Raw genomic sequence first — 122552 nt, forward strand, 5'->3', positions numbered from 1 at the left:
GTTTCTACGATTCACTGATAAATTGAGAAATAAACTTTCCATGTATACAATACTTTTGGAAATTTGTTCTTGTTCATCATAAAAAAATTGGTGAAACGTGATCACAAATCTTTGCAATCGGTGCTGTTCACCAATACTTCCATTGTGAAGACAGTGCCACTTTTAACCGTTAGGTCTCTGCAAAGCCATTTGCATGACCCATAGCAGAAATTTACAACTTGGGTTCACTGGCTTTCCACGCTGGCCACGTGGGACATTAAGGGGTGAGATTCTCCAGTCTCATCTGTGGCGAGCAAGAATGGAAAATATTGCGTTTCAGCCAAAGCGCCATTAAATTTCAGCAGCGCCGATAAATCCCAGCCATGAACGAGAATGGAAGATTTAGGCCAAAGCCATTGATTACTTCCTCTAGGTTACATTGTTCAATAAATCTATAACTTGGGATAAATACAAAGTGTAACAGCTTTGACAATGCAAGTGTGCAGTGTGTTCTGTCTAACCTAATAAATAAATTAATTTTAAAAAATCGCTTCACATGGAATTATGCAAACCAACAAGCTAAACATAGCTTGTTGAATAAGGATCAAGCTAGTTGTTATTTATAAGTAAATGATCCATGAAACGTTTTATGGTATTGCTCATACATCGACTAGTGTATTTCTTCACTTTGCTACATTAAGCAGCTAATGTTTAAAGTCTATTTATTAGTGTCACAAGCACTGCAATGAAGTTACTGTGAAAATGCCCTGGTCACCACACTCCGGCACGTGTTCGGGTACACTGAGGGAGAATTTAGCATAGCCAATACACCTCACCAGTTTGTCAGACTGTGGGAGGAAACTGGAGCACCTGGAGGAAGCCCACGCAGACACGGGGAGAACGTGCAGATTCCACACACAGTGACCCAAGCTGAGAATCGAACCCAGGTCCCCCTAGCGCTTTGAGGCAGCAGTGCTAACCACTGTGCCATCGTGCTTCATCTTCTATATAATTATTTCCCTCTTTCTCTCCACTTCTACTCATAGTTAGTTTACAAAATTTGCTCAACCGAGTAACTCTCACCAGAAGATTGTATTCTTTTGAATAGGATATCAGTACGTGCACCGCCATGGCTTTTTAAACCAATTACAAAATCTGAAACACTTGGCCGTACCAGCCAAGACAAGGTCTTACCGGTCAATGGGAGTTATGATGACTGGGATGGTAGATAGGCCAATAGCAGTCGTTGTCCACTTTCTCATGGGCAGAGGCCACCTGGTAGTTTTCCCCAGTAGCAACAGAGAAGCCGCACATAATCGATTGATAGTGAATCCTGGAATTATAACGGAGGCTAATGCCTGCCAGATGAAAGTATCCACCACCGCTACGCCCACAGTCATAGTTTTTCCAGCTTTGTCTCCATGAGCCTAAGAGTGGGGAATTAGGGAGGTGGGGTAGAGTGAGGATTATTAGGCATTTCAAGCACTTAAACTAAAACAAATTAAAAATCCTAAGTTGCATTCTTGGCAGTTTTGAAACATGGTGTAAAGACAGACTTACACTCGGAAACAAACATATCTCACTCAGACAAATGATTGGGATGACTGATTCATTCCCATGTCATTTGGTGCCCAGTAGAGGTTTATTGTTGATCAGCTTTACTGCTGGTGGATTTTACCATTACTTCCTCCTGCAGAGTTGGTACCTGCTTTTTACCTCCCTGCCTCTTTCCTTCTCGCACGTTGCCTCTCCTCTTGATAATGTCTGAAAGATGTGCTGGTTAGGTGCATTGGCCATGCTAAATTCTCCCTCAGTGTTACCCCAACAGGCACTGGACCGTGGTGACTAGGGGATTTTCACATTGCAGTGTTAATGTAAGCTCACTTGTGACACTAATAAACTAAATTAAATTGGCTCTGCTATCTCAGTGCCAATTTCCTTGCTATGAGGATGTTTGGACATCCTTTACCTGGGCCACTCAGTTTCTCTGTCTACGTCCTATGGTTTGATCTAGACCCAGATCTTAATCTTTCTCTGTAGAGTAGCACAGCTAATATAAGCAATCAGAGGAAGAGCTCTGTGACTCAATGTGGAACAAGTTTTAACTGCAGGTCAGCTTCTGGGCAGTTTAGATGTTAGAGAAAATGTGATGATACTTCTTCATACAGGGCAGCACGGTGGCACAGTAGTTAGTACTGTTGCCTCACAGCGCCGAGGACCCGGGTTCGATTTCCGGTTTGGGTGACTGTCTGTATGGAATCTGCACAATTTCCCAGTGTCTGCATGCGTTTCCTCCAGGTGGTCTGGTTTCCTCCCTCAGTCCAAAGACATGCAGTTTAGGTGGATTGGCCATGCTAAGTTGCCCCTTCGTGGCAGGGGGATTAGCAGGGTAAATGCATGGGATTATATGGATAGGGCCTGGGTAGGATTGTGGTCGGTGTAGACTGGATGGACTAGATGGCCTCCTTCTGCACTGTAGGATTCTATGATTTGACCCTGCCTGCTGGGAGTAGTATTGGAACTGCAAAGGTTCCAGCAACGGTGAAAATCTCTGACGGAAATATGAGACGAACTTTTGTGGGAAGGAAACTTTCACAGTAACCACCCCTATATGCTGCACATCTTTATACAAAAATTTATTCTGCAGTTTTGAGTATTTTCCCCACATACTATCAAAAGTTAAACGTTGCCTATTCTAGGGAAGTACATATGGAGGTATTTTCTACATGATAAATGTAGTTTGTTTCATAGCCAGTTATTATCCATAATTTATTTATATCACTCAGTCCATTATTACAAGTTTCTACCATGAACAAGCTTTATCAACAGGATCTTATCCGGGGTCTAGTAAATTTTAAAACAGCAGTTTTCTGTGTACACAAACCAAGTTTTGGCTGTTGGAAGTTACAAATAGAATCATCACTTCCACAAGCAGCAACCATGCCTGTGCTATGAAACTATTTCAAAATGTTTGTTAAATGAAAAATATTAACTTTTTTTTCAGAAAATACTCTGATCACGATCTCTGAAAATTCACGTATAGTGTCTCCATGGCCCTAAAATGAGAAAGCCAAAATAATCCTGGTCAAATTAAACAGAATGGAAGTGTTTTGGAGAGAGAAGAATTGGAAGGCATGGAAGTGGTGTGAGGACTAGTCCCACTACATTGAGGACTGAGTTGAGGAGGAACTTCTTCACAGAAAGGACTGTGAATTTGTGGAATTCCTTGCCCAGTCAAGTAGTTGAGGCTACCTCATTGAATATTTTTAAGGCAAAAATAGATAAATTTTTGAACAGTAAAGAAATTAAGAGAGTTATGGTGAGCAGGCGGGTAAGTGGAGCTGAGTCCACGAAAAGATCAGCCATGATCTTATTGAATGACGAAGCAGGCTCGAGGGGCCGGGTGGCCTATTCCTGCTCCTAGTTCTTATGTAAGGTCTTTCCCCGTTATTGATCCAGAACCGTGGAGACATATGCCCCGTTACAGAGAACTGCCACAGATGTGACAGGGTGAATGGGCTCCTTGTGGGCTCGAACTACTCTTTGGTTGTACGTGTCTCACCCTCTTCACCAGATGAAAGGTTAAGCTATTAGAACATCAGTGAAGGAGCAGATCACCGAGCAGGTGAAGGCAATTTCTTTTCTCAACTCTATAGCTTGTTGTGCTGAAGTGAATTTCTGACAAAGTATGCTTAATAAGTGGGATAAGACCATGAGATAATAAGATCATAAAAAATAGGAGTAGGCCATTTAGCCCTCAAGCTTGCTGCATTATTCCGTAGGATCATGGCTGATCAGACATTCCTCACATCCACTTTGCAGCCTTTTCCCTGTAACCCTTGATTCCCTTACTGATCAAAAATCTATCCATCTCAGTCTTACAATATACACAAGGACTCTGCCCCCACAGCTCAACCCTCAGAGAAGAAATTCCTCCTTATCTGAGTCTTAAATTGACACCCCTTTATTCTGAGACTATGCCCTCTGGTCCTAGGCTCTCCCATAAAGGGAAACATCCTCCCAGCATTTATCCTGTCAAACCCCTTAAGAATCCTATATATTTCAAGGAGATCACCTCTCATTCCTCTAAATTCCAATGAGTAGAGTCCCAATCCGTTTAACCTTAAGACAATCCCTCCACACCAGGGAACATACTCGTGAACCTTCTACGACCTGCTTCCAATGAAACAACATCTTTCTTTAAATAAGGGAAGTAAAACTGCTCACAACACACACAGATGTATTCTCTCCAGTACCTGGTACAGTCAGAGCAAGAGTTCCTTATTCTTATACTCCAATCCTTTTGAAATAAGGACCAAAATACCATTAGCCTTCCTGATTGCACTGTTAACACCATTGATGATCACGTAAATCCACAGAGTATGTGGAGTCTGCCCATTGAGATTGTGGTCGGTGCAGACTCGATGGGCCTCCTTCTGTACTGTAGGGATTCAATGACATCCCAGTGCAGAAATCCTGTGCAATAATGATATACCTGCTGTGTACTAGTTTTCTGTGTTTCATGCACAAATACCCCCAAATTCTTTTGTGTTACAGCTTTCTGCAGCTTTCCTCTATTTCAGTAATACTTTGTTCTCTCCCTTCCAATGTGAACAACTTCACTTTTGCCACATTATACTCCATTTGCCTACCTACTTAACCAATCAATAACTCTTTGTAAACTTGCCTCTCCACCTATTTTTGTGTCATCTGCAATTTCACTTCCTTCCTCCAAGTCACTAATATATGTTGTAATCAGTTGTGGTTCCAACACTGACCCCACTGGTTACAGGTCACAAACCAGAAAAAAACCCTTATCCCCACTCGTCATTTCCTGCCCATTAGCCAAATCTCTATCCACGCCAATATACTATCGCAACACCATGGGCCTTACCTTATGACTTAACCTTTTGTGAGGTACAATATGAACGCCTTCTGGAAATCCAAATACAACACATCTACTGGTTCTCCATTATCTATTTGTGTTGGCACTTCCTCGAAAAACTCTAATAAGTTGGTCAGACCTGGTTTGCCTTTCATGATGCCATGCTGACTCTGCTTGAATAGATTGTGATTTTCTAAATGTGCTGCTATTAGTTCCTTAATAATTGATTCCAACAATAGACGTTAGGCTAATCAGCCTATAGTTACCCACTTTTTGCCTCCCTCCCTTTTTGAATAGGGGTGTCACATTGATTGATGTGATGCGGTCGAAGGCAGGTCGCGCGTGTACACACACACACACACACACACACACACACACACACACACACACACACACACACACACACACACACACACACACCAAGCCTCACACTGCATTGCAATCTTGGGTATCTGAATAGTTTTCTAAGAGAAAATGCTCATGTACAGCCTAATTTAAAAGGTAACACTAGAAGATGTGTAACAAGCAGAGCAGAATTATTCAGTATGGTGAAAATTTGTACTTACAGCAGCTGCCTTCTTCCCTTTGTCGACTGCATCAGCTGTCACATATGCTGTTGATATCCCGTAAGTTGCCCAGACGAATCCCACAGGTATTAGTGCCCGGAATGCTTCGCCAACTTCATTAGCATATCCTTAATTCACCAAAAAGATCAAAAATCAGATTTGTATTGTCATAAAGAGCTCCGTGTCTTCAAAACCCCGCCCTCCCTGCTCTCATTTATGTTTAAACATCTTTAAAAAGGCCACCTTCTGCATAGCCTACAGTCTCCTGGGTCATTCATTCATAGATTCCCTAAGGAGGCCATTCGGCCCATTGAGTCTGCACTGACATCAATCCCACCCAGGCCCTATACCAATAACCCTACCTATTTACCCTGCTAATCCCCCCGACACTAAGGGGCAATTTAGCATGACAAATCCACCTGGGATTTTCCCAGTAACTTCACTGCAGTGTTAATGTAAGCCTACTTGTGAGACTAATAAATAAACTTTAATCTTTTGGACTGTGGGAGGAAACCGGAGCACCCAGAGGAAACCCACACAGACACAAGGAGAATGTGCTGACTCCACACAGGCAGTGACCCACGCCGAGAATCGAATCCAAGTCCCTGGTGCTGTGAGGCAGCAGTGCTAACCACTGGAATCAACTTGATACGTTCACTGTTACACAGTATTTCTGCACTCGGATTTCATAGAATCCCTACAGTATAGAAGGAGGCCATTCAAGCCATCAAATCTGCATCGACCACAATCCCATTGGGCAGGCCCCACTAACTCCTTGGATTTACACGATCATCAATGGTGATAATGGGCAAGTCATATTTAATGAATGCTATGGGTAGAATTCTTCTGAATTAGCAACTTCTACCAACATTGCAATGAAATGAGCTTCACTTCCCCCATTGGCAGTGGATGCTATGGGGAAAGAAAGCGCAAAGTGAGTCAAACTTCTTCAGCCTCTTTCGTATTGCAGAAAGCATTTCTAAAGCAAATATCAAAATCATAATATGCATTTTCTTTTCAGAGTTATAGAGTCATAGAGGTTTACAGCATGGAAACAGGCCCTTCAGCCCAACTTGTCCGTGCTGCCCCTTTTTCTTACCACTAAGCTAATCCCAATTACCTGCGTTTGGCCCATACCCCTCTATATCAATCTTATCCATGTAACTGTCTAAATGCTTTTTAAAAGACAAAATTGTATCTGCCTCTACTACTACCCCTGGCAGCTCATTCCAGACACTCACCACCCTGTGCGAAAAAAATTCCCCTCTGGACCCTTTTGTAGGATCATAGAGGTTTACAGCATGGAAACAGGCCCTTCAGCCCAAATTGTCCATGCCACCCAGTTTTTAACAATTAAGTTAGTCCCAGTTGCTCACATTTGGTCCGTATCCCCCTAAACCAATCTTACCCATGTAACTGTCTAAGTGTTTTTAAAAAACAAAATTGTACCCACCTCAACTACTACCTCTGGCAGCTTGTTCCAGACAATCACCACCCTCTGTGTGAAAAAAAATTGCCCCTCTGGACATTTTCGTATCTCTTCCGTCTCACTTTCAACATATGCAGTCTAGCTTTAGTCTCGCCTACCTTTCAGAAAAGATGTTGACTATCTAGCTGATCTGTGCCCCTCATTATTTTTACAGACCTCTATAAGATCACCCCTAAGCCTCCTATGCTCCAGAGAGAAAATGTCCCAGTCAATCCAGCCTCTCTTATAACTCAATCCATCAAGTCTCAGTAGCATCCTACTAAATCTTTTCTGCACTCTTTCTATAATAGTTAACAAGACTTATTACTTTTGTCGAGTTCTGCATCATGGGCAAACTTCAAAGTTGTACCGCCTATGCTCAAGTCATTTATGTATAACAAGGAAAGAAACAGTAGTCACAATCCTGACCACTGGGAGACCCCCACTGCATACTTTACTCCAGTCAGAAAGGCGTCAGTTTACCATCACTCTCAGCTTCCTATCCTTCAACCAATTAGGTTGTGCTGAACCCTCAAAGTGACAGAATAAATACTACTCATTGACAAGGAGGTTCATAGCTTCAACAATGCTGTCAAATTGTACAAATGTGTGCAATGTAGCCTCTCATTTGTTCAATAATGTGTATGATAGGGTATCCTTGAGCTGTTTTGAGTGTAGCTCCTTTTTATATTGTAGGATACGTCTTAAAAGCCAAAAATAGCAAAACAAAATGGATACAGCTAGTAAGTTCACTCTAAAAAATTGTGGTTTTTTTGAGTGAGCAATCCCTCCAAACCGCCAGGCATTTTTTTTTAAGCAGTGAGCAACCCCTCTGAACTGCCAGGCATTTCCCCATCAATTCATTCCACTCTGTGCTATACATAAAGAGCAAGCCTCAGTGTGTCCTACCATTTCCCAGATTATTTGACCAGTCAATACATACTATGCAAAGGTACAGCTGAGTCATAGGACCACATTATCAGCTTTATCATGCATTTTCCGTTGCTTAGCAGTAACAAAACACAGTCATAGAAAACACAATTTCTTTTTTAAACAGCTGACTTTAATATTAAACCTCAGCCACAGATAGCTTAGTTTTCTGATGGAAGAGAAACATCTCAAATCAGTAATGTTTTCAATATAAATAAAAAGCAAAATAGTATAGATACTGGAAATCTGAAATTAAAACAGAAAGTGCTCAAAATATTCAGCATCAGTAGAGAGAATGGATAGATTAATGTCCCCGGCATATAACCCTATATTAGAGTGAACTTACTAGCTGTATCCATTTTATTTGCTATTTTTGGCTTTTAAGACATGTCCTACAATATAAAAAGGAGTTACACCCAAAACAGCTCAAGGATACTCTATCATACACATTATTGAACACATGAGAGGCTACATTGCACACATTTGTTTGACAGCATTGTTGAAGCTACGAACCTCCTTGTCAATGAGTTGTATTTATTGTGTCACTTTGAGGGTTCAGCACGACATAATTGGTTGAAGGATAGGAAGCTGAGAGTGATGGTAAACTGACGCCTTTCTGACTGGAGTAAAGTATGCAGTGGGGGTCTCCCAGTGGTCAGGATTGTGACTACTGTTTCTTTTCTTGTTATACATAAATGACTTGAGCATAGGTGGTACAACTTTGAAGTTTGCCCATGATGCAGAACTCGACAAAAGTAATTAGCAAACAGGATAGTAGCACACTTCAGGAGGACTTGAGACAGACTGGTAAGAAATACAATTTCATAGAATCCTTACAGTACAGAAGGAGGCCATTCAGCCTATTGAGCCTGCACCAAGCTTGAGGCCTTATCCTGGTAACCCCAAGTATTTACCCTGCTAACCATCCTGATAACAAGGGGCAATTTAGCATGGCTAATCCACCTAACCTGTACATTTTTGGACTGTGGGAGCATCCAGAGGAAATCCATGCAGATGTGTGGAGAATGTGCAAACTCCACACAGACACTCACCTGAGGCTGGAATTGAGCCTGGGTCCCTGGTGCTGTGAGGTAGCAGTGCTAACCACTGTGCTACCCTGGATGTAATTAGGAAGAAATAACATGAAGAGGCAATATGATCTAAATTTTTTTTGGGGGGAGGGGTTGGTGGGGTCTTTGCAAAAGCCACAGGACCTGAGGGTGCATATTCACATGTCAATGAAGATGGCAGGGCAAGTTGATAAGGCAGTCAGGAAAGGTTATGCATTACTTGCCTTGGTAAAAAGAGGCTGTGAATACAAAACCAAGGAAACCTTTACTTATCTCTGATTAGGCTTCAGCTGGAGTATAATATACTATTCTGGACATCACACTTTAGAATGGATGCCCAAGCTCTGGAGAGGATACAGAGAAGGTTTATCAGGATGATACCAAGGATGAAGAATTTCAGTGAGAGGCTCAGTGGAGAGATTGGAGAATCGGGGATTGTTCTTAGAGCAAAGAAGTTAAGAGGAGGTGAGATATTCAAAGCTATGAGGGTTTTGACAGACCAGGTCAAGACAGACTGTTTTCCTCGGACGTGAATTGGTAACCAGATAGATTTAAAATAATTGGCATTAGAACTCAAAGGGAAATTAGGAAAAACCTCTTCACATAATGTTGTTAAGGTCTGGAATATAATACTTGAAATGGTGCTGGAATCAAAATCCACCAGAACTTGCAAAAAGTAATAGGCCTCATATTTGAGTTCTAATTTTCAGTGTTATGGGGCAAAGAATGGATTGTACCTCAAAAATTTGATCAACAGGTTAGCCTACATAGTAACAACAAGAGTGGTATTCGCCACTACTTTGAGTAATAGCCTTCACTACAAATAAACTAACTAATTTCACAAATACAACCAGCCATGTTGTTAATTCAGGTTTTCCTTTTGTTTTGTTTTACCACTATTGCACTTCTGCAGTTTGGTTCTACATATGCATTGGAATAAGTCTGGACATACGGTAATTTTTAAAGTTTTAACACAAGATTAAACACAAAACAACTTACACTTAGATAGCACCTTTATCATAATAAACATCCTGAGGGGGTTCTTTAGGGTCAAACCAAGTAAACAAACTCAAATTACAATCACAGGACCATTATACAACAAAGTATGACACCAAGCCACATGAGAAGTTTACTAAGTCCGTTGGCCAAAAGCTTGGTCAGAGAGGTAGGTTTTATGTTTTAAAAAAGGAAGCAGTAAGAAGTCTCGCAACACCAGCTTTTGGAGCACTGCTCCTTCATTAGGTGAGTCAAGGAGCAGTGCTCTAAAAGCTCGTGCTTCCAAATAAACCTGTTGGACTTTAATCTGGGGTTGAGAGACTTTTTACTGTGCTCACCCCAGTCCAACGCTGGCATCTCCACCTTAAAGAAAGAAAGTGAGGGTAGTGAGGGTAATCCAGAGCCCAACACAAACTGGAGGAACAGCACCTCATCTTCTGATTATACATTTCACAACCTTTTGGATTTAATGCAATTTCAGACCATGAACTCTTTCCTCCATCTTGACCCTCCTATCTTAATCCAATTTTTTCCCCCAACACTGCCCCTCCCCCATGGGGCTAGACTGTAACTTGTTCTACTTTCACTGAACACTGGCCTTATTCTGCTATTAATACATTCTGCTGATTTCCCTTAATGCCATGATCAGCACCTTTTTTTAGTCCTTTTTTTGTTCATGGGATGTGGGTGCCCCTCTGGGCTTTTAAGAGTCAACCATATTGCTATGGCTCTGGATTCCCATGTAGGCCAGAGCAGATTAGGATGACAGATTTCCTTCTAAGAACATTGGTGTTTAAAAAAAAAATCTGGTTCACTAATCAATAATGGTATCATGGTCACTATTAGACTTTTAATTCCAAACTTTTATTAAATCCAAATTTCACCATCTGCCATTCAAGGTTTTGAACCCTGCTCCCTATTACCTTGGGTCTCTGAATTACTAATCTAGTGACAATACCACCACGCTATTACCTTTCACTTAAAAGGGGAGGCAAAGCTGCCATAGTCCCATATGACCATAGGATGATCTCCCACCTCACGCAAGGGGTAAGGTTGAGAAGGCAGCTGGTATGAGAATTGAACACTCACATTGCTCTGCACCACTAACCAGCTGTCTAGCCAACTGAGCTAAGCCACCATTAACATTCCCTTTGTCTCATATCCATGACATCTTTGTCAGATCTTTTACAGATGCATCTGGTTATATCACAGCTTGGTGTGGCTCCTGCTCTGTCCAAGACTGCAATAAACTATAAATGGTTATGAATGTAGCCGATCCATCACTGACTCTGTCTATACTTTCTGCTGCCTTGGCAAAGCAGCCAGCATAATTTAAGGACCCTATGCACCCCGAACATTCTCTCTCCTATCTTCTTCCGTCAGGGAAAAGATACAAAAGTCTGAGGTCTCTTACCACCGACATAAGAATTGCTTCTTCCCTACTGTTGTCAGACTTTTGAATGGACTTACCCTGCATTAAGTTGATCTTTCTCTACACCTTAGCTATAACTGTAACATCACATTCTGCACTCTCTCCTTTTCTTCTCTACGAACGGTATGATTTGTCTGTATAGCGCAGAACAATACTTTTCACTGTATACTAATAGATGTGACAATAATAAGTAAAATCAAAAATTTCTGGAGCTATCCCAGATTTTCATTTTGCTCTACCCCCTCTCACACGTATAAAATCCATCACATTTCTCCCTTCTTCTTCAACTCTGTTGCTCTCTCCACAGATGCTGCCAGCATTCCTGAATTTGGAGCCCAGGAACTGAACGCATGCACACCAATGATGGAGCGATTAAAATCAAGGATGTTCAAGAAGCAACTGCAATGTTGGTGTGAAGTGGTATAGTTTTGCAGTCATTACAGTGTGACCACACCTTAAACCGAGAGTTAGAGGTGAATGCACATCAAAACACCCCCATATCAAACCTATACCCTACAACGTCAGCAGCAACGTAATGCTGAATCCACTTTATACCAGTGTCACATGAAGATGCTGTGATTGTTTTCACTTAAGCAAACGCATCCAAACTCTTCCTCCCCTTTGGAATCTAACCCCTCAAACATTACTGCACAAAGAGATGGGAGTGTTGACCCTCTCCCTAAACTTTGCTAAGTAAGGAATTTTCTAGACTTTCTTACATTTGTGAACATTGATTAAAAAAAAAGTTAAAATGCAAGAAATTAATAAGGAGTTGGGTTAGCCAATTGTAAGCAAGGAGTGAAATCAGGCTCCCCTTGCACAAAAGGTAAGCTGGGCTTCTATGGAGAGGAGTGAGGTGGTCACAGAGGTGCTTACCCAGTCATTTCCTGGCCTTTACTCTCAGCATTACACATTTTCTAACCCATGTTTGTTTAAACTCGAATGCAGCCCTGGTTTTTGGCTAAAACCTGGGAGTCCATGTCTGGTGGAATGGAGGGTTGTATCTGTAGGGAGGGGAGGGGAGGGGAGGGGGTTGTATCTATGGAGGGGGGGGGAGGGAAGGAAGGAAGGTTTGTAACTGGGGGGGGGGGGGGGGGGCAAGGGAAGGGGTTTGTATCTGTGGAGAGGGAGGGGAGGGGATTTGTATCTATGGGGGACAGGGAAGGTACTTTGTATCTATGGGGGGGGGGCAGGGAAAGGGATTTGTATCTTGGGGGGAGAGGGAAGGGAGTTTCTATCTGTGGGAGGTATGGGGGCTTATATCTGTGGGGAGGGGATGGAAAGGGGGGGGTTATACCTGGGGGCTGTATCTGGGAGGGGGGGGGGCACACACATTGCTATAGTCACGTATTTAATAGCTTCACAGAACTGGAAGCGAGATTGAAAAGCAGTTTGTAAAATGACTGCTCTGAGTCACCCCGCATATCAGTGTGAAACATGAACAGCAGCCGCCCTGACTGGCTGGGGTGTGAGCTTACACTAACTTTATTCAAGGTTATTTATTGTACTAAAAACTAAAACATTTGGAGCGTGAAGGCTGTTTTGTTCTTTTAGGATGAGATTTTCTCCTTTAGTCTCGGGGAGTGGGGGGTGAAGAGGAGCTGGAGTGGGATTGGGGGGGGGGGGGGGGAAGGTTCAAGGCGGCTTGTCCCAGTTCCTGTCCGGATTCACTCTCACTCACTCTCTCCCTGGGAAAAGCTCGGTGTTTCCTTCCCGGTTCTTACCCAGAAAGCGGACCCAGGTGTCCCGGTAGATGTCGACCTTGTCCTGCTGTCCTGGCTGGCTCATCCCGACCCCTCTCCGTGCGGATACACTCAGCGGGAATGTAGCGAGCGAATGTAACCAAGCGGGGAATGTAACCAGTGTCAGCTTCGGCTGTTCACACACATCCGCCTCCTGTGACCAGGGCTGAGGTGGGGCACTACTGGAAAAGACGCTAAATCCAGCCTGGCAATATTGTTTACCCAGAGAGTTGATTTTAAATTCACTTTCATTATGAAATGAAACCAGCTGGGGCAGTCCCTTCCTGGCTGTGATATCTCCAGATTCACATTTTCCGTAGCTGAGTCACAGTGAGAGTAACCAGCGCAGGGATGGATAGAGATTCAGAAGCTGCTTTAGGCCCTCATCAGCTTTAGCTGGTTAAATCACAGGCCCTTCCATTTATCCTGCAGTACCGTGCCTAAGACTGGGGTGGTTACAACATCCCAGCACACATTTAACGGCCTTGATAAATACTCAGTAGCCACACTAATGGCTAGTTAACTTCCACAATGAGAGAAATATACTGAACATCCTGCTACTGCAGCCAAACCCCTTCTAAATAACCTTCATCCTACTGTCTTATCACATTGTCAAGTATTGGCAAGCTCTGTATGCAAAGCGTTGTCAGCCCTCCCTGCACCTCCAGAGAGAGGCTTTAATTCCTTCAAAACCTTGAAAATGAAAAATCACCGTCTTAGTTACATCATACAAACCAGTCTCCCATCCATTGGCTCTGTCTACACTTCCCGCTGCCTCAGCAAAGCAGCCAGCTTAATTAAGGACCTCATGCACCCAGACATTCTCCCTTCCACCTTCTTCCAAAGGGAAAGATGCAAAAGTCTGAGATCACGTACCAACTGACTCAAGAACAGCTTCTCCTGCCATCAGACTTTTGAATGGATGTACCTCACATTAAGTTGATCTTTCTCTGCACCCTAGCTATGACTGTAACACTACATTCTGCACTTTCTCCTTTCCTTCTCAATGAATGGTATGCTGTCTGTATAGCATGCAAGAAACAATACTTTTCACTGTATGTTAATACATGTGACAATAATAAATCAAATCATGTTTATTTCTTTTCCCTTTGCTTGCACACCATCCCTGGTTGAGAGGGTAGTTTGGAGGTTTACTCCGAGCCCCTTGCCAGCTCTACTCCCGGCTTGCTGTGGAGTGGGTAACAGTGGCTTGGGATCAGAGATCACGCCATTTTCCCCCAATCCTCTTTCCTTTCTTGCAGGAGAGCGCTTGGTCTCCTGTAATGGTACGAATGAACTGGAGAACGTATCAGGTGAAAAATCACACATTCCACCTCGTGTTCTATTATTTTCTCCCCTCTTGTTTTCCCTATGTGTAACCATTCCAAATATGTTTCATCCAGGTAAACATTGCCAGTTCAGCTGACACTACTTATGTAAGGTGGGTGTTTAAATGAGCAATCTTAGTAACAAAAGGCAGCAGAGAATGGCTTGTGATTTGAATAATGCTTGTCACCAAAAGAAAACTCAGTAAATCAATGACGAAGTGGTGTGGCATGGCAGGCAGCACTGCAGCCTTGCAGTGCTAGGGACCCAGGTTCAATTCTGGCCTTGGGAATCTATCTGTGTGGAGTCTGCACATTCTCCCCGTATCTGTGTGGGTTTTACATAAGAACATAAGAACATAAGAAATAGGAGCAGGAGTAGGCCATCTGGCCCCTCGAGCCTGCCCCGCCATTCAATAAGATCATGGCTGATCTGTCGTGGCTCAGTTCCACTTTCCCGCCCTCTCCCCATAACCCCCAATCCCCTCTCCTATCAAAAACCCATCAACCCGCCTCTTAAAAATATTTAGCGAGGCAGCCTCCACCACTTCAACGGGCAGAGAATTCCAGATATTCACCACCCTTTGTGAGAAACACAGCTCACAGTTAAACAATTTAGTCAAGTCAAGTTCTGAAGGAGCAAGATTTTATTTGACGTTCTTGCAAGACCGGGTGTCTAGCGAAATAGGCACACCTCACATAGATTTACAGCACATTTTATACCTTTTTTACAAGCATTGTGATGGCTTTGCAATGTGATGTTCTCTCCTAATTGGTGGTCCCTGTCCCATCTATGTGTTGACATTCTCCTATTGGCTCGAGGTGCCCTAAGTTCCTATCCCATCTAACAATGTCTCCTGTTATCACAAGAGTGCATTAGCAAACTCATCCATCTTATCCAATACTGTTACATGTCCAGTTCAGATTGGCAGTAATCAATCCTTTGCCAACTTAATCACTGCTGTCCCGACTATCTCAGTGACCCCTTCCCCCTTTTATGCTTAGTTGTATAAACAACACATCTTGCAGACCATTTGCTTTTTATAACGTGGGCCTCTTACATTCCTGCAGGATGTGGTGTATGCTTCACTGCACATCACATCTCTGATGTTATCTCTACATTACAGGCAGTCTTTTTATTATCCCTAATTATTGCTGTGTTAGCAGCATCGAACCCTATGTCCTATGTTTGTGACTAAACTCACAGTTGTTTCCATAAAGTGGGTTATCAATATGCCTAACTATATCCAATCTATTTAAATTCAAGCTATTTCTCTATGCTCTACAAATATATGTGTTAACAACATCTTTACCTATTGCTCACACCTTTGAGTGAAGAAGTTCCTCCTCAACTCCGTTCTCCGTTTTCCTCCAGGTGTCCCGTTTTCTCCCACAGTCCAAAAGGTGTGTAAGTTAGGTGGGTTGACCATGCTAAATTGCCCATAGTCTCCCAAAATGTATAGGTTAGGTGGATTTGCCATGGTAAATGCAAGGGGTTACAGGGATAGAACAGACGGGAGGTCTTGGGTAAAATGTAACTGGTATGGACCCAATGGGCCAAACGGCTTCTTTCTGCAGTTTGGGATTCTATGAAAATGCCCTGAGACGACTGGTTCAGCTTGAAACACACAAATCATTTTATTGTTTCCCACAAAATACACAACTGATTTTGCATCACATCTATCTCTCACAAGAATTACAAATCCAAAATTATTTGGAAAGAAGACATTTCAGTACTTTTTATTAAATTAAGCTTTTACAGACCAGTGATACCAAGGCCCCAGCAAGGAGCTGCGCTCACAGGGAGTGTGAGGCAGAGATAGAGCAATATCATTGTAGCCATTACTGTCCAGTCTATGTTCTTTGTATGTTTCACTCCCCACTGGGGGTGAAGGGTCACAATCACCCATACAATACATATTTCAGAAGTTAACAAACACAGTACCACCAGAAATGCAGGAAAATGCATTTCTTAATCATCCTTATGGTAAAATGGAACTCTGTAAAATTGACATACAATTCTCTGTAGCAGCGGAAGAGTTCATCCCATTTCCCATGTGTTACACAGAATATAAAAAAGATCGCCTCAAAAGCCTTTAAAACGGATTAGTGATGTATTGACCATAATCAAAATATTTCAGCCATGTTTTGGGGTGTTTTGTAATCATTTGTGAGACATGGGCATTGCTGGATGGGCAGCATTTATTGCCCGTCCCTCATTGTCCTTGGAGGACAACTGAGAGTCAACCACATTACTGTGGCTCTGAAGTCGCATGTAGGCCAGACCAGGTAAGGATGGAAGACTTCCTTCGCTAAAGGACATTAGTGAACCAGATGGAGTTTTCTGACAATCAACAATGGTTTCATAGTCATCAGTAGAGTCCTAATTCCAGGTTTTTTTTATTGAATTCAAATTCCACCACCTGCCATGGTGGGATTCGAGCCCAGGTCATGAGAGAATTAGCAGACTTTCTGGATTAGTAGTCTAACAATAACACCACTTGGTCATCACCTTCCCTAAATGGAATTATTGCCCAGTTGAAATATATTCTGGATATAAAATTGTTTGTTCTTTTTGTCTCATTGCATATTGATTTCTGAATAAATAAATAAAGCTCTGTGTAGTCTAGCAATCAATAATTCCCAGCTAATTGCTGTAGGAATTGTACAAGGCACTGCACCAATTAAGTGACTTTTTGGAGCTACTGAATTGCACACTGCATCTGACAGCATGTTGTACTGATTCTCCACAGCTCAGGAGAATTTTAACTCTTACACCACCAAAAAAATACTTCCACCTCCATCAGATGCTCCAAAAAAACTTCAAAAAAAAGTCCAAAGTGCAGGAGGGCTGGTGAAATCAACTTTTCCTGGGTGTTGGAAGATTAAAGTTTGCAGGAAAAGCTGGGTGAGGAAAGAATCTATGTTTAAGTTACTCAGCTCAAAAAAGAAATGAATAAAGTTCAATGTATGATGATCAGTCTAAAAGCCAAAATGATTATGCTATTTGGAAGCATTACAAAGAAAATTGAATAATTTCCTATTCAACGCAGAATACAAAAATAATGTTGAAAGGTTTGTTGGATCAGATCTCCTCTGGTGAAGAGATAGGGATGATGTGGAGGTGCCGGCATTGGATTGGGGTAAACACAGTAAGAAGTCTCACAACACCAGGTTAAAGTCCAACAGGTTTATTTACAGGTCTAAAAGATAGGGGTCAGTTAGTTGGGCTGAATGGCCTTTTCAGTTCTTATCTCCTTATTTTGTTAATCAGATGTAAAATTTACTCTGATTGTGTTATTTCTTTATAAACAGCTGACACCACAGATTGAAAACCCTTCTGTGGCTGCCACACTGAGATACTCACATTCATTATGGAAACCAGCAGTTCAGAAATTCTAGGTTTTAGATAATAATCAACTTAGGTTCATTCCAATTTTGTCTTTGTAAATGGCAAGGAGAAAAATATGAGACTTGCAGAAAACTTGGGAAAAAGACATCTTCACTCCCTCATACAACTTTCAGACATAGAATGACAACAGTGTGACTTACATGAACAATTACAGATAATATGATCCAGCACACATTTATAAACAACACATGTAAAAAGCTCAATAAAAGGCCAGAATACAAACTCAGATTTCTGGAACTTTAATGAACCACTCTTGCTATGTGTGATTTTACATAAACCAAGGCTACATTACTTTGAATGATTTCCTAATGCTTATTACTTACTGATATTCATGGGGTCAAACAAGAGGTGGGTTTACATTTTCCCTCAAAACCAAACCTGATTTTAAAAATATTTCTTCCCTGGATAATGAACATCCATTTGTGTATTAAATAATATCAGTCCAGACACACAAACATCACAGGTATTTATTACATTCAGCAGCAGATTTTGCAATTAAATAAAGTCTAAAATTAATGGCACTTCACACAGCAGTTATACCAGAATGAAAGCAATTGCGAGTAATGAAACCCTGCCAATTGTGTGCAATGTGTCAGAGTTCTGACTGGGCTCAAGCTACACCAAAGCTGCAGCACCTCTTTTCCAATAGTACATTCATTAATTTAAACTCAGTTTCATAAATTAAAAATTCAACAGGAGTAAACTTTTGGTTCAAGTGTAATCACCATTAAAGAAATGGCATATCCCATCCAGGCATGAAGATATTATAAATGTTAAAGCTATATATTTTTTAAATGAGGTGAATACAAAAGCTGTTTAAATGGCTGCAGCATTCCATTTGATTATTGGCATTTGAGAACTGCAGACTGTAGAGTCTGCAGCCAATACCTGATTAAATAAGGACCAAAGCCTACCGACAATGGGGTTTGCAGACAAACGGTCTTCATGTTTCACCAAGGACATTAATGGGTGTTAGACCAATGTGAATTGTATCCCATCAAGCTTTCATTGTATTGTGAACCAAACGCAAAGGTGGAAAATGAATGAGCATTCTTCTCAGGAGAAAGCATGAATCATTGTTGTCTTGCTCAGCCTGCGTGTATCATACATGATTTATCACAATTTATAAGCAGAAACTGTGGGGTTGCAGATTCAAAGACTGTACATTGGATCCTATCTATTGAGGCACTGGCTGCAGTTCATTGACATACTGTGGGTATAATAATGGATTCAAACTGCAGTCCAGACTCAAGACAAGAACCTGAAGATTTTCAAGAACCAGGATAATTCATGTTCAAATGAATTTTGCAAATTGCAATTGGCTCAGCTCCTGCAATCAGTGTCTTTACTTAATGTTATCAGTTTTAAGAGTGTGTCAGATAAATTGAAACAGGGCAGCTATAATTATTCTTAAAATCGGAATGTCATAGAAGACATGAAAATAGATTTCAACATGGGAAAATAAACTGCATTTTCTCTTATTAATTCAGAATTGGAACTAAGTGCAATAGTACTTCTACTCAAAGTAATTAGAAGTCCATAAACATCAATTGGATACAATCAGCTGTAGTCTGTCGTCAATTAAAGTGACATATCGTATGATCCATTTAACTTGACTTAAGGTAACGCGCATCACTCTTTAATAAAGTATTTGATTCTTCTTAAGCCTGATGATACACCACAGATGTGGCCTTCAGTGCAATGCTACTATGTCCATAGCCAAATACATCAATATGTACGTAATGTAAGATCAATGTAGTTTTTTTTGTATCAACAAAAAAATTCAATGCTGAATATTAGATGAGAAAGTCTTATTTAAAAAGGCTCTGTGTGTATGTGTGTCCCATTCCCTCCATTTATGGTAAAAAGCGGCATGCTTAATAGGCACTCTGTTTATCCCAATTTAATGGGATAATGATAATCCATGGATTACTCAACAGGGTCCCACATTGGACAAAATGCACACACCACAGGTAAGCTCTGCTGTGTCTACAATATAGCCAGTCATTAACACATGCCATTGCATTCAGTGCTCACACTTCACAGAACTTGAAATCACCTCATTGCAAAGTTGCCTTACAGATTCACATCTCTGCTCACGATATTGTTATATTTTACTGATGTCCACTTCTCTCATCTTGTTCCCAAGATCATCCATCTGTGCTTCTGATCCCTTGTCTGGCAACAGCACTTCCACTGAGTAGCTAACTTTCTTGGAATGAATGATGCTGTAGGTGTTGTCAAATCTTAGAACATCTGGGGAAAATAAAACCAACATGACAATTGCAAACACACTTCAAAACCAGATCTCCAGGCTAAAGTCTGTGAACTGATAAAGATAAATTTGTGTGTCCTTGCACAGCTCTGTACAGGTGGACCTATTGCTTAGTACCACAAATGAAACAGTAGAAAAAAGCAGCAATTGGAAGTGGTATATTCATGATGATAAATGATGGTCTAAGAAATTGTAACAGTACATTTACATTGGTAGATAATGTTGACAGTCATACAGTTTGTGTCAATAGCTGTGTTTGGAGGGGATGGATCTTGGAGGAGCATTCATATTGGGCTCAGCTAATTCTCTCTGCCAAGTCACTGTTGATTTATTTCAATAAGGAGGTAAGTGTGCACATTAGTGTGCTTGCCTGATGGCAGTGGGCCAGAACTCCGTACCAAAGCTAGTGATCAACAAATACTCAATATAGCACTGAAAGTCTGGGGAAAATTAGCTGTATTTTAGATGGCTTCAACTTCAAAGTCTAACACAATGTTCTTGCATGCCATTGTAATGTAAAGGTGCTTGGCAGAGCAAGGGTTAATGTGGGACTGGAGACCAGAACCAGCTGTGGGGTATGATATATAGAGTCACCTGGTAATAGACTCAGACAGAACACTCTGGAAGCAGTCTGCATGGAGCAGCACCATGCATGACAATGTCTGGAATCAGTAAATAGTTAAAATTAACAATAAATGTTTCATGTTTAAGCACAAGTCTCAAGATCTTAGCATTGAGACACCAGAATTGAACCCATAATGCAGCATGGTGCTCAGCAATGACAAAATAACACAACATGGCTGGTAGTGTTGATTACTTCTAAAAGATATCGAGGACAACTCTCCCAGCCCACTGTGCTGCAATAGCACGCCAGAAATCGGTGAGAAGCTGATTTTTATATTTAAATCAGAATTTGCATCCATTAATACGCCCAGGACTCTAGTATTTCTCCCCGCACCCCCTCCCCACCCCCGGTTAGGAGTGGTTCATTCCAGCGGGGTTTACTACTGCTCCCCACAAGCCAGGGAACATGTGGTCTGATGCCGCTGGAATGAAAGGAGTCCTCCAAGTGGTCAGGGGCAAGGGAGGGTGTCCACTGGGCAGTGCCAACCTGGCAGTGCCAGCCTGGCCCCCTGGCAAGCCAAGGGGCACACTGGCACTGCCCACCAGGCATTGGACAGTGCCAAAGGGACAAGGCCAGAGGGGCATGGTCTATTGGAGGGCAATCGGTGGGGGTGTGAGGTCTGACTGCCACTCTGCATTCGGGATCACTGGCAGAGGGAGGGAGGACAACGATCAGGGCTCTCCCAGTAACGTGATGGAAGGGGTTTTGAACCGTGCTATCAAACAGTACCTGCTCAGCGACGCCCAGTTTGGATTCTGCATGGATCACTCAGCTCCTGACTTCATTACAGCCTTAGTTAAACATGGACAAGAGAGCTGAATACCAGAGGCAAGGTGAGAGTGACTGTCCTTAACATCAAGGCTGCATCCGACCAAGTGCAGCATCACGGAATCAATGGGTATCAGGGGGCAAACTCTCCAGTGGTTGGAGTCATATCCAGTGCATAGGAAGATGGTTGTGGTTGTGGGGGAGTCTGTTATCTCAACTCCAGGACATGTCTGCAGGAGTCCCTCAGAGTAGAGTCCTAGACCCAACCATCTTCAGCTGCTTCAATAATGACCTTCCCTCGTCACAAGGTCAGAAGTGGGGATGTTTGCCGATGATTGCGCAATGTTCAGCGCCATTCGCCACTCCTCAGATACTGAAGCAATCCATGTTCAAATGCAAAAACATTTGGACAATATCCAGGTTTGGGCTGACAAGTGGCAAATAACATTCGTGCCACACAAATGCCAGGCAATGACCATCACCAATAAGAGACATTCTAACCACCGTCCCTTGATATTCAGTGGTGTCACCATCATTGAATCCCCCACTGTCAACATCCTTGGGGTTACCATTGATTAGAAACTCAACTGGACTCATCACATAAACACAGTGGCTACAACAGCAGGTCAGAGGCTAGGAACACTGCAGCAAGTAACTCATCTCTTGACATAGCAAAGCCTGTCCACCACCTCTACAAGGCACAAGTCAGAAATGTGATGGTATACTCTGGGTGCAGCTTCAGCAACACTCAAGAAGCTGACACCATCCAGGACAAAGCAGCCCATTTGACTGGCACCACTCTCATAAACATTCAATCCCTCCACTACTGACGCTCAGTAGCAGCAGTGTGCACTATCTACAAGATGCACTGCAGCAATTCACCAAAGATCCTTAGACAGCACCTTCCAAACCAACAACCACTTCCATCTATAAAGGACAAGGCAGCAGATAAATGGGAACACCACAATCTGTAGTACCCCTCCAAGCCACTCAACATCCTGACTTGGAAATATATCACCATTCCTTCACAGTCACTGGGTCAAAATCCTGGAATTCCCTCTCTAACGGCATTGTGGGTCAACCTACAGCAGGTGGACTGCAGTGATTCAAGAAGGCAGCTCACCACCACCTTCTCAAGAGCAAGTAGGTTTGGGCAGTAAATGCTGGCCAGCCAGGGACACCCATGTCCCACAAATGAATAAAAAAACAACATCCAAGATTTTTAAAAAGCAACCATAAATACACAATGGTTTAAATAACTTAACCATGAGTCTGAGCAAGCAACGTGCAACTGACACCAGTTGAAACTCGTGTTCAGATGCTAAAAGTAAAGGTTGGTGCAATGGTAACGTTACATCCCTAGATGTCACTAGAATATACTTTGTATATCTATTTACAAATTTTTGAACATTGGACTCAGGAATTCATATGTGAAAAATCTCAGATAACAGTGATGACACTGATGTATTCTCTCAAAACAAGTTTCTGCTTTTATTCTCATTCTTGGTCAGCTTGTTATTAGATACGTTTCACTGAAAAGAATGACAGAGAAACAAGCAGGAATGGCACAAATTGCTTCAATAGTAGTAGTATTCTTCTAAATTTGCATTCTATGTTTCTTTCTTTGTTTTGTACATGTGATAAGAAAAATTGCATATTGATGTTGCTGTTTATTAATTATGAGTGCAGATAGATAGTAACTCACCAAAGCCTCTATGGCAGCACCTTCTAAACTTTCAACCTCTGCTAGCCAGAGGGACAAGAGCAGTAGATACAAGAGAACATCTGTAAGTTCCCCTCCAAGTCACACACCATCCGGTCTTGGAATTATAACACCGTTCCCTCACTATCGCTGAGTCAAAATCCTGGAATGCCCTCCCAAATAGCACTGTGGTTGTAACCATGCCAAATGGACTGCAGGAGGTTCAAGAGGTAACTCACCACCACCTTCTCAAGGGCAATTAAGGATGGGCAATGAATGCTGGCCTAGCCAGTGATGCCCAAATCCCATAACAGAAAGAAATTAGAAAGGTCAAATCATGAAGAAAGGCCAACAGCATTTAAAGTTTATTTATTAGTCACAAGTAAGGCTTACATTAACGCTGCAATGAAGTCACTGTGGAATTCCCCTAGTCACCACACTCCGGAACCTGGTCGGGTCAATGCACCTAAACAGCATGTCTTTCAGTCTGTAGGAGGAAACTCATGCAGACACGGGGAGAACATGCAAACTCCATACAGACAGTCACCCAAGTCAGGAATCAAACCCGGATCCCTTGCGCTGTGAGGCAGCAGTGCTAACTGCGTCACTGTGCTGCCCAATATTTGGGTTTTATAAAAATGTGCATAAAATGCAGAAGGGTGTGATGATAAATTTACATAAGGTATTGTTTTGGTCACAGTTGCAACACTGAGAGCAACTTTGAGTGCCCTGTTATAGAGAAGACAACACGCAGCTTAGATTCAGCTGGATAGTGTCAGGGACTGGAAACTGTCAGAAGACACTTGAGATGCTGGGACTATTTCCACTGGTGAAGAGAAGGCCAATAGGAGTTTTAGTTGGGTCTTTTAAATTAATAGAACAGAATGAATACAGCGTTGGAGTCTATTCAGTCTGCTACAACTCACCGAATCCCACTCTCCTACCTTTTCCCTTTGGCCCTGCAATTTCTTTGAGTTTTGATTGGATATCCTTTAGTTGGGTCATCAGTGTTTAGAGGTCATCAGTTTAGAATTTACCAAACACCAAGATATTTATAGGTGAGGAAGGCAACATTACAAGTGGACTCTGAAGCAAAAGAGAAATATCTGATTTTGATGCAGAAACTCCGATGATCTGCTCCATTGTCAGAAGTGCAGTGAAGTCTTCAGCAGTCAGTCTGGCTCAGAATTGACCCAGTCCCAAATCCTGGGGGTGGGATCACTTGCATAAAAGTGTGGGTGCCCATGCCATTTACAGCACATCCTAGATTTTTCATAAATGTAATAAACTACCTTGTTACCTTCCAGAAAAGCTAATTCCCTCTTTTATTGGGAACTCCTCACATTCTCCTTTGAAGAACTGAAGTGACTCCTTCTTCATCTTATGTCTCAGTATTGTGTTCTGGTGAGCAGTAGCATCAAATGTAACTATTTTGTCTTCAGATTACGTATGCATTCCCACTCAGTTTATTCAAAATGAACAATCTAACCCAATCCTTTCTTCATTTTAAAAATAGCAACAACTTGGAGCAATTTTAACATATTAAAGTGACCGATGGCATTTTGCAGAAACATTATAAATCACATAAGGCGATTTTAATGCAGTTGATCTAATGATTGATTGAAAACTTCTGTCTCATTTCCTTTATTTTTACAGATGCACCATAGAAAGCATCATTTCTGGTTTTATCACAGCTGGGTATAGCTCCTGCTCTGACCAAGACTGCAAGAAAACTACAAAGGGTTGTGAACACAACCCAATCCATCATGAAAACCAGCCTCTTATCCACCGACTCTGTCTACACTTCCCGCTGCCTTGGAAAAGCAATCAGTGTAATCAAGAACCCGACACACCCCGGACATTCTCTCTTCCACCTGCTTCCATCAGGAGAAAGATATAAAAGCCTGAGAACATGTACCAATTGACTCCAAGTACCTTCTTCCTGTTGTCATCAGATTTTTTGACTGAACCTACCTTATATTAGGTTGATCTTTCTCTACACCCTAACTATGACTGTGACTGTGACATTATATTCTGTACCCTCTCCTTTCCTTCTCCCCTATGTACTTTATGAATGATATACTTTGTCTGTATAATGCACAAGAAACAATAATTTTCACTATATCCCAATACATTTGACAATAATAAATCAAATCAAAATCAAATTAAACCTGTAGTTATTCAAATAAGTGACACTACTTCAAGTAGTTTATCCCCATAATGAAAGAGCTCCAAGGCAGGGTATCACCCGGTTAGGCTTTCTCCAGAGCCTTGATATCCTTCACCACTTGGCAGAGTTTCGCAGTTGGCTTACTACCTTTCTATCCTTCACTATACACAGAGATGAAAACAGAACACAATGGCTCTAATTGTGGGTGTGCCAGAGTCTTGGACAATCTAAGTATCATCTGAATTTTGCATAACGATGTTAGCAGTACACCACAAGGTCCTGTTTGCTATCAACTCACACACTGGTGCGCAACTATTAACCTCAATACTGCGGCCTTTTCTCTATTATCTTTTGAGCATTCTTAATGCTTACATTATCAGATTTTCCTTTTTCTTTTCCTGAGAATGGAACTTTTTACACATATTGAATTGCTGTTTGAGATAAACTTCCTTATTGATGCTGCCATATTCTCTACTGCAGTTCTGGTTACTAAATAAAATATGAGCAAAGGACACCACCTTTGTGCATGTCACCCCATTACACATATTCCACAGAATGTCCCAGGAGGATGCTTGTTGATATAATGTTAAGAAGAAAATCAGAGTGTGACAGCACAACTTGACTGTTGTGAATGCTTTATTTCCTTGGTTACTGCAAGCTGGTAGACCTTTGTTAAGAAATACACACACGTGAAGTACTTTATAGTACAAGGTGTTTGCAAGTAAATTTAGTGTTATGGCTGAATTAAACAAGGTTACCATAGTCACTGTTGTGGCTGGCCAGCAATCTCTATTGGACAACATTGTTCTGATTTGATCACAGACCCAATCTCTCTAATCTATCCTCTTAAGTTATAGTTTTTATGCTTAGAATCATTCTTGCGAATCTCCTCTCCACTCTTTCTTCACATCCTTCTGGTGCACAGAGCTGGACACTACTACAGATGAGACCTAACCAGCACATCATACAAGTCCAATGTGACCTCCTTACTTTTGCACTCAATTCCTCTATTAATAAAACCTAGGATATCAGATGCTTTATTAACTGCTCTCTCATCATGCCCTGCCGCCTTCAATGGCTTATGCACATACACACTGAGTTCCCACTGTTCCTACACCTCCTTGAAAGTTTCACCCTTTACTTTAAAGTTTATTTATTTTGGCACAAGTAGGTTTACATTAACACTGCAATGACGATATTGTGAAAATCCTCTAGTTACCACACTCCGGTGCATGTTTGGGTTCACGAAGGGAGAATTTAGCATGGCCAATGCACCTAACCAGCACATCTTGTGGACTATGGGAGGAAACCCACACAGACACAGGGAGAACATGCAGACTCTGCACAGACAGTGATCTAAGCTGGGAACCGAACCTGGATCCCTGGCGCTGAGGCAACAGTGCTAACCACTGTGCCACGGTGCCATCTGTCTCTCTGTATTCATTATGCTGTCTCTCTGCATTCTTCCTGCCGAAATGAATTACCTTCTCCATATTGAACTTCACTTGCTATTTCTGTCTAATCCACCAAATTGTCTATGTCCTATCGAAGATCAAGACTACTCTCGTCATTGTTGACAATGCTTCCAATCTTTGTATTGTCCACAGATTTTGAAATCATGCTCTGCACTCTGCAGTTCTGTATTAATACATATCAGGAAGAGGAAGAACCCCAACACTGACCTCTGGGGAGCTCTACTACAAACCTTTCTCAAATCTGAAAAACAACCGCGGAGTCATAGAGGTTTACAGCATGGAAACAGCTCCTTCAGCCCAAATTGTCCATGCCGCCCAGTTTTACCATTAAGCTAGTCTAGTCTTATTGCCTGCATTTGGTCTATATCCCTCTATACTAATCTTACCCATATAACTGTCTAAATGTTTTTTAAAAGACAAAATGTTTACTGCCTCCACTACTACCTCTGGCAGTTCATTCCAGACAAGCACCACTGTGTGTGAAAAAATTGTCCCTCTGGACCCTTTTGTATCTCTCTCCACTCATCTTAAACCTATGCTGTCTTGTTTTACACTCCCCTATCTTTGGGAAAAGATGTTGACTATCTAGCTGATCTATGCCCCTCCATATTTTACAGACCTCTATAAGGTCAGCCCTAAGCTTCCTACGCTCCAGGAAAAAAAAAAAGTGCCAGTCTATCCAGTCTTTCTTTATGATGCAAACCATCAAGTCCCAGTAGCATCCTAGTAAATCTTTTCCACACTCCTTCTAGTTTAATAATATCATTTCTCTCTATTTCCTGTTGTCAGCCAGTTTCCTATCAAAGTGCCTACTTTCCCTTTCATTCCATGAACTAGAATTTTGCTCACGAGTGTTGTGTGGCATTGATAGTCCATATACACATCAACAGCATTATCAGACATCTCTGTTACCACCTCAAAAAACTCCAGTGAGTTAGTTAAACGTGATTTTCCCTTAGTGAATCCATGCTGGCTTTCCTTAATTATCCTCCACCTGTTTAAGTGATTATTGACTTTATCCAGATCTATAGTTTCCAGATGTTTCCCTACCGCTGAAGTCAACCTCACTGCTCTGTAGTTGCTGCCATTATCCCTTTTTGAACAAGGGAGTAACATTTACAATTCTCCAGTCCTCTCCTGTGCCTAAGGCTGGAAAATTATCACCAATTTCTGTAATTTCCACTTTCACCTCCCTCAGTGTCCTTGGCTAGATCTCATCTGATCCTGGGAACTTCCTAATTTTAAGTAAAGGCAGCGATTTTCCCAAAAAAGTTCAAAGTGTCAAATTTGCATAAAAACTGGAGTAAATCATGCTGTTTTGTTCAGCAGGGTTTCCAAATGAATATCCCACTGTGTGCACTGTAGAGGGCAGTAACAGAAATCATGTGATAAATCCGGGACAGGGCTCATTCCTGCTGAAGAGCCTGAAATCAGTGCACTGAGTGGCCCCCCGCGCCTGCGCCGATCACTGGGAGATCGCTAAACAAATCCTTCCAGCATTGCTGGCCTCTCACTCTCCCAAGGACATTGCTGGCCCGATTGATGGCCTCTTTTACACAGAGGGTGGTGGCTGCCTGGAACTTGCTGCCAGTGGAGGTAGAGGAATCAGATACAATAGTGAGTTTTAAGGAGCGTCTGGACAAATACATGAATAGGATGGGAATAAAGGGATATAGTCCATGGAAGGGTAGGGGTTTTAGTTCAGTTGGGCAGCATGGCCAGTACAGGCTTGAAGGGCCAAAAGGCCTGTTCCTGTGCTGTAATTTTCTTTGTTCTCTCACTCCCCCATGGACATTGCTGGCTCTCACCCCCTCATCCCCTCAACAAGAAAATTACTGCCCTCCTGGCCTCCCCATTCCCCACTAGCATCGCTGCCCTCCGCATCCCCCCACTGACCCGGGCATCGCTGCCCTCCGCATCCCCCCACTGACCCGGGCATCGCTGCCCTCCGCATCCCCCCACTGACCCGGGCATCGCTGCCCTCCGCATCCCCCCACTGACCCGGGCATCGCTGCCCTCCGCATCCCCCCACTGACCCGGGCATCGCTGCCCTCCGCATCCCCCCACTGACCCGGGCATCGCTGCCCTCCGCATCCCCCCCACTGACCCGGGCATCGCTGCCCTCCGCATCCCCCCACTGACCTGGGCATCGCTGCCCTCCGCATCCCCCCACTGACCTGGGCATCGCCACCCTCCCAGCTTCCCCTCCCCTAGTGACCTGGACATCGCTGCCCAACCCCCATCCCCCAGTGACCTGGACGTCATTGCCCCCCCACCACCCCCATCCCCCAACGTGTTTCGGATTCCCTTTCAGGTTAATCTCTGGCCTCTTTTTGTGCTCCGTCTTTGCCTTTCCGATTGTTTTGTTTTACTTCCCCTCTGGTCATTCTATATTTAGCCTCATTCTCCATTTGTATTTTCTATCTGGCATCTGTGATACGCCTACTTCTTTTATTTCATCTTTAGCACTCTCGCTCTCTCATCATCCAGGGTGTTCTAGATTTATTTGTCCTACTTTTCTCCTTCGAGGAAATAAACCTCGACGTAGTGAGCATATTAACAGCATCAGAAATGTCACCTGACATTATGAAGTTATGAGTTTAACAGAGGCAGTTTGGTAGTTAATCTTACTAACGTACAGACTCCAGGATCCTGGCAGGTGAGCGTTCCGTCCTCGGGTACCAGGTGACTATTGTATCGTTGGTTGGGAACCACTTCAACCATTTCACCAGCTTTTTGTCGTTCCCCAAGCTTTGTCTTCAGGTAAACACCAAACCCAATGTCTGCACTTTCAGTCATAAACTGCCACCTAGAAGAAGAGATCAGAATTCGGAACTGTAGAAACACCTCAAATTTAAAATGACCATTCTTGAGTTTAAATTCTTTATGGCCTCACACCTCCCCCCAACTCTGTAACCTTCTTCAGCTCAACAATCATCCAAGAACTGCCCCAGTGAATGTGCCATCACAATCCTAAGCTTAAGAATTCCCTTTCTAAATCTTTCCTCCTTTAGAATTTCTTGGTTGAGGTAGTTACATTAGCCACATTTAAGGCTTATCTTGATAGGCCTGTGAACAAACAGGGAATAAAGGGATATAAGCAGTTGGTCTAGATAGGTAAACGTGATAGGTGAGGCTGGGAGGGCCAAAGGGCCTGTTCCTGTGCTGTTCTTTATTCTTTTAGCTCCCTCCCCTCCTTTAAGATTCTCCTTTGGCTGAGTGTCTACTTTTGTACGTTAACACAGTGAAACGCCCTAAGATGCTTCACAGGGGCAGTATAAAACAAATTGCGATATTGACCCACATAAGTAAACCAAGCTTGGTCAGAGAGGTAGCTTTTAAGGAACGTCTTGAAAGAGGAAATTAAGAAAGTAAAGGACGGTACAGTAGCACAGTGGCTAGCACTTTTGCCTCTCAGCGTCAGGTTCGATTCCTGGCCTGGGTCACTGTCTGTGCAGAGTCTGCACATTCTCCCCATGTCTATGTGGGTTTCCTCCCACAGCCTGAAAGACGTGCGGATTAGGTGCATTGGCCATGCTAAATTCTGCCCCACTATACCCAAACATGCACCAGAGTGTGGCAACTAGGGGGTTTTCACAGTATCTTCATTGCAGCGTTAATGTAAGCCTAACTGTGACTAATAAATAAATAATGAAGCAAGTCACAGAATTGTAGGGAGGGAATTCCAGAGCTTTGGGCCTTGTCAGCTGAAGACATGCCTACTAACAGTGGAGTACTTTTAACAGTGAATATACAACAGACCAGACTTAGACCAGTGGAGATATGGCAAAAGGTTTTTTTTTTTAAGTTTATTTATTAGTCACAAGTAAGGCCTTACATTAACACTGCAATGAAGTTATTGTGAAATTCCCCTAGTCGCCGCACTCCGGCACCTGCGTGGGTCAATGCACCTAACCAGCACATCCTTCAAACTGTGGGAGGAAACCAGAGCACCCGGAGGAAACCCACGCAGAAACGGGGAGAATGTGCAAACTCCACACAGACAGTGACCCAAGCCGCGAATCAAACCTAGGTCCCTGGCGCTGTGAGGCAGCAGTGTTAACCATTTTGCCATCTTGCTGTCCATTATGGAGTGGAGGAGGTTACAGAGATAGGGAGGGGTAAAACCATGGAGAGATTTGAAAACAAGATTGAGAATCTTAAAATCAAGATGTTGCTTGAGCTGCAGCCAATGTAGATCTTTGAGCACAAGGCTGGTAGGAGAGGGAGACTTGCCTTATTGTTGTTCAAATACTTCAACTATATTTGCATATCGGAGCTAACACATTTTCTCTCATGAGAGATCAGATCAGTAAACCATTATAATGGACTGGATTTTAATTCTGGGCTCAGGTCAATTTCTGGGTCCCAACCTTGCATCATGTCCAGCCTGACACCTGACCCAATGTAGAAGGAGTGCTGGCTGGCATCGGGGAGCTGCCTCATCCCTGGACCACGTTTCAACCTTGGCATGGGGATTGGACAATTCCAATTGGCATTGGCAGAGCGACTTTGCTTGGCCCTGAACGGTAGCTACTTGACTACTAGCCATTTGCAGGTCCACAGTTCTTTCCCTCTCTGATCAGTGTGTACCAGTGGCCTGAGGCAAGAAAGTGCCATCAAACTAACATACCAGCTCGTGGTGGGGAACTATGAGCTATTCCACCCCTGTTCCTGCATCCAAGGCCATTTAAAATGTCCAATGTCTCCCTTGATTCAACTTAAACACAGGCCTGATCTTCCAAAGATCAAATTCTCCACCATTAATCATTTTTACATTGTCTAAATAATGGAAATCTGCAAAAAGTATAACTCCTTCCTTACATGACATTCTTGCAAGGAATAAGACTTGTTTTAAACTGTATAAAATAAATAGTTTCTAAAATATATATTTGGATACGAATCAGATCTAAATTTAGTAAATAAGAAATTACCTATTTTAATTTTCACTCCACCCACTTGCTGGGATTTACCGTCTCGCCCAGCCGAGGCTCATAAGATCCTGCCCGAGGCCAATGGACAATGCCATTCTGCAAGCCTCACATGCCCCAGAATTGGGGCAGGCAAGACCGTAAAATTCCAGCCACCATTAGCCTTCCCCATTAACTTAGAGGTTAAAAGTCTTAACCACAGGTACTACCAACTGACAGTGACTCCATCTGTGAGAGTTCCAGTTTATATTCCTTAATTTCTATTCGACCCTAATAGTTTTAAAATTTTGTTCCGGGGCTCTGAGCATCGCTGGCAAGGCCAGCAATACCATTCCCATTGAGAAGGTGGTGGGGAGCTGCCTTCTTGAACTGCAGCAGTCCAATGTGTTATGCCTGGGTCAGATACACCAACAAGGCTTTTACAGAGGGCGATCCAGGTTTTGATCCAGTGACAGTGAAGGAATAATGATACAGTTCCCAGTCAGGATGGTGAGTGGCTTGGAAGGAAATTTGCAGGTGGTGGTGTCCCCATGCATCTGGTGCCCTTGTCCTTCAAACAAGGTTTGTAAGATGCTTTCAAAGGAGCTTTAATGACTTGCTGCAGAGCCCTTGTAAATGGTACACTCTACTGTCTTTGTGCAGGAGGGAGGGAGGGAGGGAGTGTTTAAGGAAGTGGATGGGCTGCCAATCAAGTGGGCTGCTTTGTCCTGGATACTGTTGAGCCTCTTGGGGGCTTTTGGGTGGCACAGTGGTTAGCACAGCTACCTCACAGCGTCAGGTACCCAGGTTCAATTCCGGCCACAGGTGACTGTGTGGAGTTTGCATGTTCTCCCTGGGGTCGGTGTGGGATTCCTCCAGATGCTCCGGTTTCCTCTCAAAGTCCAAAGATGCGTGAGTTTGATTGATTGGCCATGCTAACTTGACCTAGTGTCTGGGAATTAGCAGGGTAAATATGAGAGGTTACAGGAATAGGGCCTGGGTGAGATTGTGGTCCATATAGACTTGATGGGCCAAATGGCCTTCTTCTGCACTGTAGGGATTATTTGATTCTATGATTCTTGAGTGTTGTTGGAGGTGCACTCACCCAGGCAAGTAGGAAATATTCTATCACACTTCATATCCTGATGAAAACTTAACAAGTAGAGGCAGTAAGATCCAACAGCCTCAACCCTTGTGATTGAGATGCTCTTTCAGCTGAACAATTTTTTGGGGAAAACAATCTGACAATTCCAAGCCAGTTTGGAGTTTATTCCTGATTGTAAGATATTCAGCAAGCATTTTGTAGATAATGCAGAATGCACAGAGTTTTGAAAACTGTAGATAAAGTTTCTTACCCCAAGGTCACAGCATAAGATGTTGTTTTAAACTCTGCCTCACCTCAAAACACAGCCAGGGAAGAGCATCTCATATTCAGACTGAAAAGAGGAACTCCTGCTGACAGTGACCGTGTTTTCATATTGTTGCTTAATGGACTCGAGGACGTAATATGACTTTGGTACATCACCACCAAAGTTTATCTAATAAAACAGACAATGAGAGTTTTTACCAGGGAGGTATGACTACGATCTGGAATACATTTTGCAATTTCACAAGAGGCTTAGAACAGGTATTGTCGCTAGGTCGAGTTCTGTCCAGACACTATTTTATTGTTGAATAACTATCTATATCTGGCAGCAAGCATGGGGAAGCAACACCAAAGCAATGGCCTGGATTTTACAGTCTGTAGTGAAAGGATGAAATAATGTCTGATCATCCCCCCACCCCCTGCCTGAAGAACGCTGCCCACAAAGATTGAGCAATCTCTGCGGCATGGATTTCCTCTTCCCCAATGTTAATTGGAATATGCCACCAAGAAAAGGAGATCTCTAGGTATCTGGCATCAGAGAACTTGTGGAACATGGTACACAGCCAATCACATTGAAGAATTCTCACAGGGAGCAAACCAGGGGTAAAATACACCGATTACCCTTCTATTTTGCAAATGTTACAGAGTACAAAAGAAAGGTTAGACATATACTTTAGAAGCAGGACTATCATAAATATTCATAGAATATAATTTCTGTTACATTTCCTGTTAGGGTGGCATGGTGGCACATTGGTTAGCACTACTGCCTCACAGCACCAGGGACCAGGGTTTGATTCCCGGCTTGCGTCATTATCTGTGTGGTGACTGCACATTCTCTCCGTGTCTGCGTGGGTTTCCTTCAGTGCTCCGGTTTCCTCCCACAGTCTGAAAGACGTGCTGGGTAGGTGCTTTGGCCGTGCTAAATTCTCCCTCAGTGTACCCAAACAAGCACCAGAACGTGGTGACTGGTGGATTTTCACAGTAACTTCATTGCAGTGTTAATGTAAGCCTACTTGTGACACTAATAAATAAAACTTTAAACTTTAAAAAACTGAATTGCTGAAAAAAAGATTTTTTTGTTGAACCTTTTCATCTTGCATTCATCAGCACATTTACAAGAATACAGAGCAAGGGAAATCAACAAATTTGTACCATTTCTATTCCTTCCTCATGAGTGCAAGATGAAAAGCTTCAACAAAAATATTAAAGCAAAATACCACGGATGCTGGAATCTGAAACAAAAAGGGTTAGGGTTGAGTCTCTTTTGTCACCAGTATTCAAGTTCTATACAACCAAACTATTAATATAATTTCTATTATATTAAAGAGACTGGATTTTATCACAATGGAAAAAGTTGAAATTCCATAAATATAAAATTGGTTTTCTATTTTATCCCCAAAGGTACTCAGCAGCAGTGGTTATAACCAAGTACCCTGTTCAAATCCAAGTAATATTTCATTAACAGGAATCAGAAAGTCAGCTGGAAGGGTGAAGCCTAAAGACGTCGGTGACGCCAGGAATCCTGAGATCGAGGCATATTTTAAAAAGGGAGTCTCTGCTTTAAATAAAAGTATCCCTCACCACACACACACACACACACACACCCCCACCTCCGCTCCCTCCTCCCCGCAAATCACCCACATCATAGGTATCGGGACTACCCCACCAAGCACTGGGATAACCTCCACATGCAAACATCAGGGCCCCTCCTCTCCCAACACGCAAACATCAGGGCCCCTCCTCTCCCAACACGCAAACATCAGGGCCCCTCCTCTCCCAACACGCAAACATCAGGGCCCCTCCTCTCCCAACACGCAAACATCAGGGCCCCTCCTCTCCCAACACGCAAACATCAGGGCCCCTCCTCTCCCAACACGCAAACATCAGGGCCCCTCCTCTCCCAACACGCAAACATCAGGGCCCCTCCTCTCCCAACACGCAAACATCAGGAACCCTCCTCTCCCAACACGCAATCAGGAACCCTCCTCTCCCAACACGCAATCAGTGGAACCCCCCCCCACCGAACTCAGAATCTTTGAGAAACACCCCTCAACCCCTCTGCCTCCCACTCCCCCAACCCCTCTGCTTCCTCTCCCCCCCCACCCCTCTGCTCCCCCAAACCCTCTGCCTCCTCTCCCCCCCTTTCCCCCTCCCCCAACCCCTCTGCCTCCTCTCCCCACCCCACCCCCAACATGCAAATATCAGAACATCTGGTTCCAAAAGTGAACTTTGCTACTGCTTGGAATAAAATTAGTGCCTTTACTCATTCTAGCAAAACAGTAAGATCAAACTTACCAATAATACTTAAAAGGAATTAAGGATTAATTAGTTTTAATTCCCAACATTAAACATAAGTGTTTATTCATGTCTGCTTTTTCATTATAATTAGCAAAGAAATGAAATCTTCCCCAGTGTATTTTCTCATTCCCATATTTTCAGCTATTCTTCCCACACCTTTATTTTCTAAGATAAATAAACATTTTGGAACAGTATCAGGAAAATTATATTTTCATTTGTTGGAAATTGGAAAGTATAAATTAAGATCATCACTTAAAGAATGAAGAGAGTCGTTGGGATAAATTTTCCTGGGGAGAGGTTGTTAGGATGCAGAATGTCCTTCCAGAAGGAATGGTGGCAGCAGAATCCTCAACAGATTTTAACAGGGAAATATATGGATGTTTGAAAGATTTGTTTAAAATTGTGTGGGGGGGAGGGACAAGGGTAGCTGCCACAGGCATGATGGGCCAAATGGCCTCCTTCCATGCTGCATGTTCCATGACCCCCCCCACAACCCCCACCCTGGGCTTATAGCCAACATTTTAGTTAGTGATAATAAGAACATAAGAATTAGGAGCAGGAGTAGGCCATTTGGCCCCTCGAGACTGCTCCATCATTCAATAAGATCATGACTGATCTTTTCATGGACTCAGCTCCACTTACCTGCCCACTCACCATAATCCTTAATTCTTTTACTGTTCAAAAAATTATCTTTGTCTTAAAAACATTTAGTGAGGTAGCCTCAACAGCTTCACTGGGCAGCCAATTCCACAGATTCATAACCCTTTGTGTGAAGAAGTTCCTGCTCAACTCACTCCTAAATCTGCTCCCCTTTATTTTGAGGCTATGGCCTCTAATTCTAGTTTCACCCGTCAGTGGAAACAACCTCTAAGCTTCCATCTTACCTATTCCTTTCATAATTTTATATGTTTCGAAAAGATCCACCCTCAAATTACAGAGAATAAATTGCCTCTATATTGAATCGATCTTATTACAGTATCAAAGGCTGGATTCGATTTTAATGTGGTTCTGAGCCATTCCTTTCAAAGGCATGAGCTCTGGCAGAGAAGTCAGTCATTTATAAAAGGCTTTTGTTTCTTTGCAGTTTATTTTATAAGTTCTTGTCTTCTGCTTCTAGACGTCCCGATTCAGCAGTTTCCTGGTTTAGAGGTTAGGCTGCAGTCCCCTAATTGTGTTTATCCTGAAGTCTCAATAAATACCACACCCATACTGGAAAAAGTTTCAAACGTTTTGCTTTGAAAATGAAACTTGCTTTGATGTTGCTTTAACAAACGAACCTAACCCTACAGGATGCAGCTTCTGCTGGTGTGTTTCTTGGGTTTGTGGCCAACCCTACTCTTTTCCATCATAAATCTCATGCCTACAAGTTTCCTGACATTGACAGGTGTGTCCTCCCAGCAGTGAAAGTAGTGAGGTGGAACTGACAAGGCTTTTTATCTTTCCTGAACTTTGGGTGGGATTTTCCAGTCCTGCCTGCTATTGGGATTCTCTGGTCAGTCAATGGATTGTCAGCTTGGCGGCCACATCCCCTGCAGAGGTCCTGCTGTGGCAGAGTTGGGAAACCCTGGCCTTATGTGGAGAAGCATCAGATTTCTGCTCACATACTGTAGTATCCCTACTGTGCAGAAGGGAGTCATTCGACCCTTCAAATCTGCCTCAACTCCCCAACACAGCACTCTTATCCAGGCCCTATACCGTGGCCCCACATATTTATCCTGCTAATTTCCCTAACCAATACATCCTGGAACACCACGGGGCAATTTAGTGTGGCCAATCCATCTAACCTGCAGATCTTTGGACTGTGAGAGGCAATCAGAGCACCCGAAGGAAACCCACGCAGGCACAGAGAGAATGTTCAAACTCCACACAGACAGTGACCCAAGGACGGAATTGAACCCGGGTCCCTAGCGTCATGAGGCAGCAGTGCTAACCACTGTGCCACCGAGCCACTCATGGTGAGTACAGGAATTTTCCAACTGGGTGATCACAGGTCTGAATGCAGGCCATAGTTCAGTGTGTCGGAGCCCGTGACCAGCACACTCACAATTTATTTACACTATCGTTATTGTCATTATTTACCTTATCGCAACTAAACTTCGTGAAAATTAATCATTGCCGCTGATTTCAAACAGGGGTCAAACCAACAGCAAAACAAAGCAATTCCTGATGTTAGAAGCAGCACTAAACATTTACTCCAAGTTTTCACAATCTGGTAAATAGTCTGTTTATACTGAATACACTTTTAGTACAAAACTAGATGAGTACATGAGAGAAAAAGGGATAGAAAGGCCTGCTGAAAAGCTGAGATGAAATGGGAAGAGACACTTGTGGTATATAACATGTAACATTCAGTTGGGCTGAATGGCCTCTTCCTATGTTTCATGTTCTATGTTGTACAACGATGTGATTTTGTGTCTTTACAGACTCAAGCAACATGATGGCACTAAACTGATTGATTGGGTAACAAATTGTCCCTATATTGGACCTCCCTGATCCTCGCACATTAGGCGTAGACTAAAATCATGAATAGGTCACTGAGACAGTGGGACGGCAGCGCGGGCTCGTTGGGCCAAAGGGCCTGTTTCCCGTGCTGTGTTGTTCTTTGTTAAACGGCTAATGATATCTGATAGTGTTTAGTGGAATGGACAGCATATTGAACTGTCACAAAAGAGTCATCAGGGATGCTTTGACGACCAAGATCTTAGAACTATAGAATCTTGAAAAGTTACAGTACCAGCTCATCGACCTGGCCAGAAAAATTAAAAACATATGCTCCCATTTTCCAGCACTCAGTCCACAGCAGGTTACAGCACTTCAGGTGTAGACCCAGGTACCTTTTAAAATGAGTGGGGGGTTTCTGAGTCCACCATCAACCCAGGCAGCGATTTCCAAATACACACCACACTCTGAGTGAAAAGACTTTTCCTCATGTCCTCTTTAATCCTTCTGCCAATCACTTTAAACTTGTATCCCACTGGTAACTCTTCTCTCCTCTAGGGGAAACAGGGCATCCTTGTATACTCTATACGGGCTCCTCATTATTGTGTACAGATCAATCAGCTCACCCCACAGCCCCCTCAGTTCCAAGTAAAACAACCCCAGACTATCCAATCTTTTCTCACAGCTTCACATTTCAAGTCCTGGCAACATTCTTGTAAATCTCTTCTGTATTTTCTCCAGAGCAATTATGTAAATGTGGTGACCAGAAATGTACACAAAACTCCAGCTGTGTGTGGCCTAATTTGCAATTTAGTTTAGTTTAGTCACCAGTAGGCATCCATTAGTACTGCAATGAAGTTACTGTGAAAATCCCCTAGTCGCCACACTCCGGCACTTGTTCAGGTACACTGAGGGAGGATTTAGCATAGCCAATCCACCTAAACAGCACATCTTTCAGACTGTGGGTGGAAACCAGAGCACCCAGAGAAAACCCACGCAGACATGAGGAGAACATGCAGTCTCCGCACAGATAGCGACCCAAGCCAGAAATTGAACCCAGGACCTTGGCGCTGCGAGGCAGCAAGCTAACGACTGTACCACCGACAGATGACATCCCTGCTTTTGTATTCAATACTTCGCTCAATGAAGGAATGTATTCCGGATGCCTTCATTACCACCTTATCCACTTGTCCTTCAGGGGCTGTGGACATGTACTCCAGGGTCTCCCACTTCCTCTAACCCTCTCACTATCCTCCCATTTGTCGAACATTACTTGTTTTGTTCGCTTTTCCAAATGCATTACCTCAGACTTTCCGGATTGAATTCCATTTGCCATTTTTCCACCCACTCAACCAAATCATTGACATCATTCTGGAGTTGACAGTTATGCTGTTCAACCACACGGGGAATTTTCATCATCAACCACACAGGGAATTTTTGTGTCATTTCCCAATCACACCTCCCATGCTGAAGACCAAATCATTAACATGTACAACAAACAGCAAGGGACCCAACACTGAACCCTGGGGAACACTGCTGGAAACTGTTTTCCATTCGCAAAAATATCCTCAGCCGTTACCCTTTGTTTCCTGTCACTCAGCCAGTTTTGGATCCAACACAGGACCCCTTTTCCTGTGTCCCATGGGCTTTTACTTTTCTGAGCAGTCTGCCATGTGGGATTTTGGCAAACGCCTTACTAAACTCCATGGATTGCAATTTGACGTGTTTTGCTTCCCAGCTTCATTCAACAAGCCTCCCCCATTCTGACACGGGCAGCACACCGGCCACTTCCCTGTGAAATACACAGAGAAGCCCCATTGCAAACTTCGAATGGAAAGCTTCACTAAAGTTGGTGTTGGCACTGCAATGTATTGTACTCAGGGTATGGGAACAGGGTCTGGGGAACATCCTATTTAACCAAGGAGAGACCCAGATTTGACAACCGCTTTGGGAATGTTGGAGTTGTAAACAAAGATGCAAAGTAATCCATTGGTTCCTCAGTGACACAGTGCCATGGGTTTTATCAAAAAGGATTTGATGTTAGGTTCTAGGAGGATATGGCGTTGGTAACACCTCTCCCAATTTTTCGGTTTTCTTCATCCACAAAGAACTCCAACGTGAACAGTGATATTTACCTTGCTCGTGCACTTTGGGTTCCCATCTGGATCTGTGAGAGTTCCACCATAATAAGCAGGGAGCTGTTCAGCATCAATGTACTGCAGTAGCACCTCCTTCCAATTACCTGCAAATCATCAACAAGGTCAGCTAAAGGCAAGCAGTGGCATTCGTTACAGGTCTGTGCAGAGAGAATTAGGCTTGAATCCTTTACGTTTCACTGACATCGTATGAAAATGAAGGGTGCAGCCAGTCTTTACAGTTCCAAAGATTCACTGGACCAGTCATAGCGGTCAGAGACTGGGAATTCTGCAGTGTGTGGCTGGCTTACTGATTCTCAAAAGGTTGCCCACCATGTACGTGGCAGAGGTTAACAGAGTTTTGGAATACTTGCCTGGATGGATTCAGTTCCAACAACACTCAAGAAACTCAGCACCATCAGGGACAAAACAGCCCATTTGATCAGCCACTACCTTAAACATTCCCTCTCTCCACCACTGGTGCACAGTGGCAGCAGTGTGTACCACCTACAAGATGCATTGCAACAACTTGTCAAGGCACCTTTGACAGCACCTTCCAAACACACAATCCCCCCTATCTAGAAGGTCAAGGGCAGCAAATGCATGGGAACATCACCAACTCCAGGTTCCAGTTTAAGTTACAGTTGAAAATACACTGCCACTCCTTCACTATGGCTGAGTCAAAATCCTGAAACTCTCTATCTAACCCCACTGTTGGCGTACCCTCACTACTTGCAGGACTAGAGCACTTTCTCACTAGCAGACATCTTTCACTGGGGATTACAATATGATACAACCAGGATAGGAGGGAATGTACAGTGTATCTGTCTCTACCTACTCTACATTACTTTTAAACCATTAGTTTATAAGGTTAATTCACTCACCTAAATGTTAACCTTTGCCAGCTAAGCCCATATCTCATGAATGGATGAATGAATTGGAAAAGAGTGGGATTATGAAGCTATAACAGGAAGATCTCTGAGACTAAACGCACACATGAGCAAAATACTGCGATCGCATGCAAACGCTCAAGGTCATTCTCATTGTGAGCAGCATAACAAAAACACAGGTCTCAGTTTGGCAGTGACTGTGCCACCCTGTGCAGCCTGTGAGTTTATTTGTTTATTCAATAGAAAGGAAAGGTCTGGCGCATAACGAGTAATAACTACTCAGAAGGAACTTACCTCCTAATACTTGGATTTTCCTACGTGTGTCTTCACTGAGAAAATGCTTAATGAGGTTGTAGGCCACAGGGAAAATCTTTGGTGCTGCAATAACCACAGATCAATGATTAAAAGATTAGTGCACTGTGAAATTCATTTATCGTTCCAATAGACACAGATTACAACTAGAAGTTGAAACCAATTCAACATTTCATTGCTCTCCTGAAAGCGCTATTTTCTTCATTCATTCACAGCTTGTGGGTGTTGCTCTATTTTCTTGCTATTATTCTCCCATTAACAGCAACTGTCTTCCTGCACTTTTCCAAATTAATCTTTCTCCATGTCAGCATAGACACTAGTCCCAATTTTAAATCAGGCTGTTCAGGGGTTAATGTTGGTTTTGGCAACATCCCACACCATCCAGGTGCATGGCATTTTAACAAGCAACTCTGTGCCCTTAGCACTCTTTAATACACATTGCAGCCTATTTACAGATGCACTCTGCAGGCTCCCACGTGCCAACTCCCGCGAATTGTCAGAGAAGTGATTTCTCAGCCACACCTAACCTCGCTCGTGATCTGGAATTAAGAACCTACAGATGATTTCATGCAAACTATTGTCGATTGCCGTAAACACCCATCTGGTTCACTAATGTCCTTTAGGGAAGGAAATCTGCCGCCCTTACCCGGTCTGGCCTACATGTGACTCCAGATCCACAGCAATGTGGTTGACTCTTAAATGCCCTCTGAAATAGGCTAGCTGAAGGGCAATAAATACTGGCCCACCAGCAATGCCCACATCCTGAGTGAATAAAGAAAGATCTCGGTACCTTTTCTGCTGTAAAATGCTGTCTAAAGCACTTTCTTCTGTTGCGTCTTTTGTTTCCCACTTTATTTTTAAACTTTCCCTTCCTGCTTAACACCTACTGTTTTGTGCTCTTCAATGTAAATCATTTTGAGTTGTTGTCATGCCTTAGATCTATTAGTGATTTAATTTAGTTTAATTTATTCATTTATTTATTCATGGGTCATAGGCATAGCTGGCTGACCAGCATTTATTACCCATCCCTAGTTGTCCTTGTTCAGAGGGCAGTTGCGAGTCAACCTCATTGCTGTGGTAATTGTGGGGGTCAAGCTGAATGGATCAGAGGGTCTTTACCTGTCAGCTATAATTCATACATTCGATACGTTTGATAAGGTGCCTCACAAAAGGTTAGGGTACATGGAGTTGGGGGCAAAGTGTTAGCGTGGATTGAGGATTGGTTATCTAACAGGAAACAGAGTTGGAATCAATGGATGCTTTTCTGGTTGGCAGTTGGTGACTAGTGGAGTGCCACAGGGATTGGTGCTGGGGCCTCAACCGTTTACAATTTACATAGACGACCTGGAGGAGGAGGCTGAGTGTAGGGTAACAAAATTTGCTGATGACACGAAGATGAGTGGAAAAGTGAATTGCGTGGAGGGTGCGGAAAATCTGCAGAGAGATTTGGATAGGCTGAGCGAGTGGGCGAGGACCTGGCAGATGGAGTATAACGTTAGCAAATGTGAGGTTATCCACTTTGGTAGAAATAATAGTCGGAGGGATTATTATTTAAAGGGTGAAAAGCTGCAGCATGCTACTGTGCAGAGGGACCTGGGGGTCCTTGTACATGAATTGCAAAAACTCAGTCTGCAGGTACAGCAGGTGATCAAGAAGGCGAATGGAATGTTGGCCTTTATAGCGAGGGGGGATAGAATATAAAAGCAGGGAGGTCTTGCTGCAACTGTACAAGGCACTGGTGAAGCCGCAACTGGAGTACTGTGTGCAATTTTGGTCCCTTTATTTGCGAAAGGATATATTGGCCTTGGAGGGAGTACAGAGAAGGTTCACCAGGCTGATACCGGAGATGAGGGGGTTAGCTTATGAGGAGAGATTGAATAGACTGGGCCTGTAATCGTTAAGAGTTTAGAAGACTGAGGGGGGGATCTTATAGAGACTTACAAGATAATGAAGGGGGCTAGATAGGGTAGAGGTAGAGAGATTCTTTCCGCTTAGAAAGGAAAACAGAACTAGAGGGCACAGCCTCAAAATAAGGCGGGGGGGGGCAATTTAGAACGAACTTCTTCACTCAAAGGGTGGTGAATCTCTGGAATTCTCTGCCCATTGAAGTGGTGGAGGCTACCTCGTTGAATATATTTAAGTCACGGGTAGGTAGATTTCTGTTAGACAAAGGAATTAAGGGTTATGGGGAGAAAGTGGGAAAGTGGAACTGATCCACTTCAGATCAGCCATGATCTTATTGAAGTGGGGCAAGCTCGAGGGGCTAGATGGCCTACTCCTGCTCCACTTCTTATGTTCTTATTTGCAGTAACTTTGCTGCTATCATATTTTGAATAAGTCACATTTTAAAGTCATTATAGATAGTCCACTGTAGATGAGTGTATTTTAGTGTATTTACTGCATTAAGCTGGGACATGTAGGTTAGGTTTTATATTATGGAGGTTACTGTAGATTCTGATTTGGAGGGCTGATTCATCATTGACACACTTTTAGGTAATGGGTAGAGGTTTTCAAACAGGTTTTTATAAAGCATTTTCAAATGTAGCTATATAGTTTTCATTTACAGGTTTCTAAGAATGGTTCCAGCGATGAGAAACTTCAGTAGTGAGGATAGGTTGGAACTGTTCTCTTTGGAGACTAAAAGGCTCAGAAGAGATTTGATAGAAGTGTTCAAAATCATGAGGTGGCTGGACTAGAGTAAGTAGGGAGAAACTGTTCCCATTTGTGGAAGGATTAAGAACAAGAAGGAAAAGATTTAAAGTGATTTTCAAAAGAGGCAAATGTGATGTGAGAAAGAGTGGTTCAGGTTTGGAATGCACTGCCTGGAAATGTGGCAGAGGCAGGTTCAATCAAGGCATTCAAGAGGATATTAGATGATTATTTGAATAGAAAGAAAACAGGGGTGCAAGGAACAGGTAGGGGAATAAAACTAAGTCACAGTGCTCATTTGGAGAATTGGTGAAAACACAATGGCCCAAATGGCCTCCTTCTGTATCATAACAATTGTGAGATTCTGGATTTTGTAAAGACGTCTCACCTATTAGAGCTTAAATAAGCACTGATGAGGTTTATAAAGCAATTGTTAATCCATATTGATTACTTCATGACTTTAACACCAAATCTCTCTCTTAAGACATGATCTTGTGATTTATGAGACAGTGGCGTTGGTGTTCCTGGAATCTGAAGCCATCGTTCTGCTGTACACATGATTTTAACTGCAGGAACTGTGTCCAGAAAAGACCCAGGTAAGTCTTTATTTTCAGGAGGCGGGTTCGAATGAATCTTTCAATTGGGTATCCATTGTTGGAAGCCATTGTTGTGGCACTATTGGGTGCCACGTCACCTCTATAATGTGTAACCCCAATGAAAATGCTTAATTACGATGCAATAATTCATCTAAGATAACGTGAGCTGGCCTGTTGTGACACAACATACATTTTTATGATGCCTTTTCATCTTCAGGGCATCTCAAAATGCCTTGAGTCAATAATATACCTCTGAAATGTGATCATTGTTATTTTGCAGCCAATTGGAGTGGCACAGTGGTTAGCACTGCTGCTTCACGATACCAGGGACTCAGGTTCAATTCCAGCCTTGGGTGTCTGTATGGAGTTTGTATGTTCTCCCTGAATCACAGTGGGTTTCCTCCGGGTGCTTTAGTTTCCTCCCACAGTCCAAAGTTGTGTGTGTTAGATGGATTGGCCATGGTAAATTGTCCCTTAGTGTCAAGGGGATTATCAGGGTAAATATGTGGGGTCACGATATACAGGGCCTGGGTGGACTTGTTCTTGGAGCAGGCTCGATGGACTGAATTATCTCCTTCTGCACTGTAGGGATCTATGACTATATGATTTGCACATAGTTCGTTCATGTAAATGATTTGAAAAGCCTATTTGGTTGAACTAGAACATCAACCAAAATACTGGGCTGAATTTTATAGCCCTGTCACAGACAGGTGGGGCTGGAAAATGGAGCTGTTCAAAAGTCCACTGACTTTGGTGGGATTGGAAACTCCCAAAAGTGGACAGTACTACCCATTATGAGAACGCCTGCCCTTGTGGGACTTCTAGATTCACTTATGCAGATGTGAGAGATGGGTTAAACCTCCAACAATGGAGCTTTCCCCAACTACTGCACTAAACTGTAAGCCTAGATTATGGCTGGAACTTTGTAGCCATCCACGCTGGTGGAACTTTCCAGTCTCGCCAATGGTGCACTCCTGCCACAGGCTTCATGGCAGCAAGGGTACATTCAACGGGAACTCTGTTGACAATGGCAGAACCAGAATATCCCGCCGCTGGCCAATGGTGGGCCTCCTCCACCACCCCGAAACACACGGTGGTTTGCATGGAAAATGCCGCCCAACGTGTTTACATTCCTGGAGTCTTGGAAAATTTTATTACGTTAAAGATGCTACATAAATGCAAATTGTTGTTGTAAGTCTGAGTGCTATCACCAAATCTAGCACACACTTAAGAGAACCATGTGTTTAAGTTGGAACACCCCAATCCCACTATTGGCCTTACATTCTCCATGTCCCACAGACAATCATTCTCCATATATTTACAAACGGGTTTTAACCAAAATTGCCTACCTTTGATAACAAACAATGTCTTTAAACCCTCAGGGTAGTTATCCTCAAACATGGTAAGAACCTGGTTAAGTAATGACATTTAAGACGGCGGATAAGTTTCAATCAGTGTTTGAAAGGTTAAAAGTCCAACCCATTCACCATTGCCTCAGATTCTACACTAGACCTGGAGGTGCCCAGTAATTATCTACAGATTGTTATTATACCAGCAGTAATTACATAGCCGGCCTCTTGTGTGTTTTTCAACATGCAGCAAGGAAGAAACTGCAAGGTCTCCAAGCTGACAGCCAATGTTAGCACAAAACCTTATCTAAAGGCAAGTCAAATTCAAGTTGTGCATATTGAACATAACATCAGGCTGTAATAATATGGTTGTAATCTCATCCGTAGATCCAGATTATAGCTATAGATTAACAGCACTTATTACTTTACCATTACCATTTATAATCATTCCCATATTTATCTCCGTACAAGAGATTGCTGAAACCATATTGGATTGCAGCTTGTAATTACATCCTGATCCACTGGGCAAGATTTTTCCATGGACTTGGGGACCCGGTGGGGGGGTGGGGCGGGGGGGGGAGGTGGGGGTGTGGTCCTGAGCCAGCATTGGTCAAAAGCCAGACCGCCTCCTAATTGGCTGCCTTCTATGCTTGCTGTCTGAGCTCCTTCTGCCACTGAGCCAGAGAGCTGGCAGCTCTGGGGCTTCACCGGGGAAGGTGACAGGTATTGAGACAGATTGGAGACTGCGAAGGTGCCTGTCTTAAAAATATTTAAGCGGGGGGGGGGGGGGGGTGTGTGTTTGTGTGTGTGTGTGTGTGTGTGTGTGTGTGTGTGTGTGTGTGTGTGGAGAGACACCTGGATCAGCGGGGAAACTTCTCAGCCTGTACTGTTGGGGTCACAGGAGTGTCTTTTGATGTCCCCTGGTGCCAAGGTTCAGGGGTGGACTGTCTGGTTCTGATGCCATCCTGCCCCCCCCCCCACCCGCCCCAACCCCCACCTTCACCAGCACCCCTCCTCCTGCCCTCCCAAATCCCAACTGCTGCAGGGAGGCAGCCTCCACTTAGCTGGCCCCCTCCACACAGGGTTGGTTGGTGGCGGGGGCAGGGGGTGGCTGCTGCTCCAGCACTGGCAAAATGCTGCCAAGCTCTCTCAATCAGCAACCCCCCCGCCCCCCCAATGGGGCCTTTATTAGATATATCCGCTGCCTGCCTCCGTGGTGTCATCAGCAGAACTACAGCCCTGCCCGACATAGGAAAGCTCTGAGGCGGCAGGAGTACAGGGGAAGTCATCCACTGCCCACCTCATTTCCTGTTCACTACACCACCACTAATAATGGGCCAGAGAAAAATCTGCCCATTATGATTCATATAATGAACCACTTGAAACCTCTCATTAGATTACTGTCCTTTAAACACTCTCGAGCATGTATTATTCTGAATTGTAGCTGCCTTACCTCTCCATACAGTTCGACTGCAGGTTTCCATAAATGCTTCATTCCGAGATTCTCACAATCATAAATCATTGTGATCGCCTCAATTTGTTTATTGTGCTGCAGAAAGGAAAACTCTGAATCAATATTTAGATCGGATACTGTCGGTCAAGTCATTTTATATTTCATTATTCCAAAACAGTGATAGAGTCATAAATGTTTACAGCATGGAAACAGGCCCTTCAGCCCAAGTGTCCATGCCACCCCTTTTTTTTAACCACTAAGGTAGTCCCAATTGACCATATCCCTCTATACCCACCTTACCCACGTAACTGTTTAAAAGACAAAATCGCACCCACACTACTACTTCTGGCAGCTTGTTCCAGACACTCACCACCCTCTGTGTGAAAAAATTGCCCCTCTGGACCCTTTTGTATCTCTTCCCTCTCACCTTAAACCTATGCCCTCTTGTTTTAGACTCCCTTACCTTTGGGAAAAGATATTGATCAACTAGCTGATCTATGCCCCTCGTTATTTTGCAGACCTCTATAAGATCTCCCCTAAATCTCCTACGCTCCAGGGAAAAAAGTCCCAGTTTATCCAGCCTCTCCTCATAACTGAAACCGTCAAGTTCCAGTAGCATTGAGGAAACATTAATTGACTTCTTTAGGTGCTTAAGACCAATGCATAATTTTGAGTTCATAATTTGCACTTGACATTTTGTGGTTTGGTGTCAGCGCTTAGGTTCAGAGACTATTTCTGAAGTCGTTCTGGCATTGACATATCTCACGTACCAAGATCATAATCTAGTTTGCAAAAGACAGACTCGATAGAATCTGCACAGCAGATCAAAAAGGGGATGCAGGCCCACGCATGGACAAAAAGTGAAGCGCTTTGACGTATGAGGTACTTCCAGCTCCTATCTTTCAAGTGCTTTTTCTTTTTTTTTAAAAAAGCAATGTCTTCCCCTACCACTTTCTAATGCAGCATGGCTACACAGATTGTCAGTGTTCTGTACATTGTGTAATCCTAACTTTGCTGAACTTAGCCAAAAGCTGAAAGAATCATTGAACAGGAAGCTGGGATGTGACTTGTCACAAGATTTTGCTGTTGATGTTTAGTGCTGGCTGCTGCTGACCTGCCTGTATGTGAAGTGCCCAATCAGAAAGAGAACTTAAAAAATAGGAACAGGAATATTCAAGCTCTGACAATCATCCAGCCTTGAGACATTGGTTCTATTCTTTCCCCACAGATGCAGTCAGACCCACTGAGATTTTCTAGCATTTTCTGTTTTTTGTTTCAGATTCCAGCATCCACAGTATTTTGCTTTTATTTGTTTATTTGTTATATTATTACAGGAGTAAACCGTATATCCCCTTGAGACCGTTCAATAAGATCCTGACTGATCTTTAACACCACTTCTCCTACCCTACCTACCCAAACATGATCGATTAGTGACTAAGTATCTGCAGCGCCCAGGAGGGGTAGGCTCGCAGAATTCCAAAGATTCACAATCCTCTGAATGGTGAAATTTCTCCTCATCTCAGTCCCAAAGGTCTGACCCTTATTTCTTGACTCTCCAACGAGACGAAATAGTCCGTCAGTATGTAACCTGTCAATCTCTCCAGGTTAGGTTGATTGGCCATGCCAAATTGCCGCTTATTGTCAGCAGGGTACATTTCATTGAGATCAACTCCCATTCTTCTAACTTCCAGAAAATATAGACCCACTGATTTGGAAAACTGAAGGGAAATTTTCAGGGCTACAGTAGTTGGTTGGCACAATGGTTCGCACTGCTGCCTCACAGCGCCAGGAACCCGGGTTCAATTACAGCCTCGAGTCACTGTCTGTACGGGGTGTGCACGGTTTTTGTGCGGGTTTCCTCCGGGTGCTTCAGTTTCCTCCCAAAGATGTGCACGTTAGGTTGATTGACTGTGCCAAGTTGCCCCTTAGTGCCAGTGGGATTAGCAGGGTAAATATTTAGAGTTACAGGGCCTGGGTGGGAATGTTGTTGGTGCAGGCTCAATGGGCCTCCTTCTGTACCGTAGGGATTCTCTGGGGAGAAGGAGAGGGGAGAGGAACTAACTGGGTCGGTCTTACAGAAAACTGGCACAGATACAACTGGCTGAATGGCCTCCTTCTTTACTATAACCATTATAGATTCTACTCCGTAAGCTTCATGTGTTATCGTGGTAGGAAAAACATCCTTCCAGCCTCCTAATCCAGAAAAACACTGAATATCATTGGTTGTGCGTGCTAAACACGCAAAGCAAAATACAATTAACAGTAAAACTGATGAAATGCTCCTTGACAGTACTGAATTTCAAGCTGTGGGTGGAATTCTCCTATCCTGGGACTGAATGCCTTGGCGGGAACAGGAATCGGGAATATTTCCTGCTGCAGAGGCCAGAGGAAAATCTCGCCAATTCTTCTGGCCCCCACCTCATTAATTATGCACCCGCAGGATTTATGCTGTTTTCTATGGCAGGGCAGGCATGATGCCGTTTAGTCCACCACCATATTCAGGTACTACATTGAAAAGGTGCCCAATGTCACTGACCCACTATTGAAGAAAGAAGATGGACTCCCGATAATGAGGGTAGATTGCTGGCAGCTCCCTGAGAATGGAAGACTGATCTCCTGAGGTAGAAGGTGGATCTCCAGGAACTGTGCAAAGGCCAGAAGAAGATGGACACCCCTCCAGAACACATAACCCGGAAGGTCCACATGCAGGTGATTCCACACCCCCCCGGATGCACTGCTTGTGGGTCCCTGAAGGTGACCTCCAGCCTAAACTCTGGAGACAGCCCCAGGCATTGTTCAGGCGAGTCCCAGCTTCTTGCACACCATGTTGTTCCAAACGTGTTTCACACCAGTGTGTTTTCTCACGGAAGGTGGTTGGGCCTTCATCTGCATGGCATTAGCGGGATACAAATAAGTTTGCACCAGCCGTTAGTGGGTTTCCCGGTCCTCCGTGTCGGGCTCCAGTGAATGATCCCACAGCAAATTCACATCAGCAGAAAATCCACTTTTGGGCCTCCCGCTGGATTCTTACCCCAGCCCCGATCTTTGCAACGTGACTGCTGAGCCGGCAGTATTTCTTCAAGAGTGCGCCTGCCCCTAACTTCCCCAGGACTGTGAAGCAGGAACCAGTTTGTCAGCAATAAAGTTGTACAGTTGCCGGGGGGCTCAAACTGTCTCTGCAGTGATGGATGTGGTGTGTCTGCAGATGGGACTGGTGCTGGCAGCTCACCGCATTGAATCAGATCAGGTCTGAAGCCCATTTTGGGGTGAGCCTGGTGCCCTCCAGCTTCTGGCCTTTGCACAGTGCGCTCTCACCTAAATATGACATTTCTACCCTGAACCCACCCTTCTAGTATTTGAGAGCCGTCAGCTCTTAGGAAAACCCAATAGCTTGAGGCTTCCTCATAGGGAGAAGGACAGATTATTTTCCAAAAATAATGTTGCATTACATCTGTAGTTTTGCATGATGCGCATCTGCCTAATAAAGCTTAAATTCCACATGACACGTGAACTCAACTCTAATAAAGCTTAAATTCCATATGACTTCCTCATGGGTGGCACTCTGGGCACTCTTCCACTATGGGCAGCACAGTGGTTAGCACTGCTCCCTCACAGCGCCAGGGACCCAGGTTCGATTCTCGCTCGAGTCCCTGTCTGTGTGGAGTTTGTACATCCTTCCTGTGTCTATGTGGGTTTCCTCCCCCAGTCCAAAGACATGCTGGTTAGATTAGCCTCAGTGTACCCAAACAGGTGCCAGAGTGTGGCGACTAGAGGATTTTGACAGTAACTTCATTGTCCATCTGTGACACTAATAAATAAACTTTCACCTTTAAACTTTAACTTTTACGGTATGAGATAAGTAGATTTAACACGGAAACAAATACCAGGTGGTGGTGGAAGCGGATAACTGTTGAAAACTATCAGTCACAAGCCATGCCACAGGATCATAAGAACAGAAACAGGCCATTCAGCCCCTCAAGCCTGTGCTGCCAATAAAATCAATTATGGGTGATGTGTATTTTAACTCCATTTAACCTTCCTTCCATAAGCCTGAATATTCTTGCCTGGAAAATCCTCTTGAACTCACATTCAATTTCTCCATTGAAGGTGGGTCCGATGGTTCTCTGCTTGAGATCGGTTGGGGGGGGGGGGGGGGGAGGAAAGGTGGGGTCCACTGCCACTCTGCCTGAGATCAGTGAGAGGAAAGGGGGGGGGGGGGGGGGGGGGCCCATAATGGGTCTGGGTGGCAGAGGGGATGTGGGGGGATAAGGGGGTCAGTAATGTTGTAGTGTTGGGGCAGTGTCTGAAGTGGCCGGCGGAGGTATTATCCGGTCCAGGAAGGATGTAGCAGGGGAGCTGTATTCTACCATTTTTTTTTTGCGCATGCACAGTTGGGAGGTGCCGATCGGAACTGCAGAATTTCGGGTACATTAAGTCTGTCCACAAGCTTCTGCAGCGCGATTTGGAATTGCTGATATCTTTTCAGGCAGAGTGCATAAGGGGATGCCTGAGAATGGGTCTAAAAGTCAGATCTGAAACATTCCCAGTTTCAAGTCCGCCTAGTACTTAGAATCAAAATCGTAAAATAGGGTCCTTCGTGCACCCAGAAAACAGGCAGGAAATTCTGTCGTTTTCCCACCTGCTGAACACTTAGGATTTTTGGGAGAATCCCGGCCCATAAACACCTCAATTAATCGCCCCATTGTCTTTTATACTCAGGGGAAGCTATGTTACCCATCTTCCTAAATTCACCTTTCTAGCCCTGGGAATCCTTTAGAATTTTAACTTCAAAACAGGTGATAGTTTCAAAGAAAGCTCCAAATGAAAATAAAAAATGTAACTTGATCAAACAAACACTGCTTTTCATCCTCAAAACTCAAAATGCTACTTTTCAGCTCAGTAATATGAAGGAAGCATCAAATAAGAATGAAGCCTCTGGAATTTTAATCTTGGCAACGTTACCTCTGGAATCCTAGAGTTCAACAGGAAAAAACTTTGTATCCTGATTTCTAAGGAGCAAATGACTCAGGGACCACTCAAGGCCAGCAAGTCTCCCATTTTACAATTCCTCACAGCTCCTTACCTTATTAGACTGTTTAACACACTCTTCTCTCAGCAGCTCACAGTCTCGGATTTTTGTCTTTAGAAAGTCCTGCTTAGACGCCGAATGCATCAAACCTTTCGGATCCAAAGGGCCAATCACGTCATACCAAATGGGGCTGCCTTCTTTGTCGTAGCCGCACATCCCGCCAGCAAAATAACGAGTAATCACCTGGCAGAGGACACAACTCCCAGAGTCAGCATTCTCAAGAAACATTTCATCTAATTCCCACCCCCACTTTTCGCTCTCCACACTGCCACCCCGCCCCCCATTGTTTCCAATCTCCTTTCTCCCTCCCAAAAACCTCCCACAGCATAGAAGAGAGAAGGTTGCCCAAACGTGAGTCTTAGTAGCTATAGGTAGAGTGTGTACAGGAACTTTCCCAATTCCTGATATTTCTTTATTTATTTAAAAAGTGACATTTGGCACGCTCACTGATTTTCTAAAAGGAGTTGTTGATCTGAACGATAAACTGATGATGTTCAAATTTGCCAAAGATTTGCATTAAAGCCAAATAAACTGCAAATCGGAATAACAAAGATCGTTATACAAGTTCAGAGTCCATTTGGCCCCTCTGGCCAATCCTGTTATAGTTCCCTAAGATCCAGCTTCCCAATCGCCTGTTGAATAACTCCAGAGTTTAAAACTTCTGTTATTCCTGAAGAGCATTAATTATCTCTTGTGTGAAGAAATGTTTCTTAACATCAGTTCTGGATTTTGCCTTTAATCAATTGCTATCTAATTTGCCTTCTTCTCAGGTCACAATTTGTTCATTGCTACCTGCTTTTCATAGTATTGTCTGATTTCCAGTATTGTCTCATGTATTCCAAGTCAGAAAAGAATTTATTTGATCTCTTCTCTCATTGCTTTGGCATGGGCAGTTTTAAAATTAGGTACCTAAAAACTGGCTTCCAACATTGGTCCCAGTCTCGGTCACATTGACCATTTTACAGTTGGTGTTGCCCTGGCTCCATTCCCAGAACGTGAACTCAGTCTCCTGCCTTTACTATTACATTAATGAGCTTAGATTCTGAAATGTTTTTGTTGACCCAGTGTAAGGTAGGTTTAAGTTCTCCATTTGTATGCCCTTTCAGTTTGCAAATACCTCCCTTATCTCTTCTTGGGTAACCTGTTTATTTTGACTTAGTGTTCCATTGAAAAGCCCAAGAATTATTGTTGCTCCCTTCACACTACATACATCTAACCAGATTATTTCATTGGAAAGCTTATCCTGTACCAACAGCTTTACATCCTTTACCTTCTAGGTAACCCTGATATATAGAGCTCTACCATTTTCTTTTATTGGTCTGACCATATAGATATTTCTGTGTGTTGTTCTGTGGTTAAACTTGTTTCTGAGATCCCTCTTGCATCACAGTTGTCATAATAGGCTTGACTTAGCTTATTGTTGCTGAACCACCTTGTCACATGTCTGTAAGACCATAAGACACAGGAGCAGAATTAGGCCACTCGACCCATCAAGTCTGCTCCACCATTCAATCATGGCTGATATTTTTCTCATCCCCATTCTCCTGCCCTTTCCCCATAACCCCTGATTCCCTTATTAATCAAGAACTTATCTATCTCTGTCTTAAAGGCACTCAGAGACCTGGCCTCCGCAGTCTTCTGCGGCAAAGAGTTCCACAGATTCACCACTCTCTGGTTGAAGAAATTCCTCCTCTTCTCTGTTTTAAAGGATCATCCTTTTAGCCAGAGGTTGTGCCCTCAGGTTCTAGTTTTTCCTACTAGTGGAAACACCCTCTTCACGTCCACTCTATCCAGACCTGTGTCCTGTAAGGTTCAATAAGATTCCTCCCCTCTTCCTTCTAAACTCCAATGAGTACAGACCCAGAGTCCTCAACCGTTCCTTATACAGCAAGCTCTTCATTCCAAGATCATTCTTGTGACCTCCTCTGGACCCTTTCCAAGGCCAGCACATCCTTCCTTACATATGGAACCCAAAACTGCTCACAATTCTCCAAACAGGGTCTGACCAGAGCGTAATACAACCTCAGAAATACATCCCTGCTCTTGTATTCTAGCACTCTCGACATGAATACTAACATTGCATTTGCCTTCCTAACTGCCCACTGAACCTACACTTTAACCTTAAGAGAATCTTGAACAATGACTCCCAAGCCTCTTTGTGTTTCTGATTTCCTAAGCATTTTCCCCATTTAGAAATTAGTCTATGCCCCCATTTCTCGTTCCAATGTGCATAACCTCACACTTTTCCACATAGTATTCCATCTGCCAATTCTTTGCCCACTCTCCTAGCCTGTCCAAGTCCTTCTGCAGCCCCTTTGCTTCTTCAATACTACCAGTGCCTCTACATATTTTTGTATCATTTGCAAACTTAGCAACAGTGTCTTCAGTTCCTTTCTCCAAATCGTTAATGTTTATTGTGAAAAGTTGTGGTCGCAGCACTGACCCCCTGAGGCACACCACTAGTCACTCAATAAATGTACACTTTTATATGTTAAGCCTATTCTTTATAGCATCCCTTTTCTGTTTGGTCTTTGTTTTGTTAATTTTCATTCTTTTTGGTCTGTTCTCTTCATCTGTCCTCATCGCTGCATTGGGGAGTATGGGGCACAATTCAGAAATTTGCAGATGACGTGAAACCTGTAACGTATGTGAACACTGAGGAAGAGAGTAATAAACTTCAAGGTGACAGAGGTGCAGACTTGATGGGCTGAATGGCCCTGTTCTGTGCTGTTACCATTCCATGATTCTTTCAATGGGTTTCTTTGTCATCAGCTTTTGCCACTATTTAAATCTCAGTTGACCTGGCTTCATTCAGACAGGAAGGCAGGCATTTAACAGAATAGTTTATAATGCCACATCATTATTATATTTTCCCTCTCTTTTCTTAAATGGCTTGGTGCTTTATTCCCCTTCCATAGGCCTCAGTTCCTTCAAAGTTGAGCCCCCTGCCCCTAGAATAGTCTGTTCCCTTCCAGAGGCTTACAAGATTATGAGTGGCATGGACAGAGTGGATAGTCAGATGCTCTTTCCTAGGGTAGAAATGTCAAGTACTAGGGGACTAGGTTTAAGGTGTGTGGGGAAAAATTTAGAGCAGATGTGTGAGGCAAGTTTTTTTTAAAATCAGAGGGTGGTAAATGTCTGGAGCACACTCCATGGGAAGTGGTGGGAGCAGGTAAGATCGTGACATTTAAGGGATATCTAGACAAATATATGAATAGGATGGGAATGGAAGGATATGGATTCTGTAAGTGCATACAGTTTTACTATAGGCAGGCATCATGATCGGCGCAGGCTTGGAGGGCCAAAGGGCCTTGTCCTGTCCTGAGCTGTTCTTTGAAAGAGGGGGGCATTCTTCTGAACCAGTGTCCCAACTGTGGGGACAGAACTCTGGAAGAAACGGAGAGGCGGTAGAGGGTGTGAGTTCAAGTATTCTCAAGTTACAAACCTATCACTTTGTGACCCGTTCATCTTTACAAAGTTTACCTAGTGTCAGCAGTCATATATAACACAACTGACTGCTTTAGTGGACAATTAACAAAAAACTGGGACAGCTTTCAACCTCAACAGTTCAAATCACTGAGCTTGTCACCATGTTAGTTGTGTTTTATTTCATTGCAGTATATTACCATCTACTGTTCTATAAAAGGTGACCAGCAGTAGTTTAGATATTTGATCACATCATTTCTCTTGCAAACACTGACAACATCTAAACAGAAGGCGATAATAGAAATTACATAATATGCATTTCGAACTATGGAGTTTAGTGCAAAGTTCAGGGTTCATTCATCCATTAAATGGGATTTGAGTCGGATCACAAAGTTTTATTTTCCAAGAGGGGCAGAGGAAGAGTCTTACCTCAGGCGGTTCCCAGTCACTTGAGAGTGTGTCAACTTTCATCTGTCTCCTGAACTCTACATGCTAAAAAAAAGACAGAAAAGTCACTTCCCCATTTGATGCAGAGTCACTGTCAACTCATCGAACGTACTTATTTATTGACATCGTGGACTGAATCTAATGTTGGTGATGGGGTTCTCACTCACTGATTTGAGAATCAGTGGAAACCCCCATCACTTCCGTGGGGGAGGCCAACCAAATTTAGCACCTGTCAGTTTAGCACCTAATTGGTCAGCACCGGGGTCCTCATGCCCCAGGAATGAGGATCCCAATGGCTGAAATCCTACCCCACCTGTGAGTATTCAGGCAGAGACCCAGCAGCTCTCCATGGCCGTCTCTGGCACCAGGAGTGGCGGCTGCTGTCAGTAATGCACCAGGGACTTTGCCAGGCTCCATGGACACAGATCAGAGTGGCATTGGACCCGTGGAGTGGAGGTTTGTGGGAGACAGGGACGCTGGAGACAAGGGCAGGGAGTGATCTTGAGCAGCTACATCCCTGCCAGATGCCAGGTCCCTTGGTCAGGCACCAAGCGCCTGACAATGAAGGAACCCGGTCTCCTCACAGCTTCTGCTGAGTGACCTAAGGCACAAGAAAGCCCTGCGACTCCCATTTAATCCCTGAGCCACCACTAAATTCCAGTGGGTTCAGGCAAAAATGATTTCAATTGGCCCTTTAAGAACCCTATTTGGCATCCCGATTAAGTGGGCAAGTTGCCCACCCATCCCTCCATGGGCCTGTTCACACCAAGATTTTCCCTCTCTAGGGGGACTGGCGAGAGGCCTTGGCCTTGAATAAGCGAGTCCAGCCACCATGTTGCTCACCATGATAGGCTGCATTAAATTCTGACCCATCTGACATGACAGAGGTTGAACATCACCACAGCATTTGACAAGCATTTTGGTAAAGTCACTTAATAACAAACTCAAGAGGAATTGTCCATATCATTAAATAAAATCTTCAATCAAAGCAAGGATTGGAAAGTCACAGCAACCAGAGCAATTTCAGTCCCATCACAAGAAACATAGGAACAGCATCTGACCACAACTCTCTGTCTCAACTACAGAATGAAACGGGAAATATTGTTTAGTAAGAGAGAGGGCTTGACTGGCAGTTTTTATTGAAGATAAATGGTTACTTATACTCAGTGTAATTTTTAACAGTAGTTTTTCCTACCTTGCGAATCATATGCTCCGCTTTCTGGAGATTGAAACTCCTAGCTGCAAATTAAAGAAAGTATGCTGTCACTTCTTTTGATGTTCATCTCAGAATATATTTCACATTCAGGGGAAACACACAAGATAAAACTTGAGCTGGGAAACAAGTTTAAGTTACGAAGTCTGCAATAATTACACTTTTAGGGCTGGATTTTCACAGGGTTGGGAAGGCTCAGTGGAAGGTTGAAAATGGTGATTGGGTTCCGATTCTGGGATTCCTAATCCCATTCCAGGGGTTTTCTGTGAGGGTGTGGGTTGGTTGGGGCTCTGACCTGGTTGGCTCCATTGTGGGCGTGTCCACGTGTACTGCAATTTGCACGGAGTCAGGCCAGGCCTTCAATGAGCCATGGTTCCCGGCACCTCAGAGCTGTCATCAACCATAGTCTGCATGGAAGAACCTCCCCACTTTGGCCCGCCTTGCCACCCATGCCAAGCTATGGCACTTCCATGCCCATTCACCCATTACACAGTGTATGGAGCAAGTGAATCCTGTAGTGACAATAGGATGTAAAATTAAAAAGCTTTTTTAACAAACTGTCATTCATTGATAACTTGCCACTTCCTTAAAATAAACTTTTTACTATAGCCTAATAAAAGTGACAGGCTCCTAATCAAGAATGCATGCTGAGACTTGGCTGAACGCCCAGAAATCCAATAGACTGCTGAAACACCTGAGCTCCAGGAAGAACATTGCTTGACGGGCAGTTCTGGCTATCTGATATTTGCTGTCAATTGCATGAGAAGCCATAGGGGTTTTCTGGAGGCACAGAATGGTAAGGATGTGCTGTGGGGATTGTGTGGGGGAGAGGCAAGAGAAATGAAGGCTGAATGGCCTTCTGTTTTTATTATAACTGTGACCAAGTTCCAGAGCACCAAAACAACTCTTTTAAACAGTCCGTCTCGGTACCCAGCAGCCCCCGTAGCTGCTTCCAAACTTTTTCCAGTCAGTTGGCCGACTGAAGCACGCACCCACATTCCCCTCCGAAATGCAAATCCCGTCCTTCCTGGCACTTTCTTCTGAAGTTGGCAAGCCGGGAATTATCCCAACTCCTGCTCACCGTTTCAAGGATGAAGATTCAACTCTAGGACACAAGTATTATAGCTGACATCGGGCATAGTCCTCCAGATTTCAGCATGTGCTGTGGAGTGATACTTTGTTCATTATGTACATAGACCATGGTGGAGTAATGAGTCATGACGTGGAGATGCCAGCATCGGACTGGGGTAAACACAGTAATGAGTAAATGCAATAATGAGTGGCGTGGCATGCTAGATTGTTGTGTGTACATGTGCCTATCAATATAGTTCCTAACTTTTTTGCAATGTAACTATATGACAAAACCTTTGGAACAGGACATTAAACAGAGTGGAATAATAGTAAGATGGAAGGCAAGGGAGTTGCCTTCATGCTTCCACCCATCACACCCTCATTCATCCACTGTGTACTGTTTAGAATCAATAAAACCTACAGTGACAATAGGATGTGTAAAGAAAATGTTTTTTAAAAATCATTCATTGATACATTTCCAACTGCATGTTTACTACAGCTCAATAGAAGTGTCACAACCATCCAGTCACTGCTTTTACCCATAGATTCAGCATCCCCACCCAGGGGTTCATTCATTTATTCCCTGTTTTTGCTCACGAGCATTCTAATATTGCTCTCCCATCTTTGGAATTATAGCACAAGTTGCATCAAGAAGTACTTAAGGTACAGACCGTGAATTTATATTCACAGATCCTATTTTTACATCTTTTAGAACAATCAGTGGAGTGGCAATAAAACGTATTAACACAATGTGTAATTTCCTGCTAGATATGTGTTCAGTTGATGTTTTGGTTTCTGCTCCTCTTTGCTAATGTACTGTCTGGAATCTGTGCAAAAATGATCTAAGGTGTCACACATCTGCATTTCCTTCCCTCTAACATCCTATTGTAGAAAAGGATATTATTAAACAAGAAAAGGGTGCAGAAAAGATTTACTTGGGATGCTACCAGAACTTGATGGTTTGAGCTATAAGGAGAGGCTGGATAGACTGAGACTTTTTTCCCTGGAGCAAAGGAGGCTTAGGGGTGATATAGAGGTCTGTAAAATAATGAGGGGCATAGATATGGTAGATAGTCAACATCTTTTCCCTGAAGGTAGAGGACTCTAAAACTAGTAGGCATAGGTTTAATGTGAGAGGGGAGAGATACAAAAGGGTTCACAGGGGCAATTTTTCCACACAGAGGGTGTTGAGTGTCTGGAACAACCTGCCAGAGGTAATAGTAGAGGCACAAACAATTTTGCCTTTTAAAAAGCATTTAGACAGTTACATGGGTAGGATGGGTTTACAGGCCTATGGGCCAAATGGGACTAGCTTAATGGTTTTTAAAAAAGGGTGGCACGGACAAGTATGGCTGAAGAGCCGATTTCCATGCTGTAAACCTCTATGACTCAGTGACTCTATAACACCATTGCCTATTCATGAAGGTGGTTGCATTTCCTTTGTTGCTACATATTTCACGTGAAAATTATTTGTCCTTTTATTTGTTCCAAGCTGTTCCAGAGGATGCATACACGAGAGGAGCAGAGAACGGTCCCAAGTGTAAACATAAGCTTTTGTCTCTACTAGCTTACCTGGCTGGTGATTCAAAATATGCAACCCCCCTGCCCATCCCTCCCTGCAACCCCCCCACCACACCCCCTCCGCCCCCTTTTGAGTAAGTAAGTCATCCAATTGTTGTCTGACAAGCAGGGTTGCAAACTCTTAGAATGTTGTGGTGCACATAATGATTTCTAGAGTCGCAGCCGGGTCCTAGGCAGGCTGCTCAGGAGCTAGCATGAAGAGCTTCCTAGCTTTTGTTACCGGCCTCGAGGGTTGTGTGTCGGCTAGGGGTTTTTCACAGTAACTTCATTGTAGCGTTAATGTAAGCCTATTTGTGACACTAGTAAATAAACTTTAAGCTTTAATAAACTTTAAACTTCTAGTGTTTAGATTTAAAATGAATTTATAAACCATTTTCCTTCCTGTAGAACGAACAGGGCACATTTTCAGACTCTGCTAGTCAATCGCCTACATGATGTAGACATTCATCTCCACTGCCTGATAGTTACCAGGCAGAACAGATCACCCAACTCTTATAGGACTCAAAAGAACATGAATCACCAGCCTGACTTTCTAACCCTCTCACTGTCATATACCGCACTGTAGTATCAGCCAAGGTTTTCATGCTCGACCCCTGGAGTGAGGCTTGAGAGAAAATTCCCCCAACTCAATGGTAAGAGTGAAACCAGCTGAGTGGAGCTTCCTCATGTTAACCACACATGATGGAAACAGGAGGAGATGGGGGGGATGGCACACAGGGAACACTTGCCATCTGCCAAGTTATTCATGAGACGGGGCACAAACTGATGGAGACTTTGTATGCTGGTAACAGGTAGATTTCATAATGGTGAAAGTTTTTTTAAAAATATATCACATTACCTTTTGTTTGTTCATCTGGCAGGGGATAGAATGTTGTCTAACAGGTTTTCGGATAGCATCCTGAGACAGCATTCTTTGAAATTAAAATGCATTTCTTTATAAGAGTTAATTAGCATTGCTGCATCTTGATTCTATAATTGTTCAGTGCACAGTGCCTTGCGTGTTATTCATAACTCTGACAATCCATAATTAACGTGTGTCAAAATGAATAGAGCACGAAAATGGTTACAGAACAGGTGGAGGCCATTCCACCAGTGTTGTCAGTGCCAGCTGTCAGCAAGAACAACTCAGCCAGTCTCAGTCCTCACCCTTTTTCGATTTGATTTGATTTATTGTCACATGTATTAGGATACAGTGAATATTATTGTTTCCTGCACACTATACAGCCAAAAATACCGTTCATAGAGAAGGAAAGGAGAGGGTGCCAAATGTAGTGTTACAGTCATATAGCTAAGGTGTAAAGACTTAATAGGAGATAGGTCCATTCAAAAGTCTGATGACAGCAGGGAAGTAACTGCTCTTCAGTCGGTTCACACGTGACCTCAGACTTTCGTATTTCTTTCCCGACAGGAGAAAGTGGAAGAAAGAATGTCCGGGGTCCGTGGGGTCCTTAATTATGCTGGCTGCTTTTCCAAGGCAGTGGGAAGCTAAGAAAAAGTCAATGGACAGGAGGCTGGTTTTGCGCAATGGATTGGGCTTCATTCTCAACCCTTTGTAATTTCTTGCAGTCTTGGACAGAGCAGGAGCCATACTACGCTGTGATGCATCCGGAAAGGATGCTTTTTATGGTGCATCTGTAACAATTGGTGAGAGTCGTAGCACGCATGCCAAATTTCCTCAGCCTCCTGAGAAAATGTTGGTGGACATTCCTAACTATTGTCCTGTGTGGAGGGACCAGGACAAGTTTTGGTGATCTGGACATCTAGAAACTTGAAGCTCTTGGCCATTTCCACTTCATACCTGTTGCAGTAGTAGGGGCATGTCCTCCACTACACTTCCTGAAGTTGATGATTATCTCCTTTGTTTTGTTGACACTGAGGGAAAGATTGTTGTCATTGCATCAATTCACCAGATTCTCTACCTCATTCCTGAACTCGGTCTCATCATTGCTTGAGATTCGATCCACAATAGTGCTGTCATTAGCAAACTTGAAAAACGAGTTGGAGGGGAATTTGGCCACACAGTCATGGGCTATAAGGAGTATAGTAGGGGGCTGAGGACACAGCCTTGTTGAGGACACAGCCTTGTTGTGGTCTGTGAGTTAGGAGGTCTAGGATCCAGTTGCAGAGGGAGGAGCCAAGCCCTAGACCATGGAGTTTGGAGATGAGTTTTGTAGGATTATTGTTGTTGAAGGCTGAACTGTAATCAATAGATATGAGACTGACATAAGTGTCTTTGTTATCCAGACGCTCCAGGGTTGAATGTAGGGCCAGGGAGATGGTGTTTGACGTGGACTGTTGTGGTGAACTGTGGTGGGAGGCCAGAATTGATCCGTGCCACAACTAATCTTTTGAAGCATTTCGTAATGATGGATGTCAGAGCAACTGGGCGATAGTCATTAAGGCACATTGTGTGGCTTTTCTTTGGTACAGGGATGATGGTCATCTCCTTGAAACAAGCAGGGATCTTAACTGGCCTTCATAGCGAGGGGGATTGAATATAAAAGTAGGGAGGTCTTGCTGCAGCTGTATAGGGCATTGGTGAGGCCGCAGCTGGAGTACTGTGTGCAGTTTTGGGCGCCGCACCTGCGCAAGGATATTTTGGCCCTGGAGGGAGTGCAGAGGAGGTTTACTAGGCTGATACCGGAGTTGAGGGGATTGAGCTATGAGGAGAGGCTGAATAAACTAGGCTTGTACTCGTTAGAGTTTAGAAGAATGAGGGGAGATCTCATTGAGACGTATAAGATGATGAATGGGATGGATAGGATAGAGGTGGAGAGACTCTTCCCGCTCAAAAAAGGGGCTCAAAAAAGTAGGACTAGGGGGCACAGCCTCAAGATAAAGGGGAGGCGGTTTAGAACGGAGTTGAGGAGGAACTTCTTCACTCAAAGGGTGGTGAATCTCTGGAATTCTCTGCCCGTTGAAGTGGTGGAGGCTGCCTCGCTAAATATTTTTAAGAAGCAGGTTGATGGGTTCTTGATAAGAGAGGGGATTAAGGGTTATGGGGAGAGGGCGGGAAAGTGGAACTGAGCCACGACAGATCAGCCATGATCTTATTGAATGGCGGGGCAGGCTCGAAGGGCTAGATGGCCTACTCCTGCTCCTATTTCTTATGTTCTTATGTTCTTAATGGATACCAGTGTGTCCTGCAAATCAATTCCAATTCCCTTTGAAAAACCATGATTGAATTTGCCTCCACCTCACTCTCTGGCAGTGCATTTCAGATCCTAACCAATTGCTGCATAAAAAGAAATCTTTCCTTCATGTCGCCTCTGGTTCTTTTACCAATCTCCTTAAATTGGCAAGCTCTGGTTCTCGACCTTTCCACTAATGGGAACCAGTTTCTCCCCTGTCAAGGCCCCTCATGATTTTTACACCTCTGTCAAATCTCCCTTCAACCTTCTTTTTATTCATCCCAGGAATGTGGACATCACTGACCTTCCAGCACCTACTGCTCATCACAAATTGCTCTTAAGAAACTGGTGATAAGCTGCCTTCTTGAATTGCTGCAGTCATGAGGGAGTTCCAGGATTTTGACTCAGCGACAGTGAAGGAACAGTGATATATTTCAGTCAGGACGGTGAGTTGCTTGGAGGGGAACTTCCAGGTGGTGGTGTTCCCATGTAGCAGCTGCCCTTGTCCTTCTAGATGTTACTGGTCATGGGTCTCAGATAAACTGTCCTAGCTTTGCCAACCTATCCACAGACCTGAAATTCCTCAATGCTGGAATTATTCTCTGAAATCTTCTCTGCGCCCTTTTTAAAGCTTCCATATCCTCCCTAATGTGCAATGCCCAGAATGACATAACTGGGCTGGAGTTTTATAAAGCTTTGCCATAACTTCCTTGCTTTTGTACTCTATTTATAAAGTACAGATCTCATGTTATTAATCAGTGTCTCACTTGCAACTTGATCATCAGCGACGAAATCAGTGTCAGTCCCAGTCAGTTTGTACACAAACTACTCGCAATTTCCATGAATAACTTGGCAGGTGACATCCAAAAGTGCTTCTCTCCCCAGTCACCACCCCCACCTTTGCCACCGTGCTCAACAGAACAGTTAAGTGTCAGTCACATCTTGGTCAAAAAGTTGTTGGTTCGATCTCCAGTCCAGGGTCTGAGCATAAACCAGAATAATCATTGGCCCAGGTGATGAAAACAGCAAAAAATTATTTATTCTTTTATAGGATACAAGTCCAGCTTTTGTTGCCCATCCCTAATCGGCCCCTAACTGAGTGAGCGTTTAAAGGCACAGTTAAGGATCCATCAACTTACTGTGGATCTGGAGTCATATAAGGCCATAAGACGTGGGAGCATAATTAGGCTACTCGGCCCATTGAGTCTGCTCTGCCATTCAGTCATGGCTGATAAGTTTCTCGACCCCATTCTCCTGTCTTTTCCCCATAGCCCCTGATCCTTTTATTAATCAAGAAGTTAACTATCTGTCTTAAAGACACTCAATGACCTGGCCTCCGCAGCCTTCTGCAGCAAAGAATTCCACAGGTTCACCACTCTCTGGCTGAAGAAATTCCTCCTCATCTCGGTTTTAAAGGATTGTACCTTCAGCCTGAGGTTGTGCCCTCTGGTTCTAGTTTTGCCTACTGGTAGAAACATCCTGTCCATGTCCACTCTATCCAGACCTCTGTGTCCTGTAAGGTTCAATAAGATCTCCCCCCAATCCTTCTAACCTCCAACGAATACAGATCCAGAGTCCTCAACTGTTTCTCATGACAAGCTCTTCATTTCAGGGATCATTCTTGTGAACCTCCTCTGGACCATTTCCAAGGCCATCAAATCCTTCCTCAGATATGGAGACCAAAACTGCTCACACTACTCCAAATGGGGTCTGACCAGAGCCTTATACAGCCTCAGAAGTACATCCCTGCCCTTGTATTCTAGCCCTCTCGATACAAATGCTAACATTACATTTGCTTTCCTAACTGCCAACTGAACCTGCAAGTTAACTAAGAGAATCTTGAACAAGAACTCCCAAGTCCCTCTGTGCTTCTGGTTTCCTCAGCATTTTTTCATTTAGAAAATAGTCTATGTCTCTATTCCTCATTCCGAAGTGCATAACTTCACACTTTTCCACATTGTATTCCATCTGCCACTTCTTTGCCCGCCCTCCTAACCTGTCCAATTCCTTCTGCGGCCTCCCTGCTTCCTCAATGCTACCTGTCCCTTTACATATCTTTGTATCATCTGCAAACTTAGCAACAGTGCTTTCAGTTCCTTCTTCCAAATCATTAAATGTATATTGTGAAAAGTTCTGGTCCCATGTGGACCAGATCAGGCATTAGCGAACTACATGTTTTTTTTAATATAAGAAACAGTGATAGTAATAATGACCATGAAACCCAGACTAGCTTTCAATTCCAGATGTTATTAATTGAATCTAAATTCCACCAGCTGCCGTGGTGGGATTATAAACACGTGTCCCCAGAGCATTAGCCCAGGCTTCTGGATTACTAATCACTATGCCACCTTCCCCCACTACGGAAGAATTGCAAAGAATGTATTTAGAAAATTCAAGCTGGCTTGCTACAGGAACCAACAATCTATTACAAAGCCTTGATCATCTTAGCAAAGGCAAGCAGCAGAGAAAATCCATCTGCTAGATTTTAGTCGGGAATTTACAGCTGCACTCATCCCGAAACCATAAAATCCTGCCCAAGGTTAAAGGACCTTTCTATGTTCCACCCCTTTTCTTGATTTGATTTATTACTGTCACATGTATTAGCCTACAGTGAAAAGTATTGTTTCTTGTGCGCTATACAGGAAAAGCATACCATTCGTAGAGAAGGAAACGAGAGAGTGCAGAATGCGGTTACTAGGGTGTAGAGAAAGATAATCAGAGCATCGTTCAAGAGTTTAGAAGAGTTAGAATGAAGTTTTAAAAGCATAGGAAGAGAGCAAAAACAAGAATTAGAAGGTATGATGGGCACAGCTTGTAAGAAGTCGCTTGGCTTTGATTCCCGTGGCAGGTGCAGCGTGAAAATTCCAGCCCTTGTCCGTTTCCGTACAGTGTTGTGACTGAGGATTCGCGTATGGAGAGTGATGGAAAAACACCACTGACACACACACACTCTTCCTCTCTCTCTCCCTCTTTGCTGGAATTGAGCTAAGCTGCATCTTGTTCTGCCAAAGCAAGCCGTGGTCAAAGACCATCAGGCTAGCGCACTAATAAAATTGGGTGACATCAAATGATGTGAAGTGGCACAGACACTGGTAATGCTCACCACTCCTTACCACCACCACTCCCCACAACCAACAATATATACTGCGACAGCATGCAGGAATAACAACGTGTCTTTGCTAACAATACAAAAGAGACTAACCAAACAAGGAGGTCTCTGTGAATCCATTGTAGGAATTAAGTCAATGTCCAGCTGAAAACATGGTAGGGGAAAATTCCTGTTTAAGGATGGGGAAGGCATTACCGGGTAAGGATTATATTTTATTTAGTATTACACATACTACCGGTGATAACCTCATTGGTGTAAAGATAGGGGAGGTGCTGGCACAGTGGATACTGTCACTGAACTAGGAATTCAGACACCCAGTGTAATGCTCTGGGGGCCCAGGTTCAAATCCCCCTCCCCACAGCAGATAGTGAAATTTGAATTGAATAAAAACCTGGAGTTAATAGTCTAATGATGACCATGAGTGATTAGCACTGCTACCTTACAGCACCACAGACCCAGGTTTGATTCCCAGCTTGGGTCACTGTCTCTGTGGAATCTGCACATTCTCTCCATGTCTGCGTGGGTTTCCTCTGGGTGCTCTGGTTTCCTCCCACAGTCCAAAAGACATGCTGGTTAGATGGATTGGCTAAATTCTCCCTCAGTGTACCTGCACAGGCTGTGGAGTGTGGCAACTAGGGGATTTTCATAGTAATTTCATTGCAGTGTCAATGTAAGCCTACTTGTGACACTAATAAATAAACCTTTAAAAGATTGTCATAAAAATCCATCTGGTTCACTAATGTCCATTAGGGAAGGAAATCTGTTGCCTTTACCTGGTCTAGCCTACATGGAACTCCAGACCCACAGTGTTGGTTGACTCTTAAATGCCCTCTGAAATGGTCAAGTAAGCCACCCAGTTTAAGGACAATAAATGCTGTCCACATTCCATCAATAAATTTTGAAAATACATTCTTGGAGCAAGGATAAATTTATTCTTCTTCAGGTGACATGTTTTAAAATATCAGTAATCAGGCGTTTGATAACAGCCAACACCTTTGTGCTGTTCTCAAATCTTGTATCTATTCTGTTTCTTAAGCTATTGAGGTATTTCGTCCTTTGCTCCCTCCTGCTCTGCAACCCTCAGTTTTACCACTCACCACCAGATCCACTTGTTTCTCTCTCCTAAGATGCTTTGTCAAAATTTGACAAAGAAATATAGGGGCAGGGGTGGTTACTTCATCTGGCACCTAGCAATGGTTACATGCTCCAAACCTGCCCAAGAAATAGCTATGGAATATGTCAGGTTACCTTATATTTAGTGAGTTACCTTTGAGTTTTTATAAATTTACAGTTATCTTGTTTGTATTACTTTTATTTTTTGATATTTCTTGATTTCCATTGTTGTTATTTTTATGGTTAAAATCTTCTGAATCATCAAAACTGGGCCTTCCATCTGGTTCCAGCAGGCTAAGAGAATCCTCTTCTGAGCTTCTTAGCAAGAGTAATCTTAATTCCCAGTAATGGAAGACTGTTCGTTTAGCCAGCTATGCTAGCAAGCTCCAGCTCTCCAATGAATCCTAGTTAAGTTGGCACTCCAATTGAGTAATTTTAGGACACACTTTAGTTTCTTGCCAAAAATAATTTTCCCATTATGATTTAACCCCAGAGATTCTAATTCCTTCATTCTGCCAAACCCCTCACAAATAAGATAGAACGCCACATTTGCCGTGGATGGCTGTACAGCTAAAGGTCCTGAACTTGCGCGTGGTCACCTTTTGATCAGGATAATAGCAGGATTTCTGAAGAAATGACAAACTACAATTTACATTGTTCTTCCAGGGGTTCCTCCTCTCACCTGTCAAAGGTGGGAAATCAGAGCAATTCCCACAGGAATTTACAGCAAAAATGTTTTATACCAAATCACTTGGCCAGACACTATTTGCCATCTAAGATCCTAGCACTTTGGTTTCTAAAAGGAATGGGTAGTGGATTGTTCCTTCCATCAATACCAGCTCGCTGGTGGGAATTTCCATAGTCCAGTATAAAGTAACCTAACATATTCCATAGCTATTTCTTGGACACGTTTGGAGCATGTAACCATTGCTAGGTGCCAGATGGAGTAACTACCCCCCACCCTATATTTCTTTGTCAAATTTGGACTGTATCTCTCTATTCCCATCCTATTCATGTACTTGTCAAGACGCCCCTTAAAAGTCACTACTGTATCCGCTTCCACTATCTCCCCCAGCAATGAGTTCCAGGCACCCACTACTCTGTAAAAAATCTGCTTCGTACATCTCCTTTAAACCTTGCCCCTCCCACCTTAAACCAATGCCCCCTAGTAATTGATTCTTCCACCCTGGGAAAAAATTTTTGACTATCCACTCTGTCCATGCCTCTCATAATCTTGTAGACTTCTATCAGGTATCCCCTCAACCTCCGTCGCTCCAGTGAAAACAAACCAAGTTCCTCCAACCTCTCCTCATAGATAATGCCCTCCATACCAGGCATCATCCTGGTAAATATTTTCTATACCCTCTCCAAAACCTCCACATCCTTCTGGTAGTGTGGCAACCAGAATTGAACACTATATTCCAAGTGTGGCCTAACTAAGGTTCTATAAACCTGCAACATGACTTGCTAATTTTTAAACTTAATACCCCGGTTGATGAAGGCAAGCTTGCCATATGCCTTCCCGACTACCTTCTCCAGCTGCATTGCCACTTTCAGTGACCTGTGTACCTGTACACCCAGATCCCTTTGCCTATCAATACTCTTAAGGGTTCTGCCATTTACTGTATATTTCCTATCTGCAATAGACCTTCCAAAATGCATTACTTCACATTTGTCCGGATTAAACTCCACCTGCCATCTCTCTGCCCAAGTCTCCAGCTAATCTATATCCTGCTGTCTCCTCTAATGGTCCTCATTGCTACTTGCAAATCCACCAACCTTTGTGTCATCTGCAAACTTATTAATCAATCCAGTTACATTTTCCTCCAAATCATTTTATATATATTACAAACAGCAAAAGGTCCCAGCACTGACCCCTGAGGAACACCACTTGTCACAGCCCTCCAAGGGTAACTTACCCAGGCTGCTCTACTAGCCACAATCCTAGATCTGGCCTTCCTGCTATATCTTATTAGCAACTCAGTAGTTAAAATCACATTGAGATCGGAGTGGCACCAATGGATTCCGACTGTTAACTATTTATGAGGCTGCTGCCTGTTTGTGAGTGAGAGGAACACAGTAAAAAGCACCAGCTCTCACTTTAACCACCCATCAGCCCCATTCCTGCTGGGCGGGCTGAATTAAAATTGCATTATACACTTTAGTTTATATTTAGAAATGAAATCACATAATGTTGATTTATTTATTTATATTTTGGCAAGCCAAACTTCCAACTTTTACAGGGAGCCTTCAAATAATCGGTAAAAACGTTCCTTAGTTCATGTTTTTCTTGCCTTTGTCCTCTGTTACTTCACAGATGCTTTGACATTGGAACTTTACAATGATTGCATGTTGTGTTTCAGCTGGCTTTGCTCTTTGTCTGTCTTACATTTTCCTCTTTCAAGTAATGTTTCTGTTCTTTTCCTCGATTGAAATAAAACAGTGATAGCAAGCATCAGTCAGGTCTCCGTCTGCTGTTATTAGTCTGAAGCCTAACCGTGGCTTCGGCAAGAAGTACTCAAGTCATGTACTCAAAACTTTATCGAGTATCCTGAGACAAGCCAGTGAAATAAAAGCCAGGTTCACACGTTCGCCACTTTGCTCCTTTCCTCTGGAATTCTCTGCCATCATCTCAGGCAGATGACTCATGCAAAGCAAGCCCGCATAATCATTAAATAATGAAGCAGGGAAACTTGTCTGCTTTTTTTCAAATTCTGTAAGATTTTCTGTATGAGAAAATATGGTGGAATGCCTCATCCAAGAGATGACTTCTCCTACACTGCAACGCACCTTTCAGCGCCCTCTCTGCAGCGAGGCTTGAACCCACAATCTTCTAACTCAGCAGTAAGAGTGCGACCACTGGGCCAATACTGCTCAAGGTCATTCTAAGCTTGACAAGTTGTACATGATCATTCCAGACCACATTTACATCTATGAAGGAGTGAAAATCCAATCAGACTGAATGTAATAGTCTACGGCCTGAATTTTCAGGATGGCAGGGGAACACATTGCTGCTGACTCCAGCAGTCCCAATGTCATATTATGTTCTAGCGCGCGTTGGTTGACATAAGGTGGGACTTCTGCTCCCTCACCTGAGAGGAAGCCTCCGCCTTGGAGAACAAGGTGTTTGTGGCACCTTGCTGAAAGTATTTCCTATCTTACAATAGCGACAACCTTTAAGAAATACATCTCCAGGTATGAAACAGGTGGCGGTGTCCTATGAATATTAAAGGAACTTTATGAATGGAAATTATTTTGAACAATTTGCAATAAAAATCCAACAAGCCAGCGAGGAAGCCTTAACTGTCGTGCTTTTTTAATGGAATTGTGCATCACTTGGAACTACTGCAATGTTAAGCAATATTTCAACAGATTGACCATTTTAATATAATTGTATCAAAACTAATAACAACAGCAATATGTGACTGCTTAAAACGAAGAAAGACTTGCCTTACCATTTCACAACCTCAGGAAGACACAACATGTATTAAAGCTTTTGCATTTTCCAGAAAAGACAAGATGATATATAGCATGATCAATGCACCTGTAATAGTTCCTATTCTAGTCTGAGCAAGTCTGTCCAGAATTAACCAGGGACTGCTATATGGGGTAAGTTGAAAATCCACCTAAATTTATGCCACCTAACTGCACTCAAGGGGCTCATATTGAAATTTCAAACCACTGTTTGTCATTTTGATGAAAATGTAATGACTTTCATCAAAAGGTTCACAAGGTGAACCTGTTAGAATATGAGCTCCCTGACTGAGGCAGTGAATGCTGTCCCATCCGGGAGCCCTGCAGAGAAATGTAATGTGGAGTGTCTGTGTTACCAGCACTCAGGGTGTATACTCTGTACGGAGAACTACCTGTCTGAGTATTAAGTTTTAAGTTTATGTTTATTTGTTAGTGTCACAGGAAGGCTTATCTCAAAACAGCAATGAAATTACTGTGAAAATCCCTTAGTCACCACACTTTGACACCTGTTCAAGTACACTGAGGGAGAATTTAGCATGGCCAATGCACCTAACGGTGGTTAGCACTGCTGCCTCACAGCGCCCAGGACCCGGGTTCAATTCCCAGCTTGTCTGAATGGAGTTTGCGTGTTCTCCCCATGTCTGCTTGGGTTTCCTCTTAGTGCTCTGGTTTCCTTCCACAATTCAAAGATGCGTGGGTTAGGTGGATTGGCCATTCTAAATTGCCCATTAGTGCCTAAAGATGAGTAGCTTAACAGGATTAGCAGGGTAAATGAATGGGGTTACGGGGATAAGTTCTGGATAAGATGCTGTATTGGAAAGTTGGTGCAGACTCGACGGGCCAAAAGGCCTGCTTCTGCACTGTAGGGGTTCTATGACATGTGGCAGTAAACCGGAGCACCCAGAGGAAACCCAGACAGATACGGGGAGAACATGCAGACTCCACACAGAAGTGGCCCAAACCAAGAATCAAACCCGGGTGCTAACCACTGTGCTGCTTCTTACTACCTACTGCAAATAAATCTAAGTTTGGTGAAGGGGCACCAGCCTTGGTGGAATTATTTCAGAAAGTACTGTTGCACTTTGACTATTCTTCAAAATACAGGCTTATGTTCTAGAAACATACTTTGGACCCCCATGTCCACACTCAGCTTTTGTGATGCTCAATAACTGGCAGAACGATGACCTTTATTTAATTCCTAAAACCACAATAGTTGAGGAAAAATCTACATGTTGATCTGCAAAATCATTACATAGTTACAGAAATGTAGAATAAGCAGATTTGTTACCATTGCATTGTAAGCAAGCTAAATAAACCCACACAAACAACCCAATGGCCTCCAACTAACAAGGATTTAAACAATGCCAAAAGAATTTTCTATACTCTCCACAACGCTAACGAAAGCCCGCACAGTAAAATGGACTAATTGTCAAAGAAATACAGTTCATGAAGTTTAAGGTCAAACCACTAAAGTCACTAAAATGTTAGTGATGAACAAACATGAGTATGTTTGCTTAAAGTAAGATAATATGATGGACTAGCAATAGGATGATTTGTTTAGATTTCTTTGTGTCAACATAATGCAGTGTTTTAGCGATCCCAGAACTTGGGAGTGCAAATTAAGCACTTCTATACCTTTAGCAGCAAATACCCTTCCCATGTCTTTTATTTATTAGTGTCACAAGTAGGTTTATATTAACACTGCAATGAAATTACTGTGAAAATGCCCTAGTCACCACACTCCGGAGCCTGTTCGGGCACACAGAGAATTTAGCATGGCCAATTCACCTAATCCAGACTGTGGAAGGAAACCAGAGTACCTGGAGAAAACCCACGGAGACACAGGGAGAATGTACAGACTCCGCACAGACAGCGACCCAAGCTGGGAATCAAACCCAGATCCCTGGTGCTGTGAGGTAGTAGTGTTAACCACCATGTCACCCTTTTAGTCTATTCCTTCAAACTGTATGGATACAGGTCAACGTTAATGCTGAGTGTTACTCCGTTCTGTTTGTTTGGCCATGCGCCAACATGGAAGAGAAGAACAGCCTCATGGTTGAGCTTAGTTCTTTTCTCACATGGTCTTGTGGAACCCCTGCTTGACAATTAAACATCCTGCTGAAAGTTAACTTTATGAGTAAGGTGTAGGAAAACAGAAATTTGGAAGAAATAAACACAACTGGAGATTTCCATGTAACTGTATATAAAAGTACCTCTGAGCCATCGCAGGAGGAAGTGGTCATCTTGAGCAGGGAGGTTAGGCAGGATATCTTGGATATTCTCTCTGAACTGCGGGGCAGACAAAAAAAAACGGTAACTACTCTGATTTCATGTACACAGTTGAAAGTCCATCAGCATCTGCGTGGCACACTGCTAAGCAGTACGTAGTCTGGTACACCCGGAACGGAATGCAGAACAAACATTTATACTGCTTCGCCAGCACTTGGCCCTTATTTTAAACTATTCGGCTATAAATCACAGAAGCTATCATCAAATGCTTGATATCATGGATCATAAAGTGCTCTATGTCATAAACACACCCACACGTTTGGTGAGCACTTCAAGTATTTGCTGCAAGTCAATGCCCTATTGTGTGAACTGCATCTGAACTTGTGAAAAATACCACATTTCCCAAATAGAAGACATCCAAATATATTTCTTAGAATCTGAAAATTACTTTAATCAATAATAAATGTTTCTGACCATTTAAAATAATGTTTGGATTAAAACAGTCTTAAACTAATTAGACTAAACATACATCAATTTAAAAAGTTTATTTGTTAGTCACAATTAGGTTTACATTAACACTGCAATGATATTACTGTGAAAATCCCTTGTCACCACACTCCGGTGCCTGTTCAGATACACTGAGGGAGAATTTAGCACGGCCAATGCACCTAACCAGCACATCTTTCACACTGTGGGAGGAAACCGGAGAACCTAGAGGGAGCCCACGCAGACACAGGGAGCACACCACACATTCACTCAAGCTGGGAATTGAACCTGGGTCCCTGGCACTGTGAGGCAGCAGTACTAACCACCGTGCCACCGTAGGTTAACGCAGGGAAAGATCACTGAAGATGAAAGCAAATTAATTTTCTCTAGGAACAAATCTGTTACTCTGAATGCAAACTTAATCACAAGTCAGACAAACTCTCTTTAACAAGCAACCATTTTGGGGCATTCATTATGTCTGCTGGATGTGTTCTCAGTGTTCAAGTTTACCTTTGAAGTCAGTTCCAGTGCATAAATCTCATGCAACATCTCCTCATAGGTCATCGGGTAAGTGTGCTGAAATTTTGGATGCCAATTAAATAATTAAGTTTTAATAGTTACTAATCACAATACAAAAATTCAGTGAGTAACATACAGATCATTTTCAACTCTGTATTTTAACCAGCCCAAACACTTCTGAGGTGATCAGAATTTGTTCTGTCTGATAGTTATTAATAATTTTAACTGAAATTAATTTTGCCTATCTTAGTCCCAGTTTCTTAAACAGGTTTGCAAAACCATGACACTGGAATACATAATGTCACGCATCACCCTGAGAATCTAAAAGGATTGACGGTGTTTACAAAGGTGAAAGGTACAGTGAGTGTGCTCTGATGAGGTGTGTGCTAACTGATGGGGTAGTGCAGGGTGAACTCCATACAAAATCTAACGCATGCAATACTTGTTCTGGGAGACCTGATCAATGCTGCGTTAAAGAGCAAAAAAAAGTTCCAATCCCAACACTGCCATCTCTCACCTTGGTCTGCATTAATATCACTAAACAAATAACACAAAATAGAGAGTAAACAGAATGCTTCTTCATAAAGCCAAACAAATGTTTGGCCAAACAAAAGATTTATTAGGATGCTACTGGAACTGGAGTTATAAGGAGAAGCTGGATAGACTGGGACTTTTTTCTTTGGAGCATGGGAGGCTGAGGGGTGATCTTATAGAGGTCTATAAAATAATGAGGGGCATAGATCAACTAGATAGTCAATATCTTTTCCCAAAGGTAGGGGAGTTTAAAACTAGAGGGCATAGGTTTAAGGTGAGAGGGGAGACATATAAAAGGGTCCAGAGGGGCAATTATTTCACACAGAGGGTGGTCAGTGTCTGGAATGAGCTGCCTGAGGTAGTAGTAGAGGTGGGCACAATTTTGTCTTTTAAAAAATGTTTAGACAGTTACATGGCTAAGATGGGTATAGAAGGATATGGGCCAAATGCAGGCAATTAGGATCAGCTTAGGGGTTTAAAAAAAGGCAGTATGGACAAGTTGGGCCAAAGGGCCAGTTTCCATGCTGTAAACCTCTATGACTCTATGAAATGTTTTTACCAGAACAGCAAGATAGTCAAGAGCGTGGGAGCTAGCAACATGAAAAGTTCACATTTTTATTCTTCGTGGACTAGTAATTTTTTTTTGAGTTAACCCTTCTTCCTTGGGTAGCCAGTTGCAGCAAATTGGGATTTATTATGGTGGTAATATTAGTTATGTTTATCAATCCTCCAGTGGCAAACTCACTACAATTTGCTGGAAAAATAATTATTCACAAAGTGGTTCAGGAGTAATGACCAATTTTAATAGAATATAGAGTCACATTTTTTAAAAAAAAGTTCAGTTTTAAGCACACTTCTGTTTTTCTCTCTGGGGGACAGCGAAGAGGTGATGGAAGGATTTCCAGACCGATCACCAGCCCACTGAACAACATCACGAACACAAGGACATAAGAGATAGAAGCAGGAATAGCCACCAGCCCTTCAAGCCTGCCTCTCCATTTTGTATGATCATGGTTGAGCTATCCTGGCCTCAGCTCCTTTACTGCAACATTTCCCTAAAGCCCTCTATTCCTCGATCTATCAAATATTTATCCATGTCCACTTTAAATGCTTATTATGATCCAGCCTTCACTTCCCTTTGGAGCAAAGAATTCCAGAGATTCATCAACCTCTGGGAGAAGAAATTTCTATGCACCTCAATTTTAAATGACCAGACCTTTATCTTGTAGCTACGTCTCCTTGTTTGAGACTTTCCCACTATTGAAAACATCTCACCACCTACTCTGCCAAACCCCTTCAGGGTCTTGTTTGAATAAGGTCACCCCTTACCCTCAGCATCATCAACACCTATTCTGTGGCCAATAGTCCTGGCATAGGACTTTAACCCAGAGCTTCTGGTCCAGAGGTAGGGACATGACCAAAACCTCCCTAAGACAATCTCTGAATGGAACTCAATGAAATTCAGAGTCTTCTGGATTTATTAGGAATCAAAATATTATTCTGTCAGCTGTAAACAAACTTTGTTGCTGAGCCTGAAATGTTGGGCTGCAAAACTGTCCACAGCCCTGCTCAACTGTAGAAAGCAGGCGGAGTAAGAAACGGCTACAGCTTAATGGTTCAGCTTTTATATATTCCAGTGTAGGAAAATATATCAGGTTACAGTTTGACAAACAGGTTAACTCAAAGAATTGTGATTAATGTATTAAATCTTTTACAGAATGGACATGTGCTTTAAATAAAGAGCACTGTCCTGACCCAATTCTCATTAAGTAATTGTTTAAATATAAATCCCACATTTGTACTTATTTCTCTCGCTATAATAAGTTGAGTATTTGTACACAGTTGGTCTGTCCTGACCCAAGCCCAATGCATCAAGTGCTTAATTTACTGGGTGTCCCTGCATACCTCTGGTAAAACTGCCGGAGTACACTGGACAATGCAATACTTGTGGTGAAGAATTGGCTAATTGAGGAAGTTACACACACAGTTGTCTTTATAACACTCAAAGTTTGACTGATGGTGCCACAGCGATACAAACTCATGTATAGGCTCATTTCTCCCTTACACTGTAGACCTTTGTTCTTATGATTCCCAGGTAATAAAGATCTCAACAGTGATCCTGTTCAGATATGCAGTTTACTTGCAGGACCGGGTTTTAGAGATGGGATAAAATTAGTATTTTAGTCCGTCAATTAGCCAAAGAAGCAATCAAGTCAGTGGCATTTCTACTCACCCTGACCCGACTAAGAAACAAATTGCTTCCATTGTTATCCCCTAATGGAAATAAATCACTTTTCAATTTTTTAAATTGATTTAATTTGATTTATTATTGTCACATCTATCAGTATACAGTGAAAAGTATTGCCCCTGCGTGCTCTACAGACAAAACATACCATTCATAGAGTGCATAGGGGAGAAGGAAAGGAGAGGGTGCAGAATATAGTGTTACAGTCATAGCTAGGATGTAGAGAAGGATCAGATTAATATAAGATGCGTCAATTCAAAGTCCAATCAAAATTGTTTTGGAAAGCATTCACTTTGTACCCGTACAAAGTTTCTTTGCATTTCAGCAGGTTAATTACACTTTAAGAATTCAAAGATGTGTGTGCCTGCAATCAATTTTAACTCAAAATTGCAATTGAAAAGCTGATGAATCTTTCAGCTTGCTGGCAGGTTACTTGTGGCATTCTGGCTCTAAGTGACAGCGACAATTGAAGTGGTGTATCCAGCAAATTAGAAATTGACACAAAAGCAAAATACTGCTGGAAATCCAGAATAAGAGCTGAAAAATACTGGAAAAATTCAGCAGGTTTGATAGTCTATTTTTCTCTGTGTTGAAGCTATCTCAGGTCAACGATCTTTCATAAGATCCAGAAAAACTTAGAGACACAGCAAGTTCTCAGCACTATATAGAGGTAAGGAAAGAAAGGAGAGAAAAGAACAAAAAGAAAAGTCTTGTGATAGTATGGAAAACAGGAGAGAATAAATGACAAAAGGGATGATGGTGCGAGGCAATGGGGACAGTAATGGGCCAAGGAAAGTAAAGTGGGAATATTGGAATCATCTGCAATAGCTGACATCCTAAAAATAAAATAAGATGAGGGGGTGTGGGGGCAGTGGATAAGATCTGAAATTGTTGAACAGAATGAGTTTGGAATGCTGTAAAGTGCTTAATCTCCTGAGCAGAGGTGTTCTACAAAACAGTCATCCAACCTGAGATTGGTCTCCCCGGTGTAGAAATGACCATGTGGCACAGCCAGCAAGACATAAATTGAAATAAATAAGTATATGTCACTTACACCTGGAAGGAATCTTTGGGGCCTCGAACAGTGAATAAGGAGGGAGGGGTTTAAAAGGCAAGTATTGCATCACCTGTAGAGGAATCTTTTCCCTAGCATAAGGTACATGCACAATAAGCCACACTGACTCCCATTTCTACCTTTCACCCTTCATCCTGTAGGGATTCTATTCCATTTTCCCAATTTATGAATATCTGAATTAGGAACAGGGATTTGCCATTCAGCCCCTTGAATCTACTCCATCATTCAGTAAGATCATGACTGATCTGATTATGGCCCCAACTCTACTTTCTACCGGTGATTTCCTTGTACAAGAACATAAAACGCAAGAAACAGGAGTAGACCATATGGCTATCAAACCCACCCCTCCATTCAATAAGATCATGGCTAATCTTGGGCTTCGATTCCATTTTCCTTGATCCTGAGTACACTGCTCTTTGAGGAAGAGTGTTCCAAAAATTCGTGACCCTTCAAGAGAAAAAATTCTTCTCACCACTGTCTTAAATGGGAGACCCCTTATTTTTAAATCTAGTTCTACTCTCACAAAACAAAACATCCTTTCAGCCACCTTGTCAAGCCTGCTCTGGATCGTAAATGTTTCAAGAAGATCGAGTCTCAACCTTCTAAATTCTAATGGGTACAGGTCAAACCTGTGCAACCTTATCTCCTGAGATAACCCTCACATTCAGAACCATTATAACTCTCACCAATTTTACAGGTGCATCATAGAAAGCATCTGTTCCAGACGTATTACAGCTTGGTATGGCACCTACTCTGACCAAGACTGCAAGAAACTACAAAGTCCATCATGGAAACCAGCCTCCCAACCACTGATTCTATTTACCCTACAATATCCACCATCTACAATATTTTTCACTTCCTGCTGCTTTGGAGAAGCAGCCAGCATTTTCACCTCTGACATACTCACTTCCATTGGGAAAAAGATACAAAAATCTGAAAACATGTACCAATCGACTCAAGACCAGTTTCTTTCCTGCTACCATCAGACTCTTGAATGGTCCTAACACACATGAAACTGATTTTTCTACCTACCCTATTGGTACACTATATTCTGCATCCTATCCTCTCCTTCTCTCCTATGTGCTCTATAAATGGTATGTTTTGTTTGTTTGCAAGAAATAATTCTTTTCACTGTATCCCAATAATGTGACAATAATAAATCAATTCAATTTTTAAATATGGAGACCATAACTGGACGCTACCCTAGATGTGATCTCACCAACGCCCTGTCCAACTGTAGCAAACATCCTTACTTTTTTATTTCATTCCCATTGCAATAAATAATAACATTTCATTTACTTTCTTAATCACTTGCTGTACCTGCATCAAACTTTTCCTTGATTCTTGTGTCAGAACACATGAATCCCTCTCTACCTCAGAGTTCTACAATTTCTCTCCATCCAAATGGTTTGCTGCTTTTTATTCTTCCTACCAAAATTGACAAGTTTTCATTTTTCCACATTATACTCCATATGCCAATTTTTTGCCTACATATTTAACCTAACTATGTCCCTTTGCAGACTCTATGCCTTCTTCACAACTTACTTATCTATCTATATTTGTGTCATCAGAAAATGTGGCAACCAAACATTTGGTCCCTTTATCAAGTCATTCATGTAAATTATAAGTATTTGAGGCCCCAGCCCTGATCGTTGTGGTGCTCTACTCATCAAATCTTACCAATCAGAAAAAGACCTATTTATCCCTATTCTTTGTATTCTGTGAGCCAACAAACCACCTATCCAGGCTAATGTTACTCCCTACACCATGGGCTCTTATTTTGCATTGTAACTTTTGATATGGCACATTGTCAAATCTCTTTTGGAAGTACAGCACATCCACAGGTTCCCTGTTATCCAAGCATTTCCTATTTCCCTCAGTTTCTCTGTTTCCAACATATCTATTCTGACATTGCCATCTTCTACATCAGTGCCCATTCTGATGAAGGGTCATCAACTTGAAAATGTTAATTCTGTTTCTCTCTCCACAGATGCTGCCAGACCTGCTGAGCATTTGCAGCAGTTTGTTTTTATTTCAGATTTTCAACATAAGCAGTCTTTTATGTCTTCCTTTTCCAACTACCAATGAGGGCCCTCAAACTATGCTGGGTCCATTTTCCATACATACTTTCACAGCTTCCCCTTTCTCTGAGAATCATCATAGGGTTCCCCTTGTCCTCGCCTTTCATCCACCAGCGTCCACATTCAACAGGGTAATTCGCTGCCATTTCCACATCTCCAGCATGACACCACCAGCAAACATGTCTTACATCACCCTCCCCTCAATCCTTCCAGCATTCCAAAAGAGGCATTCCTTCCAAGACATCCTTAATTATCCCCATCACCTTTCCCACTATCCAAAAAAAACCTTCCCACAGCAACGTACCACACAAGTGCAAAATCTGCCTTTAATCAAGCATAATCCAGGCTCCCACGCACCCTGGACATATTTTCTTCCATCCTTTTCTCCATTGGGAAAAAAATGCAAAAGTGTGAGGTCAAGGACCAACTAACTCAAGAACAGCTTCTTCCCTGCTGCCATCAGACATCTGAATGGGCCTACCTTGCATTAAGTTGATCTTTCTCTACACCCTAGCTATGACTGTAACATGATATTCTACACCCTTTCCTTTTCTTCTCCCCTATGTTCTCTATGAGCAGTCTGTATAGCGTGCAAGAAACAATACCCTTCACTGTATCCCAGTCCACGTGAGAATAATAAATCGATTCAAATCTTATACTTCCTCCCTCCTCACAGTTCAAGCTCCCAATACTCTTTGAAGGTGAAACAGCAATTTATTTGTACTTCTTTCAATTTCAAATACTGTATTTGTTGCTCGCAGTGTGATCACCGAGACCACACTCAGATTGGATGACCATTTTGCACAATATCCCTGTTCAGTCTGCAAGCACACAATGAGGCACTTAACAGCCTTCCAGGCTCAATGTTCAGTTCAACATTTTCAAATCTTAATCTCTATTCCCACTTTCTTTATGTGTTTGGATGTCAGCTATTGCTGAAGATTCTGCAATTTCCATTCACATCGCTTCTGGACCCGCCTTTCTTTTCTTGTCTCATCATCACACCTAGAAAAAACACATAGAATCCCCTATGGTGCAGGGGGAGGCCATTCGGCCCATTGGATTTGCACCAACTGTTCAAAAGAGCATCCCACTCAGGCCCACGCTCCCCCCACCTTATCCCCATTAACTCCACGCACTTAATCTCACATCTTTGCACACTAAGGGGCAATTTAACATGGCCAATCCACCAAACTTGCACATCTTTAGACTGTGGAAGGAAACCAGAGGAAACTCGCACAAACACAGGGAGACCATACAAATTCCACACAGACCGTCACCCGAGGCCGGGACTGAACCCGGGTCCCTGGCGCTATCAGGCAATAGTGCTAACCACTGTACCACCATACCTTGTGCCACTACCCCATTTGTCATTTAATCTCTCCCGTTTTACTCTCTTTTCCCTGCCTCCCTACTTGCATAATACCTAGTACATCTCTAACTTTTGCCAGTTCCGATGAAAAGTCATCAAATGGAAATATGAACTCTGTTTCTCTCGTGTTTTCTATTTTTAATTTAATCAGGCATGGTCATTGTTTTTATAGTTGGGGTGGAGCTTTGAAAGTCGAATACCAATGTTTTACCAGGGTGCACTGGGAGAAGGGCCCCAGGAAATGTTGGCATGGAGTAAAGACCTGGGTGACTTGTGCCATAATTTCCTGGCATGTACCATAGGCATGACACTGCTATGGTGTACATTTCCAGGGAATTCTGCCCAATCCCAGCCCCCCCAGTCATGTGTTTAATTGATAATTTTCTCCCAAGATATTTCATTCCCAATTGCAGCTCTGAAAGCTACCTGGGCTGCCCACGTGCTGAGGGGTGAAATTGTGAATCACAGAATCCTACAGTGCAAAAGGAGGCCATTTGGCCCATCAAGTCTGCACCGATTACAATCCTATGCCCTATCCCCCCAACCCCATGCATTTACCCTAGCTAGTCCCCCCTGACACTAAGGGGCAATTTAGAATGGCCAATCCATCTTTGGAGTGTAGGAGGAAACCACAGCACCCAGAGGAAACCCACGCAGACACAGGGAGAACATGCAAACACCACACAGGCAGTAGCCCAAGCCGGGAATCGAACCAGAGTCCCTGGTGCTGCGAGGCAGCAGTGTTAATCACGGTGCCACCGTGCCACCCCTAAAAGAGGGCCCTTCACCTTCTATTTCGTTTCTCTTTCTCTGAGAAAATGGCTGATTTATCAGCTGATTCCCTCCCACAATGTTGCAGCCAAGACTTGGGTGATTGCTGCAGCACCAAACACAAATATTTATTTGTTTCAAAGCCTGCAGAGCCGCTAATAGTAACTATGACAGCTCTCCTCTATAATCTCTTATCTCCCAGGTATTCTGAAATGGTACCTCCCTATCACAGCACTGACAATGCCACTAATGTTGTATCTGAAAGCTGAAGACTAGCCATACCCCCCCCCTCCCCAGCCCTGTAGCTCCTGGGAGGCTATTTGTCCCTGTCCATTGAGATAGCAAGACCAGCCCAGAGTTTATGGAGGCAGATTGTGTGCAGGGTCTGGGGGTGGGGGGGGGGCGCAGGTGGAAGTCTTCAGATGACCCGTACGTAGTAAGTAACCTTCGGTCCTTGCCCTTTGCACATTTCCAGCATTTGCTTTTCCTTGGATACAAAGGCAATTGTCTCTTTCTGATGGGTGTGCAGGCAAGAAAATCTGTCTTAATCCCGCACCTCAACACTGTGTTACTGACTTCCCTTTATATATAAAAAGGAGGGGCGGGGGGGGGGGGGGGAAGCTTGCAGTGCAAAGCCGAGGATTTTATACTTGCACAGCAAGGACCCCCCCCCCCTCCCTCCCCCAACTTCAAACTCGCCACAGAGGACAGAACCCATTGAATGGGAATCGCTGAAATAGCAGCAAGATCTTGACACTGTGGGAGAGGGTCCGCTGGTTATTAGGATTATCCGGTAGCTGTTATAAGAACCTGCTGGGTAGCAGAGGGGTTCGCTGCTGACCCGCTCTGCCTGCGCTCTCCTGTCTCTCTCTCTCTCTCTCTCCCCCCTCCCCACCTTCTCCCTTACCTTGCTGAGACTCTCAGCCTGTTTGGGGCTCAGGTCGCCGACTCTTCCGCTCATCGCAGCTCCCGCAGCTGATCTGACAGAACGGCGTTCCGCCTCGCCTCGCCTCTGACGCCGAGCAAAAAATCCCTCAGCATCCCTCCCTCTGCTGGGCTGACCTATATACAGGGCAATGTGCCCGTGCATGACCCAGTTACGTGACAGCAGGCTCCCCTTGCGAACCGTGAACAGTGCCCTCCTCCCTGCACTTTGAGCTTATTTACAACGATTGGGAGGACAAAAGCTTGCCATTTAAATCACTAAGCAGTCTCAACACACCAGGTTAAAGTCCAATTGGTTTATTTGGAATTAGGAGCTTTCCAGCGCTGCTCCTTCCTCAGGTGAGTGGTTTCACAAACACGGCTTATATAGGCCAGGACATAATTGCAAGATATTGGTTAAAATGTGAGTCTTTTCTGGTCATCCCACTGAATCAAGACTTGATTGCCTCAAAAGACTCACATTCCAACTATTATCTTGCTATTGAGTCTCTGTCTATATATGCTGTGTTTGTGAAATCTGCCTCTCCATTCAGTGCTCCAAAAGCTCATCATTCCAAATAAGCTGGTTGGACTTTAACCTGGTGTTGTGAGACTTCTTACTGTGTCCATGTCTATTTGCCTTATGTCTAATGTGGAGATGTCGGCGTTGGATTGGGGTAAACACAGTAAGAAGTCTCATGACACTAGGTTGAAGTCCAACAGGTTTATTTAGTAGCAAATAATCGGCCAGCATCTCCACACCATTTAAATCAATCACGTCCATTTCAGAAAGTGACCAAGGGAACTAAATTGTAAATATCACGTTGAACCGCTTGGACTCCAGGGCCAGTTTCCAGATAATATAACACCCAAGTCTACCTTTTTTTCTTTGTTCTTTAGGGGGTTTTAGTTAAGTCGGGCAACATGGTTGGTGCAGGCTTGGAGGGCCAAAGGACCTGTTCCTGCGCTGTAATTTTCTTTGTTCTTTGTACCTCTTCACTATCCTTCTCCACCCTTTCACCTCACTACACCACATTCACTTCGCTTCACAACACTACATTTCCTTCTCTGAGTACAATATGCTCTGTCTGTACAGTACACAGGAAATAATACTTTTCACTGTATACTAATACATGTGGCAATAATAAATCATATCATCTGTGCTGTCAGAATGCTTATCCAGTTTAAAGTTTAATTATTAGCGTCACAAGTAAGCTTACATTAACACTGCAATGAAATTACTGTGAAAATCTCCTCGTCGCTACACTCTGGCACCTGCTTGGGTACACTGAGGGAGAATTTAACATTGGCCACTTCCACCTAACTGTGGGAGGAAATCGGAGCACCTGGAGGAAACCCACACAAACACAGGGAGAAGGTGCAGGCTCCACACAGACAGTGACCCAAGCTGGAATTGAATCCGGGTCCCTGGCACTATGAGACAGCAATACTAACTACTGTGTCACTGTGCTGCCCCATCGCCATTTCTTAATTCTTTTTAAAATTCCTCCGTGGGACATGGGCATCATTGGCTAGCCAGCATTTATTGCCCATTCCTAGTTGCCCTTAGAGGGCATTTAAGACATTGCTGTGGCTCTGGAGTCATATGTAGGCCAGACCAGGTAAAGACAGCAGATTTCTTCCCTAAAGGATACTAGTGAACCAGATCAGTATTTCTGATAATCAACAATGGCTTCATAGTCATCAGTAGATTCTTAATTCCAGATATGTTTTATTGAATTCAAATTCCACCATCTACCATGATGGGATTTGAACCCAGGTCCCCGAACTTTAGCTGAGTTTCTGGATTAATAGTCTAGTGACAATACCACGAGGCCATCATCTCCCTAAAAAGTACAAGGGAACTAAATTGTAACTATCATATTGAACTACGGCCAGTTTCCAGATAACATACTACCCAAGTCTGTTTCTTCACCATCCTTCCCCATCTTTCACTTCATCTGTGCTCCAGAATGATTCTCCAAAAATCAGTTATGGATGAACTGTATTTTCCAACAGCTGAATATCAGAAAAGCTGAAGCCATACTCCCTGCAATAAATCCTTCTCAACTCAATTCCCCTTCTCTAATTTCAAACTGAACTGCACAGTTTGCAAACTCCAAATTCTATACATCCCCAAGTTGACCTTCCAATCCTATATTCTCCCTTTCACAAAAACTGCCTATTTTCATCTCCAGAAAACTACCTGCTTCCACTTCACCTCCGCCCATCCACAGTTGAAAACATCATCTGCCCTTTTCACCTTCAGGCCAAATTATTCTAATGCTCTTCTTTATCCTCCTCCCACCCTCCAAGTTCAGGTCATCCAAAAGCCCATACATGTTCATGCAATGTCCCATTATTGATATATATCAGTCTGCTAAAGCGTCAAATATAAAATGACCAACCTTAATTCCCTTCATGACTTCCTCTATTTTCATCTCTGTAACCTCTGCAGCTTCTTCTAACACTCCAATTCCAGCCTTTTGTGCATTCCACCTTTCCCTTCACCTCAGCATTGGCAATTCTACCTTAAGCCACCTGAGTCCCACTATGTGAATCTTCCTCTGCAATTCTGTAACCCCTACCTTTTCTTTTCAAACCTACCTTTTCAACCAAGCTGATTGACTTGAAAGCCATTTGATTTTAGTAAGCTTTTGTGAAGCACTTTGGGACATTTATCTACTCTCAAGGTGCTGTATAAATGTAAATTATTGTTTTGAAATTTATTCCAAGTTGCCAATGCGGTATGCCATTAGGGAAAATCTTCCAAAACAATTCATTACTTTAATGGAATGGAGTGTACTGTGATGTTAAAAGTATAAATTTGTTTATTGGTTTCCTCCATCTACATCTGGATATTGTTCCTGCACTCTAGCTAAGTAGATATTTGTGATCTTGGATCTTTCCTAGCCTCACATTTATACCAGGAATAGGCAGGTTGCCTTATGAGGAAAGGTTGGAATGGTAGGCTTGTATCTGCTGCAGTTTAGAAAAGTAAGAGGCAACTTGATTGAAACATTTAAGATCCTGAGGGATCTTGATAGAGTGGATGTGGAGAGGATGTTTCCTCTTCAGGGACAATCCAGAACAAGGGTCACAGTTTAAAAGTAAGGGGTTGCTCATTTAAAACGGAGATTAGGAAAAGCTTTTTTTCTCTCAGAAGGTAGAGAATCTTTGGAACTCTTCTTCAAAATTGGTGGAAACAACATCTTTGGACATTTCTTAAGACAGAGCTAGGTAACTTCTTGATAAACAAGCAGGTGAAAGATTATCAGGGTAGGCAGGATTGTGGGGGTGAGGTTACAACCAGATCAGTTATGATGTTATTGAATGGCAGAATAGGCTCAAGGGGCTGAATGGCCTATTTCTGCTCCTAATTTATATGATTGCATGGTAAGTTTGACACAAAGCATAAAAAGTGCGATGTGAACTTTAGGTGCTGGTCTGGTTTTGGCTCATATGTGACACTCTCTCAGAGGTAGTGCATTCAACTTCCACACCATGGACATGAGCATGTTGTTCAGGTTGACATTTCAGTGCAGTATAGGAGGAGTGCTGCACTATCAGAAGTGTGCCATCTTTTGGATGAAGCATTTCATTTTACCTGCTTCTCAGATGGATACAAAAGAGATCCCATGGCACCAAAGAAGATTAAGGGAATTCCCCCCAGTCACCATGCCAGTATGCATTATTTATCCCTCAGCCAACTTCACTGAAACAGATTATCTGGTCAGTTATCTACCTCACTGCTGCTCGTGGGATTTTGCTATATGCAAAATGGCTGCACTGTAATGTAGGGTCTATATTACAATTCTGACTATATTTCGTTACCAGTAAAGTGTTTTAAGATGCCTTAAAGTTGTGAAAGGTGCAATATAAAAGCAAGTTATTTCTATCTTATTGCAGATCATATTTTAATACAGTTGCTGTCAGAGCATAATTGGCTGTCAACATGCAGGAATAATGAATAGTTCCTGCATCGTTGAAAACAACCATCTCACCTGCCTACATAAATCAAAAATAAAACTCACCAGCAGGATAAATAATCAGCCCTGTGTCACAACTTAGGTACTTCATTGAAACCTGTTTGTAATCAATTCAATCAATACTATTTCACCAAGGACAAAGAAGTTTGGATGAGTCCTGAGCAAAGCACAAATGAATATTGTGTTAAAAGTGCTGATGCCTGAGATTTTCAGCGTTACTACTTCACTGTAATTTTAAAAATTGAAAATATTATTTATAGTGTTGTTGCTTGTAAGAAAATGGGCACACATTCTGCAAATTTAATTCAGTTTAATTTCCCTTGAGTTTTGTAAATTTTGCTGTGTCATATTACATGTTTTTGGTATCAACAGAAAGTACAGGAAGCAACATCAAACTTAAAAACTGAAAATATACGTGGCATGCATTAAAAAATACAGAAAGTTAACCAAACAAAGATTTTTTTAAATATTTACTATTATTCACTTGGATTGAATACATAAGTATGCCTCACATCAATTTTGGTAAACATTGGCTGAGTGGAGTTTTTGAGTTTCCGCATGCTGCACCTTGATTTCTAAGATGTGCATTCATAAATTTCTCACCACATCATGGCTCTGGAGGGGCTGCAGAGGATATTCACCAGGATGCTGTCTGGGATGGAACATTATGAATTTATGAAAAAAAGTTGGGTAGCTTGGGTTGTTTTTGTGGAGCAGAGGAGGGTGAGGGGCAACCTGATTGAGATATACAAGATTCCAAGGGACATGGATAGAGTGGATAAGGAGCAGTTGTTCCCTTTAGTTGAAGGGTCAGTCACGAGGGGACATTGGTTCAAGTTGAGAGGCCTGGGGGGATGTGAGGAAAACTTTTTTTACCCAGAGGGTGGTGATGGTCTGGAATGCACTGCCTGAGAGGGTGGCAGAGGCAGGTTACGTCACATCTTTTAAAAAGTATCTGGATGAGCACTTGGCACATCAATACATTCAGCGCTATGGGCCAAGTGCTGGCAGATGAGATTACTGGTACTAATTGCCCATTCACAGCTTCTATCCCTCTGCCTCCCATTCATGTATCTATCAATATATGTTTTGAATATTGCTAACATGCCTGCTTCCACCATCTCCACTGGCAATGTTCCAGGCGTCCACCACCCTTTGTGTGAAAAACCTTCCCTGCACATCTCCCCTAAATTTTCTCCCTCTCACCTTGAACCTGTGCCCTCCAGTAGTTTTGCATCCAAATGTCTCACAAAGCAAGTTTGCTCTATAAACCCTCAAAGGCAGTGACAATCTGTTAACAGAAGTGTTCTATTTCTGACAGTATGCTAGTGTTAATTTTAGAAAAACAAATTCCCATCCCAGCTTGCCAAAATTTTACATTTCAACCCTCACTGACAGCCATGTAGAGAGTCCAGCGTGCACGCTCCTCAACTGTTTTGTGAAAATGGTCAATTATGAATTAAACAAAATACAAACTCATCAATTAATATTCCCTATGTCATGGGTCTCCAAGAAAATTTCAAGAGCAATTGGACCACTGTCCTTCTAAGTCTGGCCCTGCCGTCACAGTGGAGTTGTCCCTCAGATCTAAATGAATTGTAAGTTAGAGATACAAAGAGAGAAAAGCAGCAGAAAAGATAACACGTACAGCACAATTTTTCTTCACAAGTAGCCCTCCAGTTCCAGTTCACTAGAAACTCAGTAACTGAACTATAGTCTGATAAGCATGAGGTGCAGTCTGAGCGGTACATGACTCTTAACTGTAACATGGTTGATTCTAATTTCTAACTTACACAAGTAGTCTGTTGAGTGACACCCTTACTGGCAGTGCAATTCCCAACACAACTCCATGTTGCACGGTTCTGCAAATGAACAGCATCAATTTGCTATCTCTGTGGTTGACCATATTGGACAACACTATGACATGCAGGCACCTTTTAGCCAGGGAACGGTGAGTGGCACCAAAAGAATCTAATAAAGAATGGGGAATTTAAAAAACGGGAGATGTTATGAATGTAAAAGTAGTCGGTCTTTGGGAATGAAGAAGATGAGGAGCTGAAAGCTCAGACTGAATATAACATTGAGATTGTGAACAATTTGGTTAGACAAAAAGAGGAGCGATATGGAATCAGTGGGAGGGTTTGAAGGTGATGGCTTCAGTCTTTCCATTGTTTGTCCAGAGGAAGTTGTGACTCATCTAAGGTTGGATGTTAAGTAAGCAGTCTGACAACACAGATTAGAGGGAATTCACTGCAAAAATATAAGTAGCCACAGTTGGACAATTGCATATTAAAGTTTACTGTGTACAAATAAGTTACTCTTATTAATTAAACAAATTAACATATGTTGACAATGAATACTTTAATTCCGCTAACTCCTTATTACATAAGAAATAGGAGCAGGAGTAGGCCATCCAGCCCTTCGAGCCTGCCCCGCCATTCAATAAGATCATGGCTGATCTGTCGCTGCTCAGTTCCACTTTCCCGCCCTCTCCCCATAACCCTTAATCCTCTCTCCTATCAAAAACCCATCAACCCGCGTCTTAAAAATATTTAGCGAGGCAGCCTCCACCACTTCAACGGGCAGAGAATTCCAGAGATTCACCACCCTTTGAGTGAAGGAGTTCCTCCTCAACTCCGTTCTAAACCGCCCCCCTTTTATCTTGAGGCTGTGCCCCCTAGTCCTATTGTCTTTTTTGAGCGGGAAGAGTCTTTCCACCTCTATCCTATCCATCCCATTCATCATCTTATACGTCTCAATGAGATCTCCTCTCATTCTTCTAAACTCTAACGAGTACAAGCCCAGTTTATTCAGCCTCTCCTCATAGCTCAACCCCCTCAACTCCGGCATCAGCCTAGTAAACCTCCTCTGCACTCCCTCCAAGGCCAAAATATCTTTGCGCAGGTGCGGCGCCCAAAAATGCACACAGTACTCCAGTTGCGGCCTCACCAATGCCCTATACAGCTGCAGCAAGACCTCCCTACTTTTATATTCAATCCCCTTCGCTATGAAGGCCAGCATCCCATTCGCCTTCCTGATCACCTGCTGCACCTGCAAGCTGGGTTTTTGCGACTCATGCACAAGGACCCCGAGGTCCCTCTGCACCGTCACCTGCTGCAGTTTTTCGCCTCGTAAGTAGTAGTCCTTCCTACCATTTTTCCTACCAAAGTGGACCACCTCACACTTGCCAACATTAAATTCCATTTGCCATTTCCTGGCCCATTCGCCCAGCCTATCTAGATCCTTCTGCAGACTCTCCACACCCTCCGCACAATTTGCCGTTCCCCCAATCTTGGTGTCATCAGCAAATTTCGACACTCTACACTCGGTTCCCTCCTCCAGATCATCTATATAAATGGTAAAAAGCTGAGGTCCCAGCACCGACCCCTGGGGCACTCCACTAGTCACCATCTGCCAATCCGAATAGCACCCGTTTACCCCCACTCTCTGCCTCCTATTTGACAACCAATCCTCTATCCACGCTAACACCCTACCCCCAACTCCATGTCCCTCGACCTTCTGCAATAACCTCTTGTGAGGCACTTTGTCAAACGCTTTCTGAAAATCTAGAAAGACCACATCCACCGGCTCTCCTCTATCCACCGCCCTAGACACATCCTCATAGAACTCCAGTAAATTTGTCAGACACGACTTCCCTTTAATGAAACCGTGCTGCGTCTGCTCTATCAAGCAGTTCCCTTCAAGATGCCTCGCAATTTCCTCCTTAATGACAGATTCTAACATTTTACCTACCACAGATGTTAAACTAACCGGCCTATAATTCCCCGCCTTTTGCCTGGCACCCTTCTTAAACAACGGCGTAACATTAGCCGTTTTCCAATCATCCGGCACTTCCCCGGAATCCAGCGACGTTTGGAAAATAACCACCAAGGCATCCACTATCACCTCCGCCATTTCTTTCAGAACCCTCGGATGCATTCCATCCGGTCCTGGGGACTTGTCCACAATCAGCCCCTCCAGTTTGTCGAGCACCGCCTTTCTAGTAACAGTAATGTCATTAAGACCCTCCAGTCCTACCACCTTTCTATCGCTAACACCCGGCAAATTATTCACGTCCTCCTCCGTGAAGACAGAAACAAAAAAGTTATTCAATACCTTAGCCATATCCCCATCCCCTACCACTAGGTCCCCTTTCTCATCCTCTAAAGGACCAACATTCACCCTAGCCAGCCTCTTCCTTTTTATATATTTATAAAAACTCTTGCTATCCTTTTTTATATTAAGCGCTAGCCCAGCTTCATAGTTTCTCCTACCCTTCCTTATCAACTTCTTTGTCAATCTTTGTTGACATTTAAACCTCTCCCAATCCTCTTCTCGCCCACTACTCTTAGCTACTCTAAATTCCTCCGCTTTTAGTTTAACACTTTCCTTCACCTCCTTTGTTATCCACGGCTTATTACCTCTCCTCCTACTATCCTTTTTGACCATCGGAATAAATTTCCGTTGAGCACCAAGAAAGATCTCCTTAAAGATCCTCCACTGCTCCTTAACAGACCCTCCCTCCAACACGCTCTCCCAGTCCACATTCGCCAATTCTTCTCTCATCCTACCGTATTTCCCTCTATTCAAACAAAGGACGCGTGTCCGGGAACCCACTTTCTCCTCCTCCATCTGCACCAGAAACTCCACCATACAATGATCACTCTCCCCAAGAGGATCCTTCACCACAAGGTCCCTAATTCTACCCGCTTCATTACATAGTACCAGATCCAAGATAGCTTGATCCCTCGTCGGCTCCAACACACACTGTTCGAGGAAACTATCCCGGCAGCATTCCAAGAACTCTTCCTCGAGGCCCCCACGTCCAACATGGGTCGACCAATCAATATGCAGATTGAAATCCCCCATAACTACGGCCGTCCCATTCCTGCACGCCGCACTTATTTGCGCGTTAACAGCCCGCCCCATCTCCAGATCATTATTCGGGGGCCTATAGACGACACCCACCAGCGTCTTCCTCCCTTTGCTGTTCCTAATCTCCACCCACAACGATTCCACCCTCTGCTCCTTGGCTCCAATATCATCCCTTGCTACCACTGTGATGCTATCCTTAATCAGCAGAGCTACGCCCCCCCCTTTTCCCTCCTGTCTATCCTTCCTAAACACTTGATAGCCCTGTACATTCAGCTCCCAGTCCCTGTCACCCTGCAGCCACGTCTCTGTAATGGCCACCAGATCGTATCCATTTGTGTCGATCTGCGCCATCAGCTCATCCACTTTATTCCGAATGCTTCGTGCATTCAGATAAAGTGTTTTCATCCCAGCCTTCACCTGGACCCTATTTGCCGCAACGCCACCAACTATACTCACGCCCCCTACTCCCTCTATTATTGGGACATCCTCGGCCTCTTCCCTTACATGTACACTCTCCTTAACTTTAGACCTTGTAAGGTCACCTACCCTCACACCCTCCTCCCCCATAATTAGTTTAAAGCCCTGTCTACAGTCCTCTTTACTCGATTCGCCAGCACTCTGGTCCCAGCACGGTTCAGACCAACCCCATCCCTCCCGAACAGGTCCCACCTACCCCAATACTGGTGCCAATGCCCCATAAATTCAAACCCATTCCTCCCACACCAATCCCTGAGCCACCCATTCACTTCCTTAATCCTGTCAACCCTACGCCCATCTGCACACGGTTCAGGCAGTAGCCCAGAGATAACCACCTTGTCGGTTCTACTTTTTAATTCCATTCCAAGCTTTTCATACTCCCTCCCCAGATCCTCAGTCTGCATTTTGCTTACGTCGCCAGCACCCACATGTACCACAACGACCGGATTCTCACCCTCCCACTCCAGGTTCCTCTGCAGGCCAGCTGCGACATCCCGTACCCGAGCACCAGGCAGACAACACACCCTTCTGTGCACTTTGTCATTGTGACAAAGGACAGTGTCAATACCCTTCACCCCACTATCCCCAATCACTACTACGTTCCTTTTCCTTTTCTCTTTGCCTATGTCCTGCTGCAGCACTGTACCGTGTGCAGCTTGCTCACTAACCTCACCTGCCTCGTTCTCGTCCAACTTGGAAGCAAGAACCTCAAACCTGTTATGCAGATTAAGAGGCTGAGGCCTCCGCTCCTCACCCCCCTTCCTCTTCCCAGTAGCCCCCTCTTGTCCCTGACCCTTAGAGTTAGCCAGTCTAGGGGGGGTGGATGTCACTTGCACCCCATTGACAATGGCACCCTCTCTCCCCTTGATGAGCCTCAGTGTCTGTAGCTCAGAGGCCAGCTCATTTACCCTGAGCTGGAGCTCCTCCAGCAACCTGCACTTACTGCAGACATGGTCACTGGGATGAACCCTAGGGTCCACCAGTTCCCACATCATACAGAAACCACACATCACATGCCCCTCCATTATTTACTGTAGTAGTATTGAAAAAATTTTTTTTTTTTTTTGTTTTTTTTTGTTTTTCAAACGAACTCACCTGGCCTTTTTTCTTTCAAGCCCTTTTTGATATTAAGCCCTAGTAGCTCACTCTGCTTCCCTTTCACTCCGCTGCCCGCTCAGACGCTGCCCGCTGTCTACACCAGGCCTCCTTTTAAACCTGGCACTGATTTAAATCTGATGAACCACAACTGCCTGCTAACCACTCCCTCAGAATTCTATTAATTACATCAAAATTAATTAATGTAATTAATTAATTAATTCTCAGAATTACATCAAACTTCAAAAGGAATCTAAATAATGAAATTCTTTTGCAGTGTAATAATTGTTACGTAAAAAATGTAAAACATGCAGTGTGACAGGGAGACAGAAGTTTGCAAAAATCAGGTTGCTGGCAAAGTTAAATCTGATCTGTTACTATCATACAATAAGCAAGTGCAAACCATCAGATGAAAGGAAGAAGACAAATAACTTTTACGTTTTATTGGAAGAATCATTAAAACGTGAATTTGTAAACTGATCAAAAATGAAGTTGAATTTATTAGATCTTTTTTACCTTAAAATTGCATGTGAAAATAAACAACTTGTAAGATTTTTAAAATGCGAGAGGAAACTGATAAAATTTCTATTTTCAAATTATTTACATAAGGTATTGTCAAGAGTTCTGTCTAATGGGAGTATATGGAAAGAGATTTCAGAGACTGGAATCTATGCTTTCATTGGAATATGCTTGCACCACTTGTGCATTTATCTGGAATCAACTGCATTGAAAAAGCGAACAATGTCGATGATCAATACAAAGTTGTACAGACTAGTTTAATGAACATTCTGGCAATTTGATCACCTTTGTCTTTGACAATTACACCAGACAAGTTCTTAATTGTTTACATGGACCAGCAGAACTGAGAGAGCTAGAACTAGCTCACAACCGAAAAGCGTTTAACTATTCGGTGTTTTACTAGAACAGTCGATAGAATTTGCCGAGCTAAAGTAAACAATAGAAATTTGTGACAACAAAAAGGTGCTTTCAAGGGCCAGGTCCCTCTGAGTTCCACCGAGGGTTGCAAAATCATTCTCTCACTCTGAGAGATAAGTGTTGTGCTTTCAATTATCTCGGAATATCTCACCTAACTCGTTTTTCCTTTCTTTTTGTTTTAAAAATTGCAGTGTTCAACTGGTTTTGCTCCCCTGGATTCCGTCAGCATTCTTTCTTCCTCAATATCTGTGTGTGATTTATATAAATTAGAAAGACCCAGATAGATATAGTGAAAAAAATACTGGGGCATTTTTAGGATTCTCCTGCAAAATTTCATTTGACTTATTATTGTCACATGTATCAGTATACAGTGAAAAGTATTGTTTCTTGCGTGCTATAGACACAGCATATCATTCACAGAGGAGAGTGTGCAGAATATGGTGTTATAGTCATAGCTAGGGTGTAGAGAAAGATCAACTTAGTGCGAGGTAGGTCCATTCAAAAGTCTGGGAAGAAACTGTTCTTGAGTCAGTTGGTGCATGACTTCAGACTTTGTATCTTTTATTGATAAAAGTGCTGAAAATATTAAAAATACGTAGCTAAGGTATAAACATCAACTTAAGCTTGCAAAGTTGGTAAACGGAATCTTGATGGCTGACCAGTAAAATCAAATGGGCCAAAACCGTAATCATCGGGACGCGGTGCTAAAGTTTGATCACAAAAAAATACATGGTTGTTTAAAATGGGGCAGTGCTACAGCAAAACCCCTTCCTCCAGTCGGCAACCTCAACAAGCACTGCCGCCGACCCCTGGGCCCGAGCATGTTGTCCCGGTAACGGGCGAGTGACCCGGAAGGGGTTGTGCTGTGATTGACAGGTGACCCCGCCCCTCTCCAGCTGACGGGTGACAGGCCGAGGAGGATGGCGGCCGCGGCAGGGGCGACGATGGCGGCAGCTGGCTGCTGGAAGCGCCTCGGCCTCTACTCGCTCCTGGCCGGCTACTTCTTTCGCTGGTGTGCGGTGGCAGCCGAGAAGGTGGCCCTGGTGGATGTCTTCCTGACGGACTCTCGGCGGGGCTGGTCGGCGGAGTTCGGCTTCCGATCGGGCAGCAGCTACCGCCTGCAGGGCACCGTGCTGGCGCTTGGCAGCGGCTCTGAGAGCCCCGGGCAGGGGCTGCTGGCCTTTGCCAAACGTAACCAGGACAGCTTAGAAGGAAGCTTAATATTAGTAAGTGCTGCACTGCGCCCATTTATGGACGCTAGTTACGTAAAGCCTTTTAGTCCATGTGCACAGTCTACAGCAGCCGCCCCTCCCCTTGAAGACAGTTCCAGCAATGTTAGGCTTCGGGTCTAAATGCACAATGACCAGGGAGACAGATTTCACAACCAGTGACCTGACCAGAATTAGCACATTTGTAGGTTGGAGGTCCACTTGTTAAAACATTACCGTTGCTAAATGACAGTTGTTGACGTGGTTCGTTGAATTGAATAGTCGTGTTTTCTAGTCCCGAAGTGTTACATCACAACCGTTGAAACAATATTTGTTGTATTTGGCTTTGAACACAGTGATCTATGGTCAATCAGTCACTTGTCAGTGCAATTTACTTTTAACTTCTACAGCTGGTGATTTGATTTGAGTTATTAATGTCAGACGCATTGGGATACAGTGAAAAGTATTATTTATTGTGTGCTATACAGACAAAACATACCGTTCATAGAGTATGTAGGGGAGAAGGAAAGGAGAGGGTGCAGAATGTAGTGTTGCAGTTACAGATGGGGTATAGGGTAAGATCATAGAATTCCTGCAATGCAGAATGAAGCCATTCAGCCCATTGAGCCTGCATTGACTACAAGCCCTATCCCCATTATCCCACCTATTTACCCTGTTAATCCCCCTTGTACAAAAGAGCAGTTTATCGTGGCCAATGCATCTAACCTGAAAATCTTTGGTCCATTGAAAAGTCTGATGGCAACAGGGAAGAAGTAACTTGACGCAATATTTGGACATCTGAATGTAAATTGTCCCATTGGGAAGATGCAGCATGGGTCCATGAAGGGCAGGTCATGTTTGACTAAAAACAGAAAGGTTATGTTGCAGCTCTATAAGGTGCTGGTGAGGCCACACCTAAAGTACTGTGTACAGTTTTTGTCTCCTTACTTGAAAAAAGGATATACTGGCACTGGCGGAGGTGCAGAGGAGATTCACTAGATTGATTGAGAGAGTCGGCTTATGAGGAGAGACTGAGTAGACTGGGACTATACTCATTGGAATTTAGAAGAATGAGAGGAGATTTTATAGACACGTATCGATTATGAAGGGAATATATAAGATAGAAGCAGGGAGGTTGTTTCCACTAGCAGGTGAAACTAGAAGTAGGGGGCATGGCCTCAAAATAAGGGGGAGCAGATTTAGGAATGAGTTGAGGAGGAACTGCTTCACACAAAGGGTTGTGAATCTGTGGAATTCATAGAACATAGAAGAGTACAGCACAGTACAGGCCCTTCGGCCCTCAATGTTGTGCTGAGCCATATCCAAACCCAAGATCAAGCTATCTCACTCTCTATCATTTTGGTGTGCCCCATGCGCCTATCCAATAATGGCTTGAAAGTTCCTAAAGTGTCCAACTCCACTATCGCAGCAGGCTGTGCATTCCACAACTCAACCACCCTCTGAGTAAAGAATCTACCTCAGACATCCCTCCGATATCTCCCACCATGAACCTTATAGTTATGCCCCCTAGTAACAGCTACATCCACCAGAGGAAATAGTCTCTGAATGTCCACTCTATCTATCCCCCTCCTCATATTATAAACCTCTATTAAGTCGCCTCTCATCCTCCTCCACTCTAAAGAGAAAAACCCCAGCTCCCTCAACCTTTCCTCATAAGATTTACCCTCCAAACCAGGCAGCATCCTGGTAAATCTCCTCTGCACTCTCTCCAATGCTTCCATATTCTTCTTATAGTGAGGTGACCAGAACTGTGCACAGTATTCCAAATGTGGTCTCACCAAGGTCTGGTATAGTTGCAGCATAACCCCACAGCTCTTAAACTCAAACCCCCTGTTAATAAACGCTAACACACTATAAGCCTTCGTCACAGCTCTATCCACTTGAGTGGTAACCTTCAGAGATCTGTGGATATGAATCCTAAGATCTCTCTGTTCCTCCACATTCTTTGAGGAGGTGACAAAAACGGTTGACGATGGGCGAGCCGTTGATGTCATCTATATGGATTTCAGTAAGGCATTTGACAAAGTCCCTCGTGGTAGGCTGGTAGAAAAGGTTAAGGCACATGGGATACAAGGACAGGTAGCTAGGTGGATTGAAAACTGGCTGGGCAATAGGAGACAGAGAGTAGTTGTCGAGGGGACCTTTTTGGGCTGGAGGCCAGTGACCAGTGGTGTGCCGCAGGGCTCAGTACTGGGACCTCTCCTCTTTGTAGTATATATAAATGACTTGGAAGAGAGCGTACGTGGTGTGATCAGCAATTTTGCGGATGACACCAAGTTGGCAGGATTGGCGGATACCGAGGAGGAATGTCAGGTGATACAGCAGGATATAGATAGGTTGGTATATTGGGCAGATAGGTGGCAGATGGAATTTAATCCTGACAAATGCGAGGTGATGCATCTTGGAAGGAATAATGCAGAGAGGAGCTACGTGATAAAAGGTAGACCGATTAGGAGTATAGAAATACAGAGGGACCTGGGAGTGCAGGTTCACAAGTCTATGAAGGTGGCGACATAAGTAGAAAAGGTTGTGAGGAAAGCTTATGGAATGCTAGCCTTTATAGGAAGGGGTATAGAGTAAAGGAGCTGCTGTCTGATGCTTCAGTTGTACAGAACATTGGTTAGACCGCATTTGGAGTACTGCGTCCAGTTCTGGTCACCTTACTACCGGAAGGACGTGGAGACTCTGGAGAGAGTGCAGAGGAGGTTTACCAGGATGTTGCCTGGCATGGAAGGACTGAGTTACGAGGAAAGGTTGGAGAAACTGGGACTTTTCTCCTTGGAAAGACGGAGGTTAAGGGGGGACATGATAGAGGTATATAAAATACTGAAGGGAATAGATAGAGTCGATAGTGGTAGGCTGTTCCCTAGATTGGGGACAATTACGAGAGGTCATGATCTAAGGGTGAGGGGGGAGAAGTATAATTTGGATATGAGAGGAAGGTTCTTCACGCAGAGGGTCGTGGGGGTATGGAACGCGCTACCGAGTAGGGTGGTGGAGGCAGGCACGTTGGACTTGTTTAAGGTTTACTTAGATAGACACATGAGCGAAACAAGGATGGGGGGTTATAGTAGAGGGTATTAAATAGGGTCGGAGCCTCGGGAGACACCGGAAATGTAGACTTACATGTTAACGTTTTTGTCTGTTTATTCCGCAGGTGTCGGTCCACCTTGTTGTCAAACAAGGGGCATGCACACGGTGGGTCGTGCGTGGGCTGCTCTTGGAGCTTCCTGGAGTGGCCTAGTACATCGTGTCGGTGTGTGTGCTTGATCCTGGACCAGTAGACGGGCACCGCAACAGCTCAGTGACTAGCACTGCTAGCTGTGCAGATACATGGATTTGGGCCTGTGTCTGTGGGAGTTTGCACATTCTCCCTGTGGTTGCGTGGGTTTCCTCCCACACCCCAAATATGTGCTCTTAGGCTGATTGGTATACCAAATTGACACTATTCTCCCCTGAATCAGGCTAAGTTAGGGGTTCCACTCACATACACACAGGGCAGGGTAGGTGTAGGAGGATGCGGCAGCGCGGGCTCGTTGGGCCAAAGGGCCTGTTTCCCGTGCTGAGTTGTTCTTTGTTCTTTGTTCTATTCCTCAGAATCCTGCCATTGACCCTGTAATCCGCATTCAAGTTTGTCCTACCAAAATGAATCAGTTCACACTTATCAGGGTTAAACTCCGTCTGCCACTTTTCTGCCCAGCTCTGCATCCTATCAATGTCTCTTTGCAGCCTTCAAGAGCCCTCCACCTCTTCCACTACTCTACCAATCTTGGTGTCATTAGCAAATTTACTAGCCCACCCTTCAGTCACCTCTTAAGAACATGAGAAATAAGAACATAAGAAACAGGAGCAGGAGTAGGCCATCTAGCCCCTCAAGCCTGCCCCGCCATTCAATAAGATCATGGCTGATCTGTCGTGGCTCAGTCCCACTTTCCCACCCTCTCCCCATAACCCTTAATCCCCTTGCCTATCAAAAACCTATCAACCCGTGTCTTAAATATATTTAGCGAGGCAGCCTCCACCACTTCAACGGGCAGGGAATTCCAGAGATTCACCACCCTTTGAGTGAAGAAGTTCCTCCTCAACTCCATTCTAAACCGCCCCCCCTTTATCTTGAGGCTGTGCCCTCTAGTCCTACTGTCCTTTCTGAGCAGGAAGAGCCTCTCCACCTCTATCCTATCCATCCCATTCATCATCTTATATGTCTCAATGAGATCTCCCCTCATTCTTCTAAACTCTAACAAGTACAAGCCTAGTTTATGCAGCCTCTCCTCGTAGTTCAACCCCCTCAACTCCGGTATCAGCCTAGTAAACCTCCTCTGCACTCCCTCCAAGGCCAAAATATCCTTGCGTAAGTGCGGCGACCAAAACTGCACACAGTACTCCAGCTGCGGCCTCACCAGTGCCCTATACAGCTGCAGCAAGACCTCCCTACTTTTATATTCAATCCCCCTCGCTATGAAGGCCAGCATCCCATTTGCCTTCCTGACCACCTGCTGCACCTGCAGGCTGGGTCTTTGCGACTCATGCACAAGGACCCCGAGGTCCCTCTGCACCGTTGCAAGCTGCAGTTTTTCGCCATGTACGTAATAGTTCTTCCTACCATTATTCCTACCAAAGTGGACAACTTCACACTTGCCAACATTAAATTCCATTTGCCAGTTCCTGGCCCATTCGCCCAGCCTATCTAGATCCTTCTGCAGACTTTCCACACCCTCCGCACAATTTGCCATTCCACCAATCTTGGTGTCATCAGCAAATTTCGACACCATACACTCGGTTCCCTCCTCCAGATCATCTATATAAATGGTAAATAGCTGAGGCCCCAGAACCGACCCCTGGGGCACTCCACTAGTCACCAACCGCCAACCCGAATAGCACCCATTGACCCCCACTCTCTGCCTCCTATTTGACAGCCGATCCCCTATCCACGCTAACACCCTACCCCCAACTCCATGCCCCCTAACCTTCTGTAATAACCTCTTGTGCGGTACCTTATCAAACGCCTTCTGAAAATCAAGAAACACCACATCCACCGGCTCTCCTCTATCCACAGCCCTAGACACATCCTCATAGAACTTCAATAACTTTGTCAGACACGACTTCCCCTTAACAAAACTGTGCTGCGTCTGCTCTATCAAACAATTCTCCTCAAGATGCCTCACTATTTTCTCCTTGATCACGGATTCTAACATTTTACCTACAACAGACGTTAAACTAACCGGCCTATGATTCCCTGCCTTTTGCCTGTCACCCTTCTTAAACAACGGCGTAACATTAGCCGTTTTCCAATCTTCTGGCACTTCCCCGGAATCCAGTGATGTTTGGAAAATAATCATCAAGGCATCCATTATCACCTTTGCCATTTCTTTCAGAACCTTTGGATGCATTCCATCCGGTCCTGGGGACTTGTCCACAATCAGTCCCTCCAGTCTGTTGAGCACTGCCTCTCTAGTAACAATAATGTCATTCAGGCCCTCCACTCCTACCATCTTTCCACCGCTAACACCCGGCAAATTATTCACGTCCTCCTCCGTGAAGACCGAAACAAAAAAGTTATTCAAGGCCTCAGCCATTTCCCCATCCCCTACCACTAAGTCCCCCCTCTCATCCTCTCAGGGTCCAACGTTCACCCTAGTTAGCCTCTTCCTTTTTATATATTTATAAAAACTCTTACTATCCTTTTTTATATTAAGCGCTAGCCCAGCTTCATAGTTTATCCTACCCTTCTTTATCAACTTCTTTGTCATTCTTTGTTGATATTTAAACCTCTCCCAATCCTCTTCTCGCCCATTACTCTTAGCTACTCTAAACGCATCCGCTTTTAATTTAATGACTCTTCCAAGTTATTGATAAAGATCACAAATAGCAGAGGACCCAGCACTGATCCCTGTGGTACACCGCTGGTAACTGGCCTCTAGTCTGAAAATTTTCCCTCCATCTCCACCTCTGTCTTCTATCTGATACAGTAAAAAGTCTGACAACACCAGGTTTTAGTCCAACCTACTAAAACCTGGTGTTGTCAGACTTTTTACTGTGTTTACACCAGTCCAACGCCGGCATACCCACATCATGACTTCTATCTGATACCCAGTTACTTATGCAATCGGCTAAATTTCCTTCTATCCCACACCTCCTTACTTTCTTCATGAGCCTACCATGGAGAACCTTATCAAACGCCTTACTAAAATCCATGAAGACGACATCAACGGCTTACCTTCATCTACACACTTAGTTACCTCCTCAAAGAATTCAGTCAAATTTGTGAGGCAGGACTTATCCCTCATGAAACCGTGGATTAAACTGCATCTTTCCAAATGGTCATAAATCCTATCTCTCAGGACCCTTTCCATTAACTTACCAACCACTGAAGTAAGACTACTGGCCTCCTGCCCAGTGAAGCAGTTGAGGCTACCTCATTGAATGTTTTTAAGGCAAGGATACATTTTTGAACAATAAGGGAATTAAGGGTTATGATGAGCGGGGCAGGTAAAGTGGAGTGAGTCCACGAAAAGATCAGCCATGATCTTATTGAATGGCAGAGCAGGCTCAAGGGGTCTGATGGCCTTCTCCTCTCATGGTTCTTATTATGTTTTTAATATTATTCAATCCAAGTGATTAAAGATGTGCTTCAAGAAACCAGCAAATGGTCCTTTTGAATGGACTTTCATCCAAATTAGAACGATTTTATCTTTAAAGACTATTTACAGAATCTTATCTTGATATTATGGCCATGGGACCTTTAAAGAGAAATTCAGAAATCCAATTAATAGCTGAAAGGGTGACAAAAGATTTCACGTTTTAAGACTGTTAGTATAGCAAAAGAGTAAAAGCATTGTTGCTTAAACACACTGTAGACAACTTATACTTTAAACCACAAAACAGAACATTCTCATTTTTCTTTAGCATGACTGAAAACACACCATGCATTACACTGTCCTATAGAAACTGTTGCCGTTAAAACACCCAATAATGAACTGAACAAACTGTCACAAGATTGGACAATTTCAACAAAAACAAACTTTTATTTTAAAAAATAAAAGCAAGCATAGTTTATAGCTAGGTATGCTATAAATCCAGTTTCACTTTTACTTGCTTCTCCAAGAGTTCCCTTATTTTCAAAGTCTTGAGGGATGATTCATTTTCCTGGCACCAGCCCAAAAGTATGCTACAGCCATTTGGAATTCAATTTAATCTCTCCTCTGTTACAGCTATTCTCAGATATGAAATTTCAGGCAGATCGTCCCTTTAGCTTTTGGGTTGCTGATCCTCCAACTTCTTTTCAAATCCTCAACTGTGGCCCTGTCAGCTCAAACTTTGTGGCATTCGCGCTTAGAGATTTAAACTTTAGGAACACCTCTGGTTGCTAATTGCAGCTGACTCCTAGTTCCTGACACATGGTTTCTCTAAGCTTCTTCTAAATTGATGAACTTTCTGCCTTTTATTGAGGACCACTGTAAAATATTTTCTTAGGTTCAAGCTAAGTAAATCTTCCAGCTTCTTTCTTCCCCTATGTTTTGAAAAGAACTGTTAAAATTAGGTGACACAAATTAATTATTACTGGTTACTTTTAAGCTTAAAGATGAACAGTTGGACATCCGGCCAAACACTGGAGAGAAATGGATTGGCGTTGTGCCTGTTGAAGAAGACCAGGTTGAAGGGAAAGGGAGCAGTAAGCAGGAATCATTTGCTGCAACTGTTGTTAGTAAGGCAAGTAATATTATATGCCTTTACTTTTTAAAATCTTAATATCTAATTCATAGCTTACCAAGCTAGAGGATGGAATCTCACTCAAAAATGGCAAAGGGTATGACTGAAAACTGGCATATTTCTCTCCAAAGCAACAAGTAGGTTTTGTCTCTTGATCTTCTGATAGTTTGTCAAAAAAACCAGCTGGACATGTTTCATGCTGAGGGGTGAAGCCTAAACATGCTGGTAAAGCAGGCTGTACTGAGATCGGGCTTATAAAGGGCATCCTGATCAGTGCAAAAAATAATAACTCCCCTCCCTTCACTCCACTGTAGATGTCTCAGGGGCTCCCCCACTCCCTTAATCAAAGCCAGCATCCTCACCCCTCCCCCAAACATCACTGACATCAGACCCTGCCCCCATCCCTCTGCCAGAATCAGTGCTGGCGCCGCACCCCCCTCCTTCCCCTGCAAACATCACTGGTATCAGACAGCAATTGCTGATATCCCCACTGCTCCCAAGTCTGCTCCCCATCCCACTACCACAAATAAATTAGCCCAACCTACACCCTCCCACGCCCCCAATTTGAGGCTCCCACTAGGGTCCACCCAAGGCATTACTCCAGCATGGTTGGCATGGTGCCAACTTGTGCCAGGGAGCAGTGCCCAGGCACTGCCTGGCCATGGTTCCTCTCCCCCATGGGCCATATTTGCCTTTCCATCCCCGGGGAGGATCCCCACCTCAGGTTTGCTTCTGGGTGAATTATTGGCAAAGTTTGAAACTAGAGCAAGAGGTCAATGTATTTTGAGGGGGCCTTTAATTATATTAAAATGTATTAAAATCAGGTTCATGCCCATTATCAGCAAGGGCGACGAAAATCAGAAATCGTGATCTTGCCGGCAAGATTCACAATTTATGGGTTTCATCAGATCTTGAGCCCCGCTGTCATTCCTACAGATGGAGAACATGGATTTGAGATTGTCCATAGAGTGTCTCGTTTGTATAGTAGAATGTAGTTTGTTTTAATAGGAATTAATCCTTTGTCCTGAGCTGCCATATTTATCATAAAGTTGTTTAAAATGTATTTTTTTTTTCTGTGAAATTCATTGTGACTCTTTCAAAGAATGTTTTCAACTGGACTTATTCAGTTTAAATTCTGACATCTGGATAGATACTGCTGCAGGAATACTACTATTGGATAGGATTGCCAATTTGGGTGGTACATTTTCCTGGAAAATTCGTTGAATCAGCTGTGACCTCCAATGCCCCAACTAGTCAAACAAATTGCTCACTATTCCTACCTTCAACTTTCAATATCTTCAGAGTTAAGAGAAAAAAGTTCTGAAAGAAAGTTTTAAGAAAAAGACAATTGTTTGTTACTACCCATATAATTTTTCTCCTGGGTTGTTTGCAGTAGTGTCCTAGAGGTTAACCTTTAATTCCTGGAGATTCCAGGACAGTCTTGGAGATCTGGTGATTTTAACTGGAACCCGACCCAGTTCCACAGATAGCAACTCAATTCTATGTTGGATTTGTCACTGAAGCCTGATAAGAGGTGGCAATGCTGAATTTAATGTATTGTATATTACTTTTAAGCTTCCTTTTACTGTTCAGAAATAATAGAGGATCAATTTATATTTTGTAAGTCAATAATATTTTTTATACAATCCACTACTGACACATATCACAATAGAAAATTACGGCACATGATGGCTAGTAATTTAATAACAGACTTCAAGATAATTTTCTGATTTACAACAAAGTATAGGTTTCTGAGCGTTCTATTGTTTTATAAATGAACATTTAGAAATGCTTAATATCAAAATTGCTGTCTGACCTCGCAGTAAAATGGCTTCTATTGTTGCAGATGAAAAGAGCGCTTGTTCTGGGAGCATCGGCACTGTTGATTCTGGTTTTGAATCAAAACGCCTTCACTGAGGTAACTCAATGTTTTTGCTTCGTATAATATATAAGATATATTGTATAATCAGAGAATCTATTCAGAATGATTTAAATATTTGTGTCCAATAAAATTTACAGTTATTTAGGTTTTAGTTTGTTTTGGGGTTTTTTTAGTAAAGCCTGCAACTATTTGTTGTCTGACTTGGCTCTTTTATTGTTGCGGATATCAGAGGTTACAATATTTTTAAACCATATGATAATTGTAAATTGTTTCACCACAATCTCCCTTTATCTTTTGTTCTGATAAATATTACTTTTAATTGTCTTTTTCTAAACATCGCATAATTCACCACTGAATCCTTATTATGGTGAAATAATTATTATTGTACTTTTTCCAAGATGGACATTTCCCAAGTGCTTTCTAAACCTGTGGTTGTAATGCAAAGTTCTGAAAACGTAACCAAGCTACTAGGAGCCCTATTAAGGTAAGGCAAAAGCATGATTGTGTTCATTTTTATTTAGCATGTATCATTTTGATTCAGTCATCACCGATTGGAGTCAGTTCAAGGTACTATGTAATATTTTGCTATGAAATATGTCTGAATAAATCTATTTTAATTCAAGTGATACCATAAACACAATGCAGAAGTTTTCGTTGTTCAACAATTGCAAATATTGCATGGCTGTGTGTTCTACAGTTCACCCTGTGAAATTTTGTAAGATTAGTTTGGAATTGGATGTCATTTTCCACATTCCCTCTTATGTAGTGAACTCCCTGAGCATTTACCACCTCAGGCTTTAAGGGCCTCACGATGAGTGTCCGAGCCTTACAAAGTCCATGAGTGAAGTGAGCAAGGTTGGTTGAGGTAATGTTGCTTTTCTCCCCTTTTCTGTAAGTATGTGCCCGCTTGTTGCACTGCACCTTTCCAGAACTTGCCTTGTGGAGTCTGAAAAGCAGGAATCCTATTAGACAGCAAGGCACACTGCAGCACCACAAAACCTTGGAACTTTGTCTCTATTTTCAAGTCTCTAATATAATAAAATTCTGAAAGGTAAATAATAGTGGCAGAACTGCTCTACAATAGAAAATGTTTGCTGGTCTTGTCCTCCCTACACATCATGTAAAATGATTCATTAATGTATTTTTGACATGTTGTCTCAAAATCCAACATTCAAACCTGAAGCTATATAAATCATAACATAGAATCCATGAAAGAATAGAAAGAATTTGCATTTATGTAGCACTTTATCATATCCCTCAAAAAGGTTTCAAAGTGCTTCATGTTGAATTTCTTTGAAGTGCACTCATATTTAACTCACCCACATCAATGCTCTAGGTAAATACTACTTAAGGTTGAAAATACATTATTCTCTGTATTAGTAACATTCATGGTGCAGCTTATCTTTAATGATGCCACGGTTATCTTAAAAGAGGAGTGTGCAGAATGTCTTTTGTTTTACCTTCACTTAGATTGACAAGTGCACATATCTTAGGCATGTTTAAGATAACTTTCATTGAAATCCTTTTCAATTGCAGTGGTCTTCGTGCATCTGCCAAAATAACCTTTAAAAGTATAATTCAGGATAATCTGGTACGTCAGATTTTATTTTTGATGTTGCAAGCCTGCACTGTGATTGCTGAGTTATCATAAAACATATCCATGGCTTTGAGGCCAGCTAATTGACAAGTTAGATTATTTGTTAAGTTAGATCCCAGTTTTGTAGTTTGCGAACTATCCAGAATTCATGTTGTGGTTTTACAGTTAGTATATTTAATATAGACAATGGTAGATAGTATCTTTAATAAAACAAAGTAAAGATGTCAGTTTTGGGAGGCAGTACCAGGACTATTAAACCCTTTTCTTGGTTTCTGCTCTTCTGAAGAAGTTGATTATTTGATATTCAACAGTTTCACAAGTGCTGCTTATTTATGTGTGATATTTGGCGGTGAGCATAGGAAGTCGATTCGGCCCCAGAGATATCAGAGGTTTGCCCTGATTTTCTCAAGAATGCATCCATGCAAATTTTTAGGAGCAGTTACTATATAATGATGAGTAACAACTCTGGGCAGTTGTCTCTTCTCTAACCCAGGGTATTAAGGTAAATTGTCGAGCCCTACCACACGGCTCTGGCTGAGATCAGCTAACTCAGCACAAAGCGGAGTCTTAACTTTGTTAACCTATACGGTTAGTTATTCTGACTGAACTCGTTGGACCTCAAGCAAGTTGCAGTTTGGAGAATTTACGGGTAAATCAAAATCAATTGTAATTTCATCATACTTTTGGCATTCTAATATTTTCAAAAAATGATCTGATTTATTATTGTCACATGTATTAACATACAGTGAAAAGTATTGTTTCTTGCACGCTATATAGACAAAACATACTGTTCATTGAGAAGGAAATGAGAGCGTGCCGAATGTAGTGTTACAGTCATAGCTAGGGTGTAGGGAAAGATCATCTCAATGCAAGGTAAGTCCATTCAAATGTCTGACAACAGCAGGAAAGAAGCTGTTCTTGAGCAGGTTGGCACGTGACCTCGGACTTTTGTACCTTTTTCCCAAAGGAAGAAGGTGGAAGAGAGAATGTCTGTGGTGCATGGGGTCCTTAATTATGGTCTTCAGTTATTGCTGAGCAGCGGGAAGTGTAAACAGAGTCACTGGATGGGAGGCTGGATTGTATGATGGATTGGATTACATTCACAACCTTTAGTTATTCCTTGCAGTCTTGGGCAGAGCAAGAGCCATACCAAGCTGTGATACAACTGAAAGAATGCTTTCTATGATGCATCTGTAAAAGTTGGTGAGAGTCATAGCTGACATACCAAATTTCCTTGGTCTTCTGAGAAAGTAGAGGTGATAGTGGGCTTTCTTAACTGTAGTGTCAGCATGGGGGGACCAGGACAGGTGGTTAGGTGTCTGGACACCTGAAAACTTGAAGCTCCCGATCCTATCTACTTCCTCCCCATTGGTGTAGACGGGCGTGTTCTCCTTTATGCTTTCTGAAGTTGATGACAATCTCCTTCATTTTGTTGACATTAAGGGAAAGATTATTGTTGCCACACCAGTCCACCAGATTCTCTGTCTTGTCATTGTTTGAGATAGGGACTTAATTTGTGACAGGGACTGGGAGCTGAATGTACAGGGCTATCAAGTGTTTAGGAAGGATAGACAGGAGGGAAAAGGGGGGGGCGTAGCTATGCTGATTAAGGATAGCATCACGGTGGTAGCAAGGGATGATATTGGAGCCAAGGAGCAGAGGGTGGAATCGTTGTGGGTGGAGATTAGGAACAGCAAAGGGAGGAAGACGCTGGTGGGTGTCGTCTATAGGCCCCCGAATAATGATCTGGAGATGGGAAGGGCTGTTAACGCGCAAATAAGTGCGGCGTGCAAGAATGAGACGGCCGTAGTTATGGGGGATTTCAATCTGCATATTGATTGGTCGACCCATGTTGGACGTGGGGGGCTCGAGGAAGAGTTCTTGGAATGCTGCCGGGATAGTTTCCTCGAACAGTGTGTGTTGGAGCCGACGAGGGAGCGAGCTATCTTGGATCTGGTGCTATGTAATGAGGCGGGTAGAATTAGGGACCTTGTGGTGAAGGATCCTCTTGGGGAGAGTGATCATTGTATGGTGGAGTTTCTGGTGCAGATGGAGGAGGAGAAAGTGGGTTCCCGGACACGCGTCCTTTGTTTGAATAGAGGGAAATACGGTAGGATGAGAGAAGAATTGGCGAATGTGGACTGGGAGAGCGCGTTGGAGGGAGGGTCTGTTAAGGAGCAGTGGAGGATCTTTAAGGAGATCTTTCTTGGTGCTCAACGGAAATTTATTCCGATGGTCAAAAAGGATAGTAGGAGGAGAGGTAATAAGCCGTGGATAACAAAGGAGGTGAAGGAAAGTGTTAAACTAAAAGCGGAGGAATTTAGAGTAGCTAAGAGTAGTGGGCGAGAAGAGGATTGGGAGAGGTTTAAATGTCAACAAAGATTGACAAAGAAGTTGATAAGGAAGGGTAGGAGAAACTATGAAGCTGGGCTAGCGCTTAATATAAAAAAGGATAGCAAGAGTTTTTATAAATATATAAAAAGGAAGAGGCTGGCTAGGGTGAATGTTGGTCCTTTAGAGGATGAGAAAGGGGACCTAGTGGTAGGGGATGGGGATATGGCTAAGGTATTGAATAATTTTTTTGTTTCTGTCTTCACGGAGGAGGACGTGAATAATTTGCCGGGTGTTAGCGATAGAAAGGTGGTAGGACTGGAGGGTCTTAATGACATTACTGTTACTAGAAAGGCGGTGCTCGACAAACTGGAGGGGCTGATTGTGGACAAGTCCCCAGGACCGGATGGAATGCATCCGAGGGTTCTGAAAGAAATGGCGGAGGTGATAGTGGATGCCTTGGTGGTTATTTTCCAAACGTCGCTGGATTCCGGGGAAGTGCCGGATGATTGGAAAACGGCTAATGTTACGCCGTTGTTTAAGAAGGGTGCCAGGCAAAAGGCGGGGAATTATAGGCCGGTTAGTTTAACATCTGTGGTAGGTAAAATGTTAGAATCTGTCATCAAGGAGGAAATTGCGAGGCATCTTGAAGGGAATTGCTTGATAGAGCAGACGCAGCACGGTTTCATTAAAGGGAAGTCGTGTCTGACAAATTTACTGGAGTTCTATGAGGATGTGTCTAGGGCAGTGGATAGAGGAGAGCCGGTGGATGTGGTCTTTCTAGATTTTCAGAAAGCGTTTGACAAAGTGCCTCACAAGAGGTTATTGCAGAAGGTCGAGGGACATGGAGTTGGGGGTAAGGTGTTAGCGTGGATAGAAGATTGGTTGTCAAATAGGAGGCAGAGAGTGGGGGTCAACGGGTGCTATTCGGATTGGCGGATGGTGACTAGTGGAGTGCCCCAGGGGTCGGTGCTGGGGCCTCAGCTTTTTACCATTTATATAGATGATCTGGAGGAGGGAACCGAGTGTAGAGTGTCGAAATTTGCTGATGACACCAAGATTGGGGGAACGGCAAATTGTGCGGAGGGTGTGGAGAGTCTGCAGAAGGATCTAGATAGGCTGGGCGAATGGGCCAGGAAATGGCAAATGGAATTTAATGTTGGCAAGTGTGAGGTGGTCCACTTTGGTAAGAAAAATGGTAGGAAGGACTATTACTTACGAGGCGAAAAACTGCAGCAGGCGACGGTGCAGAGGGACCTCGGGGTCCTTGTGCATGAGTCGCAAAAACCCAGCTTGCAGGTGCAGCAGGTGGTCAGGAAGGCGAATGGGATGCTGGCCTTCATAGCGAAGGGGATTGAATATAAAAGTAGGGAGGTCTTGCTGCAGCTGTATAGGGCATTGGTGAGGCCGCAACTGGAGTACTGTGTGCATTTTTGGGCGCCGCACCTGCGCAAAGATATTTTGGCCTTGGAGGGAGTGCAGAGGAGGTTTACTAGGCTGATACCGGAGTTGAGGGGGTTGAGCTATGAGGAGAGGCTGAATAAACTGGGCTTGTACTCGTTAGAGTTTAGAAGAATGAGAGGAGATCTCATTGAGACGTATAAGATGATGAATGGGATGGATAGGATAGAGGTGGAAAGACTCTTCCCGCTCAAAAAAAACAATAGGACTAGGGGGCACAGCCTCAAGATAAAAGGGGGGCGGTTTAGAACAGAGTTGAGGAGGAACTTCTTCACTCAAAGGGTGGTGAATCTCTGGAATTCTCTGCCCGTTGAAGTGGTGGAGGCTGCCTCGCTAAATATTTTTAAGACACGGGTTGATGGGTTTTTGATAGGAGAGGGGATTAAGGGTTATGGGGAGAGGGCGGGAAAGTGGAACTGAGCAGCGACAGATCAGCCATGATCTTATTGAATGGCGGGGCAGGCTCGAAGGGCTAGATGGCCTACTCCTGCTCCTATTTCTTATGTTCTTATGAGATCTGACTCACCTACGGTGGTGTCATCAGCAAACTTGAAAATCAAATTGGGGGGAATTTGGCCGCACAGTCATAGTGTATACGGAAAATAATCGGGGGCTGAGAGCACAGCCTTGTGGGCACTGCTGTTGAGGATGATCGTGGAAGAGGTGTTGTTGCCTATCCTCACTGATTGTGGTCTGTGAGTTAGGAAGTTCAGGATCCAGTCACAGCAGGAGGTGCTGAGACCCAGGCCACAAAGTTTGGAGATGAGTTTCGTGGGGATAATAGTGTTGAAGGCTGATGTTGGTTTAATGCTCCATTTAAAATTATACATTGGGCTAACTTATTAACCAACCTAAACTTTTATAAGCCATCACGTTGCATTGATTAATTCAGTGGAGTGATGATGGATCATTAATCCCCTAATGTGAACTTTATTCAGCCTCAGTGTTTGAGGTGACTTGGTCAACTGAGCAGAAAGAAGGTGCTTCCCCATTGAAAGAGAGGAAAAATTGGAGGGTGCATCATTGTAGGCTTCTCTCATTCACTCTGTGATGTGATCTTAAGCAACCTTGGCAGAAGGATGTGATCAAGTACTTTACCTTTTTGATTGGGGAATATCATATTGTGCAGTTAGAACTGAAGAGGAGCAGAAGAGGAATAAAAATCAATGTGCAGAGTCATGCACTGGGAGCATGTAGCAGGAATTTGTGGGATTGGGATTACATCCTTATTGTCATTTTGTATTCCTTCTGCCTTGGAACTACCAAAAGCAAAAAAAAAAGTACTCCAATTGTTAGTGGACACAGTGAAAACTGGAGGTTCAACAATAAACTGTAATAGTGTGCACCAGATTACTCAGTAAGCACTGCTTGAATCCTTAAAAAAAAAACAGTATTGTTATGAAGGAAACTTGGAGTGAAAAATCCGTTTTGTTTTAAACATCAGGGAGTAACTTTAACATTGTGGTCAACCTGTGGGCGTTCACGAGGTGGTCTATATGGGGAATGGCAAGGAGTGATTTGTACAGGAGAGAACAGCTCACAGGTTCAGGTATGTAAGTTAATGACTTTTATATTTTCGCTCAGGGATTGGTAATTTTCTGTTGCAACCCATCCCCTTTTATAAGAGGAAGGGAGAGTCAGAGGATATGTTAGTCTACCTTGCTATCAAACAACTGGTATTTGGCCCTGATGTAGCATTGGCAAAAGTCAAAAGTAAGTTGTCACAGATATTTGTGAGGAAATTAATCTCTGAAGCCTCAATCTCTCCCAAAATGTGTGCCAACTATAAAAATGAACTTTCGGTGTGGGTCTAGGTTGTGGTCATCTTTGACATTTGCCACATGGGGTCTGCTCTTTGTGGACATGCCTTAAACTCCTGCACATCTTTGCAACATCGCCTGCATCACCTGCTTGATAAGTAAAACATCCATTCATGAGGTGGAAAATTGGGGCTTTCTATTAATAACATGTCATGGCTGAAAGGTAGATGGGGGGCAGAAAATGGGATCATTTTATATGAAGAGTCAACCTGTATGCCACAAGCTATGTAGTTATACACAGCATTGGTTAATTAAATGTGCTTAATAAGAAAGCCTAAAGGTTTTATAACAAATAATAAATTTGAATGAGGAATAAATATAACTAGAAGAACCCTTTTGTGTGAAAGAATGAAGAAAACTAAAGCTTCACAAAGGTCTCAAATTAAATAAATGACCTTAGATTTTATGCAGATAAATATGTATTAAACTATAATCTACTAAATTGCCTTGTCTTGAAAAATTGGAGATAGATATATATGTTGTACCTTTCATGATCTCAGAACATCCCAAAGCTGTTGACAGCCAATGAAGTACTACAATGAAGTGCACTCACTATTGTCATATAGGAAATGCAGCAGACAATTTGCTCATAGCAAGCTTGACCAGACAGTAATGTGATAATGACCAGATAATCTGTCATTTTTATGAGGTTCATTTGAGGGATAAACATTAGTCAAGCAATGCCATGGGAAATTTTATGTCTGTCTTTGAAAGCAGATAGGGCCTTGGTTTAACATCTTATCTGAAAGGCAGCATATCCAACAGTGTAGCACTCCCTCCCAGTACTGCACTGGAATGTTAGCCTAGATTTTGAACTCATGCCCTGAATAGGAATGAATTCGGTTTTATTTTACAGAAATATCTGCAGCAGCTGTGGAACACTATCCTGTTAGTGGGTTTAATCTTGTGTACTGGAGTCATTGTGCAGGCTCAGTGGCAATACAGACATTATGAATCAAGCACTGAAGATATGGAGGTTTGTGTTTCATTCCTGTCCAAACAGGGTGATCATACTGACAATATAGTGGCTAAGAAAATACATTTGCTAACAAATAATCTGTATCTCATTTTTGCCACTTTTTTTTGTTTGCATATCTTTGCTATGTCATAGCTTGATAAAAATTGAGATCTACTTTATAAATTAATTAAATGACTAAACGCTATTTTAAGTATTAATATCGATTCCTTCATTCTATTATTTGCTTGCAGATGCCCTTGAAGCAACAAATGTTAAAGCAGTTATCAGCACTGAAAACTAGAAAATATTATCCAAGTAAAAGACGGAAAATACAGTCCCAAGAACTTGAGAGCTGTGCAGTGTGCTTGGAAGAATTCCATAAAAATCAGGTGAATTTCAGTTTGTGATTTGAGTAGCAAGGCAAGGAAGCAGGCAATGAAAGTATCAGATATGTATTTAAATCCTCTTTCAATGTCTTATGTAGTCTCTTACTGCAAAATATATTAATTTTTTTTGAATCACAGTGACTCTAAATACAAATTAATAAAAGCATCAGCTGTGTCTTGGTGGGAGCAATATCATCTATGCGTCAGAAGTTTGTGGGTTTAAGCCCCACTCTGAAGATTTAAGCACATAAAGTGGGCTGATACTTCTGTGTCGTTCTGAGGATATATTGTATTTTCAGAGATGCATTCTTTTGAATGAAATATTAAACAATCACCAAATCTTATTTTTTTTTGTTCAGAAATAAGAGACCCCATGACATTCTTTGAAGCATTATTCATTTATATTTCCGATACGGTTTTTTCCTTTATATTTCCTCGTCTGTGTAATTCAGCTGCCCACTGCCTAAAGATAAACTATTCAAGGAGCCAATGTCATGTATTAATAATGACATTAAACCATGCTACATTTATTTGATCATTTAATTGTATGCTTTAACAAGAGAACAAGTCACTTGATTCAAATTGCTCTTAAGGTGAAAACTTTATACTGAGATCATTGTATTAAATTATTTTGAAGGGAGACAATATTTTCAAAATATTTACTGTGACTTTTATTTGTAGTGTTTAAGAGTGCTGCCTTGTCTACATGAGTTTCACAGGGACTGTGTTGATCCTTGGCTGCTACTTCAACAAACATGCCCCCTATGTAAACGACATGTACTAGGTAAGAGTTACTGCGTAGAAGGAATCCATCTGGCAAATCAAGTTCCTGTTGGCTGTCTAGAGTTATTCAATCAGCCCCATTTCCTCACTCAATCCCTGCATCATTACATGCAGAAAAATGTATCAGTTAGTAAACAGTAAACAGATTTTGACAGTGATCTTCTCGATAGAAATGTGTATAATTGAAGCATTGGAAGTGATTGCAGGAACAATGTTGCTATGATATAGTGGCATGGTGGCACTAGTTAGCACTGCTGCCTCTCAGTTTCAGGGACCCAGGTTTAATTCTGGCTTTGGGTGACTGGAATTTACACATTTTCCCCAGGTCTGCATGGGTTTTCTCCCAGGTACTCCATTTCCTCCCACAGGCCAAAGATTAGCAGGTTGGGTGGATTAGCTATGCTGAATTGCCCCTTAATGCCCCAAGAGGTCTATGTTAAATGGATTAGTCATGGTAAATATGTGGAGTTACAGGACCTAAGACCTTAAGACATAGGAACAGAATTAGGTCACTCAGCCCATCGAGTTGTTCCACCGTTCAATCATGGCTGATATTTTTCTCATCCCCATTCTCCTGCCTTTTCCTCATAACCCTTGATCCCCTTATTAATCAAAAACCTATCTATCTCTGTCTTAAAGACACTCAATGACAAGGCTTCCACAGCCTTCTACGGCAAAGAGTTCCAAGGATTCCCCCCTCTCTGGCTGAAGAAATTCCTCCTCATCTTTACTTTAAAGGATCGTCTGTTTAGCCTGAGGTTGTGCCTTCTGGTCCTAGTTTTTCTTATTAGTAGAAACATCCTCTCCACGTCCATTCTATCCAGGCCTCTCAGTATTTTGTAAGTTTCAATAAGATCCCCCCTCATCCTTCAAAACTCCAACGGGTACAGACCCAGAATCCTCAACTGGGTAAGATAACCTGCTTGAGAGTTGGTGTAGAATTGATGGGCCAAATGGCCTCTTCTGCATTGCAGGGCCTTTGTGATTCTATGATGTGAATCTATGTTTTAATCCAATCTTAAAAGACAATTTCTGAAAAGACCATAGTATTCCAGGGATAATATTTAGGCCTGCGTAGTCCTGCTAGTGTGCAAATTGAGTGAGGACAGCGTCAGGTTTGTTTTGCATGTTCACGTAATCTGACATCTGTAGAACATATGAAGAATGGCTGGAAGTTGCATAGATTCAGTTAAGGAGCCATACCAAACCATGCATCACTTATTCAGGAAAGAGCAGGGCACAGATTTGTGCATAGAAGGGATAACCAAACCAAATTAACCTGTATTTTATTGTCTTGTATTTTTTTAAAAATAGGTGATCCATTGGACAACAGCTGAATTTATTCTCAAGAAAACAAACAGGAGACCTCCATGGCTCAGTTTATGTACATCTTTAGACTTTATATATTGCACTTTATTCATTCCATTCTGCACAATCAGTTAAATTTGTGGTAATCAAGTGAACACTTGACTTTAACATTCATTGGAATGTTTGGGTTATTGACTTGCACAAACATGAGGTAACCCACCTTTGATATACTCATGGATAAGGTGTTAGTTAGACTATTTGTTTTAGTGGTTAAACCATTTAAGGCTAAACCTATTCCATAGTCTTCATTATGTTCATGCTGAAATAAGTGCATTTCCCCCTTATTTATTGACTATATTTATTCTCAAAGTTTACATCTATTCCCTGTTGTGAAAGTGCACTGCTGTTAATTATTCATGCTCTGACCTATAATTCGCAGAGGCTATTCATGGAGCTCCTTTCAGTGCAAAGTAGTGTTCTTCACAGGTGACAAAACAGGTCCACATTTGGAGCATTTAAAACCTTTCAAAGCTTTTGGCAGCTTGTGGTGCTGTGTTTTGGGAACCAGTTTCACGATTTAAACTGGTGTATTAAAAACAGTTGAGTCTCAATGAAGCAATGTATTATCCCTGATGATGTATATTGCAAGTCATATTCTTTTGAAAATAACTGCAAATTATTGAGATGTTTATGGATCGTACCAAGTTTGAAAACTTTTCCACCGTATCAAATAAAAACCTTGTTAACTCTGATCTTCCTCATCCAAAGAAAAGTACAGCATGGGAACAGGCCCTTCGGCCCTCTAAGCCTGTGCTGATCATGATGCCCTAATTAAACTTAAAAGAAACCCTTCTGCCCTTATTCGATCTGCATCCCTCTGTTTCCTTCCTATTCATGTACTCATCCAGATGCCTCTTAAATGTTGCTAATGTAAAGCAATCAGGTGTTTGTAATGTAAAAATACAATGATACAACAGTTGGCTAGATCATTGTTCTAGTAAATTAAGTCTATTTTTAAATGCAGGCAATCATCTCACTGTAGTTTTTTTGTCATAGCTAATGATGTGCAATTTGATTTTTTTGGGGTAATCTGGATGTACCTAAATGTTCCCCCCAAAGGGTTGAGTGCATGTACTTTAGAAGATATTAATGGTCCAATTCTCAGTATGCATTTTGCATTGTTCTTGAGGGGAGGCTTTTAACAAGGTGAAGATTGTACCAACAAAATGTTAACACTTGTTCCATGACATTCCAGTGCCTCTGAATACCAGCCCCTCAGCACTGTGGATTGCTGTTTTCCATATTCTTTCATTTTCTTAGTTCATCCAATGCACAGCTTCCAATTATCCCAAGTTTTCAATATTTTAACAGTGAACATACAACAGACTATGCATTTTGGAGGAACTTCAAATAGGTATTCTTGTATGAGACCAGAAGGGAATGTCTAGAATAATTCATATCCTTCGTATCCTAACTTAGGAAGAGTGGTTTAAATTGCTTAAATGAGTTTCAGTGGAACAGAGGAGTTTGAAGGATTGTGTTTAAAAGTATCTGAAATGCCAAGGATGTGGGCAGAAGATAGGAATACAGAATTAACGAGTGTAAATTGAGATTAGCAATTTTTCCCTCCACTAAAAATCAGTGCAAATGTGCAGTGAAAGCCTAACAAAAGTGTTAATTATTCATGATTCAATTTAAAGATTTGGATAAGTACCTTGATCAAAAAAAAGATTGATTTTTTTTTAAGAAGTTCATAAAAATCTTTTTTAAGTAGAACTATTTACTTTAATCATATTTCACTGGCCTTCCTTACAACCTTCTAACTTCTTCCTTTTCAATACTGACCCACTTTTTAAATGAAGTCATCGTGTCTGCAATCAACAATATTTGACTTTTAACTTTCAGTATGAAAGTAAATTTAGTTCTTGTGATAATCCAGAGTTTAATCCCATGTTCCAATTATATGAAATAATTCTTCATTTACCCTTTCAAAACATTTCCTGATTTAAAACAAATTATTTGGATTTTCATTGAAAAATCTTGTTTTTCTACCTTTCTTCACATCTATATTTCTGTACTGTTTGAGTAATTTTCTCATCAATTATATTTTAATAATAGATGCCAAAGCTGTATGCAATGCCCCCAGACATAACACAAAATCAAGTATTCATCTTTGTTTTTGCATTAATTGGCATTATATATAAAACCTAATATTCTACTTGTCTTTTCTAGCTGCACTTCCAACTTTAAAGACCCATGTAACTGCACTCTGTTCCTCAAATTTATAGATAGTAAAATTTGGGATATTCCTTTCATAATTTTTATTTTCAAAATTTACATTTGTACATAACTGCATCTGTCAACTCATCTATGTTCCTATCTGTGCACTCTCCTTGCTTGCCTATGACTTGCAACTTCTCATAGACTTTCATATTTGTCATGCCCCCCCAAATTTGGTTTCAAAAGAAAATGTCTATATTATTGCATGTGATAGTCTAAATTATTAATGTAAAGCAAAATAAGTTTCAACATGACTACCTGCTCAGTGTGCAGGGTCCATTGTTTCTGGAATCATGGATCAATTACTCATGAAAATCAATGAGTGGACTTGGGTAGTACATTTATGTTTGTTGTATTTAGGGGTGGTGAGGAGTTATATTGGAAGTTCATTTTGTTTAGTTACTTTAAGAGATAAAGTAATTTGGATAGAGAGCTCATGGTGGGATGAATTGAGCATGATGTGTGAGAATGAGTTCCAGGAGTTGATGCCCTTTCCTTTCTGGTGCTAAGATTCAGCAGAAAGAAATTTCCTAAACATCAGCTAAATTTCAAATTCTAACTACTACTCCCATTCTCTGCCCAGGGGCTACACCTTTAGTCAAGTTGGAAAAATGCTAGCCCTTGTTTTCAGATCTACCCCTCCCAGATATCATCAATGAATAAGGCTGACTGGATAATCAATAACAATACTCTTAAAATACTACTGACCTGCCTAGTTTAGGCAGTATTTTCCAATCTCATTAGACGTGTTATCATGGAGCTAACTCAACATCAAAGACAGACCACTTTCCATCACTTGAGGTAAAATAACTCATCAGTAGACAACAAATGCGCATTATGCATTCATGTAGTATTATTTATTTATTTAGAATTTTCAATATAAATGCTATAATTTTGAATTTTTAATAGTTATTTTATTGTTTTTCTGTTTAACTACAATGTATAAAATGTAATTTATTTTGCAGTGTATTCTGATGCTTCTTATTTAAATTTTGACAAGGGCTTTAAGTTATTCAAAAAATGGACACCATCTCCCATTTGGCTTGCATGCTGCAATTTGCTTCAATAATGAGTTTACAAAATGTAACTTGTTTGTTACAAAGTGTCATTTTGTAACCTTCATTTCAAAATGATTTTTTTTAAAAACTTTTTGGAAAGCACAAACACCATGTTTGACTTTGGGGAAGAGGGTGTGCTGAAGAAATATACAAGTTTTGTGGTTAACTGTTACAAAACTTTTCTGAACAGAAGTTATCTTAATTGAATGAAAGTATTTCAGAAATATGCTTTACTGTAATATTTCCTTGTAACTCTTGTTCAAAAAGTCATAAATAAAAAGCCTGTGCCTGATTTGAAAAAGAAAGTGGTTGCTAATAGTGTTCATTGTACTGCAAACCGAGTTGTTTTGGTCTTGACATATGTGTACAGTAGTTAACCCTGTAACCTCTCTTTAATAAAACATGTTAGTATCGCAAACACCGTTTTACTTCACTGTAAATAGTGAACAGGCAATCTTTGCCCTAAATTATCAACAACTTCTCTTGAGCACTATTAAAAGCTGCATGAAGATACCTTTTTTACATTTTTCTTTTTCCATCAGTAGATCTGTGTGCATCATTCAGGTTGGCATGTAATTGGTTAATGTCCTCTAACTGGCAGGTACAAATTGTAAGGTAATTTCTATGACTTCTGTTTTTCTAATTTGTGTTCTCTCCATACAAATGCTAGACCTTGAACACCTGTACAGCATGATTGGGGTTAGATTTTGTCATATGACTCAATTCTGCATTTTCCAACATCTCTTCACACTAAAAGCATATTGGGTACAATTTTCCCCCCAAAAAACTTAAGTGCCCAAAAGGTGGGAAAACAGAAGTTTTTCCCACCTGTTTTTTGAGCGAGCTTCAAAAAATGATTTTATAGCACTCTGTGTGTCAAAGAGGCTGTCAGGGGATTTATGCCGTAAGTGAGTTGGGGTGGAATCCTGCCAGAGAGGCCGGCAGCAGAGTACTGAGGAGAACAGTGCACATGCGTTGATCTCCCAGTATACTGGGAGATAGGGTGACAAGCACCTCCCCTAATCCCCAACCTCACCACCAGTCCTACCCCTGAATGAAGAATTCCCCCTTCCCTCCCCTCTTGCTTCGCCCCATGTGGTCCTGCCCAGTGACTGCTGGGCAAAGCCAGTGTGCCAGGCTGGCACTGCACAAGGGGCACCTGCCCCCGACCCCCTGGGAGACCTCAATGGCCTCTGGCCATCATGCCTGGCCCCTGTTGCTGGGACCATATGATTGCATTCCAGGCTCACTAAATAGATGGAAATCTGTATTTCCACATTGTAAGCAGCTTTGTGCTTTTCCCCAACTGATTACGTACAAACAAATGGCCAGGAAGATTGCAACCATTTTTGGCCTCCCACTGACATTTCTCGGCCTGTTGCTCTACCCAAGCAATGCAGCAGGCCAGGAAAATTGTGCCCATTATGTTTCATAATGATATGATCTAGCTCTTCCTGCACGATATATAACAGAGTCATTGCTTACTGACTAATGGAAGCCACTTGCCACTCAACTGAAACTTTTGTATACTGTAAAATAAATTACCAGAATCATTACATAGCTCTACTGTCTTATTGTCTTCTGCTGCTTGAGTGCCATTTTGGTAAAGGAGATTAGGTAGTTGTGTCTCTTTTCCTGTTCCAGGATGACCATAAATTATGAAAACATACAGGAAATTTATGCTTCATGTACTTGTCACTTTATCTGTGACTTGTCTGGCACTTTATGCCTCTGCTTAAATAGTCATGGAAATGAATGGATGTCTTGCCAAAGAAATGAGCTAATTTGGGATGTTTCCAGCCAAATGTTAATGCTGATAACAGCAGAAATAGTGAAAATCATCTCATCTAAGAAACCAGCGTCAAAGGAATTGTGTGTGGTTGGGGCAGAGGAGATTGTAATGCTGGAGGAGGTTACACACAAAAATGATGGGCAGGAAAAGACCAAGCCTTCTCCACAAAGTTTGAAAGGGGCAAGGCTATGAACTATAATTCAAGATGTGAGTAGAATGGAAGCCAGTGCGGGTCAATAGTGAAGGGTGAACAGGAGATAGTTGGTGCAGGTGTAATTTATTAGTAAAATAAAAGTTGGAATATAAAACTAATCTCAGTGATAGTGACCATGATAACTAACATCAATTGTCCTTTCCTGGTGTGACCCACACACAACAATGTGGGTCACATCAGGAAATGGCCACTCAGTTCAAGGGCAATTAGGGATGGGCAACAAATGCTGGCCTTGTCAGTGATACACACACATCCATGACAGAACAAAGAAAACAATAGGATATACTTACCAGAGTTTGGGATGAGCTGAAGATTTTGGAGCATGGGAGACCAACAGAAGAACATTGGAACCGATTAGGGAGTCTGAGTAGCAGATGTGGTGAGATAGAGATGAAGGCAGATGATGAGTACATGGGGTTGAAATTTCAGGGGAATGAACAGGATACTGATATTACAAATTCTTGTGTTTATTGTTAGCCAATTGAGTACTGTCTTTTCTGCTTTACCTTGTAGACCGGATTCTATTGCTCAGCAACTCAGGAGGCAATAGCTAGAGAACTGCACTGATTAGCCAATGATGAAAGGTTTTCAAATTTCCTCCATCACCATTGTTTTTCCATCCTACTGTTCCCTTGTTTAAGGCTAGAAACTGGCCATAAGCATTTTGTAAGCCATAAGCAACAAGAACACACAACTAGTCAGATGTTGTCTTTCCCAGCACTGGTTTTGAATGTAAACATTTGTTCAAAAATATTTTCAACCGAGATGAATGTGGGTGGACAAAATGTTTATTGTTTTAAAAATTGGATACATTCAAGGGGAGCTAAATGGGTACATGAGAGAAATGAATAAAAGGATGTGTTGATAGGGTTAGATGAAATGGATCAGCAAGAGAGGAGGCTTGTGTGGAGCATAAATACCAACATGAATCTATTGGGTCAAATCACCGACTGTAAACGCTTTGTACTTTGTTTCCAGTGTTTCCTTTGATAGATTTTGTATATTCCCTTCCTAAGAACAGAACATTGTCTCTAATTCTGTCAACAGTATACCAGCTACCAGTCACCCATGAGATTTAGCATATTATATGACTTCATAAGTTATCTGCATTTCTATATATCTGAAATTTCTATCCAACATTCCTTCTGGTGCTTGGGAGTAGGATTTCTGTATGTTTTCTCTCAAGGTGTGGTAGAAGATGTGGAAATTTTACCTTTTGGATTCTAAAGAGTATGTATCTTAGCATAATTTACCACTGATCTAA

The 122552-nt window shown here is 42.8% G+C and overlaps 3 protein-coding genes across 5 annotated transcripts in view; 1 reads left to right on the forward strand and 2 right to left on the reverse strand.

Moving 5' to 3' along the window:
* Positions 1–13440, reverse strand: part of mtfp1 (mitochondrial fission process 1) — a 15432-nt gene extending 1992 nt beyond the window's left edge. The window contains exons 1-3 of the mRNA XM_080208685.1: positions 13051–13440; positions 5431–5558; positions 1174–1406 (exon numbers count right to left, since the gene is read on the reverse strand). Coding sequence (XP_080064811.1) covers positions 1174–1406; positions 5431–5558; positions 13051–13114 — 425 coding nt within the window. The 5' untranslated portion in view covers positions 13115–13440. The remainder of the gene's footprint in view (positions 1–1173; positions 1407–5430; positions 5559–13050) is intronic.
* A 2566-nt stretch (positions 13441–16006) lies between these two features.
* Positions 16007–83176, reverse strand: LOC145355833 (SEC14-like protein 2). Its single transcript, XM_080208245.1, has 12 exons — positions 83091–83176; positions 73085–73160; positions 57375–57418; positions 56162–56224; positions 52301–52489; positions 47218–47313; positions 45765–45825; positions 41153–41236; positions 39969–40075; positions 33129–33268; positions 29460–29629; positions 16007–20061 (listed from the first exon to the last, which is right to left on the reverse strand). Exons 1-12 carry the CDS (start codon positions 83142–83144, stop codon positions 19913–19915), a joined length of 1233 nt encoding a protein of 410 aa, XP_080064371.1. The 5' UTR covers positions 83145–83176; the 3' UTR covers positions 16007–19912.
* Positions 83177–95395: 12219 nt separating this feature from the next.
* Positions 95396–119587, forward strand: rnf215 (ring finger protein 215). 3 transcript variants are annotated; one of them, XM_080208246.1, is made up of 10 exons: positions 95396–95705; positions 103284–103418; positions 105265–105336; positions 105699–105784; positions 106837–106891; positions 112134–112238; positions 113366–113485; positions 113719–113856; positions 114535–114637; positions 115951–119587. In XM_080208246.1, the coding sequence occupies exons 1-10, from the start codon at positions 95400–95402 to the stop codon at positions 115971–115973; spliced, it is 1143 nt and encodes a 380-aa protein (XP_080064372.1). In that variant the 5' UTR covers positions 95396–95399; the 3' UTR covers positions 115974–119587. The 3 variants fall into 3 exon arrangements, with proteins under 3 accessions (XP_080064372.1, XP_080064374.1, XP_080064373.1); XM_080208248.1 differs by lacking the exon at positions 113366–113485; XM_080208247.1 differs by lacking the exon at positions 112134–112238.
* Positions 119588–122552: the final 2965 nt, after the last annotated feature.

The sequence above is a fragment of the Carcharhinus amblyrhynchos genome, chromosome 20 (genome assembly GCF_965287045.1).
Source record: "Carcharhinus amblyrhynchos chromosome 20, sCarAmb.v2.hapA, whole genome shotgun sequence".
NCBI lineage: Eukaryota > Metazoa > Chordata > Chondrichthyes > Carcharhiniformes > Carcharhinidae > Carcharhinus > Carcharhinus amblyrhynchos.

What these genes read in the sequence shown, in the direction of transcription:
- LOC145355833 (XM_080208245.1), bottom strand. Translation starts at nt 83,144, where the DNA reads ATGAGCGGAAGAGTCGGCGACCTGAGCCCCAAACAGGCTGAGAGTCTC. An exon ending in CGGAGCATATGATTCGCAAG is followed by an intron (nt 56,225 to 57,374) that starts GTAGGAAAAACT and finishes TCTTTTTTTTAG; the next exon opens with CATGTAGAGTTCAGGAGACA. An exon ending in TTCCCTGGCTGTGTTTTGAG is followed by an intron (nt 29,630 to 33,128) that starts GTGAGGCAGAGT and finishes CTCTTCTTCTAG; the next exon opens with GTGGCAGTTTATGACTGAAA.
- rnf215 (XM_080208246.1), top strand. Translation starts at nt 95,400, where the DNA reads ATGGCGGCCGCGGCAGGGGCGACGATGGCGGCAGCTGGCTGCTGGAAG. An exon ending in CTACTAGGAGCCCTATTAAG is followed by an intron (nt 105,785 to 106,836) that starts GTAAGGCAAAAG and finishes TTTCAATTGCAG; the next exon opens with TGGTCTTCGTGCATCTGCCA. An exon ending in AGAACAGCTCACAGGTTCAG is followed by an intron (nt 112,239 to 113,365) that starts GTATGTAAGTTA and finishes TTTATTTTACAG; the next exon opens with AAATATCTGCAGCAGCTGTG.